The sequence below is a fragment of the Pinus tabuliformis genome, chromosome 3_1 (assembly GCF_031772625.1).
Source record: "Pinus tabuliformis cultivar Carrire ecotype Pingquan chromosome 3_1, CPIR1, whole genome shotgun sequence".
Lineage (NCBI taxonomy): Eukaryota > Viridiplantae > Streptophyta > Pinopsida > Pinales > Pinaceae > Pinus > Pinus tabuliformis.
Window position 1 is genome coordinate 633,752,377 of NC_142301.1, and position 144,179 is coordinate 633,896,555.

Sequence of the window (144,179 nt, forward strand, 5' to 3'; positions counted from 1 at the left end):
AGCAGGGTGCGTGATGTTGGGGCTGCTACTGTAATGAGTTGCGAGAATTGCCTTTCCCGCAAGATAAATGCTTGGAAACCGTCTACAGGACGCAGAATGGACAAAATTCCTCTACGCACATGGATAGAGTGTATTTTATTCCAGTTCTAGGCCAACCCATCTCCTCCAATCGGTACTACGTTGTTCGAGCTGAACGCAAGTACAAAGGGTGAGCATTTCTGCTATTTATCATACTGTTTTCCGCTATAAAACCGTGCAGTATTGTTCTAATCGCAATTAAAAACAAGCCGAGGGATACTTGACTAAGAGGATGCTAACAGGTTGGTACCTGGGTGGCGAGCTGCAAAGTAGAATCGCAGAGCGGGAAGCGCCGAGTCGAAGAGTAATGTGAGGGAGCAGCGCGTGGGTGACCATTTCCTCCTCAATTCGAATTGGAACCTGCAATAATACTCTGCGGCTGCCGATCGGTCAGGGGATGTCAGGCCCTCAGCTGCATTCGGATTTTTTTGTTAGGGAATGGCAGGGAATGTTCGGATTTCCAAGGGAGGGTGGCGGAGAAGGAGGGTGGAGGAGCCAGGGGATGGTGGCAGAGGGCGGAGAGATTGCCGGTGGCCGAAGCCGGACGATTTTCCGGCCAGTGACGGAAAACGGGCCATTCTACAGCCCAGGTAGACTACTCCCTTTTATTTTACTCTATTTTGTCATGAGTGAACTCTGTGTTTGAATTAAGTCTCTGTATGATTACAATATCTTCCCCGCAACCTAAAATTTACTAATATAAAGTGTGGCTAGTTGAGTTATGGTTTTAATCTTACACAAGTAAATTTCTACAACCTCTTTTATTTTACTCTGTTTTGTTGTGAGTGAACTCTGTGTTTGAATTAAGTCTCTGTATGGTTACGATATCCTCCCCGCAACCTAAAATTTACCTTTCCCCGCAACCTAAAATTTACCTTTCGCAACTGAAGTTGACTTTGACTACTTTACCACAATTGATTTCTGAGTTCCTTTGCCATCGTAAAATTTTTCTAACAGTAAGAAAGTAGTAGTATCGTATCAAATTCGGGAACAAAACAACCAACTTCATTATAACTACCCATATTTCTTTGCTGTAATGGAGAGTTAGCAAAGCAGTCACAAGAAACATAGTGTGCCCGATATTCATCCCCTTTGCCTTTGTAGAGTCCCTATAAATTGACTGAATGGTGCCAAAAAACACCTGATCTATTTTGAGATGCTGCAAGGCCTCTAAACTCTTCACACTGAACAACTAGATGGTGCAGAATCTTCGAAGCATATGCCAACGAGGTCCACCATTGTTCCATACCAAGGAAAGGTGGTTGTGATTAAGTATATAACATAATTTCACGATTCACTCGAAATCAATTAATGTGAAATAGATTCCATTCTTTTCCTATCCTATAACCTCAGTGTGAATAAAAAGGTAGATCGGGACAATGTATGCCAAAGAGAATTCAAATAAAAAAAAGGGAAGAGAAAAAAAAGAGCGTCCATCGTCTAATGGATAGGACAGAGGTCTTCTAAACCTTCGGTATAGGTTCAAATCCTATTGGATGTAATACTCTTCAATTGTTATAAATTGTTGTGCAATGTATTGGATTGGAATGGAACAAATTCTTTAGTTCTTTTTACTGTTCTGAATAATTCCACCAAATGATCAAATATTCATTTTTTTTCTTGAAGTAAAAAAAGTTCAGTATGTTCCTTAAGAGCCTCTTCCAGAAAAGCTTTCGCTTCTTCTGTAAATGTAACAGTAGAACATATAATTTCTCTGAACTGAGGTTTATTTTTTATCAAATAAAAGCGTAACCCAAGGAGAAATTTTCTCACCTGTGCTATTTCTAATATATCCAAGTATCCGTTTGTTCTGGTATAAATAGTAGCTATTTGTTCTTCTATAGTCAAAGGAGTCGACTGAGATTGTTTGAGCAACTCACGTAATCGTTGACCCCTCGCCAATTGATCTTGAGTAGCTTTATCAAGATCGGAAGCAAATTGTGCAAAAGCTTCCAACTCTGCAAATTGAGCTAACTCTAATTTCAACTTTCTAGCTACCTTTTTCATAGCTTTTATCTGAACCGCAGATCCTACTCTAGAGACGGAAATACCCACATTAATAGCAGGTCGGATCCCGGCATTGAATAGATCGGCCGATGAAAATATTTGTCCATCGGTAATGGAAATTGCATTAGTGGGAATATAAGCTGAAACATCTCCAGCTTGAGTCTCAACTATTGGTAGAGCAGTAACACTCCCCTCACTTAACTGGGAACTTAATTTTGGAGAGGCACTTTCTTGCTTCTATGATGGGTCGTCTAGAAAAGAGTTGGTCATGGCTCTTTAATACTTCTCTCGGCATGGCCAAAGATAAAACCACAACTGTTGTTTTCATTCCAAAACATAGGGTCATCAGAGGACCGTATTTCACAACAAGGCGATACAAAGACTCATTGAGTTTCTCCCCAAGTTGCAGGAAATTCTTAAGAATGGGCCATTCGGAAGGCCCTGGAAGAAACTTTCATGTTGCCTTCCCTTACATGATAATGAGCTTTAAAACTAAGAAAAACATCAAGAAAATCGTTACAAAGTACCATAAACCTTTGATTTCTTCCATTGCTCTGGCGTTCTCAAGCGATTCCAAAAAACATGCACGTAGTTGGCGCAAGGGTTAAAAGAAATCACAACGCTGCATCTATCACACATAAGAATGGGTTTGTTAGTCAGAGATAGATAGAAACACAATTGGGATTATGGGAAATCATGTTTGTTGCGCTTCATCCAAGGTTCCGTCAAATGTAGTGAAGGTCATAGCACTGTCTGACAGCACCCAACATTCAAAAGTCCAATAAAAGCCACAAAGTTGATGCTCAACAATCCCCAACATTTGATGTGCTATTCCACCACTTTAGAAACGAAGGCGCGAATCTCAACACTATGCGGAGCTTTTACGGTGCAGAGGTCGCTTCTTTCGTACAATGATACCTCTATCGAAGGAAAGGTCTTCACAATAATCTCCAAATAATGAAAAATAATAATATTAATTGGAGATTTGTTCAGCATTAACTTCTCCCTCCCGTAACTACTCAAAAGACTTGCAACTGTCAGTTCTGACATTATGAATTGTTCGGCATTGACAAATACATAAAATAAAACACAATCTAAAACGAAAGCTATGTCCCATCAGTGCGAATGGAAAATTAGAAAAAAAATTTCTAGAAAATTAAAAAATTATTTTTGAAGTTATAAAAAAATGGAAATATTCAAAATTTTCTTGAAATTTTGTTAAAATTGGAAAAACACAACCAAATGATACAAAGTCGCTAGATAAAAATCCAAAATACAAGGTTCCACAAAAACTATACTATATTTGAACGTGATTATAGTTTTCTTTAAAAATTACACAAGGCTTATACTATTTATTTATAATTTAGAAAATGGCCTTTTTAACTATTTATAACCAGTAATAAAAAAAATAATAAATATGAATTAAAATAAACAAAATTCACCATTTCCAAAGGATGTTCATAATATATTTCACAACAAACTGAAATGTCAATATCTTGTAATAGACCATTCCAGTTAATGAATTATTATCATTTTGAAATAATTTTTTCAGACGAAAAAAATCAGCATGATATTATATTGAGCAAATATAATGGGCATTACAAATGGACCAAATGTATAGCAGCTGCCAGAAACATGAGCAGTGCCTATTCAAGCTTTATACAGGAAAAAAAAACCGAAGGGGGACCAAAGATCAAATCAATGACCTAAAAAAAACCTTCAGCATGTCGTCAAAAGAGCATAAGACATCTCTGTTGAAATAATTTACCATCACAGGACTGTCATCTTTTTTAACTCTTTCACCTATCACTAGCGAGAGACCATCACTTCCACTTATTATTATTATTATTATTTGAATTACCAGTTTTAAAATGAATTATATATTATTTATAATTTTAATTTATCATCACAGGACTGTCATCTTTTTTAACGCTTGCACCTATCAGTAGCGAGAGCCCATCATTTCCACTTATTATTATTTACATTATCAGTTTTAAAATTAATTATAATTTTAATTTACCGTCCAGGAATGTCGTCTTTTTTAACGCTTTCACCCATCACTAGCCAGAGACCATCATTTCCACGCATTATTATTTTTTACATTACCAGTTTTAAAATTAATTATATATTATTTATAATTTTAATTTACCCTCGCAAGACTGTCATCTTTTTTAACGCTTTCACTCACGAGCGAGAGACCATCATTTCCACTTCTTATTATTATTTACATTACCAGTTTTAAAATTGATTATATATTATTTATAATTTTAATTTACCATCACAGGACTGTCATTTTTTTGAACGCCTTCGCCTATCACTAGCGAAGACATCATTTCCACTTATTATTATTATTTACATTACCAGTTTTAAAATTAATTATATACTAGCATTTGCACCACATGTTGCAAAAGAAACGCCGTAAGGCAATGATATGAAAAACAATAGCATAGAAGAGAGAAGTCAAAATTTTATGCAAATGACATAAGAAACAACATCATAGAAGAAAGAAGTCAAAATTTTATGCAATTTTGTTTCTTTACCGGTGTTTATTTTTTATCATCAACAAATGGCCAATTCGAGGCAATGCTAATCTACATTTTTGACAAAGAAAAATCAATAAAAGTCAAAAACAATTATGGATCTAGAATTGAATCTCAACACAGAGGTGTGCCTTACTGTCTAGCATGTATGAGTGGATATCACAATGAGACTTTTCAGAACATTATATACCTTAGTGTCACACAAGGGATGAACAAAGAGGAATCCCAGATAAAATGGAGACTTCTGGCTTATTTTAAGTTTGATACATTATAAGTGCTACATGCTTTTTCCAACCCTAGCGTTGCTTCTGATCCTAAAAGAATTCCACAATGTTCTGATTTTTATTGAGAGCTGAGAAAGTGTTAAAACATGTGTACAAACTCATAACGTTAAAGAGGAGTATACTATAAATATAAGATTTATCCCATGTGTCTATCTAGTCCTGTCAGCAAATCTAAAATAACTGATCTTACCATTGGTTTAGGAGCCTATAATACAATTGGATGGATATAAACTCAATTACATCTTAGAAATCATGGGAAGACAATCATATGGATGGAAATGATAAACATACATAAAGTTGAAAAAAGTGAATGCATCATTGCTTGTGTGCAGCATAAGGACACCCACAGGGAGATATATTTTGAATAACATCACTCCTTGGAAAAATCAAAGAGAGTGTATGCAAATTGTCACACAGAATAAGCCATGACGTTGTCGAGAATAACATGCTGTTAAAAATTAAGTACCTTATTCTTCAAATGATCAAAGTATTATCCAAACTTATATTGTTCTAGAATCTATTAGTTCCAACGATGTTTAAATTATTCTTCATTGTGGTTGTCTTTTTATTTCTGGTGTTAATAATAGTTTGTATCTTATACCAGGAAGGTCAGACTTTTATAACTTTCTAGGTCCGGTTTTTATTTCAAGCCTTTTAAAAGTCTTTTGGTTAGTTTAAAAAGTATGTTGTAATGTTGTCGTAGAGTCCTCTATTACCAGAAAGCTGACCGATAGACTGGTTTTTGCTTCTGTTCACCAAATCGCTCTGCACTTACACTCAGCCTGTATAAGAAGTTGCATGTTTTTTTTTATATTAAGAACATATTGAGAACTTGAATGATATCTACTTAAAACTTGAGAGTCAATATTATGTTTGGTGGTTCAATAAATCCCTGTAATTTTCATTCAACCAATTTTCGTGATTTAAAAAAAAAACAACAACAAATACAGACACCCAAACCTTTAGAGTTCATAACATTTTTCCAAAAGTTTTATCCCATGCTTCAAACATAACTGCGGGAGGATTCGCCCAATCACAAAACAGTGCTGCGTTGAAACTTTCCCAGTAACAAAACAACTTTCCTCTGCACCAGGTACAAAATTATTCTGCCATTTTGGTCATCAATGTCGATCAAAATAGTGCAGTAAAAATTGCAGACAAGTACAAATAACATTTTCCTCCAATGAAAAGCAAGTGGCTCCTTCATAGCAGATTGAAATTGCAATACTCCAAAGACAGATGAAACAGTGATAGAAGGAAACAATGTGGCTCATGGATTTTTGGGTTGCAACTGTCTGAGAATTTTTAGTCCCATTGCTTCCCGTTGAATTCTTCACCATCATCAGGGAACAACAACAATGTAGAAGAAAATCACGCATTAGAAGATTGCATAGTAACCAACCTTTGTTTTTGGATTAATTGATTGTATCTGGCAGCCATTCGTCTCCCTGTATAAAGTTTCCAACAGTATACATTCCTACATTTCTCTCAGGTATCTGATTAGACCATGGCGTTCTTCCAGAAACCTTAGCCCCCGGCCCATAATTCTGGTATTCCCCATAGTAAAGCGTGTTAAGAGCAAAGTCCTCTATCCACAGCATCCATCCCTCAGGGCTAATGGCCTCTCCCAAATATGAATTTATGCAGATTTCTCTGGAGTACATCTTCCATGGCCGACCCAAATAGCCTTTGTAAATTTTTGGGTTGGCATAGTAAGCCCTCATATATTCTTCAGTTCCATTGATAGTGCAGTTATGGAAAACAAATCCTGTGGGCTCGGCTGGATCTGTTCGACCCTGTGCAGTGACAGGATCTGATGATCCTTTGTTTGAGTTTATTTGACGAGGACGCAGCAGAATGAGACAGTTTTCAAAGATGGCTGCCGAGTCTCCAAATATGAAGTCAACAGTGCCTTCTATTCTGCAGTTTCTATAGAACTGACGAAGAATATGAGTGTACAATGTATCCTGGTGGCCAAGAAAGGCACAGTTGTAGAAGGCAGAGTGATCACTATCTACTCTTAGGGCTACCGCTTGTTGACTACCTGGCCCTGCTGCATTTTCGAATGTTATATCCCGTGCTAAGAAGCCATCAGCATTTACAGCTGCAATTGTGAAAACAAATAAATTAGCAATCCTCAACATCTAAAACAAGATTTAGTGGGATCGAGGAATATGGATTGATTGAATTTTCCTTTGATAAGAGTTCAAAACCAAAGAACGATGGTAATTGTAAGTATTAAATTCCGTCTTTGTTTAGAAATAGCATACACATATTTATCTAGTTATCAGAATAAACAGAGGATCCGATTTTAGCATATGCCCATTGAAATTTCTCAAACTTACAAACCCCAATGCATGTTGAAAGACATTACACCTATCATATGAAAGGGTTCCAAATATCTTATTCTTAAAATGTAAAATGATAATTAATTTTTTTGTTGCTTTAATAGGATGAAAGAAGTGCAGAATCTGCAAAAATAAATGTTATTGCTCTCTTCTTTTCAGCAACCTACATTCTGAAGAAAAGCATTATTGCTTCCCTTGCAAATGACGGATTGCATTCCAAGCACTGCTGGATTTTGATTGTTTCCATCTCCTCTCATTTGTATTTTGTTGATGCTTTCTAGATCAACATTCCTTTGCAAGGGAATTAATCTGGGTTGAACTCAAGTAGAAAATTTCTCTCTCATTAATTGGATGGTCATTTTCACAATTGATTGTCTCCAAAGAAGTCTTGTCAGCCAAATCTCTACCTTTCCTCAGGCTTTTAAGTTTAACCAGCATGCAGGCCCTCAGTGTTGTGGTTTGGCATTTTTATCCAGTAGTTCTTAGCAACATGGCAGAAAGGGCACACTTTATGTCCATGCAGAAGGAATTGGAAGCAATGGTAGTGGATTCCTTGGCCACAGAATTGAACAAGCGTTTAAAGCCCTTTGGGTTCTGCAAGAAGACCCATAAAAATCTGCAAATGTATCAAAGAGAATTGCTTCCTAGATCATACTTGTACAATAAGTGATCATAGTAGAAGGTCATTTGATTGTGAAACCGTTGTGGGATTCAATCCAAGTGACCTGAATTTACTGTAGATAGACGTCCTCTTTGATATCCATGTTTATCTCCATTCAGGGCCTAGGATGTCACTAGGGCATCTAGAGAATAGCTAAAAGGAGGGAGGCACTCTTTGAAGAACTGAAGACGCCTTTAAAAAAACAGCACATTCGCTAGACAAAGGGGCCTGTGGAGGCAATCTAAAAAAGGCAAAGGGCCAGATAGGAGTTTCCCGTGAAGAAAGAAGACAAGTCCAAAAATGCTCTCAAGAAAAAAGGGATGAATGCCAAACTGTTTGTACAATGGGTTATGGAACTGTTTGTTTATGCTAAATCATACACTGTAGCATGAGGAATTGGACTGTCTCAGCCTACGCGCAGTCAGGTGGTAACGAGGTAGGCCCCAAGATTTCAACACCATATAGTACTATAGGTCTGTTAATTGTGTCAAAAAATGCATCTTAGAAGAGATGTCCTAAAAATGCATATGGAAGTATTGTCGGTCAAGCATGGAGAGAGACCTATAACCCTTTCTAAGTTTGGGTTGAAAGACATGCCTTAAGCTAAACCTAAGGGCTATGGATCAGATCCCATAGATGTATAAGCAATGGTAATCTCCACCTCGCTTCCTTTGAAGAAGAAGTGGAAGTTTGTTAGGGTGCTCTTGGATATTTAAATCACAACCTCAGTTTCACTAAGGTTCACCACCATCATTCTATGACCATCACATTGGCAGGGGCATCAAGCTATCTCTGAATGTCCCTAGGGGAGGAGGCTAAAAGGATCAGATCCTCTGCAAATAAGAATAAGGTAAACAAAACATGGTGTAAAACGTAAACATCTCCCTTGTGGAAGTACTCGCTCGGTTATGCTCTAACCCATTAATGTATATCCCATGGAATTTCATGAAAGCAACTATGAGACACTCAAAGATGCCAATTTCACGTAGTCTCCAGAACGATAATTCCCTTGGAACAGAGTCCAAAAGCCTTCTGAAAATCCACAAAGCAACAGGACTTTAGATGAGGGATGTCAGCTTCCTTGATAATAGCACACAGGCTAAAAATGTGGTCACTAGTTTCATAATCTCTTCTAAGACTTGGTTGCCCCATAGCTTTGAATTTGTTCCTCTCTATATGTTGAGAAAGCCACACGTTCACGCCCATAACATAGAGTTCGACAAAGGCACGCCCAATCATAATATTCCTGTAATTATTTCTATCAGAAATATCCTTCAATTGGAAGATGGGGTGGATGATATTTTGAGACCATGAAGAGGGAAAGCCAATGCAAATTCAACTTGCAGACCTTACTCATCTACTTCTGCTGGTGCTCAAGATCCTAACAGCTCTTTTAATGTCTCTTGGGGTGAATTAGTGACAAAAGGTGAGAGCGGAGAGAATATGGACTAAGGTTGACCCGAAAAATCACAGAGGGATGTGGTCCGCAAGAACCATGTGTAATGATCAAAACATGTTGGAAGAGCAGATTTTCCAATTTCAATTCAAGGCATCTCAAATCTGCCAGGAACCACACTATGATCAAACACAATAACAAAACCAAACTCAGGCAAAGAAATAAATTCCAACTTAATATGAAGAGGAAGAGGAACAATGATGAGCATTACCAACAGTTGCAGAGCCATATGTACTTGGAACACCAGGTAGGGATGGCACACGCATAGACCCCGTGATCACAGTCTTCCCCATGCCATCACCCACAAACATAAGATTAGTTTTACTGGGAGGAACCCTAACAATCTCCTTATACACCCCAGCCTTTATATGTATCACGAATCTCCGCTCAGATTTATTCGGTGCACTGTTCACCACCTGTTGAATACTCATAGAGGATTCATCCTTGGACACAGTCACATCGGGAACCAATTTATCAACCTCTAATACATCCCAAATTTGATTATAATGATGGTAATAATATGCAGTACTAGAGGAATTGGATGATCTCTCTGTTTTTGGAGGCCTCCATAGGACCATATTCTGTCCGTATGTATCCAGAGCATCTACCATGCTAAGGGCATTGCTGGTCAAGCTCATGACTGTAAGAACAGGTTACATTACACAGCGGCTGCTCAGCGAGATTTGAAGCAACAAAAAAACCCATTGTTTGATTATATATAATAAATTAAATATAATCAAACAGTGTAGTGACTTACAGTTCTGCCATCTTAACCTGGTTGGAGTGTTCAGAAGTTTTCTTCGCGCAAGGATAGTAATCGACGGATTTCAAGGGGTAGGCCTGCCTCCCCTGATTCAACCACTCTGTCAAATCGTTATCTGTCCTGGGGATCTCCATCTCTGTCCCTTCCCCAGCTCAGCAGCAATGCTTGTCTCCCCCGATGCAGCTAACGAATCTTCCAGTGGAGTAAATACGCAGAGGAAAAATACGAAGACCGCCAAGAACAGCGAGCCTGAAACCAAATCCAGAGCGAGGGCAAGCGTTGATCTGCGAGGGCAAGCGTTTGATCTGAGGTACAAACCCTGCTGCCCGGATGAAACTATTCGATGAAACGCCCAAACCGTTTGGGCAACCCCGATCAACGGCTGAAATGGTTGCAATCGTCTAACATATAATCCTGTGGCTTACAAGATGACAGGGATGCTCTGGATCCATACAGACCATATTCTGTCCGTATGTATCCAGAGCATCTACCATGCTAAGGGCATTGCTGGTCAAGTTCATGACTGTAAGAACAGGTTACGTTACACAGCGGCTGCTCAGCGAGATTTGAAGCAGCAAAAAAACCCATTGTTTGATTATATATAATAAATTAAATATAATCAAACAATGTAGTGACTTACAGTTCTGCCATCTTAACCTGGTTGGAGTGTTCAGAAGTTTTCTTCGCGCAAGGATAGTAATCGACGGATTTCAAGGGGCAGGCCTGCCTCCCCTGATTCAACCACTCTGTCAAAGCGTTATCTGTCCTGGGGATCTCCATCTCTGTCCCTTCCCCAGCTCAGCAGCAATGCTTGTCTCCCCCGATGCAGCTAACGAATCTTCCAGTGGAGTAAATACGCAGAGGAAAAATACGAAGACCGCCAAGAACAGCGAGCCTGAAACCAAATCCAGAGCGAGGGCAAGCGTTGATCTGCGAGGGCAAGCGTTTGATCTGAGGTACAAACCCTGCTGCCCGGATGAAACTATTTGATGAAACGCCCAAACCGTTTGGGCAACCCCGATCAACGGCTAAAATGGTTGCAATCGTCTAACATATAATCCTGTGGCTTACAAGATGACAAGTAAGCAGAGAGGGGAGTTGATCTCAGAGGGAAACGCCTTACGGCGTAATTATTTATAATTTAAAAAACATTATATTATTATTATAATATTTTCAATTTTAACTAATTTAATATAATTTTTAATTATATAAAAAAATCCCCATATCACGTGGATATTTAATAGGAGTAAACGCATGCATGTGGTGGTGGCTCACTCATATCCAAGTTGAAGGTGGGGTTGTGTGAGAAGGTTGAATAAACCACCACATTGTAATTGTGGTGAAGAATTTTATTTATAATTAAAGAGAGATAATTACATACTAATTTCATATCAATTAGTAGAGAAATTTACATAATTTACTCTTAGAATTAAGGGATAGTGTTGTCATGTATGGCAGGCCTTAATTTCTGTATGGCAGGCTTTTGATGACGGCAAATTAGATTTGACGGGGAAAGGGCCTCATAAGTCGCAATGAATAAGATCTAATACATGAGACGACCTATGTTCATTACGTGAATAAGGCAAGCGATGATTTTTTGCAAGTTGACAGGTACTGCACAATGTGGGAGAGGGCGACGAAGACGTAAGATAAAGATGTCCTTGTTTATTTAAATGCGAAATAACAGAGTGATTTACATGTCCAAGGCGAGCATGCCATAAATCATAGGAAGCATGTAAAGATTTCTTTTAAAGACAGAAAATAAAGTAGAGTTGCTACACTCCAGCACATATAGGCCGCCATCTAAAGTAGAGTTGCTACACTTCAGCACATATAGGCCGCCATCTCTCTTACCAGTTGCTACCAACTTTTCCGTTTGAAGATTATGTATAGAGACGATTATTAGTAAAAGTAACAGATAAGGGAAAATCAGAGGTTCATTTACTAATTGAGAGAATATTTTTGGTGAGATGGGGAACAACCAAGACATTTAATAAATGAATATTTGGAGCAGGAGAGAGGGTACCAGTATGTGTGATGGGTAAGGAGGCACCGTTTCCCACAATTACAGAATCCTTACCATTGTACTAAGTGGACTGGTCCAAGTGAGATGGGTCATTAGACATATGGGCTGAAGCTCCAGTGTCCAAGAACCAATCAGAGACCGCTGCATCATTGGGAGAATAGGAACTGGTGAAGGCTTCGGCAAGATGAGCAGTTGACTCACTGCAAACATACCTCTGATTGCAGCGACCAGCATAATGGCCATCAAGGCGGCAGATTTGGCAACGGGGAGGGCGACGTCCTGGACCAGAGGAATGACGACCATGATTTGCAGAGTTACCACGACCACAATTTGCAGGGGTTTGGCCACGGAAGTTGCAGAAGGAGATGCGCTGGGTTGACTGTTCAGGACCACGATGTTGGAATATTAATTCCAACTGCCGTGCACGATCAACGATTTCTTACTTCATGGAAATGCACTATCGGGAGGAAAAAACACTCCAGAACCTTCATGAAACAAAATCGCAGGCACCGACACTCAAGACCCCGCCGATGAGAGATCGCAAATGGGCGAATTGGCGCATTGGCGAGTCGGCATATCGGCGGGTTGGAACATCGGCGTATCGGCGGTAGCATTGCGATATCGCATCGCCGATATCACATCGGCGCTTTCAAAAGGTGGCAGGCCCTTCGCACAGTTATGTTTGCGATCCGATAGCCGGACCCGACGGGCATATGGCATTGTGCTGTATAAAATTTAAGTTCCGCCAGCGGCCAACTTTCCCATGTTTTGTAATGTTTTTCAGGCATAGATTAAAATGCATCGCATATATGGATATCGCTTCGGCACATCGTAAAATTGGCATTTCGCTATGCGATGGTGCGATATTGTGATAAGTCTGCATTGAATGTAGATAGGATATTTTCAACCGAGTAATCAAAGCTATTTACTGCGGTTGGTAAATGCAGGTAGGATATTTTCTTCTATCTTATCGTTTGGAATCAGATATGTTTTTCAACATATATAATGTGTAATGAACAACAGTTCAGTAGACAAGTTAGACAGAGTGAGAAATCTTTGAAGAATCTGAGAGCTTTGCAATTATCCGTAAACGCACAGCAGTGCTAAGATAGTTAAAACAGATTCTGGAACTGGAGCGTTCCTGATGTAACCCCTCTGTAGAGGAAGACAATTCTGTAACAATCTTTTTTTGATTAAAGATCCTGTATTGAAATCAGAGCATTGTCTCTGTGTTAAGTTTATTTTTGTTTTTTGGGATTTTAACAGAAAAAATGTCCAACAGTGGTATCAGAGCTAGTCTAGGCACTCAGTGATTCAAAAACGGAGTTTGTTTTTCACTGTAGGAGCTGTAAGAAGCTTATCAAGCAGAGAAAGTTTTTTTTTGCTTTTTATTATACAGTCAGTATCTCTTCTTTATTTATACAGGTTAAGATGGCAGATGTTGGAACTGGTTTGACAAATCCCCAACTGCCACAGTTTAATGGGAAAAACTACAGTTATTGGTCCATAACAATGAAAGCATTGTTTGCTTCTCAAGGAATATGGGAGCTGGTTGAATCTGGCTATGCTGAACCGGCAGATGCAACAGCATTGGCTGCTTTGACAGTAGCAGAAAGAGACCAGTTGAAGAGCGACAGGAGGAAGGATGCCAAAGCCATTTTTTTTCTCTTCCAATCAGTACATGAAAGTGTTTTTCCTCGGATTGCAGCAGCAACAAAATCCAAGGAGGCATGGGATATTCTCAAAAATGCCTATCAAGGCATGGAGAAGGTGAAGACTGCAAAGTTGCAGATGTTGAGGAGAGACTTTGAAACACTCAGCATGAAGGAATCTGAAACAATAGATTCATTCTTCACTCAGGTTATTGGGCTGATAACCCAGATAAGATCTCATGGTGAGATTCTTGAAGAAAGAAGGATTGTAGAGAAGATCTTGAGAAGTTTACCCTCAAGGTTTGAAGCTGTTGTGGTAGCAATAGAAGAAACAAAGGATCTCTCACAGTTCACAGTAGATGAACTGAGTGCTTCTCTTATGTCTCATGAACACAGACTGAGTAGAGGAACAGATTCCTCTTTTGAGCAAGCATTCAAGACTCAGATGTCTTTTGGCCAAGGAAAAGGTTGAGGTAGAGCAAATAACAGAGGTCGTGGAAGAAGCCAAAACAAAGGCAGAAATAATCTTGCAAGCACAAGCGGAAGGAGCTGCAATCAGAACCAAGATGAAGGTTCAAGCAAACAGCAAGCTCATGGACAAAGGTATGACAAATCCCAAGTCCAATGTCATTATTGTAAGAAATATGGGCACTACGCCAATGAATGTAGGAAAAAACAAAATGACATGAATAGTAGGCAGAATGCTAATTTTGCAAATGAAGAAGATAAGAATCCAAAGATTGTGTTGTTAACATGTAATATTGCACAAGACAAACAAGAAGATTTTTGGTTCTTAGACTCAGGTTGTAGTAATCACATGACTAGAAATATTGCAATGTTTGCCAATCTGGATGAAAATGTGAAATCTGAGGTAACAACAGGAACTGATAGTAAGATATTTGTCAAGGGTAAGGGCAGAGTCAGTATCCAAGCAAGAAATGGAGAACAGATGATTGTGCCAGAGGTATACTATGTACCTGGTTTGAAATGTAATCTTTTGAGCATCGGACAGCTCATTGACAAAGGTTACAATGTGTTCTTCCAAGATGATATGTGTACAATCAGTGACATACCTCCAAGTAAGAATATCATTGCACAGGTGCAAATGACCAACAATAGAATGTTTCCTCTCAAACTCAGGGCAGATTTGAAGGAAGGAAGAACTATTGCAGCTGTAACACAAGAAGTCTTTCAGGAACAAGTGAAAGATGAGAATTGGTTGTGGCATTTGAGATTTTGACATCTCAATTTCGAAGGCTTGAATCTGTTGCACATAAAGGGAATGGTAAAGGGATTGCCATTGATCGAGAAATCGGACAGCCTTTGTGAAGGCTGCATCTTGGGCAAGCAACACAAAGAAAGCTTTCCAGCAGGGAAGAGTATAAGGGCAAAAGCACCATTGGAAATTATTCACTCTGATGTGTGTGGACCGATGCAAATACCATCATTTTCCGGAAATAAATATGTTTTAACTTTCATTGATGATTACACCAGAAAGACATGGGTGTATATGCTGAAACAGAAGAGTGAAGTGTTTGAGAAATTCTGCCACTTCAAAACTCTTGTTGAAAAGCAGTGTGGGCATTATATCAAAGTGCTCAGAACAGATAGAGGAGGAGAGTACATCTCCAAAGACTTTCTGTGTTTTTGCAGAGAGAATGGCATACAAAAGCAGTTCACCGCGAGGTATACACCTCAGCAAAACGGTGTTGCCGAAAGGAAGAATAGGACCATTCTTGACATGGTCAGAAGTATGCTAAAGGCAAAGCACTTGCCGCATGAGTATTGGGCAGAAGCTGTCACTTGCGCAGTTTACATCTTGAATAGATGGCCAACCAAAGCTGTCATGAACAAAATACCAGAAGAAGCATGGAGTGGTCAAAAGCAAACTGTGACTCACATGAGAGTATTCGGTTGTGTAGCATATGCACATGTACCGGATCAGCTAAGAAAGAAGCTTGACAGTAAGGGGGAGAAGTGTGTCTTTATTGGCTATTTTGATGAGTCAAAAGCATACAAACTCTATAATCCATCCACCAAGAAATTGATAGTAAGCAGAGATGTGCAGTTCATTGAAGATGAAGCTTGGGATGGAAGCTTAGAGAAGACAGTGAATGTGAAGACAATTGTGTCTCACAAAGAAGAAGGGGAAGGGACAGTAGCAAATAATCCTTCATTGGTGGCTCCTCCTCCACCACAATAAGTACAACAAACCACACCACAAGCTGGAATTCGAACAGCCTTGAGAAGTCAAGGAAGTGCTTCTTCAAGCACACCATAGGGATCTGAAATACCCTCAAGTTCGGATGGAACTCCAAGCACACCAAGAAGACCAAGATTCAGAAATCTGAATGAGATTTATGAACAAGGAGAGGTAAGTAACAATACCGGTCTGAATTCATTATTCGCTTTGTATTGTCATGTTGATGACCCAGTTCATTTTGAAGATGCTGTAAATGAAGATAAATGGATTGAAGCAATGAATGAAGAAATTGGTGCAATTGAGAAGAGTAAAACATGGGAGTTAGTGGACCTCCCTAAAGGCAAAAATGCCATTGGAGTTAAGTGGGTCTATAAGACCAAAAGCAATGTTGAAGGCAAGATTGACAGGCACAAAGCAAGACTTGTTGTGAAAGGCTACAAGCAGCAACAAGGCAAAGACTATGATGAAACCTTTGCACCAGTAGCAAGGATGGAAACAGTCAGAACAGTGTTGTCTATTGCAGCACAACACAAATGGAAGATTTATCAGATGGATGTTAAATCTGCATTCCTGAATGGGGTGTTAAAAGAAGAGGTTTATGTTGAACAACCTCCGGGCTATGAAGTTGAAGGCCAAGAGCATAAAGTCTGCAAACTGAAGAAGGCTCTTTATGGGCTGAAGCAAGCTCCAAGAGCATGGTACAATAGAATAGATGCTTATCTGATTGACAATGGGTTTGATAAGTGTGATGGTGAACCCACACTCTACATAAAGGATAATGACGGTAAGATTCTTATTGTTGTTTTATATGTAGATGATTTGATTTTTACTAGCAATGATGCTTCTCTCATTGCTGATTTTAAAGCAGTCATGAAGAGTGAATTTGAAATGACTGACTTGGGCTTCTTAAGATATTTTATTGGAATTGAAGTAGACCAAAGTGAAAATGGTGTTTTCATTTCTCAAGTTAAATATGTAGAAGCAGTGTTAAAGAGATTTAACATGCAGAACAACAAAGCAGCTGTGACTCCGACTGTAATGGGGTTGAAATTGACAAAAGAAGACAACAGCAAGGATTTTGATCCAAAATTGTACAAAAGCATAGTTGGCAGCCTTATGTACTTAACTGCAACTAGGCCGGACATTATGCACGCTGTGAGCTTAATCTCCAGATTTATGGAAAGACCGAAAGAGACTCATTGGCAGGCAGCCAAGAGGATTCTAAGGTATGTGAATGGAACGAAGGGGTTTGGTATTTTATACTCCTCTTCTGAAAGTTTCATGTTGATAGGTTACACTGACAGTGATTGGTATGGAAGTGTTGATGATAGGAAAAGCACATCTGGATATGTGTTTCATATGGGATCGGGAGCCATTTCACGGGCTTCCAAGAAGCAACCAGTTGTGTCTTTGTCAACAGCAGAGGCAGAGTATGTGGCAGCAACAGCAGCAGCATGCCAAGCAGTGTGGCTGAGAAGAGTTCTCAGAGACTTGTGTCATGAACAAGAAAAGGGCACAACCATTTACTGTGACAATAGCTCAGCAATAGCATTGTCTAAAAACTCTATTTTTCATAAAAGAACAAAGCACATAGACACCAAATTTCACTTCATACGTGAATTGGTTAACAATGGTGAGATTGTTTTGCAGCACTGCAGTACAGAGGATCAGTTAGCGGACATCTTCACAAAACCATTGGCAAAGAAAAGTTTTGATCATTTCAGGAAATGTCTGGGTATGTTTGAACGCCCAACAGTTGAAATTAAAGGGGAGTGTTGGAATATTAATTCCAACTGCCGTGCACGATCAACGATTTCTTACTTCATGGAAATGCACTATCGGGAGGCAAAAACACTCCGGAACCTTCATGAAACAAAATCGCAGGCAGCGACACTCAAGACCCCGCCGATGAGCGATCGCCGATGGGCGAATCGGCGTATCGGCGAGTCGGCATATCGGCGGGTTGGAACATCGGCGTATCGGCGGTAGCATTGCGATATCGCATCGCCGATATCGCATCGGCGCTTTCAAAAGGTGGCAGGCCCTTCGCACAGTTATGTTTGCGATCCGATAGCCGGACCCGACGGGCATATGGCATTGTGCTGTATAAAATTTAAGTTCCGCCAGCGGCCAACTTTCCCATGTTTTGTAATGTTTTTCAAGCATAGATTAAAATGCATCGCATATATGGATATCGCTTTGGCACATCGTAAAATTGGCATTTCGCTATGCGATGGTGCGATATTGTGATAAGTCTGCATTGAATGTAGATAGGATATTTTCAACCGAGTAATCAAAGCTATTTACTGCGGTTGGTAAATACAGGTAGGATATTTTCTTCTATCTTATCATTTGGAATCAGATATGTTTTTCAACATATATAGTGTGTAATGAACAACAGTTCAGTAGACAAGTTAGACAGAGTGAGAAATCTTTGAAGAATCTGAGAGCTTTGCAATTATCCGTAAACGCACAATAGTGCTAAGATAGTTAAAACAGATTCTGGAACTGGAGCGTTCCTAATGTAACCCCTCTGTAGAGGAAGACAATTCTGTAACAATCTTTTTTTGATTAAAGATCCTGTATTGAAATCAGAGCATTATCTCTGTGTTAAGTTTATTTTTGTTTTTTGGGATTTTAACAGAAAAAATGTCCATCACACGACTGGCAGCTATGAACGCGGCAGCAGGAGGAGCAGTGGGTTCGAGTGACTTTTGGAAAATCTCAAAGCTCTCATCTTTGGAAACTAGGTCAACAAATCTGGGAAGAGGTGTGAGCGCCATCTACGCAGTGGAGAAGCTAGAGAAATCAGTGCAGAGGCCGCGGAGAAACCAGTGCACCTTATCAGTGCGATCATAGTCCAACCAATTGCATGAAGGTGATCGCAGAGGGCTTTGAACGCACGAGCATAGTCGGCAACAGATTTGGTGGAGGAAATTTTAATGGTGATCATATGAATTAAGGTGTTGAAAGGAAGAAGGGAGGTTTCGGTAGCCATGGGGAGGAAAGGATAGAACAACAAAAAAACCGGCAGAAGGAAGCAAGGAACAAGCTGCAAACCACTGCCTAAACTTCAGATTGAACACTCCTTGTTCTTGCAAGCTCAATGAGCTCCAAACACAGGTCAACAGCAGCTCAATAGCTCTCGGATGGTAGCGGTCTTCTTTCTCCACACTTGACCACCGATCAACCTTCAGACTGCACACAAACAGAACCTGAAATCTGATACCATGAGAAGGTTGAATAAACCACCACACTGTAATTGTGGTGAGGATCTTTATTTATAATTAAAGAGAGATAATTACATACTAATTTCATATCAATTACCAGAGAAATTTACATAATTTACTCCTAGAATTAAGGGACATTGCTGTCATGAATGCCAGGCCTTAATTTCTGTATAGCAGGCCTTTGATGATGGCAAATTATCCTCAACATTGTGGTTCACTCATATTCGTAGCATGGAAAGAGTCATAATACACAACCACGCTCATACAACTACTGTCCTTTCTCCGGGTTTCTTCCTTCTCCAGGTTTCTTCATCCCGTGTTCTCTCTGCATTTCTTAACCATCCCTCCTTTTCTCCAAATTAGTATAATAATAACAATAATGGTAATCTTATTTTACTCTTAATTTAATAAAAAAAAATTATTTAGAAAATTTATTGGTAAATTCAATCTAGTCTAATTAAAAAAAATATATATTATTATTATTTTTATTATCACTACACATAAAATGTCCTAAAAGTTAGCACAAAAATTGGAACTTCATAATAGATCTATAAAAGGAAGGGAGGAGTAGTGAAAAAGATGAGAAATAAAGTGTAACTGTTAAACAACTCGCTGGAATGAAGCGTTTCATTGCTAAGAGCCAAAAATGAAAGGAGTTGCTTATGAAGGTGGAGGAATTGCTTTGATGGTCAAAAGTGGTCCAAATTTAGGTTTAAAAAAATTCAAAAAAACTTTTGATAGCAATATTTGAATCATATTTTTGAGTGGAAATAAATTCAGCACCATCAAAAATTTTTAGATCACTTAAAATATTGAAATTTGAAAACTATAATTTCGATTTAAGAAAATTCCTTCAAATTTAATCAAAATACAACTGAAAATTTCTATGATTTTCAGAAGAAAAAAAAAACATTCTTATTAGACTACGGAAAAATGAAAGTGAAACGACATAAAAGCTCTGATTGCAAACAATAATTTTTTTAGAAAATGAATGCTACGCACCACGAGTGTCGAAAGCTCAGCCATCACATCGGTATTTTACCAAAAAAGAATCTCACAGAACAGCTGACGTTGTAACAAATGAAGAAAGTGACATTATATTGAAAATGGTGATGGTTTCAAATAAATTACTTTAGGAAGATTCTCACCATGGGCTGCAAAGCACAGTGATCAAGTTTTTGAGATCAAGTTTTTGATTTTGAATCGAATTCAATTTTGTAAAATATTATATTTGAATTTTAATAGAATTTGAATTGCTTAAAATATTATGTTATAATAATAATAATAATTTATTTTTAAGGTTAAATTAGTTAGATATTAAATTAGCAAATGAAATGTTTTTTTATACATATTTTAAATATATAAATTTAAAATTATTTTTTATTTAATATAAATTAAATAAATTAAAAAAAATATTTTTTATTATCTTTAAAGAAATAGATTATTGATAATTGTATGTAAGGTTTTATCTGCCGTAGTGGAAAAAGAGAATGAAGAGAAAAATAATATATGAAAGCCGTTTTATTATTTAAAAAATACATTCTATTAATTAATAATGGGTAGGTATCATTTTTTGGTATTCAAGTGTGCTAAGTAAGTCACTTATTTATGATCATTTTTATGAGATAGTCGTAATTGACTAATTTCTCATGATTTTTGAATAGTCCAATTAGCACTCATTGCATAGAGTGATGCTCACAGGGTTGAAGAAATGGGACTAAAACTAGTGAAATGGGATTGAAACTAGTGAAATAAATCACATAGCGTCAATCATCACTTTCGTAGTGAAAAGTCAATTATCACTTCCATAGTGAAATAAACACATAGCGTCAATCATCACTTTTTGGGCTTGTAGTAAAAAATGGAATTGAAACTAGTGAAATAAATCACATAGCGTCAATCGTCATAACCAGGGCTTCGTGGGAGGTCACCCATCCTAGATCCCAAAAAATGGGATTGAAACTAGTGAAATAAATCACATAGTGTCAATCAACACTTCTGTAGTGAAAGATATCACATAGCATCAATCATCACTTCTGGGGCTTGCACCCGCTAACTAGGACTTCCTGGGAGCTAACCCACTTACCCGACTTCTTGGGACCCATCCCAAATCGCCTCTGGCTCAATAGTGCTTAACTGTGGAGTTTTCACCACCATCAAGCCCACTTAGCTTGCTACCCCATTTGCAAAAGCTTATCAAGTATTGTGCCTCATGAAACATTCACTTCGGAAACCCCCAATACTTAAGTAATAGCGTAGTTTAATTTATATACGAAACATATTTTTTATTGGAATTGGGAAAAACAATTTTGAAAGAGTAATGTGATTTTGTTGTTTAAAATGTATTTTTAAATATTTTGTTGTTTAAAGCGCATTTTTGAATACATAAATAGATTAAAAACCCTTTAAAAACACTAAAATTTTAAAGATTAAACAACTTAAATTCAAATTTTTAAAAATCTATATTAATTTTTATTAAAATTAAAAAAAACAAATATTTACTGGATAAATAATAATTTTTTTTACTCAATAAATAATAATGTTTTCTACCGGCCTGGAGTATGCCGTAAAACTGCTTCTGCTTGGCTAAGAGCTCGTCTTCCTCGGACGTAAGGAAACAGGTTAACGGCCCAAGACCCAGAGGCATCTGGCAAGAGTGAGAGCCTGCTCCCGATTACGGACCACCAGCATGGTTTTCCTATTTAACAGTGATGAGTCAACCCAGCATTCGCGGATAGCAGCCAGAGATGGCTGTCCTCACTGTTGGTTTGACCCCTGAGTTGATAGGTTTTACCACCTTCGGAAAAAAAAAAAAAAAAAATTTCTATAATAAAATAATTTTTATATTCATTTCTCTCTTCCTCTCTTCTTCTTCCAACCTGGCCTGAGCTCTTTCAGAGATTGACTTTCTTCCGCCACTTCATTATGTCCCTCCGTGAAGCCTTCCCTCTTTGCCACTTGTTGTACATTATGTATACAAAATGTCGAACGAAAAAATAAGAGTTTCCTTTTCTGTTTTTTCATTTGCAATTCTAGCTTTGAGTTTTCGAATTTTACCCCGTTCAAATGCAATTTTTATTATAAAATTTAAAATGTAACAATCAGAGTGTTGTTTCTGTTCTTAATTTATTCCATACTAATATTGATATTGTTTTCAGAGGTATTCGAGAGTACGTATCTCACGTTCCCACGTTTCTGGAAACTTGAGAGATGGTATGAATTTTCACTTTTCCGATACTTATTTTGAGCAGAAAAAGTAATATTTACTTATTTAAGTGATATATGTCAGATTAGGAGCTGGTTTAAGTGGTACATATTAGATTAAGTGGTACATATTAGATTAGCGGTTGGGCTGCGTGGGTTCTCTAAAGTAACAGGTTTAAGTGATACATATGAGATTAGGGGCTGGGTTGTATGGGCTCTGTAAAGTAACAAAGATTTGAAGATGTAGCAAATGCTTCAACAAAATATAGATAGTTGCTAGTCATCTTTTGACAATTTCTGTCTTGAAATTCAATAAAGTCTATCTTGAAACTTTAATGAGAAGATTCAACAAATTACAGCGATGGTCAGAAAGAAAGAGAAAGAATAACATGTTAGTTTCATTTTAAATTTCCAAACTTGAATTTGGAAGTTGAATATAATATTATGTTTCTCTGCTAGCAAGGAATTTCATTGGCAAATTGTTGATGGATTAATATTTTGATTTTTTGTGCAATGTTTCAAAATTCAATCTTTTACATATTTCATTGCAAGATAGAATCCACATGATGGAATTTGATTAGCAAATTTTGAATGAAAATAAATTTCTAATCATGCCTATAGTTGTTGTTCCATGTAACTGTATCCACACACTTGAAACTCGTGCAACATAAATTTATTCATTTCTTAGAGATGGGAATTCTAGGGATTAATGAATCTTAATTTACTGAGCATTTCATGGTTGCAAGATATTTTTATAGATTCAAACATTATACTTATTTTTAATATTATGGATGATTATTTTGATTCTAAAATATAAAATATAAATAAATATTCAAAAAAAACATATAATTTATTAATATAAAAATAAATTAATTAAAAAATATTCAATAAAAAACATTTATTAAAATTTTAGCACATCTTTTTAAAAAATATCAAAAATAATTCTTTTACCCCTGAAATTTTCCTTACTAAACTCAAACTCCCCTTCACTACTCTAATTCCAAGTTCTTTTGAGTTTAAGGATTTATAAATTATATGGTTGATTTGCCCAAAGTAACACTGTCTGAGTCTTTCTTTACTTCACCGAGCTCTTTTGACTTCATGAATTTATAAATTATATGGTTGTTTTGTCCAAAATAACACTGTCCCAGACAATTTGATTACGACTGTATATTTTACTTAGGGCCGGTGAATTACTCGTGCCATGATACCATAAAACTACCTCCGGAGCAACTGATTTGGTACCGTAAAGTGTTGAAAACTGCGAATGCAGCGGTTCAAGATGCTTCAAGTTTTGATAAGGTAAATAACAGAACATTACCATACGGAAATTTATAAATTGTTACAAGGAAAGGAGACTCATTAAAGAGTTTAACAATATTATTCATCAATATTGAGATTTATATCTAGATCGAGCCGTAGAAACTATAGCTATTGTCATTATTCCCTACCGTTGACTATTAATTCGCCGCCCATTGACACCGTGGACTATTAATTCTCGGCTGATTGATTCGCAATCATATGGATATGCTTGTGATTATTTCTAACACTTTTTAAAACGACGATTTACTGGTTCACTGGTTTAAGTTTCAGTTAGCTTTACACATATGTCTTAAATATTTCATTTAGGCTTACAAACACTTCTTATAATACTGGTTTAAGTTTCAGCTAGCTTTACAAATATGTCTTAAATATTTCATTTAGACTTTCTTTATCATAATATAATGATGCAACGCAACTTTTTCTTGAATTTATTGTTCTAAAGTTTCTTTTTTTCATCATAAACATTAGATATTGCTCCTTGTTACAACAAGTATGAGGCCCATTCATTTTAACATTTTCAACAAATTCACTTCCATCATCAAATATTCTTAAGTATTCTTCAATGGAAGGCTTTGGATAATAATAGTTAGTTTCTTTGAAAACACTCTTGTGTCCTCCTTTTATTTGGTGCACTCTCAAATCCTGCGTTGCCTTGGTCATCATCTGGCTTTCAACAAATTCCTGCCTCAACTGGTTACCTACTTTCTTATAATCAACTAGTAACTCTTTAACAGCAAGGTCATGTAAAATACACTATAGCTGATATTTATGGTAATCAATAAAATCATTTACTTTATTTAATAATTCTTATGACTCAAAAATACTATTTAATAAAAAATATTACCTTGCAGAAAAGACTCTCTAAACAAGATCATCAAAACAAAATCAGGAAATGAAGACTCACTAAATAGCTTAACAATATCATTCATAAACACTGGGATTTATACATAAATAGAACAGTAAAAACTACAGCTAAATTTAACGACTCCTGACAATTATTAACTCCTAGTCGACTGAAACATATGAACAGGGTCGTGATTATTTCTAACCATTTGTGTTCTGACGCTATTGATTTAAATCATTATACAGGAGTTTATTCAACGTTCGAGAGGAGTGAAGCTCTTTACTTGTAGATGGGTACCGGCAGAGAGGCAATCCAAAGCCCTTATATGCCTCTGCCACGGTGAGAATCACATAGCTTTGCAATTCATGGTACAGAGTCGACATCCTAACATAACCTTAATCGGGATTGGAACTTGTGACTTTGAACTGGAATATTTAGAATATATTTTCTTTATAGTCAGGTTTTTTATAATTATTGGGTAACTTTGAACTGAAATATTTAAAATATATTTTTATATGGTTAGGTTTTTTAATATTTGAGGGTATATTTATGGTAGATTTTGGAAATATATTGGAATTTGAAAGATCAATTATTTTCAGATTTTCTTAACAAGTTATAAGATATTTTCGAAATTTACAATTAAGTAAATACAACGTGTCTGGAATCTCAGACCTATATCATGTAATTTGTTTTCTTTTCATGATTGCAGGCTATGGGGCAGAGTGCAGCATTTTGATGAAAGGTGCTTGTAATGTGACTATCTGCGGTCACACTGGATCCATGGACTGTAAATAAATATGAACAGAAAATTAGCTAAACAACAATATTTGTTGGAGTTTATGATTTTTCTTATTCATCGATTTTGAAATCTAATAATCCAATTGGATCTATTCTACGACACAGCAGTGAGGCTTACAAAGGCTTCATATAATCTGTTGGGAATTTTTCTGTTAAAATTCCAAAAATAAATTAATTGAACACAGAGACAATGCTCTATTTTCTCCACAGGATCTTAACACAGGGAAGCAAAAAAAATTTCATATTTACATATACAAATAAAGCTTGTGTTCATTAATAAAATACCTGATACAAAAAATCTTCCTCTTAACAGAGGGATTCACCAAGAACTTCGAAAAAAAATTACTCTGTCTCTATTCCAAATATTTTTACACTGCTATATGAAATTCTCATTCACTGCGCTGTGAAAAACTTTTACATTCACTATTGTAACATAAAAAAAATTCTTCCATATGTTGAGCCATATTACATTTCATATTCAACAAAACATAATATTACCCTCAGGCTATTGTGCATTCTTTTCAAGAATGATGTACTTTATACTGATGCATATTCCCTTTTCTTTAACAAACAACATTGTTGTGTGTATTCACTACGCGCTTCCCTTACATTATATTACACTACTCTGTTCTGGTTTTTTTTTTTATTTGCACTGCTGTGCGTCTTTTTCATTACAATACAAAGTCAACTAACTACAAACAAAAAAAATTACATTTTATTTACATACTTCATTGCATATATTTTTAATAAAAAAATATGCCCATACCTTTCTTTTATTCATCCCAGACTTCCCGTACATAATAAACTAAAGCCATTTACCTATATTTATGACCATAGTAAATATTCATTAAATGCCTTAATGATAAAACCTGCGGTCAAACTAAAATTTTGACAACACGCAATATTCATGGCCTGCAGGCCAGCTTTACTTTCAGTCGACGGCGGATAGTCTTCACTCCAATCCAACGGATATCGCTTGTCGAAACAAAACGAGCGTTACGTCCCGATAAAAAGCTGTTTTGTAAAAGGTACTGGGGACACGTGTTAAATTTTGATTGCATCGGGGACGTTTGAGGGAATACCACTCCTTCAGCAAAAGCGGTCCGATGGAGTCTGGGTGGTTTTCAGCGGAATTAATGCATAGTTGAAATTAATATTTCAACACTCCCCAAACACTTCCTCAAAAGTTCGAAGCTTTTCTGGTCCAAAGGCTTGGTTAGAATGTCTGCAACCTGCTCTTGAGTCCTGCAATGTTTTAAAACAATTTCTCCATTGTTCACCAATTCCCTGATGTAATGAAACCTTGTGTCAATGTATTTCGTTCTCTTATGAAACATCGAATTCTTGGATAATGCAATAGCTGAGCTATTGTCACAAAAAATCAACGTTCCTTTTGCCTGCTCTTGGCCTAAACTCCTTAACATTTTTCTCATCCAAATTGCTTGACATGCTGCCGCTGTATCTGCCACATATTCTGCCTCTGCTGTAGACAATGCTACAATAGGCTGATTTTTAGAAGCCCATGAAATGGCTCTTGAACCCATATGAAAAACATAACCAGATGTGCTTTTCCAATCATCCACACTTCTAGCCCAATCACTATCAGTGTATCCAATTAAATCTGAACATTCTGAGATAGTATATAAAATTCCAAACGTTTTAGTACCTTTAACATACCTCAGAATTCTTTTTGCTGCCTGCCAATGTGCTTCTTTTGGCCTCTCTATGAATCTCGAAATTAAACTAACAGCAGACATTATATCTGGCCTAATTGCAGTCAAATACATGAGGCTGCCAACTATGCTCTTGTACAAGCTATGATCAAAATCCTTGCTGCTGTCCTCTTTGCTGAGTTTTAATCCCATCACTATGGGAGTGATTGCTGCCCTACTGTCCAGCATGTTAAATCTTTTCAACACTTCATTAACATATTTTGCCTGTGAGATAAAAATCCCTTTCATTTTGATCTACTTCTATTCCTAAGAAGTATCTCAGCAAGCCCATGTCGGTCATTTCAAATTCCTCTTTCATGACTGTTTTGAAATTTTCAATAAGGCAATCATCATTACTTGTGAAAATAACATCATCAACATATAACACAACAATTAGTAATTTACCATCTATTTCTTTGATGTAGAGGGTGGGTTCTCCCTCACACTTTTCAAATCCTTTTTCCAGTAGATAGGAATCTATCCTACTGTACCACGCTCTTGGCGCTTGCTTCAGCCCATAAAGAGTTTTCTTCAATCTATACACTTTGTGCTCTTGGCCTTTCTTTTCGTAGCCTAGAGGTTGTTCAATGTAAACCTCTTCCATTAACACTCCATTTAGGAATGTTGACTTCATGTCCATTTGGTAAACTTTCCACTTGTTTTGTGTTGCTATGGACAACACTGCTCTCACTGTTTCCATTCTTGCAACCGGTGCAAAAGTTTCATCATAGTCTCTCCCATACTGCTATTTGTATCCTTTGACAACCAACCTTGGGTTGTGTCTTTCTATTTTGCCTTCAGCATTACTCTTGGTCTTATAAACCCATTTAACTCCAATAACTTATTTTCCTTTTGATAGCTCAACCAAATCCCATGTCTTGTTTCTCTCTATGGCATTGATTTCCTCATCCATAGCTTCTATCCATTTCTTATCCTTAATTGCATCTTCGAAATGAATAGGGTCATCAACATGACAATATAAAGCAAACAAAGAATTCATACCTTCATCATAAATGTCACTTAAATTTCTGAATTTCTTACCTCTTTCATTTGGTATAAATGCTTGAAGAAGCACTTGAATTTCCTCCTTGTGGTGTGCTAGGAGAAGCACTCTCATTTCTCCTCAAGGGTGTCTCTTGCTATCCTTGTGTTGGCGCTGCTATTTGGGGATGTATTTCAGCCATCTCCTCATCATCTTCATCATGAGACAAATAATTTTTAACATTCACTGTTTTCTCTATGCTTCCATCCCAAACTTCCTCCTCAATGAACTGAACATCTCTTCTCACAAAAAACTTCTTGGTAGATGGGATATACAACCTGTAAGCTTTGGATACCTCACTGTATCCAATGAAAATACATTTCTCCCATTTGCTGTCCAACTTCTTCCTTAGCTGATTTGGAATGTGTGCATAGGCCACAAATCCAAAAACTTTCATGTGGGTGACTCCTTGTTTTCTACCACTCCATGCTTCTTCCGGCACTGTGTTCATGACTCATTTTGTAAGACACTTATTCAAAATATATACTACACAGTGTACAGCTTCAACCCAATAATCATTTGGCAAATGCTTTGCCTTTAACATACTCCTCGCCATGTCCATGATTGTCCTATTCTTTCTTTCGACAACTCCATTTTGTTGCAAGGTGTACCTAGCTGTAAACTGTTTGTGAATTACATTTTCTCTACAAAACTGTAGAAATTCTTTGGAGATATACTCACCTCCTCTATCAGTTCTTAAAACTTTGATGTGAAACACGCTTTGGTTTTCTACAAGTGCTTCGAAATTTTGAAATTTTTCAAACACTTCACTTTTGTTCTTTAGGAAATAAACCCAAGTCTTTCTGGTGAAATCATCAATGAATGTTAGAAAATATTGGTTGCCTGCTAGTGATGGAGTTTGCATTGGGCCACATAAATTTGAGTGGACAATTTCTAAGGGTGCTTTCGCCCTGATGCTTTTACCTGATAGAAAACTTTCTCTATGTTGTTTCCCCAGGATACAACCTTCACGAAGGCTGTCTAGTTTCTCTATCAATGGTAATCTTCTTACCATCCCTTTCCTACTCAAAAAATTAAGACCTTCAAAGTTGAGGTGTCCAAATCTCAAGTACCACAACCAATTTTCATCTTTGGTTCGCTTTGGTAAGACTCTTAAGTCACTATTGCTATTACTTCTTTATTTTTTAAATCTGCCTTTATTCTGAGAGGGAACATCCTGTTCCTTGTCATCTTCACTTCAGCAATACATCGTTTGCTAGGTGCTCTATGCATGATGGTGCATACATCATTATCAAAGAAAACATTGTAACCCTTTTGAACAAGTTGTCCAATACTTAAGAGGTTACACTTCATTCCAGGAACATAATAGACATCTGCTATGGTTTTCTTTTCACCTTTTTTTGTAAATATTTTTACTTATCCTTTCCCATAACAGAAATTTTACTATCAGTCCCAAGTGTGACTTGTGATTTCACATTTTGATCTAAAGCAGAAAACAGGGCTATGTTTCCTGTCATATGGTTGTTGCAACCGGAGTCTAGAAACCATATATCATCACTGTTTTTTTCAGCCATGTTACAAGCTAAAAGCACATTATCTTGGCTGATATTTTCTCTAGCGATATTTGCACTAGATCTATTATTCATATCATGCTGCTTCTTCCTACATTCATTGGCATAATGCCCATATTTTTTACAGTAATAACATTGGACATTGGATTTTTCATATCTTTGTCCTTGAGCATGATGTTGTCCACTTTGTTGACTACTGCCTTGGCCTTGGTTCTGATTTGGATTGCTGCCTCTTCCTTGAGCATTTGCTGGACTGTTCCTTCAACCTCTGTTTTGGCTTCTGCCTCTTCCTCTCTTGTTTCATCTGCCTTGACCTCTTCCTCTTCCAAAGGATATCTGTGTCTTAAAGGCTTGTTCTTGAGATGAGTTTTCATTTCTAATCAACCTCTGCTCATGTGTTATCAGTGATGCATGAAGTTCATCAACTGAGAAATTTGTGAGATCCTTTGTCTCCTCTACGGTGGTAATAATCACATCAAACTTTGAGGGTAGGACCCTCAACAGTTTCTCCACAATCCTCCTTTCTTCAAGAGTTTCTCCATGAGACCTTATTTGTGTGACTAGACCAATCACATGTGTGAAGAATGAGTCAATATTGTCTGACTCCTTCATGCATAGATTCTCAAAATCTCTTCTCAGCAACTGTAGTTTTGCTGTCTTCACTTTTTCCATGCCTTGATAGGCTGTCTTGAGAGTTTTCCATGCTTCTTTGGATGTCTTGGCTGCTGCTATCCTTGGAAACACACTCTCATGCACTGCTTGATACAAAAATACGAGGGCTTTAGAATGCTTCTTCTTATTTCTCTTCAACAGATCTTTCTCTGCCTGAGTTAATCTATTAAACTCATCTTCATATCATGGTTCTTCAAATCCATCTTCAACTAATTCCCATAAATCTTGAGGAGCAAACAGGGCTCTCATGGTTATTGCCCAATAGTCATAGTTTTTCCCATTAAACTGTGGGAGCTGAGTATTAAAGATACCCATGCTAGTGCTGGTGCTGGCCATTCTTGCACTCTTAACTATGCTTCAAATATTTGACTGTGTATTTAAAAATCACTGACTGTCTTCAACAGTTACACAGAAAAAACTTGAGAAATACCTGGATCCTTTCTTGACTGAGTCTTCACTCTACTGGAGAAGCTGCTGCAACAAAATGAACCTTTCTTCAGCTTTTTTGACACCTTCAAAGAGCCTGGACAAGCTCTGATACCACTGTTGGGAATTTTTCTAGTAAAATTCCAAAAACAAATTAACTGAACACAAAAACAATGCTCTGTTTTCTCCACAGGATCTTAACACAGGGAAGAAAAAAAATTACTCCAAAGAACAGAGTTTTACACATACAAATAAAGCTTGTGTTCATTAATAAAATTCCTGATACAAAAGATCTTCCTCTTAACAGAGGGATTCACCAAGAACTTCAAAAAAAATTACTCTGTCTCTTTTGCAAATATTTTTACACTGTTGTATAAAATTCTCATTCACTGCTGTGTGAAAAAATTTTACATTCACTGCTGTAAAATAAAAAAAATTCTTCCGTATGTTGAGGCATATTATATTTCATATTCAAAAAAACATAATATTACCCTCACGTTGTTGTGCATCCCTTTCAAAGATGATGTATTTTACCCTGTTGTGTATTTCCTTTTGTTCAGCGAACAACACTGTTGTGTGTATTCACTGCGCGCTTCCCTCACATTACATTACACTACTCTGTTCTGGTTTTTTTTTTTTTTTTTATTTGCACTGTTGTGCATTTTTTTCATTACAATACAAAATCAACTAAATACAAACAAAAAACATTACATTTCATTTACATACTTCATTGCATATATTTTTAATAAAAAAAATATGCCCATACCTTTCTTTTACTCATCCCATACTTCCCATACATAATAAACTAAAGCCATTTACCTATATTTACGACCATAGTAAATATTCAGTAAATTCCTTACTGATAAAACCGATGGTCAAACCAAAATTTTTACTCCACGCAATATTCATGCCCTGGTCTTCACTCCAATCCAATGGATATCGGTTGCCCAAAAAAAACGAGCGTTACGTCATAAAAAGTTGTTTTGTAAAAAGTACCGGGACACGCGTCAAATTTTGATTGCATCAGGGGCATTTGAGGGAATACCACTCCTTCAACAAAAGCGGTCTGATAGAGTCTGAGTAGTCTTCAACTGAATTAATGCGCAGTTGAAATTAATATTTCAACAAAATCGGACCGAACACATTGTTACATAAAAAAACTTCGACGCCCATGTAGCCGATTGCGCAGCATTTTTCAGGAGTGTCGCTGGTATGTATAATTGGGATCCTTTTATGCATGATATATATTTAAATGTTATGGTGATTTATGTCCACTGAAAGAATTGTATGAAGACGGCATGAAAATTACATTACACTGACATAATTGAATGAGATATGTAGTTGTGCATAGTGACAAGATAGTATGGAAATTACGTTACAGAGGGGGTTGAGTATAGGGAGAAAGCGAGGTTCCTTTATGGAGAATCAGTGGGAGCAGCCGTGGCACTTCTCATCCATCGAAAGCAACCTAACTTTTGGAGTGGCGTTGTGCTTGCTTGTCCTATGTTGAAGGTACAAATTATAAATTCACATAACACTAGTTGCAGAGATATGCTTTCTACACTGAATTCAGTATGAAGTTGTGCTGTGCTTGTTGCCCCTATGTGCAAGGTGTAGATTATAAAAAATTCACGTAACTCTAGTTGTAGAAATATGGATTCTATAGTTCATATGGAAAGATGGTAAAGTCAGTTTCGTCTGTAGGTTAAAAATTTTTGAGTTTGATTATCAACCTGGTTGCGTCTGTCTCATACTTCATGGGATGTCCATGCTATATCACACGCTGTAATTAGCCTGACATATTCCTGCAAAGGAAAACTCCAATAAATACCAATGAATTTCCTTTCAAAAGAAAACTCCAATCACAAAATATTTCCAATAGTTTGGACATTAGTATCATGGTTTTTATATGCGTACTCACTACGTTTATACTAACTACAGATATCCGAGGAATTAACGTCTCAGCCCGTGGCCCTCAGCATATTGCGGACGTTAACTGCAATAATCCCAACGTGGAAGCTTATGCCCACGCAAGACTATTCAGAAGTGGGCATTAAGGACCCGGAAAAGAGAAGGGGGGTAAGGACCTAATTTTATATCATTTCATTCTTCTAGTAATATCTAAGAAGAATATTCTAATGTGTATTCTCTTGGTGAGAAGATTTGGTACTTGCGGTTGTTTTACTGGGATGTTATTTTTTATCTGGTTACAAATTTCACGGGGACACAACTACCAGTCAATAAAGCTGGAAAATAATGTGTTTAGTTGGGGTCTGGGATCTCCAGTTCAAGTATCTTATTAGAGTCTGGGATCCAAGCTTGAGTTTCTGGGATCCCGGCTCCAATTTCTGGCATCTTGTCAGAGTTTGGGATCTCAGCTCCAGTTGATCCCAAGCTCCAGTTTCTAGTGATTTCCAGATATGGTTCAACGCTGAATTATGAGTTTCTATTATATATGACTTGCAGAACGTTACATATATGAAGAAATTACTAGTTCCCATCAACCATTTTCCTTTAAAAAAATTATGAGTTTCTATTATATATGACTTGCAGAACGTTACATATATGAAGAAATTACTAGTTCCCATCAACCATTTTTCTTTAAAAAATTATCCAATATGTATATATAATTGCTTCATCCTCATGGTTTCATATCCAATATGTTTATATAATTGCGTCATTGTCATGGTTTCCTGCTGCTAAACACAGCTGCGGGAAAACCCATATATTTATCAAGGAAGACCTCGTCTAAAGACTGCGTTTGAGCTACCGATGACAAGTTTGGACATAGAGAAATGAATGGATGAGGTGCCAAATTATTGTCTTTCAAGTTATCCTTGCTTCCTTTCATAGGTACCTATTCTAGATAAAGCTTATGACGTTCTTAATGAATTATATTGTGCAGGTGATGCTGCCTTTTCTGATTCTTCATGGGGAAGATGATAAAATAACAGACCCGGCTGGGAGCAAATTACTATGTGCTTCTGCCAAAAGCATAGACAAAACACTGAAACTGTATCCCAATATGTGGCATGGATTGATGCATGGAGAACCTCCCGAGCACACAGAGTTGGTATTTTGAGACATTATTGGATGGTTAGACGAGAGAAGTGCAGCAGGGTGCCCCTAAAGAAATAAACATCCATAAATAGTCTGTCATGAAAGCAAGTGCCTGAATAACATTATCTTATCTTATTTTATATTATATTCAATACCAGATAATCCAGTGCATGAGTTACAAGTGTGAATGGTGCATACGTTTCTCATACAAGGAATGATACCTTCGAGCTAGTAGTTTTGCTTGCATCGACTAAAGCTTTTGATCAGTCTTTTATTTGCATTTCAGGCATTTCGTTCGGGAAGAAATGGGCATCTGCCCAACTTATGTGGGATTTACCATTCAAATGTGTATATGTTGTTATAGGTTGGTGATCGTTAAGTTTTATTATCAGAGATTGATTTGGAAGATGTTTAGAAAATTGAACTCCTGATTTTTTAATAGATATTTAAAAAATTAAATGGTTAATATTTCAATAGTAAAAATGTTTTTATGCACAACTAATCAAACTAACTTTCTAAATAAACATAATATTTATATGTTAATTTTTTAATTATAAAATTTATAGAGATTATTTACCATAAATAAAAATAAATATAAAATTATGAGATTGTCTTTTGGATTAATCACATCATGATGATTTGGTTGACCTTTCGAACCATCTAATGTGGTTCATCCTGGAGACAAAGGTTTAAAACTAGTTCAAAGTGAGTGGTTTGAATGTTGTTAAAATAACAATTTATCTTATATGCCTAAGTTTAAATGAAGACATGTCAATTGTTTTCCACTCAAAATGAGTAGAGAGAATTATTCAATGTTTGTTTAAAGAAATATTAATTTGTGTTGGAGCCTTGAAGTCCAATCATTACTTCCAAATTTTTTTTAGTACTCATTATCTTCCATTCTTCTACTTTCCAAATATAAGCTTTTCTCCTTTTATATAGCCTTGTAACTCGGGTTTTAAACAAGCTTAATTGTATTGTTTGGTAGGATGGATTTGAACAAAGTTAACTAGGTTGGTGTTCTATTTTATATTTGTAACAATCAGGGTTATATTTTCGTGTAAAAGTGCAAAAACCAACCAAGGACGTATTCCAAGCTAAATTGAGAGAAAAACATCATAATATGCATTTTATTAATGGTTATGGAAATTTACAAAGACAAAGAGGTAATAAATGGCATTTAATTAAGGAAATAAAGGAAAATAGGAGAAAAAAATATGAAGAGACACAAATATGCATGGAAGGGAAATTAGAAAAGAAATGAAGGAAAATGAAGAAAAATGAAACAAGAAGGAAGAGACTAGACATTAATGATAAGAAGGCATCAAAGAAATAGTTCACAACTTTTGTTAGTTCAACTTTTGATAGTTTTTTGCTCAACTCTTTTTCATTCTAGCTCCCTTACACTCTTGCACACTTAGAGCATCCCATCATTCACTTGGACTTGGAGAAAAGCAAGCAAAGGAATTGTGGATAGCGGAAAATAAGGTTGGATCATCAGCTACAACTGGATTTCATTGCAGATAACAGGTTACATGTGTGATTTCCTTGTTGATATTTGGATGCATGGTACATGCATGTGGTTCTTTGGTTATTTTGATATCATTTGCATAGGATTGCCTAGATTAACAATGTTATTAGCCTTGCCTTGCCATTTCCTAGATAGCCATCATGTAGTGGGTTCTTTATTTTGATTGAGTTTTGGATGGATGGTGGACTTGGATCTTGGTTGAGGTGGTCTCAGGAAAATTCCCAAGGGTCAAGGGTAGAGATGAGCTTTCTCCTGGAATTCCTGACGAATGGGTGGAGTCAAGAAAATTCCTCTAGAGCTTTCGAGGTAAGTCAAAAACATCCAATCATGTTTTGATGGTAGTGATTTCTAGACCGGTTTACGTGAAATAATTGTTGTTGAGGGTTGAGGTGGTTTGGCCTCTAGAAGCCTTGGTTGGTTCTATTTGGGTTTAACCCATATGATCCAACATTCATGCGTGGAATATGGCACATGAGTGATTAGCTGAAAGAGAGATTTCATGCAACCCAATCTATGGTTGGGTGGTACGTGGAAGTCCTTGACTTGGTTGGCTTTTTCATATGATTAATATGATCTATTTTCATGTTGTGATCTATAAGCACATGTAATGGTTATTATGTTTCTCTTATCGCTGGTTGTCTGGATTTTATTCTAGTTATATGTTGGTTGTAGGCATGATTGAATAATGTGCTCTTACTATGGATCTTATTCATGATTTTATTAATTAGGGAATGGTTAATGTATGTATGGGCTAACAAGTCTTGTTGCAGCTAGCTTGAGAGGCCATTGAGCCTTCTTAATGACTCTCTGATGAAGTTAAGAAGATCATAATAAGATATGCATTCATGACCTATAACTACTACGTTTATCATGTGTTTGACGAAATGTCTATCATGTATTAGGCATGTCCTGGACAAGATCTAACCTTAGTATTTATTGTTTAGAACTTGTGATTATCCTAGATCTAATTCTAGAAAGTTTTGTGTTGTTCTAAGTAGTGGCTAGTAGGTCAGCCCTGAAAAAGTGGCACTGATCTCGCAACCGCACCCTCTGAATTGAATAATTTTGGTTATAATTGCATGCATCAAGGCTCATGATTGTGGTTGGAGCCTTCCAACTGCATGCACAGTGTGTCAAGCATGTAGTCAAGTTTAAATTCTGAGAAGTGAAAGTTCCAGCTCAGGGATTGATCACCAGTGGTTGTTGTTAGTCACCTGGGTGATTTAGTGTCACTAAGGGACGAAAATATGTTTATGTTTAGTAGACATCACTTCCATAACTGGAACATGGAGGTTGGGTCATGTCACAATAACACTCAACTCATGTGTACCTTGAAGAGGTTGTAAAAGCAGGTAAATGTGGTATTGGGTGGTTACAATATTAGCAAGCTCTCGATGAAGTTGTTTTTTTTCAAGCTTGTTCCTTCCTTCCCATGGAAGAAAATTTAAGTCATTGAGTATATATGTGCAATAACATACCTTTTTTTATTTTGTTTTAATTAATAAACTATACATGGATCAGGGTTTCCAACCATATTTAGGATTTTAAGGGGTTTGCATAATCATTCCTCTATTTAGGATTTGATATTGTTAAAACTCAATTCTCCTTTACTGGTTTCGCACTACTCGAATGCAAGGTGCCTTGTTTTTATTATTGTCACTCAATACAAATTCAATTCATTGTGTTTCTTGCTCAAATGGTTTCAATATTCTCTTCGTTGTAGGATATATGTTGTGTTTTTAACTTGGGATATAGATGGAGTTTGAATATTCTCCTTGTTCTTATTAATTGCACACCTTTATAGAATTACATTCCGAAAAGAAGTGAATCCTAAATCGGATTACACTAGCTTCATCCTACACAATAAGGCCACCATTGTAAACACTAAAAATTGTTAATTGATTTAAAATGAAATTAAGTTATACCAAATAAATTCGATTATGTGTTTAGTTTAATCAATCTTATGCTAGGTTGTGTCCTTGAAGTTTATTCACTCATTGTTTAACATTAACTAAAATCTTCATTTTACTTCTACGAATTGACCACTTTATGGGACTTACGAATGGTTTCAGAAAATAAGAAACCCCTTCATAAACTCTAACCAACACTACTTTTAATTTAAATTTAAATTTTCAAAGCAAATACTTAACAATATGGTTGATTTTTATAAAGAAATACTTAATGTCCTTAACAAATTTCAATTATATATTCCAAATAAATGGTCAAAACAATGGAGAACTCAATAAAGAACTACATGAGGTTTACATCATTTAGTTGTAATATGGACAATTAGTTAAATATATTTTAAATTCATTTTCTAACCATTTATAGAGCATAAATAGCATGAACCATATCAAGAAAAAATGGCCATGAGATAAATGAGGGAGAAATCATGAATACAAGTTTGAGTCTCGAGAAAGAAAAATAATGAATATAGGTTGGTGTTTTGAAAGCTCACTTAATACTTTTGTTAATTCTAATATGGAATTGTTAATTCTAATATGGAATTCTCCGCAAGTGAATAATAGTGTTAGCATATCTCGGAATAAAATGAAATATGAAAGTCCATTGAATTTAGTTACAGGCTTTTATTATGTAAAATTTGTGTCTTTAGATTTCCTTTAATTTGGTGTTTTTGTTAATTTCCCATGTCTTTGTAATGGAGAGACCTAATCAATTTTGAAATTAAATTGCATTTATAGGTTATCATATTTATTTTTATTATATTTTATTTTAAAAACTTAATTTTTTTTTATTAAATTTTAGCATAAGATACTAAGCTGTTGTCACTTGGAAATTGCATATACCTCAATAAAAACCTTTTTAATTTTCTTTTCAAAAAATTTCAAAATATTTTCATCAACTAAAATTTAAATTGTTACCTAAAACAAAGGTAGTGACATTACTTTGGTTTCATATCTTCAAATCCTAATTTTTTTAATAGTTAATCTCTTTGATAACCATAGAAATAGTCTTTTTAGAATCCTCTTTGTCGCCCATCCATTACTAAATTTAATTAATAACAAAGAAGCAATAAGTAACAACTACTAGCATGGTAGGCTATATATATAACCAAATGTTATGGAAGCTAAAACTTTTGAGTGAAAATCAATCCTTAAAAGGGATAATATGAAAATTAAACATTATCCAAAGTATTAAAAGGCCAAATCATTCTCAATATATTCAAATAAACTTGAGTATCTTAGCAACTTATCCTTTAGAACTACCCTAACTTTTGCCTCAAATTGTATCCAAAACCATTTTCAATCAAGATAAGTTCCAACTCACCATATTTATTTGTTATATTTTATTAATCTGTTGTAGTAGTTATAACCACCCTCTAAAATTTTGGCCTACACCCAATTTCAGAGCCTCCCTTGAGAGTTTTACTCGGGTTCACTTTGTGAGCTTGTGTGAGTCTTCGTAGTTCCCTTGCTTGCTCATTCCACCCAAGATTTTGCATGTTGATGATAATATCATGCTTGCAACCATGTTTTGGTCATGCTCAAGTTATTCACTTCGTGTGCACATGTTATGTTTGTTATGAGAACATTTGTCACAGTCACACACAGAGTCACATTCACTGTTGCGCAAGTGTCATCATGGTCAATCAATGATCAATCACAAGTGTCATGCTTGTTGCTTGCACTGTCAGCCAGTCATGTTAAACATGTGTGTCTGGATGGTTTGAGTCATCTCGTCGTCGAGTCATGTAAGTGTGTGTTTGCAAGATCACATATGCATCTTTCTCTCGTTCACACAATTAGTCATTTTGCTGAAGTTATGACAATTGGGCTCCCCTACAACAGCTGGACTATCACCCTACCATAGACTCGATCAACTATCACCTAGAACAACGCAGTGACCCTGAGACTCACTCCCATAAAAAATTGTGCAGAGGCTGCTGACCTTGCCCGCTCTACTGACTGAGAGAATTGTGTGGAAAGGCCAGAAAGACACCTAGTGCCCATCCCTGTCTCAGTCAGAAAATTTCTAAGTTTTCCAACTAGTCCTCTCGACAGTCCACTGACTGCTCACCCAAAAAATTACGCAGTTTTCATGAGCAAGCCCTCTGCTTCCTAGCAGTCTTCTCAACTCAGAAATTGCGCAGAGGTGATCAACAGGCTAGCCTCCTAGCCTCAGAAAAGTTTTCCCCGCCAGCAGTAAACTGCTAGTTCCCTCCACGAATTGTGCAATTTTTGCTGCCAAGCCCCAACAACTGACTCCCAGTTCCCTCTAGGAATTGAGCAGTTTTTGTTGCTAATGACCCAGTAACCAACTAACAGTTCCCTCAAGGAATTGCGTAGTTTTGGCTGCCAAGCTCATGACTTTCTCCTCTAAAAAATTTCTTAATTTCTGCTTGCTGATCCTCCATGCAACCTGGCCTATTCCTCTAGAAAATTGTGAAAATTTTGCTGTCAAAAACCCACTACCCGATCATTCTAGAAAATGCATAGATTTTGTCTGCCCTGCCTTTCCCCAGCATGGACTGTTCCTCCCAAAATTTGCGCAGTTTTTCCTTCCAGTTGAGCCAGACCTCGTGGATAGTCACTGATGTCTCGGCTTGCTCACCTTCATCACCAAGTGACTCTTGCATAGTTTTCATCAATAGTGCCGACAGCCATAATCCTACCTAGAAACCTTGTTGCCTCTCCTGGTCACCTACATCTGAAATAATCTTCTGTCATGGTAGACTAGGAGCTTTTTGGATTTGATGTCATCTCATCATGAGTGACTGCAGATACAGGTACACCAACAAACATGGCATGACGATGAATGGGATGAACAAAGGGAGAATAAGCAGAAGGACAGGTTCACCTATGGTTGAATGAACAATGCATGCGAAGAGATGTGATCGCGAACAAATTATCATGCAAAGATGTGCTCATGGATGGATGAATGAGAAAACATGCAATTTGTGCTCACGGACGGACGAACGAATGAACATGCACCTTACACGAACAGATGAGCTTGTCAAGCCTTCCAACATACAAGCAAGGAGAAATGTGCCAAAGCAACATTAATCAAACCAACGACCATCAAAGACTATGTGCACTTTGCCATGTGGAGGTGAAGTTGTGACACACCATGAAGACATCCATCACCCAGTAGCACTGCAGCTCGACATGCACACTAGTAGAAACACGAATATACCAGCACTGTCATGCCGATTCGTGTCAGGAGTCATGTCATCCACATCTTTACTGTGGGCCATGTTGTACAAAGAGACATGTAAAGTCGAAAAGTCATGGAAGTCAAACAATCATGAGGGTAGTCGAATAGACACAAGGGTTAGTTTCACCCTTGGTTATAAATACCCCTTCATTTGTACATGCAAAGGACATTTCACCTCAGCTCCTCCCACATAGCTGAGAGAGTATGTAATCATTTCTTTGAGGAGTAAGAAATGGCTCCAAAGCCCCTCACACAGGGTTATTGATGTATGGTGTAATGATGTATCTTGGAACTTTCGCTTAATTTAGAAGCCAGCTAACAGGCTAGAACGTTTTCACACATGTATTGTAATTATTGAAAGACTAATCTTTAACACTTGTCATGCATGTTGCTTTAACTTTTGTTTTACATTTGAACTATTTCACTTTTTTTAATACATAATCTATTAATGGAAATGTGTTGTATATGTTGTTAACGTTGTCTCACCCATGTAGACTACTTTCCTAGACATAAGACAAACCTTTCACTTGAAACTTGCTATAAAATATCGTTGCACTCGTGTAGACTAACTCACTGAGTGTTATACGTGTCATATTCCCTTGTGTGTTGTGACTGCCGCATCTGCGTGGACTACTCTGTCGAAAGTTGTGTACGTCCTATTGTGTTGTGTGTTCCTAGCAGCATTGCGACTACTCCCAATCGACCTGGAACTCACTCTCACCCTCTCCCTTGACAATGAAAGAACCATTAACATAAGTGATACTCACACTCACCAGGCACGCGAACCTCACTTTTCTAAGACAAAGTAGACCACTCTCCTGTGCTGACAAGAAAGAGTTGAGGCAAATCCTTAAGATAATGGCAACCAGGCCATCATACTGGATGGAAATCCCATACCAAACGGTGTGAGGTCTAGTTGGGACTTCATACCAGGGTGATCCCCTGAATGTTGGCAGATCCAAGACCATCAACATTTCTAGTGCTAGAAGGAGGGCATCTAGTTGTATATGGTTGAAAATCCCCTCACACTCATTCATCAACCATCTGGTCAAGGCAGTAACTCACACTCCCTCTCACCCACACACGACTCTGCAGTTGGTTACTCCTCACCTCCCATGATTGAACATGAGATTTCGTACCATCAACTTTGCTAGACTACTCAGCAAGGACTGGTCTAGCAAGTTAGACGGATATTTTGCTACAGACTAGTCACACATGTGGCTTCCGTACAAGGGAAAATGCAACCAAATCCGGGTACTGTCCAAGAGGTACATGAAGCATAATTTCACTCCCCTTAACAGCGAGAATGAACCATCGGCCTTTGCAGAACTCATGTTTGGAAACTACCTCCTTGAAACAACATTAGGGTGTTATCCTGCACTGCCAGCTCCAACCCCACCAAACACACAGTTGGGACTCCTTCCTTGTCCAACTGATGGTAACAAAACTTGTACAATACATTGTACCAATAGTAGCAGTAGTAGTAGCAATAGTGGTAGCAGTGGTATTAGCACATTAAGCGACCTGTGTACAGATAAGTTGTGGACCATGTACTTTGACAGATCAAAGACACAGGACGACTCAAGAGTCGGATGTGTATTGATCGACCCTTACAACATAAAGCATCTGGTTTCAAGTTGCTTGGATTTTGAGTGCACGAACAACGTTGCTGATTATGAAACTCTCGTGTTAGGCTTGTGAAAGCCATCAGCCTCAACGTGGTCTCACTCAAACTGGTATGTGATTTAGAGATAGTGATACGGTAGGTACGTAACACCATTCATTGTTTGTCACCACATCTCAAAAGCTACCAGCAAGAGGTATGGCGACTAATCTCAAACTTCCAAGCATTTAACATCATTGTTGTACCATATATGCATAATGAAACTGCCAATGGTCTAGGAAATGCGGCTTCGAGAATGTCACCGATTAAGGATAGATTTACTATTGAAATTTTGTACAGACCATCTATCTCGGATAACATAACTAATTTGCGCGTGTTTAATGATGATCAACAGATACTGCATTTCATGGCCAATGTTGATGCTTTCAAAGATGCAACGATAGATGATGATGAGCACGAGTGCTCTCTACAATTAGTAACTGGCGACAAGAAAGGCCACCTTATCACGAGAAACATGGTGACATTGGAAAAGGTTTATGACTTGCAAGAACGTTTTCACAGGCCAAAGAACAACAAGACCCACAGCTCCACCATGAGTCATGAACTGATAAACCTCAGAACAGAGCAAGATCCAAAGTTTGTCAATCTTGGTACATGTTGTACACAACAAGAGTGACAAGCCTTTTTCTGCTTGTTCAAATAGTATCGAGATGTGTTCACGTGGACGTATGATGATATGAAAACTTATGACACACGGATCATCCAAAAAATCATCCCGATCAAAGAAGGGGTCAAGCCATACCAACAGAAGCTGAGGAAAGTACATCTGTCACTTGAACCCCTCATACAGAAAGAACTCACTAAGTTGTTGGATGCACGGATCATATACAAAGTTCGTCATTCCACATGGGTTTCTAATCTTGTTCATGTACGTAAGAAGTCTGGGAAAATCCACTTGTGTGTTGATTTCCATAACATAAACTGCACCTCGGACACAGACTACAACCTCGTGCCATCTATGGACCACATTTTGCAGACAGTATCTGGGGCACAAACATTTCTCTCCTTGACGGTTTCTCAGGATACAATTAGGTTCTAGTAGCAGAACCTAACAGACTTAAGACTACCTTTTGTACCAAGTGGGGTACGTTTGCTTACAAACGAATCCCATTTGGGCTTCTGAATGCAGGGGAAACCTTCCAACACACCATGGAAATTGCTTTTCACAGATTCATCAGACAGAGAGTAGTGGTAAACCTCGATGATGTGACCATGTTCTAAAAAAGGCGAGAAGACCACATATGCCATCTGAAGAAAATTTTTGAGCAGTGTCGGAGATACAGGATTTCCTTGAATCCAAAAAAGAGTGTTTTCGTAGTGTCTGAGGGGAACCTTCTCGAACACATTGTCGTCAAAAGCAGGATCAAGGTGGATCTAGACCGGGTCTAGACTATTACACAGATCCATCACCTAGTTAATAAGAAAGCCATGCAATCCTTCTTGGGCAAAATAAAATTCCTCTGGAAGTTCATCTCAGATTATGCATAGATAGTTAAGCCCATGCAGGACATGACCAAGAAAGATGCAGTCTACAACTGGGTTAAGAGGGAAGAATATGCATTCACCCAAATCATGCAAGCCATTGTAGAAGCACCTGCACTCTAAATTCCATACTTTAAGAAGGATTTCCTGCTATACACCTTCTCCTATGATAACTCACTAGCTGCAGTACTCACTCAGAAGGATGAGATGAACGATGAATGCCCAATATCCTTCATGAGCACAAACATGCAGGGACAAGAAAGCTTATGCAGTTTACAAGGTGGTAAAACACTTCAGGCCCTACTTGCTAAAGAACCACTGCATAGTCTTTGTCCCTTACCCAGTAGTTCGTAGATTGCCTGTATAACAAGAATTTGGTGAATGATGTGTGAACTAGATGGCAGGCTTGCAAGAGCATGATCTTGAAATCAAGCCAGTTCACATGATCAAATGACACAGGCTCTTCAGAATGGCAACTAAAGCAGTGCATGCATCAGAGAGTGAAGAAGAGCTCATCGGCTGGGAGCAGGAAATTGAGATGTAAGATATAAGGCGAGCCACACCCATTGGAGACAAAACCTCTTGGTATACAGATGTTTGCCAGTACCTTGAGCACAACACTATACCCTCTCATGTTTCCATGAGAAAGAAGGGGGCATTACGCGTTAAAGCCTTAACATATCAGTCGGTGCATTTAGTGCTTTACAAGAAACATAGTAATTGAGTTTTTCTCAGGTGCCTAGAGGCACATGAATTAGAGAAGGTACTTGAAGATCTGTATGAGGGCCCACTAGGGGTCACTTTGTGGGAAACACCATTGCACACAAAGTTATGTGAGTTGGTTTCTACTGGCCCACATTATTCAAGGATGCACATGCTTATGCCCGTAAGTGCCCGGTCTATCAGTGATGCGCCGACAAAACATGAAGATCAGCAACCCCACTACACCCCGTTGCAGTGGCCAAACCATTCCAATAGTGGGGCCTGGACATCATTGGGGAAATCTTCCCACATTCATCAAAGTAAGACCTCTACATTCTAACAACAACTGACTACTTCACATGGTGGACAGAAGCAGTTCCGCTCAAACAAGTGAACGACCAAGAGGTCATCAGCTTCCTCCAGCAGAACATCATTTCACGCTTTGGTGTGTCGATATCACTTGTTTTTTATAATTCAACTTATTTTTTTGTCTTTGAAAATCTATGAATTTTCATTAATAATGGTATTGTGTTAAAGCATTCATATAACTATTACCAGCAAGGAAACAGTCTCGAAGAGTCCATTAATAAAAACCTCATCTTTATAATCAAGAAGACCATTTTCTCTAAGCAACACAACTGGCATACCACCCTAATGAATGAATTATGGGCTGACCATGTAACACCCAAGCCTTCTCTAAATACCTCACCGTACTTCTTGGTCTATGGTAAAGAAGCCATCCTTCCACCAAATATCTACTTTCCTACACTTTAGCTTTCCCAAGAATCCCAGAGTGAGCCTTTCCAGCTAGTTCAGTGTAGGATGGATGCTCTCCTTAAGCTTCAGGAAGAAAGGATGAAAGCAAAAGAAAAATTCACACACCACCAGAATCGTGTCAAGAGATGGTTTGATAAGAAGTCTGTAGGGAAAGTTAACTTCAATGTTGGTGAGTTAGTTTTGAAATGGGATAAGCCCCATGAAGACAAGGGCAAACATACGAAGTTCCAGTCCCTATGGATTGCTCCATACATGGTCCATGAGAATCTTGGCCCACACATGTATCGTTTGCAATCACTTGATAGGAGGATTGACAACCTTCCTATCAATGACCAAGATCTCAAGCATTACCTTCAGTAGGTCAGGCCGCGCCCATGCCATGTACATAATATGCTTGCTACATGTTGTTTTCATCTTGTTGGCTTTGCTTATTATCTTTGTTTTTACTTTGTTTTTTCTTATTACTATTTTTGTTTATGTTTGTTTTGTTTGCTTGATATATTAGTATTTTTGTTTCCAGAAATAAGTGATGCCAACTACTATGTTCTGGCTTTTGAATAGAGTATGTGACTGAGATAGGAAGAGACTTGTGACACTGCAGCACTTGGCCAATCTTGTGTTTGTCTTCTCTGTGCTTAGTTATGACCTTTGGCTTATGAAGTCTCGATGGAAAATACAAACCGTTTGCAAGGGAAGTTTTGGTCCAACCATAAACTTGTGTCCACACTAGGAAGCTCCATGCCTGTACTCAGCCTTCTGCTCCATGTGTTCAAGCTCATCCAACTACTAGAAACAGAGAAGGGGAAAATCTAAATGAGGAAACCTATGTCAGAGGTCTTACATGCTTCTCTAAAGGAACAACCTCTTCTGCTCTCAATAAGTTGGGATCCCTCTTCCACCCCAAAAATAAATAAGTGTCTATGCACAGTCCTCTTGAAAAATACAAAGGCGAAAGAAGAGAAAGGCTTCCTACTCAAAGAGGTGAAGCATGCAACTCCACCAAGGTACTAATTAGGCTCGTTGATAGTGGAGAAATGTGTGTGTTCCTATGTGACTCCACTAGGGTATTGTCCAGGCCCTACTGGTAGTAGAGCAACACCAAAGATGAAAACTTATACTCTGAAAATATTCAACTCGCAAGCTAAACTACCCTTCCAAGTTTTGAAACACTGTGATCAAGCTGAAATTTTGATTGTGTTTGACTGAGTTGGAAAAAGGTGAACCATTTATGTCCATGGGGTAAGTGGGGAAGCCGAAGTAACCTGCACAACGATTCAATACTCCCTGAAAGAACAAGGTCATGCGCTAGCAATGAACCAAAACATAGAAGCTAGAATTCTACTAGTGTGTCGCCAAGTGTTGTAGCGGCTACAACCACCCTCCAAAATTTTGGCCTGCACCCAATTTCAGAGCCTCCGTTGAGAGTTTCATTTGACGGTTGCATACACTTGGGTTCACTCTGTGAGCTCATGTGAGTCTTCGCATTCCCCTTGCTTGCTCATTCCACCCAAGCTTTTACATGTTGATGACAATGTCATGCTTGTGACCATGTTCTAGTCATGCTCAAGGTCTCCACTTTGTGTGCACTTGTTATGTTCGCTATGGAAACATCTATCACACTCACAAATGGAGTCACATTCACTATCACGTAAGCGTCGTCACGGTCGATCAACGATCAATCACAAGTGTCGCTTTTGTTGCTTTAATTGTCGATCAGTCATGTTGAACATGTGTGTCTGGATGGTTTAAGTCATCTCGTCATCAAGTCATGTAAATGTGTGTTTGCAAGATCACATATGCATATTTCACTTGTTCACATACTTAGTCATTTTGCTGAAGTTCTGATTACCGGACTCCCCTCTGACAACCAGACCATCACGCTGCCATCAACTCGATTGAATGTCACCCAGAATAGAGCAAAAGAACCAAGACGGTCATTTCAATCTGCATTGTCTGCAAGCAAACCAATCAACCTTCATGCTAGCCATCTGGAGAGTTTTACCCGACAGCCACCCCGGGACTCACTCCCTTAAAAATTTGTGCAGAGGCTGTGACCTTGCACACTCTAGTGACTGAGAGAATTGTGTAGAAAGGCCAGACAAACACCCATTGCCTGTCCCTATCTCCCTCAGAAATTTGTGGAATTTTCTAGCCAGTCCTCCCGACAGTCGATTGACTGCTCACCCAAAAAATTGTGCAGTTTTCATGAGAAAGCCCTCTGCTGCCTAGCATTATGCTTAGCTCAGAAATTGCGCAGAGGTTATCAGCAGGCCAGCCTCCTAGTGTCAACAAATTCTTCCCCACCAACAGCAGACTGCCAATTCCCTCCAAGAATTGCACAGTTTTTGCTGCCAAGCCCCAGTAGCTGACTGCCGGTTCCCTCCAGGAATTGTGCAGTATTTGCTACCAAGACCTAGTAGCTGATTGCCAGTTCCCTCCATGAATTGTGTAGTTTTTGCTGTTAGTGACCCATCAACCAACTGCTAGTTCCCTCAAGGAATTGCACAGTTTTGGCTGCCAAGCTCCTGGCCTGCTCCTCCAAAAAATTGAGCAATTTTTTCCTATTGATCCTCCATGCAGCCCAACCTGTTCCTCCAGAAAATTGCGCAATTTTTTCTCTCAAAACCCAACTTCCCACTCATTCTGGAAAATGTGTAGATTTTTTTTCCCTACCTTTCCACATCCCAGACTGTTCCTCCGAAAATTTGCACAATTTCTCCTTCTAGTCGAGCCATACCTCGCGGATAGTCACTATCATCTTAGATTTCCCATCTTCATCACCCAATGACTCTTGTGCAGTTTTCATCAATAGTGCCCAGAGCCGTCATCCCGCCTCACAACCTTGTTGCCTCTCCTGTTCACCTACATCCGAAATAATATTGTGTAATGGTAGACTAGGAGGTTTTTGGATTTTATGTCATCTTCTCATGAGTGACTACAGATACATATACACCAACAAACATGGTGTGACGACGAATGGGATGAATGAAGGGAGCACATGCAGAGGAACAGGTTCACCTACGGATGAATGAACAATGCATGCGAAGAGATGTGCTCGCAAACGGATGATCATGCAAAGATGTGTTCGCGGACAGATGGACGAGAAAACATGCAAGATGTGCTCGTAGATGGACAAATAGATGAACATGCACCGTTCGTGAACAGATGAGTCTGTCAAGCCTTCCAACATACAAGCAAGGGGCAATGTGCCAAAGAAACATCAAGTGAACCAATGACCATCGAAGACTCCACGCACTTTTCCATGCGGAGGTGAAGCTATGACATACCATGAAGACATCCATCACCTAGTAGCACTACAGCTCAACATGCACACCAGTAGCAGCACGAATGTACCAGCACTGTCATGTCGATTCGTGTCAGGAGTCATGTCGTCCACATCTTTACTGTGGTTCATGTTGTCAATCAATGTAATGTAACATGGAAGTCCAAGAGACCCACTTGTTGTATAAAGAGTCATGTAAAGGCGAAAAGTCATGGAATTCAAATAGTCATGAGGGTAGTCGAACAGACACAAGGTTCAATTTCACCCTTGGCTATAAGTACCCCCTCATTTGTACATTCAAAGTACTTTTCACCTCAGCTCCTCCCACATAGCCAAGGGAGTCTGTAATATTTTCTTTGAGGAGTAAGTAGTGGCTCCAATGCCCCTCACATGGGGTTAGTAATCTATGGTGTAACGATGTGTCTTGGAACTTTCGCTTAATTCATAAGCCTGCTAACAGGCCAACACATTTTCACACATGTATTGTAACTGTTGTAAAACTAATATTTAACACTTGTGATGCATGTTGCTTTAACCTGTGTTCTACATTTGAACTATTTCACTTGTTGTAATACATAATATATTAATGGAAATGTGTTGTATATGTTGTTAACTCTATCTCGCCCATGTAGACTACTCTCTCGGACATCAGACAGACCTTTCACATGAAACTTTTTGTAAACTACTGTGGCACTTGTGTGGAATAATCCGTTGAGTGTTATACGTGTCATCTTCCCTTGTGTGTTGTGACTGCCCCATCCACGTGGAATACTCCGCCATAAGTTGTGTACGTCATGTTGTGTTGTTTGTTCCTAGCTGCGTTGGGACTACTCCCAATCGACCTGGAACTCACTCTCACCCTCTCCCTCGATAGTGAAAGAACCATTGACACAAGTGACACTTACACTCCCCAGGAACGCGAACATCACTTCTCAAAGAAAAACAAGACCACTCTCATGTCTTGACAAGCAAGAGTTGAGGCAAATCCTTAAGTTAATGGCAACCAGGCCATCGTACTATATGGGACTCCCACACCAAACGTGTGTAGTCTAGTTGGGACTTCATACCAGGGTGATCCTCTGAATGTTGGCGGATCCAACACCGTCAACATAATCTTACATTTTTATATCATAACCTTATCAAAAGAACCTTAGGTTGATTTACTATTTACCTTTATCTTATAACATAAAGCTTACCAACAGAAACATATAAAAATTGCTCATTAATTCAAAATAAAAGAACTTCAACTATGTGTTTAATTTAGTTAATATCATGTCCATACAAGTTGTATTGTTTATTCTCGTTTCCAAAAATTTAGAAACATCAATGTACTTCCATTAATTAGTTACATGTGTTTAACAAAAACTATATTTAACTGTGATTACAATTTCTTTTAAAAATTACACAACGTTTACTTTTCAAAAAATTATAACTTAAATTCATTCTTTAACCACTTACGACACCTAAGTAACAAATAAAAATTAAAGAAATGATTGAGAACTAATAAATATAAATTGAAGTCTCCTTGATCTTAACTCCCATCTAAGGGGAGGAATTTGAGCGATGGCGATGGTAAGGGTTTGCGCAAGCAGGTTCTCTGGTGCCGCCGCATCGAATCCCAAGCACGCCTTAGGGGTCGATCTCGAGCCAGGTTCTGGGACGACGGTGAACAATGCGGGTTGCTTGCCATTACTGCAAGTGCTCTCAGAGAAAAGGCATGCTCTTTGCAGGAAAGCGCCTTATATACCACCAGACCAGTGCGGCCATACATCGGGGGTATTCGCTGCCGATAGGAATCATATACCCTTGCATCGGGAAGAAAACTTAAGCTTTCAGCGAGAATGGGAGGCGAGGGTAACAACGAGGTTTTATCTTCTCAACTGGAAATACGAAGAGACCTGGCTCTTGCGGGAGAACGAGGCCCTTAACAGCGCTCTTATACAAAGGAATTGCCGTGACGTATGGATCTCAGAAACCAGTCACCGCCAAATCCAGAATGCGCGGAAAACCGGCAGGGGAGGGACGTATGGTGTAGATCTGAACCCTCTCATAACGCAGGGGCTCAAACATCGTTGTCTCGGCTCAGATCTACCCGATCTAGCCTATATCTGAGCACAGCGTGCTTCCAGGCAACAGATCGAGGGCACCAATCATAGATCGAGCAAAGTATTACCAGATCCAGAAAGTTTCAAGGAAAAACAAACAAAAACGGCATTAGATCTGGAGGTTTGCTTACAGCCAGAGCAGGTAACAACTTCTTGGTTTCAGATTTTGATTAAACCTCCTCAAGGAAAAACCCGTTTAGTATGGATCCATGCAGGTAGCACCTCCTTGGAGCTGAAACAACAGATCTGGGCAGAAATGGGATACCCAGTTCAAATCCAACACCTGGTCAATGGCAGGCGGTCTCTCCAGGATCTTAGGACGATGGATAGCTATGAGATCGGACCAGGATCAACTATTTCTCTAAATTTTAGATTGAGAGAAGGGGCTCCGTCTCAGGGACATCCAAGCTCCTTAGGGGGAGACAGGGGTAAAAAACCTGCACCCCAACACCAACCCAAGGGAGGGCTATCCTACAAAAATATTCTTCAGGGCAGCAGAGACACAGGGCCCTCTTCAGACCAAGGCGGGAATATACCCAGGCCATACATTGTAGATCAGTCAGAGACAACCCCAGTTTTAAATTTAGATGCTCCAGGGCTTGACGATTTCGTTAAGTCCTATGAAACGCAAGCCCTTATATGTCGTTTCAACAGCTTTTGGCCCAAGCCATTGGACCTTTTCCATTGGATATTCACCAGCTGGACCATGGAATGCGATATTCATCTATGCTCAAAGGGGTTTTTTATAGTAAGATTCACATCCAAGGAAGTCAGAGATACAGTCATCAGTTCTGGGCCATGGTTCTGGGGCACATCGGGGCTGTTTATGACCCCATGGTTTCCAGATTTTGATCCAAACAAAATGACTGTAACCAAAATGCCGGTATGGGTTAGATTATTCAATCTTCCACTGCACTTTTGGAATGAACAAGTCCTGGAAAGCATTGGGAACAGCATAGGGAAATATATCAAAACAGACATGGATAGGATTGATGAAAGGATCTATACCTACGCACGTATTTGCGTGGAGGTAGATTTAAGTAAAGGGTTGCCAGAAAATATAAGGCTGATCTACAAACAACAAAATTGGTTGCAAGTACTGGATTATGAAAACACTGCTTTCAGATGCAGGCTTTGTAGACAGACAGGTCACCTACAAAGCACATGCCCAGACGCCAAGAAGTTAAACAGTAAAAAGAAACAGAAAGGGAAGCAGAAGAAAGGATGGAAATTTTCATCCCCAGATTCAGAGGAAGAAGAATCAGAAGCAGAGGTGGAAGAGATCCCTGCAGAGAAGACTGAGGTATCTCAAGAAATGGAGTTTCAGAAGGGAACCACACTGAACAACCAGACAGAGATGACAAGAGAGGATCCAAGCATGGGAGGCATCAAACGACAACATCAATCTGATTCTTCAGACTCAGACAAAGAAGCTGGACCTCCGAATACAGAAACTCAGATAGTCATAGTGCCGACCAAGCCCACTCAAGGAGAGTGGCGTAAGGTCGAAAAGAAAAAAGGGAGAAAGACTTGAAGCGTGAATCTTTCCGTTTTTCTGCCTCTTTTCTTTTTCTCTTCTCTCTTCTCTTTTTCTTTTTCTATGCGCACGTTAGCCTTCTAACGTTGTGGGGGGTGCGAAAGCACCCGAGCCTTTGTGGCGGTTTTCAGTACATATGCTAGATGTAACTTTTCATTATCTTTTTAATAAAAGTTACTGTTTTTTTCTTTGGAAAAAAAATAAATTGAAGTCTCCAGAATTCATCCCATACTTTCATTGGGTTTGATAATCTATTTTTACAAGTAAACTATGGTCATAACATATCTCATAACAAATTGAAATGCCAATGTCCATTACATCTATAATAGAATGCAATATTCAAAGTTTATTAAATAATTATTAATCTTATTTTGAAATAATTTACAAGTGTTCATTAAAAATAAAAGATGTACATCTTATACTTCAAAAAGCATGTGGTCTCACCCTGACCAGGTTTATTGACCAAAGTCTGCAGAAGGTGGACAAAAAACAAAAGAGATCCCAATAACAATGTCCACAAATGAGAGGACCATATGCTCCAATAGACAAACAAAACATAAAGAAAACCAGAGGACATACTAATCGTCTTAGGTGACATAAGTTAGGTTATCTGGAGCAATTCCTGGAGGAGACGAAGGATGGAAGTTGCACTGAACTTGCCCTTCAAAGTGTGCCATCCAATTCTCAAGATTTTCCACTTTCTCACTAGATGGTTTTGTCCCTGCCAGAATATCACCACTTGCTCTGTGACTTGGCGTTGGAAGTAATGCATGTGATCCAATGTTGCCATCAGCTCTTCGTGCTTTTCTCGATTGATTCGCTCTACCACATCTACTCGGTCCACCAAGGATTGGATTAGACCTTGACAATTTTCCATCCAACTAGTGTTGCAGGGGAGCGCCCCACCCCACCCTGATCCCGCTCCGAATCTATGCTCCGGGTGGGAGTGGCTCAAGAGTGGGTCGGGAGCGCGATCTTGATAAAAAAAATTGTGCTCCCTGCAAAATCCTGGAGCAAATTCGGGAGCGTCGCTTCTGTCGCTCCGGGAGCGAAATTTAAAGCCCGAGAGCGGTCAGGGAGTGATCGCTCCCCAATCGCTCCCGAGCTTTAAATTTCACTCACGGAGCGATGCGTGTGGAGGCCGGGAGTGAATTTGGTGGAAAAAAAATAAAAAATAAAATAAAATAAAATGAAAAATCGCGTGGCCAAAAAAATTGATTTTTTTTTTTATATATATAATGAGGGAGGGAGGGCTTTTATGAATCATTGTGACTTGAGTGAGATTGAGAGCAAGGAGTGAGACTGAGAGCAAGGTGCCAAGGAGCAAGGCAACTAGGAGCAAGGAGCAAGGAGCAAGGAGCAAGGAGTCTTGGATGCAGTTGAGGTAGGTTAGCAATTTTTTTTTTAATGTTTATTAATTTACTCCTAATTTCTAAATAAATAAATAAACTTTTCTCTATTTTGGTTTCCCTTTGGGCCATTCCCATTCCCATTCCATTTTATTAAATTTTGCAGATTCAAAACTACAAATTTCAAACATCATGGTTATGTTTCTTGGCATTTTCTTCTTCTTGGTTCCTTTTCTGGTTATTATGGTGCTGGAGGGTAGGAAAAGGAGGGTTCAAAATGAATAAGGGGATGAAGAAGAGGGATAAAGTGGATTTGATGAAAACCCAGGTGAGGAGGAGTTGGAGGAGGGTGAACATGATTCAGCAGCTGAAAAAAATAAACAAGACCAAACCCCATTACGGAAATATGTTAACAGGACTGAAGCAGGGAAAGGGGGTGGAACCACTAAATTTCATTTCCCCCATTGCAACAATAATTACACAGGCTCATACACCTGTGCCAGAAAACACCTCTGTTGGAAAATGCCATGGGATGGAGATAAACAAATAGGAATCAAAACTTGTGTAGGGGGTCAACAGCAGATAGAGCCAAATACATAAGGGAAGAGGAGGAAGCCCAATACAAATCTAAAAAATCAAGGGGTTTCTTTGAACCAAGCTCACAATCACAAGCACAAAGAACTCCTTCAGCATCCTCCCAAGGCAGTGGATATGGAGGTACAAGATCACCAGCTTTAAGGCGTAGAACCATATCAGATTTCCTTGATGAAGGGTGTAGGAATGATGTGGATTTAAAAGTTTACACGTTTCTCTATGCATGTGGGATACCATTCAATGTTCTTTGCTCACCTTATTGGCACGAAATGGTTTCTGCCATAAATGATGCCCCTAAAGGATACAAGAGCCCTGGGTATGACAAGGCAAGAACCATTGGACTTGATCATGAAAAAGAAAAAATATCACATTCTTTGAATAGAATGACAATTTATTGCACTGACAATGGGGTGTCCATTGTATTTGATGGATGGAAAAATGTAAAAGGCAAGCCATTGATAAGTGTTCTTGCTGTGTCTGTTAGTGGTGCCATCTTTCTAAATGCATATGATTACTCAGAGAAGTTCAAGACCGGCATCAACATTGTAGAAGCATTACTTGAAACAATTGACCGTATTGGACCATACAATGTCATCCAAGTCATCACTAATAATTCTCCTAATTGTAAGGTAGTGGGAGAAATTATTGAGGATAAATACCCCAACATATTTTGGTTTGGGTGTTTGGTTCACACATTGAACCTTTTGATGCATTATGTTGTTAAGAACAAAAATGAACAATACAAATGGATTGGTGATTTTTACAAGAAAGGCAAACAAATGATAAAATTTATTACAAATCATAGCAATACCCATGGCCTTTTTCGCAGTCACTCAAGATTGGAGTTGTTGAAGATTGCGAGGACTAGATTTGGTAGCTATTACCTCACCTTCAGGTGCCTTTTGAAGGTAAGAGAGTCATTGGATAGCATGGTATCAAGTCCACACTGGCAGATATTAAAGGAAAGGGCTACAAATGCAGCTGACAAGCGAGGTTTTAAACTGGTGGAGGAGGCCGCTCTTGATGGTATGTTCTGGGCATGTGTGAGGCAAGTATTGGATTTCACCAAGCCCATTTATCACATGATTCGGTTTGCAGATATAGATAAACTAGTGATTGGAAAGGTGTATGAGCAGATGGATACCATGTTGGGGCAAATAAAAGATATTATTCATAAAAGTGATCCCGACTTGTACAAACTGATTCACGATTGTGTGTGTGTATGGTGGAATAAACTTAATCTTCCACTACTGTATTGCTTGGCGTATATCCTTACACCAAAATACTACTCTACATCTTGGTTGGGCCAACTTGCACCAAGGGGTGGGGTTAGGACCAAACCCCATATAGATGAAGAGGTATCTAAAGGATATTTGGAAGCATTAGAAAAGTTGATACATGACAGGGAGGAATGTGCTAGTGTGTGCCTTGAAATAGGTAGATACTTCAGTGGCACTGGTTTGTTTGGTACCTTCCATGTAATGGAAGACAGAGACATATTTGATGCTTGCACATGGTGGGAATCATATGGCGGCCATGGACTTTATCCAAAATTGGCAAAAAAAGTTCTATCATAGGTTGTAAATACTTCTTCTGCAGAGAGGTGTTGGAGAACCTACAGCTTCATACATAATGTGAAAAGAAATGGACTCAATGAAAACCGGGCAGAAAGCTTGGTTTATGTGCACTACAACTTGAGGTTGTTGATTCATTACTGTGATCGGGCTTATGAGGATCCGACATACAAAATTTGGGACAACCACCCAGAGGATGACAATTTGGAGGATGGGACTATATATCTTGAAGAACTCGAAGAGGAACTTATAAGGGAGGAAGATGAAGCAGCAGCCATGCCACCTCCACCATCCAGTAGTAGTGCTCGAGTTCCGAGTCTTGTTCCTTTATTGTTGCCACCTCCATCTACACCCTCATGTGGAGGGCATGTGCCTTCTAGTTCTGGTCGTCAGTCTATGCGAGAGACTCCTAGAAGACCACCACGACCTGCTCATATAGTAGACTCTCATGGCAAGGGCCACATGCAGTAGTAGACAATAGATTTACAGTTTACTTGTCTTTTCTAGTTTCTATTAGTTTTCAAAACTATTGAGTCTTGACTCTTGACTCTTTCATATCATAATGACATTTTTTGTAAACAATATATGACTGTGAGTCGTGACAATGAAAGTTTGACTTTGAAGTTTGAAGTTGGAAATTATAACTCATTGGTAATGATTTTGAATTATGAATATGATGCTTTGTGAAAGTTGTTTCATTTCATTTCATAATTCATTTTATAACATTTCATTTCATGTTAAGTTGTTAACAGTTAGAATCTAGATATTATTTCTTGTAATGATTAAACTTAGCTTACACGTACAACTTTGGTGATCAATGATGATAAATGTTATATATTGAATTTTCAATTTTGAAAGCTTGAAGTTGAAACTTTAAGATTGATGAATCATGATTCACGAGACTCAATATGTTGTAATATGTATGTTACTAACTTGTGGACGTGGTTGATGAAGATTATAACTTCTAGATGATTAATGTGATATGGTTCAATGATAAATCTATGTTTTTTATGTTTTTCTATATCTAATTCATCATTATACATGTTTTTGTTGACATATATGTATCAAAATATAAAAAATATAAAAAATATATTTATTTTTAAAAAATCGCTTCGGGATTTGTTCCCAAACCAGGAGATTTTGAAAATGTCACTCCCGCTCCCGTTTTGGCTCCCTCTCCCTGCTTTCACTCCCACTCCCAAGTAACATTGCATGAAATAGTGTAGTAATCCCTGTGGGTCCAGAGTGTCACAACCACTGTTGTTTTGAGCTTCGAGAGCCAAGAGTCCAAGTACTGCTACCATTGTGGGATGTCTTTGTACCGCCGTTGTCATGATGCTGAGTCAACTACCCCCGAATCTTGCCACCTCCTCAGGAGGTCGGGCATCGACCACCGTGAAGTCCGTCACCTCACCCTCCATGTGGTCCAGTCCCTGCCCACCTATTTTCTCCCACTTCCATCCACTATGGTTGCCAATGCAAGGGCCTCCTCCCTCCCCATCGTTGGCTTCGCCGAGAGGATAGACCACCTACGTCGAGGATTAGGGTGCATTTCCACCACCCAAGCATGCCCAATTCGGTTGAGGGTGTTGCCCCTTCTACTAAATTGAATTGTTGCCCACCCATCCAGTAGACAAAAATCAAGATTCCCCTCATGATCCAATGCACAATGGTAGATCCATCGCTCCTCTCGTCAGTCTTCCCATAACGGGTTCGGGGAGAAGGTGGAAGCAGTAAAAGATTGTCCACGTCCTGCAGAACCTAGATAGAATTGTGCCAACCGTGAGATAGGATTGCTCTCTTGGTGCCTGAGGAGTCTGATTGACCGTCGTTGCTAACACCACCTTTACATTCCTCGCCACACCAATCACACCATTGTACAGAGTCGGCTACCAAGAGGACGATGGTCCTCCATAAGCTTGGTGCATCCCATTCACCACTCTCAAAATGGCACTGCCATATTTTACATAGACGCTCCTTACCCCAAATGAACCAGAAATAGCATTTTCCTTCACACAATGGCTGCCAACCCAGTCCGGCCTTGCAAGGCCCAAGAAAAATAAGGAGTTGGACTATGTTGTACTCAACGAACCAGAATTCCTCAAAGAAAATCAAGAAACCACCAATTATATTGTGCCTTTCATGCCTCTTTCATCGTCAAGCAGGAGGAAAATTATAGTTCCACTAGCAAACCTGAGCACTGAAACGAAATCCCAACACCTTCCTCATCCCGCCTATCAACCCGTTATCGTTCCCTGTTGGGCCTAAGAATTATCCTTAAATTACATCCACTTTCTCTCCATTCACACATTTTCTCACCTCTATTCCACCACCATGTCATCACATTAGCTTCACTTTCATCATTAAATGGGTTATCATTGTGTTTTCCAAACATTATTAATTCTTAGTATTTTTAAGAGAATTTGTGGTTAAACTTTAGAAAATAATATCCATATACTTATACCTAACAATTGGAATGAGTTTGTTGACATGCAGAGGTACAAAGGAAGATTCTAAGGCACCTTTATGTGGCACTCTATGTTCAAATTCGAATTTGATAAGATCATGGACCTCATGGAGAAGATCATGGAGGATAGGGTTATGTGTCACCATTGGTTGAGAGATATGTGGATTTGAAGAGGGAACAGTGGATCATGGTTATGAGTTTGTTATCTCATCTTGTTGTATAAATAGGAGTGTTATCTCCTTCATTTGTAATATTAATTTTTAGAATTTAGAAGCTTAGTCCTTCCTTTGTAATTTTAGATTTTAGAATCATTGTAATGTAGAGTTTAGGACCTCTTGGAATGTAGAACTTGGAGCTTGTAATTGCAATTTGAAATTGATGATAAATAAAGTGGATTAGATTTTCTTCTACATTTGACTTCTTTCTAGGTGTGCTTGTGGAGCTATGGAGGCCCCCCCATTGCCTCACTTGCATGCTCATTTTGTTTTGGTAAACTTTCATTTTATGTTTGTTTGTGAATTTAATTAGATTAAATTATTGGCTCATATGTTTGAAATATTAACGAATGACCTTTCGTAAGAAAGTATTAATGTTTCTCTCAATGAATATGATTTGTTATTTAATGTTTGAATTCATTAGTTTAAGTTTCTAATTCATATGCTTGAGATATAAATGAACAGTCTCTTGTAAGAGAGCTTTAATATTTCATGCACTCAATCAGAATTGGGTTTAAGTGCTTTAATTTCATTATTTTAAATAGTTTGTTGATTAATATGATTAGAAATATTAATGAACAGTCTCCTGTAAGGGAGCTTTAATATTTCTTACACTTGTCATAATGTCTTTAGATTTCATTTTGATTAAATGACTAAATAGGTGTTGGAGATCCCAATGAAAGACCACCTATAAGGGAGCTTTGGCATTTCTTCACCTAGCTTAGTTTAGTTCGTCTCTAAGTCCATATATATTGGATGATCCTCGAAGTTTACTTACCCAGATTGATAGTAAATGAAACTCTAATTTGCATCCGCATTTTAAACCAAACTTTTGGCGCCGTTGCCAAGGAGGATGATTTAGAGATAGACTTAGGAAGTCATTTTTATTGCAATTTATTTTTATGGACTAAGTTTTGAAACCTCGTGACAGTAAGATCTTCATAAAGGAGTTCAAGTTTGAGGGTTTTTTTTTTTTTCTTCGTACTTAGTTAGTTTCAAATTCAATCTTTCTAAACTCCCCAATATTTCTTACACTTCAAGGAATTTAGACTTCTGTGATCCATAACGTTTGTTTAGAAAAATCTTTGGCGAAATCACATAATTGATCATTTGTCGACGCGTTTCGAACCAACTAGTGTGGTTCGCGCCGTTGCCAAGGAGGATGATTTAGAGATAGACTTAGGAAGTCATTTTTATTGCAATTTATTTTTATGGACTAAGTTTTGAAACCTGGTGACAGCAAGATCTTCATAAAGGAGTTCAAGTTTTTTTTTTTTTTTTCCGTACTTAGTTAGTTTCAAATTCAATCTTTTTAAACTCCCCATTTCTTGCTAATTCATCTACGGATGAGAAAATCTTGAACAAGTACTTCTTGGAGAGCAAGAACAATATTGAAGACTAGTTTCAGAAGAACCCTGCACCAACTCCAAGAATAAGACAGGTTACTCACATGCTTGCAAATCATAAGGTAAAAATTTTAAATCTTGATGTGAGCATTTTCGAATTTTTAGTCCGTATATGGCATCATTGGAAGCATTCTTTTACCTAGGAAATAAAAAAAAATCTTTCAAGTTAAAGGTAGAATAGATTAAAAAAATAAATGAGATCTCATAGAGTTTTCCTTTAGTAAAAATAATAATTAAAAAAAAATCATCCACATTTATCACGAATAAATTTGGGTAAGAGCCACTTCATCCACACTATTGATTTATTTTCAAAAATAATATAAAAATATCTTGCTTGGAAATTGCACAAATCATTAAAACTACAACATTATAAAAAATCGAAATCATTTAAAAAAAAATGGTTTATTTTTGATTTCAAAATTTAAAATTAACTCTGTAGTTTAGTGATTTGATAATTATGTTAAAACTTCACTGCATAAAACTTTTCTACATGTGTTAAAAGTCAAGGTGCAAGAATGTATATCTGTAAAAAGAGAGAAAATAAATAGCCCTTTTTATTAAAGAGAATTGCTAATTAAAGAGCAATTTAGGTTGTCCTCAACACTGTAATTCTCAAAATGATAGCATACTTTTTCTTAAGAGTTTCCTTGGATCCGTGGAAATTACGTTGCAGAAGGGAGATAGTGATTTCCTTTGCACTTTGATTGATAAATACGCTACCCAGGTATCAAAGTAATAGTCCAAAATTCCAAGGTGTGGCTACACATTCAGTCCAACAAGTCTCTAGTTGATATGTATTACGTGCATTTAACTGCCAAGCTACCCAGAAATGTTTAAAAGCTAATACACAGGACCAACAACATTTACCCTCATGTAATAGCCCAGAAATGACAAGGTTTGTGGCCTTTGTGGGTAGCAAAAGGCCTCTGAATAGGAGATACTCCCTCAAGCAACATGTACAGCCAAGCAAGCAACAAATCTTGGCTGTGTCCAACTCACACCAGCAAAAGACACTAGCGCAGACTCCAACAAAAACGCAACAGAGAAATTCAAGCTTATTTCCTTGGTATTTTGACCCTGTATAGCAATCAAATTTGTCTAGAGAATGAACAACAACTTGGCCCTTGAGCTGGGTATGATTTCGACATCCTTTTTTACTAGAAGCTCGACCAGAAGACGCAACAGTTTTGACACGTCATGTTGAAACATGTTTTGTGATCAAACCAAAACAAATCTGGGAAAACAAAGACATGGGTTTCTTCCAAAACAAAATGAGTTACATACCATAGAAATCGTTTCCTTGGATTCCTAATGGTTTGAGAGGAAATCATGGTTCTTCGGGACCCTATTTTGGTGACTGCGTGAAGGGAAAAATGGTTTTTTTTTTAAGACCGAACATTTCTTCAAACAAGCCAAATCTGCATATAAACAATTCAAGGTCAGTCTTTAAAGAAGAAATTTGTAGGTGGAAACCCACATTGTGCATAATTTATTGATAATGTATATTTGTCCTTCCATATATATATCTACATCAATAAGAAGACCGAACTTTTACTAGAGCAGTGATACTTCATTATTCAACCATCAAGATGAAATTTTAAACACGCATAGGAAAACATAGTCGAGGTATGGTATCACTGTAACCAAAAATCAAATGATTTGATACATGCAATTGGAGGAAACAAGTCTCCTTATATAATGAAAAGGAGGGATTTTAGGTAGGCTGAATTGAGCAAAAATAGGAGGGAATTATTAAATTCAAATTTTACTATTTGGATCCGAAACTTGATCCAGTCTTCAAGTGCAAGAGGCACGCAAAACCAATCTTCCATATTTGCTGATTTGAAGATTATCAATGATTAAATGCAGATTTTGTGAGAAAATCGTGCCATATTTATAAGGGTATCTCCAGAAAGGAATTTGAGGTAAGTGATCTGCTTAGAAAACTATCCTGGAGATATGCGTTGTTAACATTCTGCCGAGAATTACGAGCGTGAAGAGTTTTGCCCATAAATGCGAGCCCAAAATTGCAAGGATCATTTTGTAGGACATTCACCATTTGAGGAGCTCGGTCAACATTTCATTTTGACTATGCTAAAATGATATTGGTATTATCACGTTTCTTTTGAACTATTATTTTTGTCCACCTGCTTTGATGGCTATCCTCGTGGCCTCCATGTTCCTTCATCATTTCTCAATGCTGTACAAATCAACAATATTGCCAATAAATCAATGGATATATTGAAGGGAAACAACAGGGGGTTTAAATTGACCCTCATATGCAATTCAATGTCGACACCTCAAAATATCGTATTGGGATATGACATGGCATTCGATGAACTTAACACTGTGACATGTGGTGGCACCAGGTGCTACCACATGGTAGTGACCAATAACAGTTTTGGAACAATAAGGAGGTCAAATTTGAGTGACATGTAGCACCCCTCTTAGGCTTCCAAATGGATCATTGATGTCATGATGATGTGATCGACAGGTTGTAAGAAGACCATAAGGTTAAATTATATCATATGAATCTGTTATATGGATGTTGACCCTAGTCATTTAAAATGATTAAAATGTTGATTTCCTCAAAACGAAATTGGTTGGAACTCCTTGGACGAAAAAATATAAATATGACATCACAAATGTTTTGGAAGCACAACAACTTTGGTAATTGATATATCATTTGTTTGTGGTTTAAAGTGAGTGGTTTTCGATTGGAACAATTTTGTTTGAATTGAATTTATTCTTCTTTGTTCTTGTTTGGTTCCTTTGGAATAGTTTGTATGTGGGACACATTATTTTTAAGTCTGGTTTGAGTCTGATGGACGATGGCCAAGCCACCATTTTTAGTATCAGACAAAATCCCTTCCAACGTCACTTTCTGCATGCCATCATGACCCCTGAGGTACTAGTACTGTGGCTAAGTGTTACATGCCACGGAGGCGAAGGATGAGAATTTTATATCAACATGAATCGTGAGGTAAAGGTCGAGCAATGTGTATTATCGTGACTCATGATGCGAAGGAAAAACAATTTATATCATCTTGACCATTGATTTGAAGGCCAAGTAATGTATCTCATCATGACCCCTGAGGTAGAGTACCATAGCCATATGTTACATGCCATTGAGGCAAAGGATGAGTAATGTATCTCATCATGACCCTTGAGGCAGAGTACTATAGTCGAGCGTTGCATTCCATGAAGGTGAAGGCTGAGTAATGTATCTCATTGTGACCCTAAGGCAGAGTACTAAAGATGAGTGTTGTATGACATCGTGGATATATTAACATGAATTAGAGTACTATAGACAAGTATTATATGCCACCATGGACATATCACCATGACCCACGAGGTTGGGTTTTGTATGTCGTCGTGATCATTAACACCAGTGATGTAGCCACCATGGACCTAACATGGACAAGGCTAAGCATTATCACCACTGTGGCCTTGAGACCTGATATGAATGAAGTAGCATGAGCTTGAGAGAGAATGCAGTATAACCCCGTGGACCCACAAAAGTTTGGGGAATCAATGGGGTTCATTGAATATGGTGACTCCGCTATAATCAAACGAGAATCTCCTAGTGTACTAAGGCTCACCAAGAGTGTAGTTGGTAAGTCATTGATATAGTGTGTGGGTGGTCAAGAGTTTGACCTGCGACGTAAACATGTTGGTTAATTTTTTAATATAGTTTCCCATTTTGTCACATTATTTGCAACTTTCGGTGATTTTCTCTAGAAGCCTATGGTCGGATTGGAAAGCGCCTGAAAATAGGTTTTTTTTCGAACATTTATTGTTATTTTATGGGTTTTGTGGGCTTTTGGAGGCATTATTGGTCCAAATTGAAGTCCAAATTGAAGTCCAAAAGAAGTTGGGTGACCAGGGCTTAGAAATGGACTTATTTTGACACATGTTTGATGCCTAGAATATCTTTTGTATTTTTGGAAGTTCTATGAGCATATTGCAGGTGTTTTAAACACATGAAGATAATAGGTTCCAAGGAAGGGTTTGAATGACCAGATTCTAATTTTGGTTGGAGCAGAATTATGGGACGATAATATGAAAACTAATAGTAGAGAATGTTATGACTTTTGAGACAATGATTATACTATATCATGAAATGAAAATGTTTGTAGTGTTTGCAGTGACTTTGGTTGTAGGTTGTATGGAATGTGATTGTCGCAATGGAAAAAATACAAAAAATTCGATATGTATTGCAGATTAGGACATTACTCATAATTCAATGATATTTTATGATTGTGGATCCATTTTAAAAATGTGATGACATAGATGTCCACAAGGAAGCAGAGGAAGGAGGTTGGACCCTCAATCAGGTTGGAACCTAGAGCAAGTTGGAGCTTACTCATTGCTGAGGTTGCAACCTCAACCAGGCTGGAGCCTACTGTGAGTAGATGATTGCATCTTCAAGGTTGGTGTGTCAAATAGGTTATATCCTATAACAAGTCGTAGATTGAGTTTTTTTGGTTTGGGCCTACAAATTGATGTAAAATAAGTGAAGACTAAGTAAAAGAAGAGTTGGTGGTTTTCTCCCATTTGGGTTTCCACATGAAATTTTTTTATGTCCTTATGATGTGATGCTTACTTGTGTTATGGTTTTATGATGATGCATTACAATAACCGATGAAATAATGTTTATTATCACTACCAAATGAATGGATGAATAATTAAGACTATTAAATTATAAGATTATGCTCACACTGATTCAGCTCTCCCCCTTTCAGTGTGACTTTTGGGCCAACAAGTGGTATCAAAACAGGTTGCTTCAGGAATAGATAATTAATAGAATTTCAAAGATCGAGAAGAAATGGATACAACTAGAGTAGTTGTGAAATATCCCGTGTTTGGTGGAGGAAATTATGTATGTTGGAAAATTAGGATGGAGACACATCTCAACTCCCGGGGAGCAGAAGTTTGGGAAATTGTGAAAATTGAGTTTAAAGTTCCAGATACCATTCCAATAGATGCAACAGAAAGAGAAATTTACATATGCAATGTAGAAGAAAAGCATGCTATCTTAAATGACTTGGTTGAATGAGAATTTTTCAAAGTGATGTAATGCAGGTTTGCTCATGAGGTATGGAATAAAATTCAAACTTATTATGAAGGTGATAAGAAAGTCAAAGTAGTTAGGTTCTATAGTTTCAGTGGGCAGTGACTATTGCGGGATGAGGCCCGCGGTGGACACATTTACATAGTTTTAGGATGAAATAAAATTCTATGGATGAGGCCTTCGGAGGACACATCTACGCAATTTCAAGATGCAAGGAAGACTGGGTAGTCAAGGGACAAAACAACACAGTTTCTGGAGACAGTGGGTTCTGGCTGAGGGAAGGACATCAGAGGAAACCACTGCGCAGTTTTGAATGCTAAGGGAGGTTCGAATTTCTGCGCATTACACAGTTCCAATAGGTAAGGGAAAAACTTCAAGGTTACATATGTGAAGTGCACAGTTCAGGAAAGTTGGATGAGGCTAGGTTGCTAAGGAAACTCCGAAATTTGGCTAAGTGTGGGATCAGTGGAACTGATGTGAACAATGATAAAACTTGACTATGATCACAAACTTGAAAACTTAGTGATACAACATAGACCATCCAGAACATATAACACATACTTCGCTTAATGCAACAAGCTTTATGGAAGCTTACGAAAAATGGGCTTCAATGATATACTTTGGGAGGATAAAGCTGACACTTGTGTAAGAGTGTGTGAAATGAGTGTGAAACATATCTATGCAGTGAGGACAACCCATTCTCATAAATATTTCTGCCTTGAAGCAAAATAAACCTCCCTTTGCATGACAAGCGATAACCCCCATGCCCAAAGATGACACATTCTATGTAAAGATAAAAGCATGAACGACTATTAAGATCGAAAAGTGGAGCCTGAGATTATCAACTTACCAATAACTGAATAATGAAATATCGATCACAATATGCATAGTAGGCTCCAAAATTTAAGTGCAGGACAAAATTTTGGAGGGTGTTGCAACCACTACAACAGAACCTTCACCTTCTTGCTAGCTTCTTTTTCAACCATTGTCTTGAATTCTATGAACTTGGAGAATGCATCATCTTTCTTCCACATGAAGAAGATCTAACACTTCCGTGAGAAGTCAGCAATAAAAATGACAAAATATTTGTGTTTGATAGTGTAGGTTGTCGAGAAAGGTCCATAAACATCATAGTGGATCCTTTCTAGGACTGCATGTGCTTTGTTATCTCGATCGTGGAATGTGGGTTTTATGTAATTCCACAATGTACATCCTTTGCATACATCCTACTACTTAAGTTATCCTTTAGGGAGGCGAGTGGTTATTTGTTGTATAATATTCGAGGTACCATGATGCAAACTACGAAGTATTTTGTGCCAAACTTCATCAACATCGCGACCTGCACTTTCTCTGCTTTAGTGCTTAATGCAACACAGTCTTCCACATCTAGCTTATACAGGTTATTCACACGAACCCTGATCTGCTTCACCTATCCCATGGCTATGTGTCTTAGGAACGCTTTTCCTTTGTTGAATATCACCTCACAACCACAGTAAACCAACCGCTTGGTGAATGCTAGTAGACGGACACCTAGTCCTTTACCTTTACATTTTTTTACTAATGCCTTGTATTGAAAATTTTAAGACAAAATATTTATTTTCTCTTAAAAAATTGTCCTAAAATCCCCCTCCATATAGAAGTTCTGAATGGAATGATAGACAAGTCGTCTCTAATCGTATCAGCAGATATGAAAGGGATAGAAGAGGAATTGATGTTCAAGAAATGTTGTTAGTAAAAGTTGTCATGTTCTTCTTAGTCGACTACCCCCACAAAATAAAGATCCCAATCAATCGTTGTCTTTATATAAGATAACATGAATGGTATGTACAATAAAAACCTTGGTATAAACGCAAGACAGTAGTTGCCTGCAAGCTGGGAGATGTAGGGTGCACTGTTAGAGTCAATTTTGCAGTTCCTATATAATATTGTCTTAAATTGATATGTTTGTGTCTTAATTGTTAATTTTGTTAAATAGGTTTCATCTAAAGTGGCCATTGTCTTAAATATAAAGTTTTGTCTTAATATATTTTTGTCTCAAACTGTTTTTTGTCTTAAAATAATTTTGTCTTAAATATAAAGTTTTGTCTTTAAATGTTTGTCTCAAACTACTTTTGTCTTAAATATAAAGTTTTGTCTCAAAATATTTTCGTCTTAAATTATTTTTGTCTTAAAATATTTTTGTCTCAAACTGCTTTTGTCTTAAAATATTTTTGTCTTAAACTATTTTTGTCTTAAATATAAAGTTTTGTCTTAAAATATTTTTGTCTTAAACTATTTTTGGTTTAAAATATTTTCGTCTCAAACTGTTTTTGTCTTAAATTTTATATTTAAGACAATTCAATTGATATTACATTTTAATGTAAAATAACTAAAATAAAAGGTGCTTTTTTAAGACAAAAGATTTCTTTTGTCTTAAAAAAATGTCTTAAAAGTGCCCTTGGTGTAGTAGTGTGTGCTTCATCCAATGTTCTGTGTAGTGAAGGTCATAGCACTGTAGGGTAGCATCCAACAATTCGAGAGGCCAATAAAAGTTACAGAGCTAATGCTCAACAATCCCCCAACATTTCATCTGCTATTTCACTACCTTAGAAATGAAGGGGGCGAATCTTAGCACTATTTCACTGCCTTAGAAATGAAGGGAGCGAATCTCAGCACTATTTCACTACCTTAGAAATGAAGGAGGCGAATCTCAGCACTATGTGGAGTTTTCATTAGGAAATTTTCTCCACACGGTGAAAGCTTTTCTGTATAAATAAAATTTAGTATAATAATAATAAAAATAATAATTTTTTCGTCTTAAAAACTATGAAGAGTTAGAATTTTAGATCCCACACTGAAAAATAATAATAATAATAATAATTTTTTCATCTTAAAAACTATAAAAAACTAAAATTGTCGTTGTGAGACATTAAAACATTTGTTGAGACATTAATGCTCATAAACACTTACAATGAGGAAATGTCTCCCTGTTTCCCCAAATATGTCCAAAATGGGGACTAAGGCCCATCTTAAAAACATGAGAAATATGGGGAACATGTGCCTCACCCTCATCGATGCATCCCCATGAAATACTGAAATTTTTAGCTAATTCATAATAAAGTTAAATTGTATTAAAGAAATTCAATTATTTGTTTCATTTAATCAATCTTAGGCTGGTACAAGTTGTGTTTCTAAAGTTCGTTGACTTCTTAATTAGCAAAAAATAAAAGCATCAATTTACTTCCATCGATTACTAGAAATGGTTTCTAATTACTAGAAATCCATCTACAAGCTCTCATTAACACTATCTTTAATTGTAATTATAATTTTGAAATATATTTTTAAAATAAATATTTAAAAATATAATTGAATTTGATAAAGAATTATTTAAGGTTTTTAATAAATTTTAATTGTATATTTCACAAAAATAATTAAAATGATAAGAGGCTTAATAAAAAGATAGACAAGGTTTACATCATCTAGTTGTAATGTGAAGTAAAATATAGTTTAAATTCATTATCAAATAATTCATGAAAAATATGTATAAAAAACCATATAAAAAAAAATGAATATGCGAGAAAGTATGGAGAAATAACGAATATAAATTATAGTCTTAAGAGCTCACTTGATACTTTCATTGATTCTAATATCCTATACTCCACATGTGAAAACAATGGTAATAACCTATATCACATAGAAACAACTAATCATTTATGGGATTTAATTATATCTATAAGCTACCATATTCCTTCTATTACTTTTGACTTTGAAAATATAATCCGTTACCAATTTCTGGCATGAGGAACCAATTATTTTTCACTTGGTAGTTACATATTTCTTAATGAAGAACTCTTTATCATACTTTCCAAAACTTCCCAAAACATTATCATCAACTAAAGAGTGCAAGAGAGAAATTTGATGTATTATCTAGACCAAATTAGTGGCATTACTTTGGGTTCCTATCCTAAAATCCATCCTGGTAGGCATTAATGATTATTCTCTTTGAAAGATAAGAGAAAAGGATTTTTAGTGTTAAATGGCTAAATTTGGTGGCCTAACTAGTGGAGTACTTTTGCTTCTTTTATGGTTACATTGTGGGTGAGATCCTTCAGCTAAAAAAAGAGATTTCACTAATATTCTGACTTATTTCCCTTGTGAAATTGGTTTAATTTGGTGGCCCTAATTCAGTCTCAATTCTTCCTAGCTTTCATAAGAGAGCTTTTGGTCATTCTCTAGACAATTTGGCTTTCCTAAATCTTTGTAGGAAATTGAGTTTACTTTTATGGATTTGGACATAGCTCCTTCAGATCTTAGAGGCATATGCAAGGTTTATCTTCCATATCAATGGAATATCTCTTAAATCTATCTTTATAATTCTTCTCAACCTAGAAAGAAAACACCAAGAATAACATAACATGATAATTATCATTGTAGGAGATTGAGGGGAGAAAATATTAGTAATCGAAATGGATTTTTACAAGCTAAGGTGCTCTATTTAATATATAAGTGAAGACTCTAGTTTATACTCCGTGACTTAACATGATAGAACTAATAGAACTCATATCCAGGAAAATCAAACGAGTAAGATTCTAGACAAAAACTAAAAGACCTAATGGACGTGGACCATCCTTCCATTCCTTGGAAGGCAGATATGTAACAATAAATTCTTAATTTTTTTTAAATCCATATGTATTTTAAATGATTTTTTAGAGGTGTTATGCATGTTATTTTAGTATGCATGTAGCTAAAATACCACTTATAAGGAAAGTGTTAGATGATAAGAAAAATTGAATTTTTTTGAAATAATAAATCTACATTCTATATATTATTTTGTTAATTTTAATCATTTTTAATACACATATTTTATAACCTTGGTTGAAAAGCTAATTAAAACCCTCTCTATCAATATATGATTGTCCATTCATTACTAAAAACCAACTATTTATAAAGAATTAATAATTTAAAAACCACCTATTTATAAAAAATTAATAAATGAAAATTAATAATATAACATACTGTCAGGAAAATTCGATTACAACTAAATTTTTAAATGAAAATAAATAAAATATAAAAAATAAATTAAACATTATGCAAAGTATTAAAAGTACAAATCATTTTTAATATATTCAAATAAACATAAGTATTATAAGCAATATATCCCTTAAAGCTATGCTAGCCTTTGCTTCATATTTGCCATTAGAATAAATCCTAATAATATTTATATGTGCATATCTTATTACTTTCGCACTTTATACTTTATGATCACATTCTCAAAAAACCCTATATTTATGTACACTACCTTAATCTTATATACAAACAAATAAAAAATAGTAAGCCTCCATTTCCATAATAATTTTCCATATTAATCACCTTCAAAATACATATTCTACCATCTTAGTAAAACAATAATAAAAATGGTCCTTTCGGAACCCTTTCTACTCATTTTAGCTGTCCTTTCATTACCTACTAACTATTTACAAAGAAATAATAAGTAAAAGCATAGTAAGAATCTTTGTAAAATCCTTTCTACTCTACAATTTTGAAATAAAAATAAATTCCTGGTTGTAGAAATGAAAATAAATTTTTTAAAAAATGATATAAAAATTAAACTACATTTAAAAGCAAAAAGCACAAACCAATTTTAATATTTTTAAATATAAATGTTGTAATAAATATATCTTTTATTATTCCTGGTTGCAGTATGGATAATAATCCATTCAAAATGCTTTTGATTGTGACATTAAATTTTAATGGACTAAAAATTAAAATATGTTTTTTAATGTAAACATTAAAAAAATAATTTATTTCTTTAAAATTTTAAAATTTATTTTTTCTCAATTTTAATTAAGTAATTTACCTAGGCTCTCATTTTCCATTATTATATTACAACACAATACTCTTTGGTTAAAAACATCATACAAATCATTAAAAATACTTTGAAAAATTCAATTTTATAGACTCCTAATGCATCTTCAAAAGAACAGACGCCTCGTGTGAATGACTAGACAAAAGTACAAAGTCACAAATTCATCAATATTGAAATGCGTATTCACATCTAATGCTCTTTAAATGAGTAAATACAATAACTTCAATCCATCGCCCAAGCCCCAGGGTCTTCTTCGGGATTGTAATTTGTCAGACGCAGGCAGTCGGTGCCTTTAGACGTTAATTTATCCTATGGGCATTAAATTTGATTGACACGACCAAAGTGATTGCTTTAATCTCCGCTTTCAATTAATCATTTTTTATATGGACGGATGAGGTTCCGTGTTTCAGGTGGGACAATTTCATCAATTTAAGAGAAAGTGTGCAACACGTTTAACAAGATATATATCAATTAAAAATAGTTGAAACGACATTCATAATGGTCCAAACTGATTGAAAGTTGAATAAAATGTAATAGTTTACTCACCGCAGATTTATTTTGATTGATAACAAATTATTCTTGCCCTATGCATTATGTTTTGTGAGAGGTTCCAACGATAGAGATTTTGGCATGTGAGACTGATATATTTGTATTAGGTCTAATGCGCGTATTAAAAGTTGATAGAAGATTTTAGCAGTTGACATTTTGTTTCGAAATAAATAGATTTAGATCAATGTTAAGGTTAACGGGTTTGATTCATATTTTGTCAAGCCATATAGTTAATAATAATTAAATTATATTTTTAATTTTAAGATAATAATAAATACGAGTTAATTATATTCTAATATAATAATAAGTACAAAATGAAGTAATTTAATTAGAAGATTAATAATAATCTAATTTCAATGATATAGTTAAGTTTTAGAGACTAAATTATTAAAAAATTATAATTTTATCTTTTTTAGATAAAAAAAAATAAAATTGTTTTCTTTAACTACACTATCTTTATAATCATTTAATTTTGCAAAACAATTTAATAAGGTATAGAAAATAATATATTTAAAAAAAACAACTTTAGCTATTGAAAATGTCCACGGAAATAGATTTTTATATTATGTGAGGGACTAATAAGATTATTGTTGTGGTTGAGTAGGATTAGATTCTCCACTGTTAGAATGAAGTATTACAATTAAGGAAATATCTCAATATACCATTTAGTAAAGGCCCAGTCTAACTTATAGACGAAATGACTTTTTTTCAGGATGGTTAATTTAATTAAAATCCGACACTTTTTTTTTTAAACTTGAGTTTAAATTGTTTAATATGCATAATTGGAGTGCCCCAGGTTTTCAAGTGCTAAATCAATTTATGCATTCAAAAATGTATTTTAAAAAACAACAAATCTTGAGATTGTATTGTTGGATTTTGGTGAATTCCGGTGAAAAAGGCTTTTTCATCTATAAGTTAGACTAAGGCATTAGTAAAACCTAAATTGACTAAATTCTAAATTTTAACACTAACATGAATTCAATGTTTTTACTTTAATTTAACTAAGCCATTAGTAAAACCTAAATTGACTAAATTCTAAATTTTAACACTAACATGAATTCAATGTTTTTACTTTAATTTAACTATATTTAAACTAAGCGACGAGTACTAGCTACTATATAACATTTGTTTTAATTAAATTTCAAGTAAATTTTAGCTTGTAACTTTTCAATAAGCATCAAATTATAAATAAGTATGAGTATAGTATTAAAAAAATACATTGATGTGCTTCTTTTTAACAAAGAATCATCAAATACAAATTTCCAATTATATTTGCAAATAAATAATAAAGTTGCACATGTGAGAACATGCTAAGCATATATAAATTTACATTAATGATAAAGACCATAAAATAATACTTTGTTCATATCTTTCAAAATTCAATAATTAAACTAAGTAGTAGGGAATGCTAGCTATGCGGCCTAGCTAATTTCTAATTCTATGATGGGTTGTCTAGAAAAGAGTCGGTCAAGGCTCTTCAATACTTCCCTCACCATGACTGGAGATGAAACCAAAATTTTTGCTTTCATCCCAAGATGAAAGGTCATCAAGGACCGTATTTCGCAACAAGGTGAGACAGAGACTCATTGAGTTTCTCCCCAAGTTGTTGGAAATTCCTAAGACTGGTCAATCTGGGAGGCCCTCGAGGTAACCTGTTGCCTTCCCTGACATGATAATGAGCTTTAAAACTAAGAAAAATGTTAATAAAATCGTCACAAAGTACCATAAACTTCTGATTTCATCCATTACTCTGGCGTTCTCAAGCGATTCCAAAACACATTTATGTAGTTAGCTCGATAGTTAAAAGAAATCACAACACTGCGTCTATCAGATATACAAATGGGTTTGCTGGTTAGAGATAAATCAAAAATACACTTGGGATTTATCCTCTTGATCACTGAGGGTGATGCCTGCATTTCGAAGTTTAGTGATGTAGTTATCTCATTCACAAACAAATTCATTTGGCATCTGTAATTCCCCTGCTGTCGTCCATTCTTAACGGTCAATACTATGAACGTTTTGATGTAAAATTTGTTTGACGTAGTGTATATCTTTTCCATGGATGAAACTAAGGATGTGGACACATAATGAGTGGTCTTTTATCATACTTTTGATTGCATCTAAGCCAATCTTGATCTTGGAGCCATCACTAATCTCCTAACAAATGAACTCCAAGAGCCATTGTAATATTCTCTTCATACTCTTTCAGATGTACGATGCATTTGATTTCTTCTTTGCCCCATTGCTTACCCATGTAGCAAAAGTTTGTCTGAACATATATTTGTTCTTTATAATATATGACCATATACGAAATTCGGACACAACCCTCCACATATTTTTAATGATCAATTCCATGTTGAAAGTAGAAGGGTCTATGATCCCATCCACCTTCCTTAATTGGTCTAGCTATAAAAGACCATTGTACCAAATGAAACTTTCTCTAGATATGTGACTCTACCCAAATAAAATGTCTCATGATTAGTTGAATCTTTTTAATAACTTCCCTAAACATAAAAAATAATGCTTCCAATACAGAAACATTTTGTAATACCACTTTTAACATTATCATTCTACCTCCCATAATGAGTCATCTATTCTTCCAACAATCCAGCTTCTGGTGAAACCTCTCAACCAACGAATCCCAATCCTTATTAGAGTATCTATTTGACTTCCATCCTTATTACAATGTCTATTTGACTTCAGCTTGAACACCAAATATATTATACCTTCATCAATATGGTTATAACCTACTCCAAAGAGCGCGCTAATGTCTTTTATCACCGGCCCCACATTTCCATTGTGAAAGAATATATATTATTTATAATTTATAAAAACAAATCTATTAGTATTATAATATTTTTAATTCTAACTAATATGTAATATAACTTTTAATTATATAAAAAAATTCTCCATATCCGATGGATGTTGAGTAGGAGTTAACACATGCAAGTGGTGGTGGTTCACTCGAAGTGAAACGACACGAAAGCTCTGCTTGCACACAATATTTTTTTTAGAAAATGAATGCTACGCACCACAAGTGTTTCCATGCAAACAGCCAACAGTGAAAGTGAAGCTACGCGAAAGCTCTGCCATCACATACGTATTTTATTTTTCGGAAAATGAAGCACGACTTCAGCAAACAGCGGACGTTGAAACAAATGAGGAAAGTGACATTATATAGAAGATGGTGATGGGTTCAAATAATTTACTATTCTGATGGTTTCAAATAAATTACTGGAGGAAGATTTTCACTACGTGCAACAAAGTATAGTGATCAACTTTGAATTTGAAGCGAATTCAATTTTGTAAAATATTATATTTGAATAGTAATAGATTCAGCACCATTAAAGATTTTTTGATTACTTAAAATATTAGAAATTTGAAAATTATAATTTTGATTTAAAAAAAATTCTATCAAATTTAATCAAAATATGACTGAAAATTTCTATGATTTTCAGAGAAAAAAAACATTCTTATTAGACTACGGAAAAATGAAAGTAAACCGGCATAAAAGCTCTGATTACAAACAATATTTTTTTAGAAAATGAATGCTACGCACCACGAGTGTCGAAAGCTCTGCCATCACATCGGTATTTTTCCAAAATAGAATCTCACAGAACAGCTGACGTTGAAACAAATGAAGAAAGTGATATTATATAGAAGATGGTGATGGGTTCAAATAAATTACATTAGAAAGATTCTCACTACGTGCAGCAAAGTATAGTGATCAAGTTTGAATTTGAATCGAATTCAATTTTGTAAAATATTATATTTGAATTTAATAGTGATCGAGTTTGAATTTGAATAGGATTCAATTTTGTAATATATTATATCTGAGTTTAATAGAGTTTAAGTTTTTAAAATATTATATTATAATAATAATAATAATAATAATAATTTATTCAAAAATTTATAATGAAATTCATTTAGATAATGAAGTTAGATATTAAATTACTGAATAAGATGTTTGTTTTTGTAATTGGACTTGGGATTTATTTAGGGGTAATTGTCTGATTATTAAAATCTATTAGGGAAACGTAATCTAATTTTTAAAAAAAAAAAAAAAAAACATATGCTATTAATCATTAAATCTATTTAAAGTCAAAAAATAATAATTTTTTTTAATTGAAAAATTAATTAAACTAAAAAAATCATTCTTTAATTTAATAGGAATCCTCATTATGTTTAAAGAAATAGATCACTGATAATTGTATATAAGGTTTTGTTTGCCATGGTGGAAAAAGAGGAGAAAGAGAAAAATAAGATATGAAAGTGACTCCACCATAAGAAATAATACATTTTATTAATAAGTAATGGTGTAGTCTAGTTTATAAACGAAATAGATTTTTTCATTGGAATTTGGCAAAACAATTTCAAAGGAAGAATGTGATTTTATGCTGTTTAAAATGCATTTTCGAATGCATAAATGAATTTAGCACCATGAAAACCCCTTTGTGACACTGGAATTCTATAGATTAAAGAACTTAAACTCAAATGTTTAAAAATTTATGCTAGATTTTGTTAAAATTAAGTAGAAAAAAATAAACTACCTAATAAATAATATAATTTTCCATGATATAGTAGTTTTCATATTCCATTTATATACCTAATAAATAATATAATTTTCCATGATATAGTAATTTTCATATTCCATTTATATCCTGAGCTTCTCCTTAATGATATTTTAGAGAATGACCTCTGCCACTTCATTATGTTCCTCCTTCGTGAAGCCTTCACTCTTTGCCATTGGTTGTACATTATGTGTCAAGAGTCTCAAATGAAAAAATAAGAGCTTCCTTTTCTATTTTTGTATGTCGTAGTCTAGATAGACTGCTTTTTTGCCTGGAAAATCATAGAAATTATGGCAAGATTTTGATAAAATCGGGGTGAGATTTTTGTAAATCTAAATTACCACTGTCAAACTTCAAGATTTTGGGTGTGCTCAAGGTTTTTGATCGTGCTGAATCTATTTCCACCATCAAAAGCATGATTCAAACATCACTACTACAATATTTTTTGAAATTTTTTTCCCTGGATTCTGACCACTTTTGATTTTCTGGACAATTCGTCCACCTCGGTATCCTTCTTCATTTTTTATTTGCAATTCTAGCCCTTGAGTTTTCTAATTTTACACCGTTCAAATGCAATTTTTTTTATAATTTTTAAAATGTAATAATTAGAGTGTTGTTTCTACTCTCAATTTATTAATTTCTTAGCCATGGGAATTCTAGTGATTAATGATAATTTTAATTTACTGAGCATTCCATGGTTGTAGGGTATTTTTTATGGATTCAAATATTATGTTTATCTTATTTTGGTTTGAAAAGTCATACATATAAAATGTTGACACATATTCAATAAAAAAATTGTAATTTACTAAAAAAAAATTTCAAAACAAATTAAAAAATCCAATTAGAGAAATATTTAACAAAAAACATTTAATAAATTTTTAGAATAACTTTTCAAAAAATATGTCAGACCAGGAGGTAACTCCTCAAATCAAATCATATTATTCATTCAGGTTGTTCATTATTATATACAAGAGGTGTTCATTATTATATACAAGAGGGAAATACTTTTCAGTTCATCTCCTAATGACTCTTCATCTTCTCTATTATTTATTTACACTAATTACAGTTGTTCACCCAATCCCTATGATTAGGTGTCAACATTCCCCCCTTAATCTGAAGGGATGTTGTTGAGTCCAAGCATCATTTTGAATCTTTCAAGCTTTTCTCTTCTAAGTGCTTTTGTGAAGATGTTTGCAATTTGGCCATTAGTGGAACAATGGCAGAGATGGATTGTCTTGGCTTCAACATGATGTCGAATCAGATGATATTTAGTATTGATGTGCTTCGCTCGATCATGGAACTTTGGGTTCTTCGCCACTTTATTGCCGAGGTATTGTCAATCATGAGTGGAGTTGATTGTACTTGTTTTACCTGCAAATATTCAGGAATTTTCTTGAGCCACACAATTTCTTTTGTTGCCTCAGTTGTTGCCACATATTCTGCCTCAGTTGTGGGATCTGTTGGAACTGATTGTTTGCGTGATCTCCAGGAGACAGCTCCTGATACAAGACTCATAGCATAACCTAAAGTAGATACCCCAGTTTCTTTGTCTCCATCGAAGTCTAAATCATAGTATCCAATCAAGCTGAAGTTTCCCACCTGTGTATACTTGATTCCAAAGTCTTGAGTTCCCTTCAAGTACTTTAGAACTCTTTTTGCAACAGACAAATGTCCCTCACAAGGCTTTTGCATAAACCTAGAGAGGATTCCAATAGCAAACAAAATGTTTGGTTTGGTAGTAGTTAGGTAGTTGAGACTTCCCACAAGCTGTCTATACTTTGTCGCATCCTTAAATTCTTTTCCTTCAATGGATGTGAGCTTTAAGTTTTGTTCCATTGGAGTAGTAAGAGGATTGCATTCTGTCATGCCAAACCTGTTCAATAGATCTCCAATGTACTTCTTTTGAGAAAGGAATATGGACTTCGGATGTTGAGTTACTTCAATACCAAGATAGTAATGAACATAGCCCAAATCAGTCATTCCAAAACCTTTCCTCAATTCCTTCTTTATGGATGCAATGTAGCTCTCATTGTTCCCTGTCATCAAAAGATCATCTACATATACAACAAGATATCAACTATTTTTCCAACCTTCTTGACAAAAAAAGTTGCATCATCAAGATCATAATGTTTGAAATTGAGTTTCAGAAGATGCTCAGTTAGTTTTTCATTCCAGGCTTGCAGTGCTTGTTTGAGGCCATACAAGGATTTCACAAGTTTGCATACTTTATGTTCATGTCCTTTTACAGCAAATCCTTCAGGTTGGGACATAAAAACATTCTCTTTTAGATCTCCATTCAAGAAAGCCGTTTTTACATCCATTTGATAGACTTTCCAGCCGTTCCAAGCTTCCATGGCAAAGAGTGTTTAGATGGTAGCCCATTCTATTGTGGGGGCAGAAGTCTCCTCATAATCAACCCCTTCCTTTTGTACAAAACCTTTTTCCACAAGCCTGGCTTTGTGCTTGTCAAGTGGGTGATTAGCTTTATACTTGTTCTTGTAGACCCACTTGTAGCCAATTGGTTTGGTTCTCAATGGAGGATCAACCAGCTTCCAAGTGCCATTCTTTATTAGGACATCATAGTCCTTTTGCATCGCTTCTTTCCATTCATCATGAGAAGCAACTTCTTTGAAGGAAGTTGGTTCCAAATCTGTTGACAAATTCAATTCACAATCATAAGAAACATCCATATCAGTAGGTAAATCAGAGTCATCTACATCACCTCCATTTTGTCGGTTTGAATTTCTAGTTCTTGTCTTTCCAACCTCATCAGGATGAACACTTTCAAGTGTCTTTGTCAGCCACTTTGGGGAACCTTTCTCAGATGGTCCAGGCTGCTCCGTTGATTGAGTTGGGACTGAATCAAGATTGAGTCTCCCAATTTTGTCAATCACATCACTCAAAGTATCATCCGTTGTTGGATTTTCATGCAGGGGAGAGAGTGCTTCAGAAGAAGATTCCACGGTTGATCTAGTATAGGAATCCCCCCTTCAAGATGTGGAATCTGATTATCAAATTCTTGAAATGATTTTGCATTTGCGAATCTATCCAAGCGATCAAGTTGTCGCTCAACAACATTGTCAGTTTTGGATGATTCAAGAAAGATTACATCTCTAGATACAACAAAATTTTTATTGACTTCATCATAGAGACGGTATGCTTTGGAGGTGTTTGAATACCCCAGGAAGATACACTTACGACTTCTTGCACCAAGTTTGTTTCTATGTACCTTTGGTATCAAGGCATAACATGTGGAACCAAAGACCCTGAGATGCTTTACCGAAGGAATGTGCCCATACCACTTTTTATAAGGAGTCTTGTTTCTAATAGAATTAGATGGACATCTATTATTTATATATACAGCACATAGAACTGCATCAGCCCAAAACATCAATTTTACATTTTTGAAAAACATCATGGAGCGCACCATATTTAAGATTGTCTTGTTCATTCTTTCAGCTACGCTGTTCAGTTGGGGATTATAAGGCACAATTGTTTGATGTTTGATCCCATGTTGGCGAAGATAGTTTTCAAATTCATTTGAAGTGTATTCTTTTCCATTATCAATGTGAATAGATCCAATATGAGATTGTGCATGATTTTCAATCCATGTATGAAAGTTCTTGAATGTTTGAAAAACATCAGATTTATTCTTCAATAAATAAACCCAACACATTCTGTTGTAGTCATCAATAAATGTCATCATATATTTATTTCTATTTGCATAAGGAACGAGCATTGGACCACATAAATCTGAATGAATGAGTTCAAGTTTTCTATGTGTTCTTGAATGTGAATCATGAAAAGACTGTTTGCTATGCTTTCCTAGAATGCAAGCATCACATTGCATAAGTTTCCTAGGAATTGTAGGCAAACCAGTAACACCTTTTTTCTTCAACAAGCAGAGGCTGTCATAGTTCAAGTGTCCAAATATAGCATGCCATAATAAACTTGATGGAAATGTACCTTCTTCATAATGAGAATTGTATGAGAAATTCTGTGCATGAGTAGAGGTATCGTGCAGCTTGAGAAGCCTTTCTTCTTTTATCCCTGTCATGACAAGTGAGTGATCTGATGCTTTTCTCACCTCAAGCTTGCTATCAAACATATGAATGGAGTGTCCTTGCTGGCAGATGTGGACCAAGGACAACAATTTTCTCCTCAGCTGTGGGAGATAGAGAACATGATGCAGAAGAAAGTTTGGAAGACTAGGCGATTTGAGCCTGATTGTGCCAAGCCCTAATGGCTTGAGTTTTGATTTCTCTGCAAAGGATACTGCTCAATCAATATTTTCAGTAAATTCTTCAAAAGAATCTCTTCTAAAAGTCATGTGACAACTTTCTCCTAAATCAAGCAACCAATCATTTTTCCAAGAGGCAAGTGAAGTATTAAATAAGTCTTCATTTACTCCACTATTACAGTGTGCCACAACATAGTGAGCGGAATCAGGTGCTTTACCATTGTATCTATTATTAGTTTTACCTTTGGGTTGGTTTCTTTCCTACTCAATTCTGTCCCAAGGCAACTTGCATGTGGATGCATCATGTGATCCATCTCTTTTGCAGTGTATGTAGTGCAAATCTGACTTTTCTCCTTGAGAGTGTCTGCCCCCCCTGCCTCTAAAATTTCTTCCTCTTCCTCTTCGACCACCTCTTCCTCTAGAAGAATCTTGAGCAAGATTCTTTTCTCTATGAGCAAGGCACACAACCTCTTCAGAAGATTTAGGAGTTGTCTTCTTCCCAAAAGCTTTCTCTCTTTCAACAAATTTTTTCACAAGGGAGTCAAAGGTAATATCTTTGAGGTTTCCATTTGCTTGCAATGACTCAAGATAATTTGAGTAAGTGGGATAAAGTGCCTTGAGAAAAGCTATCAGAGGAATATCCAGTTCAACATTAGTGACTTTGATATCATGCATTATAGATTTTACTTCTGATGCAAGAGCAAGAGGATCATTATTTTGTAATTCAAGGGTGAAGAGTTTAATCATGAGTTGAACAACTTCAAGTGTAGAGTGTGAGTCATAGAGTTCCTTCAGTTTTTGTAATGCTTCGAAAGTATTTGAAAATGGTGAAATATGGTGACTCACCTCTTCATTTATTGATGCTGCAATCAATGCATAGGCCTTGCTATTCTTATTTTCCCAAATGGTGAACTCCTTATCTTAGGTAGGCTGTTCTCGCTCTTTGTCTCCATCTCCAACACACACTCCTTTCCACAACTCATTAAAAATGAGGGTGTGTTTTATCTTCCGGGACCACTCAGGATAGTTCTCCTTTCCAGTGAGAACTACTCCCACAATAAAATTAAGAGTAGTTTTAATTTTAAATTTGCCCAGTTACCTCAATCTGTTGAGATGATAGATATTGTTAATAACTTTAGTTATGAAAAATGATGAAATAAAAATTTTGAATGCAAAGTGACAATATAATAGTGTTGAATGGAAAAACATATGAATAAGAATGTAGCCAATTAAAAATAGTCTTCATTGTTAAAATATGTTAAAATTGATATTAATATTAGATTTAATAATAATAATAATATGAATATGAATATTTTAATATTAATATTAGATCTAATGATGTTTGTTACATGGGATGATAACAAAATTTATAATAAAACTACATCAAATGAATATTTTTGAATATTACATCTTTGATGTGGAAATATTATGTGTATAGAGATTTTAATATATCTATAAGATTTGGTTTTCCTTTTAAAGATTCATTTTATAGATAATTAATTAAAAGAAATATTAAAAAAATTTAGAGCAAGATTTTTGATTCTTTGTGTTGAACTAACTTTTTTACTTTGATTTAAGAAATGGTAGTGACTTTGATATACAATAAAGATATTTGAAACTTTATCTAATTTGAAAACTTAATGTGGTAAATTTTTTTGTTGAAGGTAATTTTAAGATCGATTGAAATTCAACTTATTTGATTAAAAAACTATTAAAAACATGAAATAACTGTATTGTAATTTTTTTATTATCTAAATACAAAAGATAATTGTATTATAATTTTTTAAATTTATAAAGTTATTTTCATTGTTTTTTTGGTTTTTTTTTTCAATTTTTATTATTATTATTTATGTGAAACACAACATAAATATTATTTAGAGTCATACTGGATTGTAAAATAAATTTCGAAGAACAATAATTCCTCGCTCTTTTGACTTTAAAAATTTATAAATTATATTGTTGATTTGCCCAAAGTACCACTGTCCCAGTCTTTCTTTCCTTCACGTTTGTGCTTCAATACTCTAATTCCGAGCTTTTTTGACTTTTAAAAAATATTCAGTGGAAAACATTTATTAATTTCTAGCACATCTTTTTAGAAAATATCCCAAAAAAAAAAAATTTCAATTAAGAAATTTTCCTTACTAAACTCAAACTCTCCTTCACTACTCTAATTCCAAGCTCTTTTGACTTGAAGAATTTATAAAATATATGGTTGATTTGCCCAAAGTAACACTGTCTGAGTCTTTCTTTCCTTCACGCTTGTTCTTCAATACCCTAATTCCTAGCTCTTTTGACTTCATGAATGTATAACACTGTCCCAGTAATTTTGATTACGACTGCATATTTTACTTGGGGTCGGTGAATTATTCCTGCCAGGATACCATAGAAGTGTTGAAAACTGCGAATACACCCTTATTGACCTTCTTCCGCATCGAATTTGAGAACTATCATCAATGATAGATCTTGCCCGTTGCGGGGTAGCAGAACATCTTTCGTGACAGTTTCTACTTGATTCATCCTCATATACTTTGGAGCGATCTCCTCTCTTTCTTTTCTTCAGTTGTTATGGTAAGAAATCTGTTTTTATCTGAACTTGCATTAATTAGAAAGATAATCTTTACTCAGCATATACATCACTGGAGGGCAGAGGTTATGGATTCACTAATATACCTATCTGTTAGATTTTTTTTACTTGGATTCACTAATATACCCTAGAGGTTATGGATTCTACTTGATTCATCGTCGTAGACTTTGGAGCGATCGGCTCTCTTTCTTTTCTTCAGTTTTTATGGTAAGAAATCTGTTTTTATGTGAACTTGCATTAATTAGAAAGATAATCTTTACTGAGTATATACATCACTGGAGGGCATTAATTAGAAAGTTAATCTTTACCGAGTATATACATCACCGGAGGGAAGAGGTTATGGATTCACTAATATACCCCTAGTTTATCTGTTAGATTTATTGGAGATTTTCCCGGAAATTTTGTTGTTCAATTTGTTTAGAATTTTATACGAATTTGTTGAAATCTTGAGTTGTGAATTCCTTTCAATACAAGTGATTTTCAGATTGCTAAATTCTTTGTGTTTTTCAGAGAACTGGATTCTTTTCAATTTAAATGTTTTTCACAGAGCTAAATACATATTTATAATGAAAAACCGATTTTAAAAATTCACCCCAAAAAACAAATTCACTAAACAAAAACACCAACATTTAATAGTTAGACAACACATTAATAGAATCATTTTATCACATTGCGAAGGATGGAAAAAATTCAATTTTATTTGGACTCCATAAGAAATAGAAGTACGTTTGCTGTTCCTATATGTATTTCAAGCTAAAAATCATATCTGAATCTACTGGCTTTTGTTTTCAGGCGCTGGACATGTCAGGGGAACAGCAAAGTAATGTCAAGTATGAAGAGGTGAATAACAGAACATTACCATACGGAAACTTATAAATTTGTATCAGGAAAGGAGACTCATTAAAGAGTTTAACAATATTATTAATAAATATTGAGATTTATATTTAGATCGAGCCGTAGAAACTAGAGCTATTGTTATTATTCTTTATTTAAATTTAACCATAGGTTGACTATTAATTTTCGGCAGATTAACATTCACAACTCTCACTTATATGAACATGGTTGTGATTGTTTCTAATACTTTTTCTTAATTACTACTTACATGTTAACTCGTCTAAGTCAGTTAGGCTTATAAACCTGACTAAAATATTTTATTTTGACTTTTTTACTACACTATAATGATGCAACTTTTTTTTAAACTTGTTGCTCCAAATTCTTGCTCCAGATCATCAATATTGCATATTGCTCCTTGTTACAATTAAGATGAAGCTAATTCATTTTAACTTTTTAAGAATTGTTAGTTACCTTGAAAACACTCTTGTGTCTTTCTTGTATTTGTTGCACTCTCAAATCCCGTCTTGCCTTGGTCATCATCTCGATTTTCAACAATTTCCTGCCTCAACTGGTTACACATTTTCTTATAGTCAAGGTAACTCTTCAACTATTCAACCACAAGATTATATGGAATACTCTACAGCTGATATTTATAGTCATCGATAAAATCATTAGATTTATCTTGTGACTCAAAAATACTACTTAAATAAAAAAATATTACCCGGCACAAAAGACTCTAAAAAAATCATCAAAACAAAATCAAGAAACGAAGACTCAAAATCAAGAAAGGAAGACTCACTAAAGAGCTTAACAATATCATTCATAAACACTGAGATTTATACATAAATAAAGCAGTAAAAACTATAGCTATGGTCATTATTTTTACTTAAATTAAAGACTCCTGACCATTATTAACTCCTAACAATTATTAACTCCTAGTCCACTGAAACACATGGGTCGTGATTATTTCTAACCATTTGTCCACTCACGTTATTTGTTTTAAATCATTATACAGGATTTTATTCAAAGTTCGGGAGGAGTGAAGCTCTTTACTTGTAGATGGATGGGTACCGGCAGAAAGGCAATCCAAAGCCGTTATATGCCTCTGCCACGGTGAGAATCACATAGCTTTGCAATTCATGGTACAGAGTCGACATCCTAACATAACCTTAATCGGGATTGGAAATTGTGACTTTGAACTGGAATATTTAGAATATATTTTCTTTATTGTCAGGTTTTTCATATTTATTGGGTAACTTTGAACTGAAATATTTAGAATATATTTTTTAGGGCTAGGTTTTTTATATTTATTGTAGATTTTATATTTTCAGACTTCCTTAACAAATTATAAGATATTCTCGAAATTTACAATTAAATAAATACAACATGTCTGGAATCTCAGACCTATATCATGTAATCTGTTTTCTTTTCATGATTGCAGGCTATGGGGCAGAGTGCAGCATTTCGATGAAAGGTACTTGGAATGTGACTATCTGCGGTCACACTGGACCCATGGACTATAAATAAATATGAACAGAAAATTAGTTAAACAACAATATTTGTGGGAGTTTATGATTTTTTCTTATTCATCGATTTTGAAATCTAATAATTCAATTGGATCTATTCTCAGACACAGCAGTGAGGCTTACAAAGGCCGGATATACAGTAGTTGGTATAGATTACGAAGGGCACGGCAAATCGGATGGAACACGTTGTTACATAAAAAACTTCGACGACCTTGTAGCGGATTCCGCAGCATTTTTCAGGGTTGTCGCTGGTATGTATAATTAGGATCCTTTATGCACGATATATTTTAAAATGTTATGGTGATTTATGCCCACTGAAAGAATTGTATGACAGCTGTAGTTATAGGAACACTGACAGAATTGTATGAGATATTTAGTTGCACAAAGTAACACGATAGTATGGATATTACGTTACAGAGCGCGTTGAGTATAGGGAGAAAGCGAGGTTCCTTTATGGAGAATCAATGGGAGGAGCCGTGGCATTTCTCATCCATCGAAAGCAACCTAACTTTTGGAGTGGTGCTGTGCTTGTTTGCCCTATGTTGAAGGTACAAATTATAAATTCGCATAACTCTAGTTGCAGAGATATGCTTTGTACAGTGAATTCAGTATCAAGTGTTGCTGTGCTTGTTGCGCTATGTGCAAGGTATCGATTATAAAAAATTTGCATAACTCTAGTTGTCGAAATATGCTTCTATAGTTCATATGGAAAGATGGTAAAGTCAGTTTCGTCTGTAGGTTAAAAATTTTTGAGTTTCATTTTCAACCTGGTTGCCTCTGTCTCATACTTCATGGGATGTCCCTGCTATATCACGTGCTGTAATTAGCCCGACATATTCCTTCAAAGGAAAACTCCAATAAAGACCAACGAATTTCCTTTCAAAAGAAAACTCCAATCACAAAATATTTCTAGTAGTTTGGACATTGGTATCATGGTTTTTATATGCCTACTCACTACGTTTATACTGACAACAGATATCCGACGAATACAAGCCTCACCCCGTGGTTCTAAGCATATTGCGGCCGTTAACTGCCATAATCCCAACGTGGAAGCTTATGCCCACGCAAGACATTTCAGAAGCGGGCATCAAGGACCCGGAAAAGAGAAGGGAGGTAAGGACCTAATTTTATATCATTTCATTCTTCTAGTAATATCTATTGTGTAGTCTCCTCGTGAGAAGATGGGGTAGTTGTGGTTGTTTCACTGGGTACTTGGTTGCAAATCTCATGGGGACACACTGACTTGTTACGCCGTAAGGCGTTCCCTCTGAGAAAGACATCCCTAAAATGTGACCTGTGCGATCCTGAGCCATTGATTTTGTGTGTTAGATGATTGGGGTGTTTTCTGCCATTCGTTTAATCTGTTTTTTCATAGAAAATTAGTTTTTTTCCCATGGTAATGGGCCATGAAAGGCCAGGCCTGCCCTGCTGGCGATGAGACTCTTCTGCTGGTCATGAAACTCATGGCAGAGACTGCCTGCTGGCTATGAGACTCTTCGGCGAGCGATGAGACTCTTCTCAGAGACTCTTCAGGTCTTTCTTCACTGCATGTGTAGCCTTGTGCAGATAATGATAAGGTGTATGTACTCTGTTTTTATGACATTTTCGATAGCTCTCGGCTCAATTTCTTAAGTTAACTCTCTCTCTGCATTCGATCGCTCTCGGCCCAATTTCGTAAGTTAACTCCCTCTCTGCGCTCTCTGCGTTCTGTGTGTGAGAGTGTCAATATGGGCGAGGGAGCAGCAATTGGAATCGATCTGGGGACGACGTACTCGTGTGTGGGAGTGTGGCAGCACGTCAGGGTGGAAATCATCACCAATGATCAGTGGAATCGAACCACTCCCTCCTATGTCGCTTTTACTGATACATGTCATCTTCGAGGAGCCCAAAACTTGTCAAATGCTTCAATCTCTTTTCCCAAAATTCAGGCCCGTTACGTTTAATTAGAATAAAAGGTGCCGATTTGAAAACAATGGAGACATTAACCTCTGATCTGAACAGGTTTTGAAGATACTGGATGTTGGGACGCAGGGTTTTCTCGAGACTGGAGTTGAGCAATCTGGATCCATTGGATATGACATTTCCCAAGTCTTGTGCAGGAAGGCCCAATGTTTTCGTGAACTCAATCTTGGGTTTCAACTGCCGATCAACGTTGAGACAAAGAATGGATGGGTTTCTGGTAACAACAAGCCTTACCTGGCGTTCTGTGCATCCTGAATCTCTCAGTAACTGTACCCCTTGCTCGGCGATATGAGCTGACCTCATCGCCACCATGGATGGCCTTGCTTTAAGGATAGCTAAGAGCTCAGACTGACTGAACCCACATTCGTTGAGTAAGAATTCTGAAACCAGGCATGTGTTCTCTGCTTCTGTGTAGCTTGTGGACTTGTCTTTGTCAGCAATAATAGTAGAAAACTGTGATAATTTTAACAAAGTAATCCGAGGAAATGGTGAAGATAGTACTGCAACAGCCGCTGCCAGGGAGTGACGGTGATATCCCAAAGATGAAGCCAAGTAATGGGCAAACATGGCCATTGCTGAAGATATGAAATTAGGGATTACTGCATAACAAATGGATGAAAAGAGGCCGGTATTTATACGAAGATAGATGTATTTGTTTATTATATTATAATCTACATATATAAACGATATAAATGTATTTGTTTATTATATTATAATCTACATATATAAACGATATATATTTGATTGCTTCTCCTGGTTGGCTTGGGAGTTGATTTTGGCAATTACATTTCAATTCGGGATATTGGTTTCCAAAATTGCCCTTTCTTGAAACGATGATTGTTTCCTTCCCAACTCCCAAGTAAAAGATGAAACACTGTTTATCTCTTTAATGCCATGGCTTGCTTTATTTTCTACCTGTTTTGAGATAACACCGATTAACTAGTGTGCAATGTCTAGCTTGGATTTGAAATGTGTCAATTCCAGTAAAGTCTCATAGATACAACATATCTGGAAACAATCAGATCAGACTACGGTAGAAACGGATAAGAATTTGAAGTCCCTACATTTGCCTGCGGGATTTGAATATTTACTTTTACAAGTTAACCATGATTCAAACAGTCAAAATTTCAGATCTATCCCATCACATTTTAAAGGGAGGAAGCAATGCATGATCGTTGCAAGGTGATAGCAAAAAAACAAATTATCTGGTGATGAGAGTTTTTTTCGTCTTTCAAAAATGTGTTATTTGATGCATTCTCTGTGATTGTATTACAACTGAGTATCCTTCAACAGTGCATGTTGATTGTGATTGTGGTGTGACAATAAGCTGGCCAAAACAAGATCCCAGACCGGAACTGACTGTGTCGTGATCATTTTCTATATATATTAATTCCCACCCATTACTCATGTGGACTAGAGGGATCATGGCACTGGATCATAACAGATTGATGATCCCTTGGTTGATGTTCTCAAACCTCTTTCAATCAATAAGAGTAACGCAATACAATCTAACCTGACCAAAACATAAACCCGAAATTCTAGTCTTTTAGAGGGCAGGCTTGCCACTGCACATTTCAAGTAACTTTTTGGCATGAGGACTGCACTGGACATATTTTTCGAGGAACTTACGCTCACTTAAAGCAAGAGCAGTAAAGAGACTAGGAGGACACTTGGAAGGTTGCATTGCACTGAGAGCACTCAACACCTTGTGGCGGGGCTTGATCCTACGCTCCAAGCTGAAACAAGACACTGCATGAGGATATGAAAAAATAAACTTTGCAGGAAGCCCTGCAGTATGCATAAAAAAGTCCATGTTCTTCTGCACCTTATCCATGGAAGCTTTTAATATAAGTGGGTGCCTCCTAACAAGCTCCTTGATGTCATCTTCGAGGAGCCCAAAACTTGTCAAATGCTTCAATTTCTTTTCCCAAAATTCAGGCCCGTTACGTTTAAGTAGAATAAAAGGTGCCGATTTGAAAACAATTGAGACATTAGCCTCTGATCCGAACAGGTTTTGAAGATACTGGATGTTGGGACGCAGAGTTTTCTCGAGACTGGCGCTGAGCAATCTGGATCCATTGGATATGACATTTCCCAAGTCTTGTGTAGGAAGGCCCAATGTTTTCATGAACTCAATCTTGGGTTTCAACTGCCAATCAGCATTGAGAAAAAGAATAGATGGGTTTCTGGTAATAGTCATCCTTACCTGGCGTTCTGTGAATCCTGAATCTCTCAGTAACTGTACCGCTTGTTGGGCTGTATGAGCTGATCTCGTCGCAACCATGGATGGCCTTGCTTTAAGGATAGCTGAGAGCTCAGACTGACAGAACCCACATTCGTTGAGTAAGAATTCTGAAACGGGGCATGTGTTCTCTGCTTCTGGGTAGCTTGTGGACTTGTCTTTATCAGCAATAGTTGTAGAAAACCGTGATAATTTTAACAAAATAATCCGGGGAAATGGTGAAGATAGTGCTGCAACAGCCGCTGCCAGGGAGTGACGCTGAGATCCCAAAGATGAAGCCAAGTAATGGGCGAACATGGCCATCGCTGAAGATATGAAATTAGGGATTACTGCATAACAAATGGATGAAAAGAGGCCGGTATTTATACGAAAATAGATGTATTTCTTTATTATATTATAATCTACATATATAAACGATATAAATGTATTTGTTTATTATATTATAATCTACATATATAAACGATATATCTTTGATTGCTTCTCCTGGTTGGCTTGGGAGTTGATTTTGGCAAATTACATTTCAATTCGGGATATTGGTTTCCAAAATTGCCCTTTCTTGAAACGATGATTGTTTCCTTCCCACCTCCCAAGTAAAAGATGAAACACTGTTTATCTCTTGAAGGCCATGGCTTGCTTTATTTTCTGCCTGTTTTGAGATAACACCGATTAACTAGTGTGCAATGTCTAGCTTGGATTTGAAATGTGTTAATTCCAGTAAAGTCTCATAGATATAGCATATCTGGAAACAATCAGATCAGAATACTGTAGAAACGGATAAGAATTTGAAGTCCCTACATTTGCCTGCGGGATTTGAATATTTACTTTTACAAGTTAACCATGATTCAAACAGTCAAAATTTCACATCTATCCCATCACATTTTAAAGGGAGGAAGCAATGCATGATCGTTGCAAAACTACTAGCAAAAAACAAATTATCTGGTGATGAGAGTTTTTTTCATCTTTCAAAAACGTGTTACCTGATGCATTCTCTGTGATTGTATTACAACTGAGTATCCTTCAATAGTGCATGTTGATTGTGATTGTGGTGTGACAATAAACTGGCCAAAACAAGATCCCAGACCGGAACTGACTGTGTCGTGATTATCTTCTATATATACTAATTCCCACTCATTACTCATGTGGGCTAGAGGGATCATGGCACTGGATCATAACAGACTGATGATCCCTTGGTTAATGTTCTCAAACCTCTTTCAATCAATAAGAGCAACGCAATACAATCTAACCCTGACCAAAACAGAAACCCGAATTTCTAGTCTTTTAGAGGGCAGGCTTGCCACTGTACATTTCAAGTAACTTTTTGGCATGAGGACTGCACTCGACATATTTTTCGAGGAACTTACGCTCACTTAAAGCAAGAGTAGTAAAGAGACTAGGAGGACGCTTGGAAGGCTGCATTGCCACTGAGAGCACTCAACACCTTGTGGCAAGGCTTGATCCTACGCTCCAAGCTGAAACAAGACACTGCATGAGGACATGATAAAAAAACCTTTGAAGGAAGCCCTACAGTATGCATAAAAAAGTCCATGCTCTTCTGCACTTTATCCATGGAAGCACTTAATATAAATGGGCACCTCCTAACAAGGTCCTTGATGTCATCTTCGAGGAGCCAAAACTTGTCAAATGCTTCAATTTCTTTTCCCAAAATTCAGGCCTTGATATTCCTGTGGTAGGCTGCGAGTTAAATCCATATGTGCAATTGCAGAGTTTCGACAATAACATCATTACTGATGAGACTCCTACAGATGGCTATTACCTGAGATACAAATGGTGAGTCTTCTTTTACTTTAGTAGATGCAGAGGTTTTGATCTATTATATGGATGGTACTTGCTCTGTTGCATGTTTGCTTTCCCCCAATAAACCACCACACAACAGGCTAGAAATTTGATGTCCTACCCTGCTTTCCCCAAAAAATTTATATGTAGGCCAATAATTTGCAGTGCCCTTCCTGTCTATGGATGGAAAAAACTACAGGAAAATGCCCATGCGTCTATTAATTTTCAGTAATGCCACAAACAAAATATTGATTAGTCTTTTTCTTCTCTGGGATGGAAGCTAGCCACACACACCAATGCAAATGGTTTGGTTTTAGTAACCATCGAGCATATGGATGTGGTATTTTGTGGAAATGAGTTGCCAAGTATGTGATTACAATAGAAGGGATAATCTTGTGAGCATTTTCACCTTTGATTGCTTCTCCTGGTTGGCTTGGGAGTTGATTTTGGCAAATTACATTTCAATTCAGGATATTGGTTTCCAAAATTGCCCTTTCTTGAAACAATGATTATTTCCTTCCCACCTCCCAAGTAAAAGATGAAACACCGTTTATCTCTTTAAGGCCATGGCTTGCTTTATTTTCTGCCTGTTTTGAGATAACATTGATTAACTAGTTACGCCGTAAGGCGTCTCCCTCTAAAATGAACTCCCCTAAATGTCTTTCTGTCCTAATCTTAACCGTTAGATCTATTGTTAGACAATTCAACAATTCTTTTTTGTCCAAAGAAAACATTAAAAAACAGTGATTAGTTAAAAAATTAATTAAACCCAGCCCAACCTGTCCATTTACCTAGCCAGTCCGCCGTGTGCTGCACGAGCTTTTTCTGCAGGAGGAGGGCCAGGAGGATGAGGAGGGCCGCACAGGGCAGATTTTTTTGCAGGAGGAGGAGCGCCAGGCCAGGGTTCTTGCTTTTTCTTCTATTCTATTTTTAGGGTTATCTTTTTTTTGACTGGTTTTCTTGTTTGTGCAGGGATGCAAACCAACCAGAGCGCATAGAGGTAGTATGGGTTGGATTTGGATGATGGTGTTCCCTTGAGCGAGGCCTTCCTTGCCTCCTTTCAATCTGGTGACCCCGGCCGCACAGCTCAGCACAGCTTGGCAACGGAGCGTGGCAGGTTCTGGACACAGGGGCAGAGTGGAGCCTCATCTCCTTGCAATATCGACTTTGTTTAAAGGTATGACTTAATTGACTGGTTCAACAATCCATGAAGAACTGAACAGGGTGAAAAATACTTATTCACATTCCTTTTCTCCTTGTCTTCCAGGTCAAATTCCTTTCCAGCCAAAGACTGCACCTCCTGTTTCATCCTGCACCATCAAGAAGGTATTTCTTTGTGGCCTGGACTGTCCCAGGTCTTATAGCTCCAGGTTGGCTAAACAGCTTGCCTTGCCTCCTTAATTTTTCTAGAGAATCTCTCCTCATGGAACCTGGAATTTTATTCGACAAGCCTCTCTTGACGAGCCATGTTGCATTGATACTCCAAAATTGGGAAAGATAGATTGCTCCTTTGGTGCTTCCTCTTTGTCCCCTGTTTGATCATTCTCTTAGGTCCCTTCCTACCTCTAGTGTCTTCTGTGCTTTACTATTATTTGGGCATTTACATATGCATTTCTTCTCCCCACCAATTTTCACTTCTCAGAAAATTCCTTGGCTCTCATGCCAATTCCTCCTCATGGCTTTACAATTCTTGCGCAACAAGATTTCTCCCTCTTTGAGCTGGCCAGGACTATTCTTATTAAATTTATAGCCTTGCATGGCTATTTCCACCCTTTGAAATTATTAGGCTGAACTACTTTCAACCTTGGAATTCTATGTGGTATCTCTCTCATAAATTCTCAAATTAAAATAGGTCCTTCTAAATTCCTCCTCATGGCTTTACAATTCCTGTGCAATAAGATTTCTCCCTCTTTGAGCTGGCCAGGAGCATTCTTATTAAATTTATAGCCTTGCATGGCTTTTTCCACCCTTTGAAACAATGAATTTGTGTTTAGGTCTGATCCTTCTATTCCTCCTCTATTGCAATATTAGCCAATAGGTCTCCTACCACATTTCCTTCTCTTTACATACTGGAAGTTGACCTCCTTAAAATTTCTAACTGTTTCCCTTGGTCAAGTGAGTTGGACTTCTGAATGCAATGCAAGATTTTTGTTTTGGTTTAAATTTTTAAAACAAATTGTAACATTTCGCTAGAACATGATCAAATGCAAACCCAGATGCATCCTCTAAATTCATGAAGTACCAGGGCCTTTGTGAAGGTACTTTGCACCACTACCAGATGAGTTTCCTTGACTGTGCAATGGAATTTTATCTTTTTTAAGCTATTCCTGTCTGGAAAACACTTGCAATTCACAATAATTAGGAATTCTATACAAAAGATCATCGGGAAGGTTGGAATCACATTCTCCACACTGCATTATTCATTATCTGAATAGGCTTAGGAATACAAAATACCATTGCATTTCTCTTGCACTACTTAAGGTCCTCTTTCCATTTCTCATCCGATTTCCTTCAAGAATGTTGTACAGACAGTGTGACTCATCCACTGGTGGAGACTTCATTAAAGTAGGCACTCGAAATCCATGTTTTTGATAACTAGATATGGATAGATAAAGAAGAAAGTAGGCCATCTAGCATGAGAACTATACTGCAATAGCAATTGTCCTTCTAGCAAGAATGCATGAAAATTTATAAGCCCCTATTGATGGCTTCATTAAAAAGCAAATAAATCTGGAACATAGATGCAGATAGAACAGAGTCAACATGTTAATCACAATAAAGATAGAAGCCCCCTTATATATCATAACTGTGTGCAAGGGGAGAGAAAAATCCCAATGTCCAATGCGCTGAAACACAGACTTAGAGGCTTTGGCCATTTGTAGTAAGGCCCATTCTGTGGCATGGTACAAGGCTTGCAGGAAAGTTTGTTGTTTTTATTTCTATTAAGGGAATCAATAACTGAGTGGATTCATACCCGCTAGGCATGGGTTTGAGTCCATTGGGCTACCACTATAAACCCTAGGTCCCATGGAGAGGCCCAGCCACACAGAACAGTTAAGTCTATGAATTCAAATTGAGGCGGGAGCATTAACCCCCTGAGCTTTGTCCTCTCAGTCTAACCCCTAGGGCCCAGAAGTCTTCTATTGTTGAGTCACAAGTAGCTTTGAGATAATAATGCACTTGTATGCTTCGAGATCTCCTTTTCTCTAGCAGAAGCTCATCTTCCTTTTTATGCCAGTGTTTGCATGCTTAGATGGTTGATTAAAGCTGGCTCCAATTTGAATATACATGGCTTGAAAATCCTAATTAATGACTAGAGTCATGGACGAAGATTTTTTGAAGACAAAGCATTATTGAGGAAAGGATTATGTGGGAAAGCATTATTGAAGTTTCTTTTGATTATAGCCATACTCAAGTCAGTGTTTGTCTGATTTGGTGAATATATAGTATTTGGGTAAATCTCTGGTAAATGGGCTTCCACTTTATTTGTGGGCTTCTAGGTTCTATATTAGACCATGTGAAAGGAGGTAGAACACCATGTAATTCTTACTTCCCAATGTCAATAATGGACATACAACTCCCATCATCAAAACATTTATCTCAGATTTAGAAAGAGCATGATGATATGTTGCTAATAAAACAATGTAACTGTATTTTTCTGCTTTGGCAGTCTTTTTGTCATTCTTGGAGGCAACTAAAAGACAATGAATCATTCTTCTGTGTTCTAAATTTCTAAACCATGTTCTCGTTTGTTATAACAAGTTAGCTTGCCAATTGCAGTGATGGAAACAGGTACATTGCTAACTCTTGGTTTGCTCAACCTGCTCCAAAAGATCATCCATGGTGCTCCATGCCAAACCATGCTATGACTCCCCATATCTCTGGGACTATAATAGATGGCTAGGTGTCATATTTCATTAAATTTCACCCCTTTGTTCTTAGAAATTTCTTTGATTGACAAACGTACCTCATAAATAATTCAAAAAGTCGATTATATTGCATCATGGTCCATTACACAAAGCTTTAATGTTGCCATTAATTCATCATTTTTGTCATCTTTGGAAGTAGAAAACAGGAATCATAAAAAGTACAGAGATATTCTTGAGAGTTTTCTGACTAATTATTCATAAAATCTCTACTTCAGATAATGTATGCAGCTGGAACGTAGGATATTCTAGACAAATACTTCAAGGGAGAAGATTTTCCTTCGCAGAATTATATTGTGAAGGAAAGAAAGCTGGCCAGTCAATACCTATAAAAAATTCATGTTGGATGCTAAAGCAGATGATTCTTCTTGTTGAAGGTTGCTTTATCTGGAATAACAAGCAAGAGCCAGAGAAGAGCTCGCTTCTCTCAAATAAAACAATGCATCAAATATTGGACTCTCAAATACATTCTTGAGACCAATGATGGTTCAAAGCATTATGTAGGAATGAATGATAAAAGATTAGCATGAAGCTTATTCCATCTTATTGATTTTATAGGTTAGTAGTTTTGAAATAAACAAAATCTAAGATAGAGTGAAGTTAGTGCTTTAGTCCTTTGTGGCTATTGATGCATGAAGTTGGCTCATAGATATTTCCCTTCACAGAATTATATTGTGAAGGAAGGAAAGTTGTCCAGTCAATACCTATAAACAATTCATGTTGGATGCTAAAGCAGATGATTCATCCTGTTGAAGGTTGCTTCATCTGGAATAACAAGCAAGAGCCAGAGCAGAGCTCGCTTCGATATAGTCTCTTCAATATGACATTATTTTTAATATAAATGGTTTGCCAGGGTTTTATCCTAATAAGTACCACATCACTGTTATCCTAATAAGTATTTTTTGACTCATATAATCTTATTTTTAATATAAATGGTTTGCTTGTCTTTTAATGGCAGAGTGTTTGAGAGCCCATCCATTTGCGGAAATCTCAATGGGAGAACCTTTAAATTATATGGGGGGGCATCCATGACAAAAATCATTACTTGTCCTTTAATGACAGGGAGTATACGAGCTCATCCATTACATAAAGTTTATGGGGGAGCTGGATGTTTCATTTAGATCTGAATATAAGTTCTTTTACATATGATGTGAAAAATTGATTTACTTCTATTTTTGTTTTTTGTATTTCAACTTTTTCACACACTATCCTTTTGTCTTCCAATTCTGATTTACAGCCTGTTACATCCGAGTACAAGTTAGTTTTAAAAAATTGAGGTGCATGGCAGGTGCATGGAGTACTATAGCATTTTATTTAACAAATGTTTAAAAGAAATACTATAGAAACTTTTTATCCTGTTCATGGAAAAATATCTGGACAAAACCAAAAAACATCATCAAAATAAGTGGGTTACTCAAAAACGTTACAGCAGCAGCTTGAATCCACATTTTCTATGACCCTGTACCCTTTCCCTTGTTTGATCAAGTTAACAAATTATTATTCCCTTACAAATGGACTTTTTGTGATCCATTGTGTAAACAATGATCTGCTTGTTATAATCTAAACAAGTAATTTTTTTACAAAATATTTTGTCAATCACCAGATCTCTTTGATTTTTAATGTGGTATATGATGCATTTTCAACAGCTAAAAAAATGGTGTAGCCAAATTGAGAAAGTAGATACCCCTTCATTACTGTCTGTGCACAAGTTCTACTGTTTTAACTGAATGATTACATCGTTATACCTGTTGGTGTAAAAGCCAAGGTTGTATCATATCACTTGATAAGATGTTCGAGGTAGCCAATTGGAGGAAAAGGATGGCTCTTGAAGGCTTTTTTACTGTGGACCAATGCTGCCGTTTTAAATTGAAACGTTACGCCGTTTACTTATTGGTGCAAGGCTGCATCAGATTTATCTGTTTGTTTTTAGTGAGCATCATATTGGAACTCATAAAAAATTATATATGTGTTAAACAAATTAGGTACTTCTAACCAAATGTATAAGAAAATGGAAATGAAGTCCATGGTAGACTCTCCTCCAAAAGTTCTTTGTTTTGGTGATGTTACATCCAAAGTGCTTATTGATGGTCAAGAAAGGCATATTTAAGCAAAGAATAGGGCTGTTTTATAGAATCTTCCATAAACTCTATGCTTTGAACCAACTCTATCAAATACATATATGCTACCTGAACACTTAGAAACAAACATCAAAAGTTGTCTTCTATAATATATGCAGAGTGCCTAGTCCTCTCAAAGTTGTATCACATTTCAAGGAACCTATTTGGGAACCCTGTCCTTGATCAAACTCATTAGATCTACCTGATTAACATGTGGAATACAAAGCTTTTTCAGGTCTGGAAATGTATGTACTATTCTTTTTAGCTCATTATCTAACTCATAAACCATTTCAGAATCGGTTTGAATGCAATCAATAATGTCTATGACAGATTTGGACATCTCAATATGATGAAGTTGTATCATGTTCTTTTGACAATAAAAATTAGATGAAATAGTATTTGAGAATTCATTGAGATCGGTATGCAAAGAATTTTGCATGCTACTTGTTTCTTTTGCTAAAGGATCTCCACATCTTACAAAACTTCTTTTCACATTCAAGTAAAATGACAGATCACTGGATACAAACATAGAGTTGAACAATAAAGAGACCTTCTTAGTTCTTGACTGAAGTGTATTTTGTAGATTATCCTGTGTTTTCATGTCAATGTTGTCAGGTACCCCACCCAGAACAGCCTCAGGCTTGAACCTTGGAATATCTGATATACCAACACTTTCAGAGAGCTCTGGACCATTATTTTCAGGTTGACTATCATGGTGCTTATCAAAATACTCCATTATATTCAAAAAATTTGAAGTCGCTTTCAAAGAAGGATCTGTAAAATTAATCAATTTGCAGTTGTCTTCATCTTGTATACTTTTCTGAAGAGAAAAACAACTATGATTGTTGCAGTCCCCTCCCTGTGAGTGATGGAAATCCAAATAAATCCATTCACTTGCAGATGTAGAATGCTCCTTTTGTTGATGGAGAACCATTTTTGTAACATATAAGGCTATAAGTTATCTTTTTGCATCATAAAACACAGGAGTTGGTAATGACTTGTAGGTGTTGTCAGTTAAGGTTAGCTTAGGTACAACTACTAGTTCATCAAAAGATCCATGTGATATCAATTTGGACTCATCTGATGTTTCCATAGTAACGTCTCTTGTTTCCATCAATTCTGATAATATTTCAGATGTTCCTAAACGTACATAGCATGCATTATCTTATCTTGTGAAGATAAGAAAAAAAAGCTCGTGTACATGATTGGCAGACCACAACTAGAAAATAGAAAACACAATAAACATATGACCATATTACCATATTCTCGAGTTGAATTTCAGTAACAGAAATGTATAATTTGGCACCCAACACAGCATATGCTATAAAGAAGAGTACTTTCATAATTGAACCGGGATTCGTCTGGAGAAAAGGAAACCAGTGCTAACATCCATTCCACCATGGAAACTTTTAGGCAATGCTGCATGAAAATATGGAATGAATTTTGAACTAAGCGGGAAAGTGTTATGAACTCCAAGTTCCACCAACTCAAGTAAGTATTCAAGAAGGAACTCTAACCAGAGGCACATGTAGCAGATTAAACATACAAAGAACTCGGCCCAAAACCTAGGCCTTGATCTTTCTCATTATCATAACTTCAACCTTGAGTAACCATACCTAAAACACGTTTTTAGCTAGCAAAAGAAGGTGAATATCAGCAGAACTTGAACTACTCCCCCGAAACGTCACTGCAAAAGTTACTTATGTGCTACTACACCATTTGGCATTAACCCAATGGAATGCTGGAGGTACCAATTCACACCTTGATATCAAACCGGTAAAGATGCCCAATTTCAAAAGGGCAGGTAGCTCATTGGTAGAGCAGGTCCTGTATTAAATTCCTAGCCAGCCCAATTTTCACCAGAATGAGTTTGTAGACAATGCAATAGATGCACAAAAGACAAAGAACACTCTGCATTGAGGCCACACTCACAAAACTACTGACATCAACCACAAAAATAGCTAACAGCCACTTTAGACCACAACAACTGTAGTGAGGCCAGTTCATCCCCTTACAAATTACTGAAATTCGATGCTCCACATACCTTCAAAACTAACAAAAATTATATTCCCACTCCCACTTACAGTTTCTTTAATGAAGTGAAGGAAAAATCTCTTTCTTTTTTATCAGAGGCTTCAGCTCTGCCTTCCGATCCAAACCTAAGATATACCATTCAGAATGAGCTTTCTTTTGTAAACAAGGATTGGAAGGAAGACAAGGGTTCTACTCCTGTTATGCCATTCATTAATTCCAATAACACCCTCCCCAAAAAATTCTTGTGTGTAGAGTCATCGGGTTTACTATGGTAATGGCTGTAACATTTTGCAGTCTTTTCTTTGTTGGCCTGTGGTTTAGTGGTTAAGTAGTTGAGACACGGCATCACCATGTTAAAGACCCAAAATCAAATTTAGATCGGAGCCTTAAATTATAAGTTGATTGAATTTTATGAGATTTATATGCAATATTAATTCAATAATTAATAAAAAATAGTGTGAGGCACCCTAAATCAACTTCTGTTTATACAACGTTAGAATTTCATTTCTGCTACATATTTGCATCTCATTTAGATTTGCCCATTCCCATGTAGTGATTGTTCCTCAATTTATGCCTTACGGCGTTTCTTTTGCAACATTTGGTGCAAATGCTAGTCATAATACAGTTAGAAGAATGTGTCTAGTTGGGGTTTGAGATTTCCAGTTCAAGCATCTTATTGGAGTCTGGGATCCTGGCTCCAGTTTCTGGGATCCCTGCTCCAGTTTCTGACATCTCATTAGAGTTTGGGATCCCAGCTCCAGTTGATCCCAAGCTCCAGTTTCTAGTGATTTCCAGATATAGTTCTAGGCTGAATTATGAGTTTCTAGTATATGTGACTTGCATAATGTTACATATATCTAAAGAAATTACTAGTTCCTATTAACCATTTTCTTTTCAAAATTATCTTTTCAAAAATTATCGAGTATGTATATATAATTGCTTCATCCTCATGGTTTCATATCCAATATGTTTATATAATTGCTTCATTGTCATGGTTTCCTGCTGCTAAACACAGATGCGGGAAAACCCATATATTTATCAAGGAAGACCTCGTCTAAAGACTGGGTTCGAGCTGCTGAGGACAAGTTTGGACATAGAGAAACGAATGGACGAGGTGCCGAATTATTGTATTTTAAGTTATCCTTGCTTCCTTTCATAGGTACCTATTCTAGATAAAGCTTATGATGTTCTTAATGAATTATGTTGTGCAGCTGATGCTGCCTTTTCTGATTCTTCATGGGGAAGATGATAAAATAACAGACCCATCTGTGAGCAAATTAGTGTATGCTTCTGCCAAAAGCACAGATAAGACTCTGAAACTGTACCCCGATATGTGGCATGGATTGACATATGGAGAACCTCCCGAGCACACAGAGTTGGTATTTTCAGACATGATTGGATGGTTAGACGAGAGAAGTGCAACAGGGTGCCCCTAAAGAAATAAACATCCATAAATAGTCTGTCATAAAAGCAAGTGCCTGAATAACATTATCTTATCTTATTTTATATTATATTCAACGCCAGATAATTCGGTGCGTGAGTTACGAGTGTGAATGGTGCATACGTTTCTCATACAAGGAATGATACCTTCAAGCTAGTAGTTTTGCTTGCATCGAAACTTTTGATCAGTCTTTTATTTGCATTTCAGGCATTTCGTTCGCGAAGAAAGGATCATCTGCCCAACTTATGTGGGATTTACCATTCATATGTGTTGTATGCGGACATCTTCTCGATCCTGGTGATCGTTAAGTTCCACCACTATATAGTCTGATCTAGAAGATGGGTAGAGAATTGAACCCGTCTGATCTAGAAGATGCGTAAAAAATTGAACGAGCGATTTTTTAATAATAAAAGTGTTTTTAACCCTAATCAATTAAACTAACCTACCAAACTAAAATGATATGATATTTACCTATTATTTTTTAATTTTAATATATTAAAGAAATATTAAAATTTCAATAATTTTAATTTTGAATCAATTTTAAAATATTGTCATTAGTTGATATATAAAGAATTATTAAGCAATATGCTTTAGTTTAAAGTTTAGTTTATTTTTTTTCAATCCATTTAAAAGAAGTATTGTGATTGGTTTTAATTTTAAGCAAACAATATTTATGTATAATTTATGTTTATATTTTGTATCTACGTATGAGGAGCTTTTATTTTTCGTTAATGAAATTTTCAAATTGTGAGATTTGTATTGTGGATGGCTCATTATCTTCTATTCTTTTACTTTCCAAATCTAAGTTCCGCAACTTCCGCAACTTTTCTAGGAACTCATTATCTTTCATTTTTCTATTTTCCAAATCTAAGCTATGATCCTTTTATATAGCTTTATAACTGGGGTTTTAAATAGGCTTAATTGTATTGTTTAGTAAGATGACTTCAAGAAAAGATAACTAGGTTGGTGTTCTATTTTATATATGTAACAATTTTGGGTTACATTTCCATGTAAAAAGGAAAAAATCAACCTTGTTCACAAGACATGTATTCCAAGCTGAATAAAGGGAAAAGCATTATAATGGACATTACATGTGGTTTATTAATAGCTATGGAAATTGACAGAAGACATTGGCAAAGGCAAAGAGGTAATAAATGACGTTTAAGTAAGAAAATAAAGGAAAATAGGAGAAAAGAAAGATGAAAAGACACAATTATGCATGCATGAGAAATTAGAGAGAAAATGAAGGAAAATGAAAAAAAAGGAAAGGACAAGACTAGACATCAATGATAAAAAAACATCAATGAAATAGTTCACAACTTTTGTTTGTTTAGCTTTTGACAGTTTTTGGTTCAACTCTTGTTCATTTTATCTCTCTTACACTCTTGCACACTTGAGCATTTTTGGAGCATCCCAAAATTCACTTGGACTTGGAGAGAATCAAACAAAGGATAAGAAAAGGAATCGTGGACAATGGAAAAGAAGGTTAGGTCAATAGCTACAACTAGAGTTCATTGCAAGTAACAACTTGCATGTGTGATTTCCTTGCTGAGATTTGGATGCATTGTACATGCATGTGGTTCTTTAGTTATTTTGTTGTCATTGACATGGAATTTGCCTAGATTGACAGTGCTTTCAACCTTGTCTTGCCATTTCCTCGATAACCATGATGTAGTGTGTTCTCTATTTTGATTGAGCTTTGGATGATCGGTAGACTTAGATCCTGGTTGAGATGGACTTGGGAAAATTCCCAAGGGTCAAGGGTGGAGAAGGGGTTTCTACTAGAACTCTTGACAGATGGGCGGAGATAAGAAAATTCCTCTAGAGATAGTGAAGGAATGTGGGATCCTCTTTAAGCCAATCACCCCTATGCAATATTCCAAGCATGAATGTGGAATCTCATGGGATAAACTAAGACATAATCAACAAGGGAATCCATAGGTTAAACCACCCCCACCCTCAAGCTACAATGTTCTCACATAAACCGGTCCTGAGATAAAAAAAATCAAACCGAGCTTGGATGCCTCAAAATTTCTTCACCATACTTTGAGGAATTTTCCTTTGTCCGCCCACCTGTTAAAGGCTTCGTAGAGAAAACCATATCCATCGCCAACCCCTGGGAATTATTCTGAGAGCACCTCATCTAGTTCCAAAACCTTTAGACAATCCAAAGCCCAACCAATAATGAATCCCATCACACCATGACTATCCAGTGAATGAAAAGGCAAGGCTAAAACTACTATCAAACTAGGCAAAACCCATTCCAATGAAAACAAATGAACCAAATAAGAAAATGCATGTACCATGCATTCACATCTCAACTAGGAAATCACACATGCAACTTGTTAACTGCAAAAATCCTCTTGCTGGAGTTGTTGATCCAACCTTCTCCTTGCTTTCCTTTGCTTTTCCTTTTCCTTCCTTTTTCTTTTTTATCCAAGTGCTTATTCTCTTTTCATTGCTACACCTGCTCCAAAGATGGGCAAAAGTTGTCAATTATTTCTTAGGTGCCTTTTTATCATTGATCTCCTATTTTTCTTCATTTTACTCTAATTTTCTTGCATGCAAATATGTGTCTCTTCACCTTCATTTTCTCCTATTTTCATTTGTTTTCATAAATAAATTCTAATTATTGTCTCTTTTCCTTTCTCAATTCCTTTTCCAATTTCCATAGTCATTATTGAACCACAAGTGATGCCCACTAAAGTGATTTCCCAACATTCAGCTTGGAATATGTGTCCCATGACCTTGGTCTTATTTTTCTTTTATTATTCGTTATTACATGAACTTTAACCTAGGATTGTTACATTTGTAATGCATTATGGTTGAGGTGTACATTTGAAACATTATGGTGGTGCTTCCTATATATTTACAAGATACACTAAGAATGGGCCTAATGTGAGCCGAATGAATGAAGTACCATTAGGGGATTTTTGAGGTCTAAAATGGGCCTCCTAAGAAAAATGTACAATCAAAATAAACTTTATAAGAACCAATAGGATTCAAGATGATGATGTCAACCATGGGGGATGATTCACCATTTTTGGAGTAAAAAAGTACAAAGATTAAAAAATAATAAAATAATAAAACTACTTTTTCAACTTGTATTTTGAACTTATCTCCCTAAGTTTTTACTCAAATTTCAAGTGGGAGTACTCGTTGGATGCAAAATTTAATTCCTCATTCAAGGAGTACCCATGTTTCATACTTTCAATGGACCATTCTACACGAAAAATCAGAAATACATGAAAAAAAGTGATTGCAATCATGTTTTCCATATATTTCTCATTTTTTGTGTAGCAGGGTCCATCAAAAGTATGCAACATGGGTACTCCTTGGATGAGGAATCAAATTATGCATTGAACGAGTGTTTTCGCTCAAAATTTGAGTAAACCCATACAAAGATAAGTTGAAAATATGAGTTGAAAAAATAGTTTTGTCTTTTTTCACTCTAAAATTTGATCTTATTTTATTATTTCCACTATTATTTTATAATTTCCTTAGGAGGCCCATTTTAGACCTCAAAAGTCCCCTAATGACTATGCATAGTGTTTTAAAAAATGGAAAAAATCCAAGACTAAGGTGATTTTAAAATTTAATATGGTGAAAATAAGAAGGTAAAAAAATTACTTCATCTCTTCCTACACAAGGATGTATGTCTACCTTGTAGAGTAAAAATGAAAATGTACACCATCTTACAAAAGTAAACAATGAATCAAAATGAATGGTAAAGTCATTGAACCAAGGAATTAACATTTTAAAACATTGCAAATAGAGTGGACATCTAAAATGAGTGAGCCCTAATTCTTTAAGGAGAGATTAGAAGCACAAAAGGAATGAATTGTGATAATGAAATCAATATGGTAATATTTTTTTTGTTTGTGCACCCAACAACAAGATGCACGAGGTATTAGTTTTTCTTGAATTCATTAATATGGTTTTTAAATTTGCCCAAGCATGGTGTGTTAGAGATAAAGATACGCCAATGTGATTCATAGTAATTGGACCCACCAATAGGCTAGTTTCTTTACGAATATAAAAAATCTCTATTTTTTAAGTGAATGTTAATGTTTGTGGTGTGTTAATATTCTATATTCTTTGTTGTGTTCATTTAGTTAAGCACAAATGCAATTTTTTATGGTTTTTAATTGTTTTTTAATAGTCAAAAGAATTTCTATCCTAATCCAATGTATGGTTCTCATGTGCACCACTTCCTATTGTTACTTTCAAGAACATTATGCATTTTTATATTTTTAGAATTAAAAGAATGACATTTCATTATTTTATAATAATAGCAGTCATCAACACACCTTATTTATAAGCATTGATGCTTTCCTGTCTCAAGAGCATAAGAGTGTGCACACGATTAAGTAAAACTATTTAAAAATCCTACTTGAATACCTTTGGCCACTTGCCTCTACTAGCAACCTCTAGTATAAACAAAGAACGTATTATTTTTTGGGGGAATTTCTTTAAATTCCTCCACTACAAGGCATTCTCCTTATAGTTTCCTAACCTATATCTATTAGGATGTCTAAATAAGGAGGCAAAGCTCAAGGTCACTAAATAGTGTAAGATCAAATTTGTTGTAAGAGTAGAATATATTGATGAAATGGAAGTAGATGCAGTACCACTTTATGTGTGCATTGTATTATCTGTAAGCTCCTACATGTATATAATAGATGATATATTCATGAGGAAGGAAAACTGACATTTTCTAATCAAATATGTGAAGTCGTGACATTTTCTAAAGGTCGTGATAAGAACGGGTGACTTGTAACTGAAGCTGGTCCATGACTACCTTCGGCATAAGGTTATGAGAGGCTCAGAATCCAGCATACAGCTATACAAAAGAAAATCATGATCTTTTAATGTTACATAAAATGGTGGAACAATTTCATCAATCATATCAGAACTAGGGCCAAACACTGCTGAGGGTTTTTCATCTTGTAGACTAATAACATCTCCCTCAGCATCTACACTAGAAGATTGTATCCATTTAGACACTTGATTTTTGTAACCATGATTTTTGGAAAGTTCAGCTAAAGGTATAAGAATCTTGACCCTTTCCAATTCCTTTTCAATATTAAAAGTTGTCAAAATAGTCTTGTCAGGTGAAAGGGTTTCAGTGGATGACTTTGTAGTCTGAGGTGTTGGAGTTTGTGTTTGAATGGTTTTTATTGTAGGTTCAATTATGGTGGTAGATTTTGGAGGTCCTCCAGGACTTGATCTAGGCCTTAGATCATACCTTTTATTCAATTCTGCAATAAAAAATTCAGAGAATGCTAAGTATTTCGAAATTTGAGCATCTCTTGGTTCTTTTTCAAAATACTGAGGTGAGGATGAAGGAACTATGGCCATTTGTACTGCTGAAGAATCAATATTATTGATATCTTTAGTGATTAAAGGGCCTATATCCTATGATGGTTGATCATCAATCATCAAAGGTGGTTGAATGTTTTGGTCAGAACCTAGTCTCTGGAGAATTTGCATTTGAGGAGTTCTTATGAATTAAGTTTGAGCTTGAGGTATGAGAGTAGTTTGTTGAACAGTTCTAGGCTGTGTTTCAATTTTGGAAATCATGTTAGAAAGGTTCTTGAGCAAAGATGTAATTTCATCAATTTTCTGATCTTCAAGTTTAGATTTGGAGGAGTATGAATCATCAATCTTAGCTTTTAGTTTTCTTTCTTCTTTTTCTGCTTTAGCTTTGAGTTTGCCCGAAGCTGACCTATTGGATTCTACCTCTACAGCATTTGTCTACATGTCACCTATTGGATTCTACCTCTATAGCATTTGTCTACATGTTTTATAATGTATTAGAACTCTTTCCCTTAGCATGAATGCAAAGTCATCATCAAATGCTTTGGAAAATCTAACCTTTGCAGCTACTACTGGTGGTTTACAATCAGCAGGCATTTTATGATAGAGTTTTTTAAATATTTTGATGAATTCAGCAACTGGTTCACCAAGGTTTCTTTTTAATTCCTTAAATTCAGTAAGGAAGTAAATATGATCTTTCTTTACCCCCCATTGGTTTTTGAAGATAGTTATGAGCTCATTCCAAGTTCTGATAGAGTCAGCTCTAAGCTGCCTAAACCAGATCCTAACATTTCCTTCTAAAGATTGTACAAATAATCTCATATAAACATTTTCCTCTTCTATGTTCATATTGTCAGAAAAAATCTAGGAAGGTTGATACATGATCCTCTATTGAGGGACCTGTTTCTCCATTAAATCTTGGCAGATGTTTTAGATATCCATCAGGAAAATTTCCCAAGTTTGCAGGGAGAACTAGAGTAGCATACCTAGCTTGCACAATGGGTCGAAAATCCATAACAGGAAGAGGAGTATGGGGTGTCTGAGTGGATGTTGATGAGGAAGACGAAGATGATGAAGATGAAGATGAAGGAGATGAAGATGAGTCAGTAGGTGTAATAATATGTGGAGGAGAAAGAGGGGACGTCTTTAAGGATTTGAAAGGGGTTTTGAAAACCAATTTCTAAAATCTTGGTGGGAAGTCTTCCTTATTTTCAAACAAAGGATTTGAATAGACAAAAAATGTCTATTCAAGATTAGTAGAGGATGACGGAATAGAATAAGGAGTTGGAGTAATGAAATCTTAAGGTTTGAATTCAAGTAAATGTAAACCCAATTCTTCCTCAAATGAAGGTGATTTGATAGGAATGGATGGAACTTGATATGATTCAAGTGACTATATTAAAAAGGTTGATGGAAGGTATACTCCTCTAAAAATAAGATCAGAAACCCTAGGAGGTAGTTCAGTCCAATCAGGATGTGTTGGTATGAATGAAGAGGGATCTACAGATAGAATGTCTTCAGGGTATAAAGTTGAAGAAGAAGAGAAAGAGGTTCTATGTCTTCTCCTTGAAGAGGCTTCCTAATAAGTCTTTCTGGGTCTGGTAGAGGGTTAACAATCTCAGAATCAGAACGTGATCTAGTATACTTATAAGGAGCCAACTTGGACTAGTGGAATCGCAAGGTGAAAGATTTTGACCTATAACCTTATCCTTTATTCACCTTAAAGGAAAGGGAAAATCGTTGCCCTAGGGAAAATTTAACTTTCAGTTCTTTGCTCCCCAGCAATAGCGTCAGTCTGATGTTGTACCTTTGATATAACCTAAGGTCAATTGGCTATGCCAAAGTATCTGAAATATTTTGTTGATTTTAATGGTTGGATGACCAGTGAACTACTTATAAACAAGTGCTTTAAACTTAGACAAATTCTTAATAAAATAAAAAAGTTGTTCTTTAAATACATATGGTTATTTTGATTTAAGTGGGATGGATAAGTAGAATATAGAGAAGTGTTAGTGATTTAATATTCAGACTGAGTATTTAACCATTTATAAGTAGAAATTAAGAGAATTGAGTTTTCTTAATCAACAAAATATAATAAAGCTATTACAGAAATCTAGTGCAATTTAAGTTCAAAGAGGAATTTACAATAACAGATAGTTTTGCAAATTAATCTCTTATTCAAATTACAACTTCACAGCAGATTCAAAATGAAATTGAGATTCAATTAAATTTTCAATCAGATGACTGTAAAAGGATTAAAGTATATTAAGAATACATAATGAAAAACATGATGAAAACAACTCACTGAAAGACAAGCCATATGAAGTAAATCCAGAAAATTTTATTATATCAAAAATGCTCCATCTTAGTACAAATCTATTTAATAACTAGTCCAAGGGTGCAACCCTGAATACTTCGACAGACTGAAGTATTTAAACGAAATTAAATAATATTACAATAAATGCCTAAGTTACACAACATTCTATTATTACTTAAAACTAAAAAAAACATAAATAATTCGATCAAAAGGAATGACTGTAAACATCTATCCCTGATTTGAGGGAGAGTTGTTGTTGAGTGTCCACTATTCAGGTGTTGCACTGGTAAAGCTAACATGTATTTTAATCCTGAAACTCACACAACTTTTCCCACCTTTGTTCATCTGGAACAACTATCTTATTTACCTTACAGTAGATTTCATCTACCTTGGTACACAGAGAAAAAGTGGGTTTTATAGTGAAAATATGTTTTATCTCATGTTGAATAAAACTGATGTTGTTGATGGCTTCATAAAATTCTCTTCCTGTCATAGAACCTTTAGCGATGGAGGACTTAGCTGTGTCCCTGACAATGTCCTAAAGCTTCTTCATATAGTCTTCCCTAGTGATTAATATATCATTGATTACAAACAGTGAAGGCAGACCCTTCTTGTTCAATGCATCAATTCTTGTGAAAAACTTGTTGACATCTACATCTAGAGTGTGACACTTCTCTGTCAGCTGTACAACTAAGTTCTTTTCAGTCAAAACTTTATTCACCTCTAGGATGGTTTCTGTTCTATCACCCACTCCTAGATCATCTAGCTCATATCTATTTTTGGAGTTAAGGAACTTTATAATGTTGTTGGCTATAGCAGGCACCTCTCCCAATTAAGAATTTATATTGGCAATGGTCTGCTTTGGCTTTTCCATCAACTCCTTCTGCTCAAAAATAATCTGGATACATGGCCAAATTTCATCTATATCCTCAATGATGTTGTTCTATATGATTTCCTTGACATTACCCAGAGTTTGGCCAATAGGAGACTCAGATGCTAACTTCTTCCATACTTCTATTTCATTTTGAGCTCTCTGAAGCTTTCCTGCATGAAAAATCTCATATTTCTGGCAATGATCCTCTAGAAGTTTCACTTGATCCTACAACTTCTTAATTTCTTCAATCTGGAGAGACATATTTTGGACTGCATTGGCCAACTGGTCTGTAGCATCTCTTGTACTTGTTGTAGCAAATATGGCTCTAGGAATGGCTGTGATAGGGAGTGCTTCCAAAGGGGTAGTATTTTTAGCAACTTTATCCTTTTCTTTAATCAGCTTCTCCATCTCTGTCTCCATTTGCTTGATCTGTGCAATCTGCTCCATAATGAGCTTCATCATATATGCCTTTTGAGTCTCTTTCTCTGTAATATCCTTAGTCAGAGGATCTTCTGTAGCTAGCAGTTTTAACTGATTCCTCAATGTTGCTATGTCCAAATTATTCTTCTTCACAAATTCCTCTACAACATTGATGTTTAAAGGATCATAACCCAATTTGATTACCAGGTCCTCCAGGGTTTTAATCCTGTTGTCTTTGGAAAGTGCAGAGACCTTCTCCATATTTAGCTGTGATTGGAAATTTGCTAAGGTAACTTGCAATTTTGATAAAGTCATGGCAGTGTTAGTAACAGTTGAAAATATCATTTCCGCAATCTACTTATGCATCTCCATCTGATCAATGGGATGTATATCCTTTAAATCAAACTCAAAATATGTCTTTTTGTAGTCTTAGGTCAGGGAACTTGTGCTTGTAGGAATGCCATTTGCATTTTTCCCTTTTCTGAGTCAAAGGTTGACAGCAGCCTGCTTTGAGCACCAGAAGTTTGTTTCCAGAACTGGTTGTAGGTGTTAATCTTCAAGGCTTCATTTCTGACTTTTATCTCCTTGAATATGTCCATTATGCTCTTCTCTGTTTCCCCTGAAGTAGATGTACCTATCTGCATAATTTTTTGTTGCTCTTGTGAAGTTGTGGAGGTAGTAGGAGAGTGTGTGGACTGATCACCCACTAATGAGGAAACAAGTGGCCCATTAGTGGTGAAAATGGTTTGTTCTTTTGAGTCCTTGCTAAGGCTTAGTCTGGAACTAAGCTTGGCCTTCTTTCTGTACATTATCTTGAATCCCTAAATTAAAATTTCAGTACCTAAAGGGGACTCTTCCTCTCTGCTTCTCTTGGTTGTTTTCTCCTGCATGGTAGGAGTCTGCACTGTGGATGATGATACATGTTGTTCTTCTACCTCTTGTAGGGTATTCTCAACCCATTCTAATTAATTCTTTTATTTCTCTATCTCTGGCCTGGATGTGTGAAAGTAAGGAGCAGACTTGGTTTCTACTCTTAGTTTAGAAATGATCCCTAATGGATCATAAGACTAGGTAAAGCTAAGGCTGAACTGCATTTCCTTCAAGAGCTTATCTGCTTCTTCCCCTGCTGCCCTGCTGTTGCAAATGAAAGGGCCAACTTGTGTTTTGATTTTAAACTGGGACCTTTTCTTGGCAGCAACAAAGTGGATTTCATCCATGTTGATCATCTACCTTATGTACTCCAGAGCAAAAATCCTCATTGGGAGGAATTTTGGCAACTTGTAAGGTGGGAGTTCACATCCAAATATTCTTATTTTTGTATAATTCTCATAAAGGTACCAGTCTCCTATTTGAACTTGATCTGACAGCTGCAACACCCTTCTGATTTCCTCACTGATCCTTGGTTCTATTCTACTACTTAGGAGACCTATTGCTGGGTGAACAAACATCTCTGTAAACTGTTTATAAGTGTACTCTTTCTGCTCCTTCATGACTAGAGTAGTACAAAAGATGACTGTCTGCTGGTTTCCCTTCTCATCTAGTTTTTGCAAAGATAGGTTGATGTTGTCCCCCTAAAAGTATAGGAACATGTAGACTAATATAGAGGCATACTTGAATACCTCTTCAGTTGGGAATTTGATAAGTTTTTGATGAATTAATTCTGCAAGAAATTGGCTAAAGTTAAATACAATGGAGGGCTTAGAACCAACAAAGAAGATGGACAAAAATCCTATAATGGCCTCATCCACCCACTGATCAGAGTAGTAGCCAAGGAGGTAGGAAACAACTGTAATAATTTGCTTGGATCTCTCAGGGAAGATGGAGGTATAAGGAGGATTTTTCTTTGGTAACGAAGCATCTTGTGTCAAAAACAACTCAAGAGTTTGGGCTCTCTTGGCAAAGTCTAGTTTCTGGTATAGTTCAACCAGTGCTTAATAGGAAAATATGGGATCATTCTCTACTGTGGGGGGTTACATCATCTGATCAATGGCCTGAGGGGTTATGGTAAATAGAATTTCTCCAGTAGGGTTGACAATGGCCCTTTGGCTTGGCAAATAGGATGCATGACATTTTCTAATAAGATCTGGGGTGTTGTGGGTACGAGGAAAGATGTAGTGAGGTAAGTTTGACTCCCACAACTGGATGTCATCAGACTTGTCAATGTATTTTTCCTCGAGCCAATAATACATCTCGAAGAGGTCAAGTTCACATAGTGTCTCATGGATTTTGTAATCTCTGTAAACAAAAGGAATATGATGCAAATCTACTGGAGGAGAGATCAGAGGATTAACATGTTCCTCTGGTCCTTTGTCCTTTGGAGGCATATTGGCTATGGCTAAGAACATGAGTGAAAATTGAGTGGAGGTTTGAATACACAGAGAGAAATCAGGTTTTGGGAGCAAAAGCAGAGGTAACAGGCTGAAAATGATCGAGCAGAAAATGTCGCAGGCAGTTGAAAATATCGGAATTGAATCTAGCAGTAACTGTAACAAATCAATTAACAATGATAAAGAATGAATTTAGTAACATGTTCTCAAATGGGAAGGAGGTTTATATAACAAATTTGGTTTTCCGTTAAAGGTGGCACGGGTCCATTGAATTAACAGCTAAGCCAATTGAATGCTTAACGGGTTATTTATAGAGGGAATGAATGTGATTTGATGGAGTCAATGGATGGATGAGGTGGCAGAAGGTGAATGGCAGAAGCAACAACTAGGAGAGTGGTATCGAGAGTGAGGGAATCATTTTTTCGGGGGGGAGTGGTTAGTGGTTTCACTCGAGGGGGGTCTAAAATCCTGAGGAGCTGACACATAAGGGTGAGCGCGGTTTGGTATAGCCCCCATTTCGGACACCCCCCCTCCCTCGACAATAAAGCTTGGATGGTGAGGGGGGGATGAAATATGATGTGGGTCATCAGATGTGGAAATATGGGTGGAGATGATGCGTGATATGATGGGGGATTAATCGTGACATGATGGGATATCCAGTGGGGTTAGTGGAGATTAATATATCGTATAATATGGATTATTTATAATGTATGAAGGGTGTAATGACTTAGGGATAAGTGGGTGAAGGGAATTATGAGTGGAGGGGATAATGACTTGGGATTTTATACTTAGGGATAGGATTAATATCAAATAATTGATATATAAACCTTAGAGTAAAGCTTTTACTCCTCTGCCTTTTGTTCTGCACATGAAAACACATTTGATGTTTGTTTGTGGCGCATTTAGACTAGCAACTGGTGCATTTATAAAAACATGAAATGCCTTTATTTTTCTGCCTCCCTAGTATTTTATTTTCCTTTTTCCTTCTTTATTTAGGGTAGCTAACACCTAACAGTTTATTAATATGGATGCCTATAAAATATATAAAATTTTCCTAACATTTTAACTTTTCTTTCTTTTGCACCCATATCCTAACTTAACATTTTTAAATTATTTTGAGCAATATGCTAACTTATCAAAACCAAATAATGTTACAAAATAGTCCAAGCTCAAACCTCTCCCTTGAATATCTTGATTTTGAAACGAAGGATCTCCCTCTGACTAGGATTTGCACGCAATAATGGCCGACCCAAAGAATTGTGTACAAGGTCGATGAATTTGGGCACCTCCATCCACACATGGTTAAATTTGAATTGTAAGGAATTTGACTCTCCATCCATCTTCCATTCCAGAAAAATAGCATAATGATTTCAGGTATCATAGAGGAAGGAAATTGACTCAATATTCACCATCCAGGGTAACGGGGAGGAGTGTACAAATAACTAGTCAAGTCTTTTCGAAATTCCTTCTGCTCCAAACCTACAATTTCTCCAGGTGGGACAAATGGGATTGGGGACAATGTCTAAGAGGAACTTACAACTGAAAAGGTCCTTAAAATACCCATCCATCGGATCTGCCTTGGCATTTGAGCCCTAACACTCCCCAACCTCCATAATGAAATTAAAATCTTCAACAACAATCAAATTTTGAATATCTAGAATTCCACTGTCATCCAATTTCCCCAAAATGTTCTCGTATCACTATATGGGGCATAAATGTTCAAAATCTGAATTCGTTGGCTAGCACCCATGCAATATCTAAATAGCAGCATACCAACACCAAATCTATACGCCAAGAATGAGCAAAAAAAAATACATTGATTCCATAAGAAATACAACAACGTTTTTATGTTTTCCTAAGGAACTTCCCATTTGTAGTTTTATTGGACTTTCTTTTCGGGGGCCATATATGTCACGAGAGCAGCACAGTAACGTCAAATATGAATACTATCATAATAATAGTAAATAAGGAGGCCCATAAATTTCTGGACTGGAGTTGTTTGAAGTAAATCCTTATGCGGGACTTTATTAAAAGTTGACAAGGAGTGAATCTCTCTACTTGGACATGGGTACTGGAAAATAGGCAAGCCGAAGTAAATCCTTATGTGGGACTTTATTAAAAGTTGACGAGGAGTGAATCTCCCTACTTACAAATGGGTACTGACAAATAGGCAAGCCAATTCCCTTATATGTCTTTGCCATGGTGAGCATCACACAACGTTCCAATTCGTTGTACATATTCGACATCATAACAAAACCTTAATCATGATTTCAAATATTCTCAAGGATTTGACTCTTTTGTCTACAACTATATGCATACCTTCTCTTTCTGGATTGGGATCTGTGATTTCTAATTAAGCAACAGATGTTATTAACTATGTTCTTAACTGTTAGTTTTGATAGAGAAACATATCTTCTTATAGAGAAATACTCCTAAGTTTGTTACATAGAATTATAAATTTAGGAGTTTAGTTATAATGTGTATTTTGTTTTTGTTTTCTTATGATTGCAAGTTATGGCATAGAGTTCAGCATTTTTATGGAAGGAAAATTTGTTTAGTTTTATCTAAAGAAATCGTGCCTAGAGGCATACATAATCATTCTTGGGATGGAAGGTATTTGAATGCTTACTCTATATCTTGCAATTCTTACTCTTAATCAATGAATATAAAATGTAAAAGAGTTTAATTATTTTTATTAAATGGTAAATGAGGTCATCAGACTACATCATAAGAAATCTTATGGTTTTTACAATGACAAAGGCCCACATTTATATTATTTATGATGTCTTTTTATCTAGAGTCATGCACTTTCATTATATTTCATATTCCACCGGTAAATAACATGAGTGATAAAAAAAAATGGCAATTGCTTTTAATTACCTTTCTAATTATTTAGATAGACAACCAAAATACCATTCATTTAATTTTCAATTTGGGGTTCATGGGGAACTTTTGAACAATTGTGCACCATATATGTTAGTACAATCACGTATGTGTTCTGAAATTGCAGTAACTAAATGGTTGTCATAGTTCAAGATATAAGGATGCTTTTACAAGTCACCAATTAGCCTAAATCACACCACACTTACATAAATAGAAAGCAAAATATCTTACTATGTTGCATGAAATTAAATTACATGAAAGTGAATGACACTTGTAGGAAAAGTAAAACACACTAACCTCTGAAGGCGACTTGTTCAAGTGTTAAGAATGGCCGTGATTGTTGTAATTGATATGTAGTTTCATGTGTAATGAAAATGCATTCACTTACAAAACATTAACTTAGACTTGTAAATAAATCAAAACCAGGAAACAAAACTATTAAAATATGAAAATAGATTAACATAAAAGCTACAACAGAGTTGCAACAGCAACCCAAACTCACACAAAGCTATAATTTCTTCACTAAACTAGTTATTAAGTGAATAAGGATTATATTAACACTGCCTGACTAAGGAGGGGGTCCTACCTCTGCTAATTTTAGGTATGTTCTATGCTAGAGAAATTTATTTCAATTTTCACAGTTAGCTCAATATCTTTTCGGGATTAGCAATCACATCAACATTAAAGTAAACTGTAGATAGAACATAAATATAAATCGCAGAAGACAAGCCAAGACAAGAGGACACAAGATGTGGCGCTAGCCAAGTAAAAACCCCAATGTGGGGAAACCCTTGATCAATTCTTCTTTTATGTTCTTCCATAGTTCACCGGAGAGAGAGAGAAAGTACATTTACAACAGAAGTCAACACTTTGACTTTCTAGATAAGAAAGTAGATCATCTCTACATGAGATCAGTTGAAGAAATGTTGCTTCAACCGATTCTCCAAGGTGACTCCTTCACCTAACATTGTGTTGCATGTTGTCCATGAGTTGTAGCTCACCGTGTTGCACTATGTTGCACCCAGTGTTCATCATTGTCGTACATAGTGTCACTGTTGCACCATGCTTACTGCTGTATTCAACATCATGCTTCCAGGCTGTTAGGTAACTAAGACCTTCAAGGGCTTCAGTCCTCCTAGGAGAGTCTCTCCTAATCCATGCTATCATCCAAACTCAAGGTAAGTTGTAGTACTACCTTGGAACAACCTTAGCTGCCTGCTATGGCTTGCAGCCTAGCAAAGCAGCTAGCTGTAGTTGTAGACTTCTTCAAAAAGCCTAAACAAGAACCTAAATAGCAGCATTGCCCTTTGTCTTCTAATCTAGTGGCAGTTGCTCCCAAACGTACCTTATTCATGCCTTAGAGCAATAGTATTTAATACGTTGTTATAAGAATTTCCATGTTGCTCTTTTATGTTGATATGTGTCTTCTTTATGTTGTGGCTCAGCTTCCTTTGCAATGTATAGAAGCTCCCTTAGATAGTTGTAGTTGTGACAGTGGATTAGAGCACCTTCAAGTTTGAGATGAGGGCCTCTTCTAGTCCTTCTTACCGCAGCTTAGGACAACATATAAGTAGCATATAGAAGGTCTGTCCTAGCTTTGTATATACATCCTCCTTGACTGAGGCTAGATGATTTCTTCATGATTCCTTTAGGACAGCGTTTTAGGGCACTTAAGGGCAGCGTAAGATCAGGTCTCCCTTGCCAGCGTTTAGACCTCCTTTATGTAGTGTATAGGATTCTTCATAAGCCTGCGACTAGGGCACATTATGACTGTAGATTGGGCACCAACTGAACTACACCTAGGGGATCTTCTTACCTACGTTAAAGGTTCTCCTAGGACTGTGTAGGAGCCTCCTTTAGGACAACATAAGTACCTCTCTTCAAAGTGATAATCATCTTCCATGATTGTGTCTATAGGGATAGTGAAGTCCCTCTTTTTGTTGTGTATAGAACAGTGTATAAGAATCTAATTACTGTGTAATTGAGGACCTTCATGGACTGCGTATTGAGCCTCCCTTTAACTGTGACTTAGGGCATCTTATGGTTGCGTTTAGAACCTCTTTTCTTCACAGAATTAAGTCTCTTCTAGACTACATATAATTGCCTCCCTTTGCTACATTAGATCATCATTTATTGCTGTCAAGAGTACCCTCAAATGCTATGGCTAGGGCACCCTTAAATGCTGCAGATAGATTTACTGTGGCTAGGGAATCATCCTTACTGTGGCTAGGGCATCATCTGTACTACGCTTAGGGCTTCATCTTTACTTAGGCCAGCATATACTCTTAGTGTCTTTCCTCCATCAAAACCTAAGGACACGTGGAGAGGAGAAGATCACACGAAGAGTGTGTGTCAAATTACTCCAAGTCCTTTTCTATTTATACTAAGACGTAGAGGTTGAATAGACATGACTGTTGGGCTTCTGAGCCTACATAATTTGTTGGCCGACTTAAAAATTTGTCCATGATCAAAATAAATTCATATCTTCATAAATACTTATTGGAATCGGATGATCTTTAGATCAATCCTACACCTCTCAATGAGAGGGATCCAAGAAAAATATCAGCTACCATAAATAAGATGACCCACATGGAGTTTGGCCCTAGTTGCCAATTTTAATTAGAGGAGGAATTGGTTATGAAATCAATAAAATAGCAACGCTCAACACATAATTACTCGAACAAAGGAAATTATATTGCAAAAAGAAAATATTCAGTACACCTTTCAACTCACAAATTCTCTCTTCTCTACTTCTTACTCTTATTATTATTGCCCAACTCAAGGAGAGTAGGGGGTTTTTATACAATATATCTTCTATCTAAGAATAAACATGAATGGACAACCATGAAAATTAAGATGTTTATCCGGTTCCATTGATCCCTTCAAAGAATGGAAATAGCCAGCAATGACAGACTCTATTCAATTATGCGATATGTGATGGGTGAGTTGGCTTCTTTTCTTGGTCATCCATTTTTCCTTATACTTTTCTTATGTTATAATATGTTTTTCAACTCATCTTATTGGTCTAAGACCAATCGTTAGATAGTTGACTGTCGTTGGACTTATAGGATTGGTGCTAGAGTTAGAAGTAATGGGGGAAACAGAGAGTTGTAGCAATTGCAGCATGAGTAGAGGTAACATGAATTGTAGCAATGATGTTATGTGTATCATGGGTTGCAACATTCACATTCATAGCACCAGAGTCACAGTAATGGTAATTACAACACCAAAGTTGCAGTAACGGTAATCACATCACCAAAGTCAGAACAATAGTGAGGAGTAGTAGTAAAGGTGAGGAGTAACAATGACTGTGAGGAGTAATAGAAACAATGAGGAGTAGTAACAACAATTAATAATAATAGTGATGGTGCAGCATTGGAGTATAGCAACAATGAAGTGTTGCTTCAATTGCGGTCTCATCTCATAGTTGTAGTCATTGAATCTTGCCTGAGCATTACAACACCCACATAGAGTTGCAACATTTATGTAGAGTTACAACATCTTCCAGGAGTTGCAGCTATTATTGATACCTTACATTGAGTGCTACTAGTGTAGTCCCTAAATATTGTATGCCATTGTTAGTACATAAAGTTCACAATTTCTTGCAAAATGCATATGAATAAGCATTAAAATGACACATAGAAGGATATTCTCACCTTCACCAAAAATGTATCAATATAGGTGAAAAGGTGATAGGAAAAGTATGAAAAATGGGAAAAGGATGGGAAAAATAATTGATGGGTGCTAAAGATATGCCAATTTAGGAACTTATCAAAAACCTTGGGTGAAAACCATAAATCATTATGGTAAAAACTAATGAATGGTCATATATGGAAAAATATAATTATACAATTAGATTTTTATTTTGTTTTCTTCCACCTTTCAAATACCATAGGTGGATACCATGGTTTAACCAAACCATGGACGTGTAAACCACCAATAGGAGAAGCAATTATTGACTATCTTGATTCACTGACATCCACCTAGATCAATCCTGCGCCTTTAGGAAGCAATGGTCTTCGTGATTACGTCAAGTTCCCTCATAAGATGGGGAAACTTTTGCTGAATTTGGCTCCTGGTGAGCCACTTGCATTAGTTAAGAAGTTTCCTACTTTAACAACCTAGTGGATTTGTATCCTATTTTGGAAAATATCCTTCGTCTCACTTTCCATGATTCAATGCATTGTAGCATGAAACTTGTGTGGAACCTGATGTTGGATTATTGTTATTTTACTTGGCATTTTCCTTTTGTACAACTTCGTGAAGTTGTTGTTGGAGGTGTTTGATATGTTCAACAATTTTGGTTGCTCTATATGCTTCGGCCCTAGCACTAAAGAACTTTGTTGGTGAAAATTCACTTGGAAGAGTGACATCCATGGGGGTTGTTAGTTGGAACCTTGAACACATTTGAAAAGGACTATGGCCAATAGAGGTGTGAATTGTAGTCATGTTGAGCTTATGGAAGGTTGTCATCCCATGTATGTGGATGTTTGACTTGGAAGTGTAGAGGAACCCTTGTAGGAGACATGAGTATGTCTATATACCCTTCTACAAGCTTGCTCACTTGCTTGTGTTTTGTAGAGAGAAATTGTGGTGAAGTTGTGGTGGTTGAGTGACTTGTTTTTCACCTTATGGCTGAACCATGGAGAGGAGAAACTTGGCACTATGAGAGACTATTGTTTTTCATTGTTTTTCTAAGAATAATGGCTTTCCAATAGTTGTAACTAACTCTAGTGTAATATATAGATGATCCACAAGAGTAATAATGACATTACATGGATGAGACTCATAGATAGAAAAACATTTCCACATATAAGGTTTTCCTAAATGAAAATCACAAAATTCAAGTAGGGCAACATCACACAATACCTCAACTTTGAAGTGCTTGATGGTGTAGGAAAAGAAACATTGATGACTAACACAAATGTCTCATCCATGGCTCAACCAACCAATGGTGTATGGGTGGGGTGTGGCATTTTTAACAACTTTAATCTCTCCATGACCTCGGATGAGATTAGGTTCTTCTGGGTCCCATTATTAACAATGAAATGTAGTGGGGTCCCCTTTACCCACATCTGTGAATGGAAGAGGTGCTCCACCTCCTTAGGCTCTTCCGGCTCTTCTAGTAGGATCTTTATCATTGCAATGGTAGCATTGGGTTTTCCATTGATGATCAAATTTCATTTATCTTGTTTTGAATCAAAATCTAAGTAAAAATCTATTTTTTTCTCTTTAAGCTCAACCAAAAATTATTGTTTTAAGCGACATTCATCAGCGTTATGTCAAGGGCTTTTATGGAACTCACCACTTTCTAGTGTTCTTATTCAACTTCCCACTACCCCTATTTGTATTGAAAATTGTAGCTTGGGAGGTATTCCCACAAGTCTATGGTAATTGACTTGTGAGAAATTGAACCATTTTGTACGCTAAGTACCCAATCCTGTGGGTTTTGGACCAAAATTCATGGGCTTGAGACCTAAATAAATTACTTATTTATTATAATTTTTGTGGAAGGCACCTTAGATGGTTAATAGAGTAAATTAATAATTAAATTAATTTAGATTTTTAAATTAAAATATAAAGTAAAAGTTGTATTGGGGTAGCTCAATTGGTGATTAAAGTAATGTGAAAACTGAGAGATCCAAGGTTCAAGTCTCCTGGTTGTGACCCAGTTTACAGAGAGGAGGACAAGCCATAAACCCTCAAGGGGAAACTCAAAGCTACATAAATCTAACTAATAAAAAAAATTGACAATTATTATATAGCTAAAAACCCATTTTTGACTTCTCTTCTTTTGAAGTGGACTAAGCTCCTCCTAATTTACCAGAGTGGCTTCTTCTAACAATTCAATATGTTCCTTTTCCTTGAGCGATTAACTCTATAGGTGTTGTCCATCAAGGCATCAATTTCATCCGAATGGCCAAAAATCACCGAAATCTGGCTTTTTTTTTCTTAATTTGAAAGTAGGAGTGCTTGAATCTAGTTTTTTTATGGTGGAAATGGATTCAACACCAAAATCTTGAAGCTTGACAACTATAACCCAAATTTCCAAAGATTTTTTCAAAAACCTACTGGAATTTCCATTATTTTCCCAGCGAAATTGAAGCCTTGTTAGACTACGTTAAGTCTTTATGTTCCTTCTCCTTGAGGGCTTAACTCTTTGATCCTTGCATTTTTTTCAATCGAAAAAAATAAACTACCTTCATTAATAAAAGAGAGAGTTACATATTTATGTAAAAACTTAGATGTTTGGCTACATATTTCACTATGGAGTCATGGCAAAAAAGAAACAAATTTTCCAGCTAATAGTCACCTGTGTGGATAAAAAAAATAGAGGAAAATTGCCAAGTACCTGAGAGCATGACAAAAAATTACAATGAAAACTCAATTTGCCTCACAGAGGCTCAACAGATAGCGCCCAGGAGCAAAAATGGAAGAAAAAATCCCAGATTAGTGCAAAAAGGATTTGGCTTCTTTGATCACTTCATCAATGAGGGACTCAAAGAAAATCCTACCAGACTGTAGAGAGACCCCACGCTTGGAAAGAACGTTCACCTCCATATTCTGCTTCTGGAACACATGTAGGAAGAAGTTGTCTCTGAAAGTAGGTAACAGGGTCGATATATTTTCCATCTAATGGTGGAGAGATGGGACTAAAAGAGAAGCATTCCCCTGAACCCATTCGATGACAGACTTTGAATGCCCTACAATCTTGATCCCATCTATTGCCATCCAAACAACACATTGGAGGGCTCCCCACAACACGACCACCTCCACCCTACAACAAGTATCACTCTCTCCATGCTAGAAAAAACAAAATGAACAATCAGGACTGAGATTTATGAAGACCCCACATCCACATATACCCCCAATGAAGGCCCCATAGAAGAAGGAAATATGGAGCGAATCCCCCAAATCCTCGAATGAAACAGATCGACGCAAAGGTCTAGGGGCCCATGGGCCAATCTCATTGAAGAAAACAGTAATCTTGAGGCATTTAGCCAACATATTTGGGGGTTTATTTTCAAAGATGTAGGCAATCCTAGAGCGCCAAATTCCCTAGAAGACATACAAATGGAGGCTTCTATATGCTTTTAGTTGAGATGACCAAAACTAGAGACATGAGAATATAGAGGATCTATATTCCTGCACGTGGATTTTGAGAAGGATACCAACTTTCTCCCAGACACAATGGCAAAGGGACATAACAAAAACAAGTGAATGCCATCTTCAGAAGTGTAACCACAATGGATGCAATAGCTTGGCCAATGGCAACCTCTCTTCAACAGGTTTTCCCAAGTGAGAATTTAGTTGTGAAGGGTCAACCAGACGAAACATTTGAGTTCGAGGTTTCTCCCATTTCCACATGCACATTGTCCAATCAGCAAAATTATTAGGCCTATTATTACCTGGCCTATTATTACCTGAGATATATGTCTAAATTTCACTAACCAACATGTCACCAATAGTTGATCGACCTCCCGATGTGAGCTTATCCTCCTTGTGAGATAGAGAAATCCCAACATCACCAAGCTTCATCTTGTAGGACCCCCATTCCAATTCATGGTTAGGAGGTAACCTGATATCCCATGACTATGGCCAAGAGTAGAAGGGGAGAGAAGACAAGGACCCTGATTTCAGATTCACTAAGGTAATGATGCCTTGCTGATGGAGAGAGTCAATGATTCGATGGGATAGGATATGGTCTCTCTTGAGGCCTTTACTTGGATCGAAGCCAACATAAACCTTCATACCATTACCCACCAATCAACAAAGGTTTCCAAAAAGCCAAGGCTTGGCCAACATCAGACTGTGTCAGATTTGATAATTTTTCCCACTCAAGCATGCCCCAGAAGCCATCCAATCTTCCAAGCATAAATGTTGTAGATATTGTTAGGAAAAACACTACGAGGAGGGAAGAGGGGCGGGGTGAATCAATATTTTAATTCATTTCAAACATTCAATTTCTTCTTCAAAATCATGTACGGTATTTTCCTTCATGCAACTAGCGTATGTACGCGACTTCAGTGAATGTAAACAATGTATATCTAGTTTACTTAATTTGTCATAACATTCATCAGTAAATTAACTTAACCATTGCATTATTAATTCATTATCCATCCAGTATGCAATAAAGAACAAATAACTCACAGCGCATGAGCAACACACATAGAACACCAGTATTTTTAGGTGGAAACCTAATGTGGGAGAAAACCATTGTTGTTGTTGTCTCAGTCTTCTTTCTTATTATAAAATCTTCATTACATTTAGCACTGGTGTAGACTCTTACCAGTACACAGACACCCACCTGGAGTAGGTTACAACCTCCACTCGTTCTCTAGCACCTACTAGAAGGGAGCTACAACAACCTAATCTCATTTATCAACACCTATCAAAAGGGAGATCCTACCCCCACTCTAAAGGTTGCAACCCTCAACACCTTATGGACCACTTTTCAGAATGTTTTATACTAGATCCACTTATCAAACAATGATCAAACAACTTGTAAACCACTCTTCATCAAATTTTCATACATTACTGACACAAACAATGAGCCTAAACCAATATCCCAACTAAAATGTTGAAACACAAATCTGAACCATTGAATCTCTGTAAATCAACTAAATCTCTTAAGCATCAAGTCGATGAATCCAAAACCCAACCAAAACAAATGAACTTTAGAATATATACGCAACTTTTCTTAATTGAACCTACATATATACGTGCTTCCTCTACATAAAACTTGTATATAGATCTCAAAATATTGAACACTGAATCATTTAGCTCACTATAACACTGAACCATTCACTGAATCAAGTATTAAACCAATCATAGATCAACACATTGTGCATCAATCAATATTCCAATCCAAAATCAACCTAATCAACACTATCATACACATATCATAGAGACATCATTGATAAACAACAACAAAAAGAGCAGACATCATCAACAGTTATCATCAAGCAGCATTGCAAACTGTGACCGTATCTGACTTAGAATATATACGCGATAGTTATTAAGTAGAACAATGTTTATACACACTTATATTGTGAGACACCTGCATACAGATCTCAACATACTGAAAAACACTTCACATAATATATACACGACTACTCAGAAACAACTCTACATATGTACGCGAGTATTTAAAAACAAACTTGTGTATAGATCTGAAAATTTTCACGGCAAACACAATTACCATTCCTCTAACCTAACTATCATATATTCAAATTACAACATCATTATAGCCACATATTTACCATTATTAGCTACAAGTATAAATAGATCAAGTAAGTGTATTCATTAGTCTTTACTACTCTTTCAGATCTATCAAATTTGAGTATTCTCCTTGGTCACAGCTGCACACTTATTTCAGATCAAATCACATATGAATAACTCATTCACTTACACACTTAGCATCTTGATCTCCATCTTCTTAAATAGCCTTTTCCTCAACCAATACCTTAGGTAAATCCTTTGGTAATGTTGTTAGCATTTGTTGACGAGATCAAATAAATGTTGTCGTCCCAATTATTGTGGGCTAATACCATGTTAATGACCCCTAGTATCCAAATTTCCATGGTTTGGATTTTGTACACGACTTTTTCTTACAATACCTGTGTTTGTACGTGGCCCTTCTTCACAAGAACCGCGTATACTTTCTCAAACTTCAATAAACTATCATTTATTTTTCCATATCCTCTGTAGCATCTGTACCAATCTACATGAGTTCCAAAATCATCATATTATCACATTGTTGACTATATCTTTATCAAGCAGGTTTCCATCAAGGACAATAAATTAGCCATAATGCCAACATATATTTCTCCTTAATTATTACTTGTCATAGACCTTTTTCATTAAAGGGCCTCCATAGGCTCTTAGAGAGAAGAGTCAGATTGAATCCTTACAAGGAGATTCAATCTGACTTGCTTGTATGGACCATAATACTTTGGTGATAATTTATTATCCTTCTTAGCTTGCTTGAGGGACATTTTCTTATATGGTTGTAGCCGTAGGAATGCCCAATCACCTACATCAAAACTTCTTTCACTGCGATGTTGATCTGCCTGCTGTTTCATTCTATTCTGTGCCAACACGAGGTTATCCTTTAAGAGTTGGAGGACTTGTTGTTGATGTTCGATGTGATGTTCCACTGCCTGAACCTTAGAATTTTCTCTTAAATATGATGTGATGGATGGTGGTTGATACCCATAAAGTGCCATAAATGGGGTCATTTTTGTTGCTGTATGGAAGGAAGTGTTATACCACCATTCAGCCAGAGGCAACCATTTGACCCATTGTGTCTGTTTATCAGATACAAAGAAACGAAGATATCCTTCCAAACATTTGTTTACTATCTCAGTTTGCCCATCAGATTGAGGATGATAAGATGAGCTATGAGCTAACTGAGTACCAAGACAAGAAAATAATTCTGTCCAAAAATTTCCAGTGAAAATGGGATCTCTGTCACTTACAATAATCTTTGGGTTTCCATGTAGCTTTTGAATTGTTTCCATAAATGCAGTAGAAACTGTACTGATTTAAATGGATGTGATAATGCACAAAAGTGTGCATACTTGGTAAGTCTGTCAACTACCACCATGATGACACTCTTTCCCTCATACTTGGGTAAACCTGTGATAAAATCCATTGAAACCTCCTCCCAACGTTGGCTTGGAATGGATAAAGGTTGTAATAGACCCGGTGTCTTAATTGTTTCAACTTTATTTTGTTGGCAAACCAAACATTCCGCCACAAACTTTTGAATATCTGATTTAAGGCCATCCCAAAAAAATTCCTTCTTAACCCTGTGGTAAGTTTTTAAAAATCTTGAGTGCCCTCCTAAGGGAGAAGTGTGCAATTCCATAAGAATCTTTTGTTTTAGCTGGGAATTCTTACAGAGGTATAAGCAATCTTTGTACCATAACGAATCATTTTGCCAGCTAAATGTATCAGACGTACTGGAATCTTGTTGTAACTTTCGAATAAGTGCCCACACTTCTTCGTCATTCTTCCATTCCTCCCTTGCTTCGTTTATCCAATCTGGTTGGATAATAGAAATGGCACACAACAATGCTTCCACATCCTCATCCTTTCTTGAGAGTGCATCTGCCACCACATTTTGCTTCCCTTTTTTGTAGATGATTTCAAAGTCATAACCCAACATCTTTGTGACCCACTTTTGTTGCTCTTCAGAGGATAATCTTTGTTCTAAAAAGTATTTAAGGCTATCATGATCCGTTTTTACCTTGAAGTGTCTTCCCATTAGGTAGGGTCATCATTTCTTAAGTGCATGGAGTATTGCCAACATTTCCTTCTCATAAATAGCTTTGCTTAAAAACTTTCCCTTGATTGGACGACTTTCAAAAGCAATGGGTCTTTCATCTTGCATTAGAACAACACCAATTCCATTTCCTGAAGCATCACATTCCACAATAAAGGTTTTTTGAAGTCCGGTGTAGCTAAGACCGGTGCTTGGCACATTGCCTCTTTAAGATGTTCAAAGGCCTTTGTTGCTTCCGAAGTCCATGAAAATGCATCTTTCTTCAATAATGTTGTTAGAGGTGCTGCTATTCTCCCATAATTCTTAACAAATTTGCGATAATACCCTGTCAACCCGAGAAATCCTCGCAGATGCTTTATGGATGTGGGGATTTTCCATTCCTTAATGGCTTTAATTTTGCTAGGGTCTACCTTAACTCCTTCATGAGATACAATATGACCCAGATATTCCACCTCTTGGACTCCAAAGAAACATTTGGATCTTTTTGCATATAATTGTTTCTCCTCCAATAGTTGTAGCACCCTGTCAACATGTTCAACATGATATCATCTAAAAATACTAACACAAATTTTCTAAGGAATGATTTGAAAATTGAATTCATCAAACCTTGAAATGTTGAAGGTGCATTGGTAAGGCCAAAAGGCATGACCAAAAATTCATAATGACCCTCATGAGTTCTAAATGTTGTTTTCGGAATGTCTTCAATCTTCATTCTGATTTGATGATATCCTGAACGAAGATCCAACTTGGTGAAGTAAATTGATCCATGCAATTCATCTAGTAATTCATCAATGACAGGAATGGGGAACTTATCTTTAATAGTGAGCTTGTTGAGCTCCCTATAATCCGGACACATGCGCCATGATCCATCCTTCTTGTGCACCAATACTACTGGAGCAGAGAAAGAACTTTGACTTAGTTGAATTATACCAGCCTCTAGCATTTCTGCAACCATACGTTCAATTTCACTATTTTGGACATAGGGATATCTGTACGGCCTGATGTTTGGAGGAACACTTCCTGGAATTAGATGAATATCATGATCATGATCACGCATAGGTGGGAGACCTTTGGGAGTCTCAAATACCTTGGAATGATTGTCCAGGACTTTTTGGATATCTGGAGAAATAGATGATTCCGATGTGGAAACATCTAGCGAACATAATTGTGCAATTACACCTCTTTGCTCCTTTTTTAGAAGCTTTGTCATACCATTAGAGCTGATTATCTTTCCTGGTTTCCCTGCAATACCCCTTAATTCAACTTCCTTTCCTTCCGTAGAAAATTTGATGAAAAGTTCTTGAAAATTAAAAGCTATTGTACCCAAGGATTGTAGCCATTGGACTCCTAGTACAACATCAACACCTCCCATTGGAATGGAAATCATTGGGCTAGTCAATACATATTCTCCCATGGATAGTTTGATATTATGGCACTTTCCAGAGCAATTTATTGTTCCTCCATTTGCAATCATCACTTGACACTCTGGTGTTGGATATAGGAAGCAATTCAATTCTTTTGCTACCTTACAATGAATAAAATTGTGGGTGCTTCCTGAATCAATCAACACTATTACCTTTTTCTTCTTGATTTGTCCTTCTATCTTGATGGTTTGAGGAGTGGTAATTCCCGTCAATGCATTACAAGATATGGTCGGATTTATTTTTTCTTCATATAGGCTTTGTTCCTGGAGTATATCCTCTTCTTTTGACCTTTCTTGCTCCTTTTCTTCTTCCTCTTCACAATCTATGTAGAATAATTTCTTCTCAGCACACTTATGACCTTTAGTGTATTTGCTATCACAACTGTAACAAAGCCCTTTTGCTCTTTTTTCTTCCAATTGTTGTGGTGTCAACCTTATAGGTTGTGGAAGACTAGGGGCAACAACACTTCCGTCTTTATAGTTGTGAGTGGTATGCTTCCTGGTTGCCATAATTTTGCTTTCCATTTTTCTTGCTAACCTGAATGCCTTCTCTAATGAATCAGGTTCCCAAAGGCGAACATCATGTTGGATATTATCCTTTAAAGACCCTATGAACACATCAATCCTATGCTCCTCTGGAATATCTTTTACCCTTATGTTCAGTTTTTGGAACTCCTCAATGTGCTCCATTATTGAACCCTTTTGTTTGAGACTTATCAATTGGCTAAAAAAAGTGTTGCTTTTTGTATCCTCATAATGTGCTATCAATTCTTCCGTAAAAATTGCCCAAGTGATAAATTGTTTACGAGAGCAAAGCCATTGATACCATACAAACTGATTTGGTTCCAAATATAAAGTTGCCATACGTACCTTTTGTGTGTTTTGCACATTATTGAGATCAAAGAATTGCTCCATCTGTAATATCCATGTGGCGGGATCCTTGCCATCAAACTTCCTCATATCGATTTTTGGAATATGGTGAGTCTTTGATCCAACATTAGAGTCTATGGAATCATGATTAACATTTCTTTTGTTCTCATCATGAGTTTCCTTTAGTACCCTTTCACCCTTAGTGACCATTTCTTGTAGCAATTTATTCATATTTATCTTCAATTCTTCCATCTTATCATCCATGCCATCAATTTTAGCTTCTACGCCTTTCTTTAAACAATCCATCTTAGCTTCTACACCTTTCTTTAAACCATCCATCTTAGCTTCTACATCTTTCCTTAAACCATCCATCTTAGATTCTATTGCTTTTTGTGCAAGTGACACTTGTTGCACTTGTTCTTGTAATTTTGATATATCATATAGCATTTCTTCTTCTTCTTCATGAGTCATGCTAGAGCTTTCAGGTTCCTTACTAGGTGTTTGCATTTTCTTTCCTCGGGGCATCAGTTACCGATAATAATGCTCTATTATGCCCTTTGAATTCCTTCAAAATAAATTTTCAAACCAAGCTCAAGCAAAAATTTAAGAAAATCTACACACCTTTTTTCACTTTGTAGGAGCTCGATATTGCCTCTGATGTATCTCTGTACTTTGCGATCATCCAATTCTGAATTTGTGACCTGTAGTAGCCCTTTGTGTCCTCTTTCCAATGCCACAAGTCTGACCCAAATTGGATTCACCAAGGAAGAGTTATGCGAAATCTCCCACAGTGACTTGATTATAGACTAGTTCAGTAGAGCGAACTTGTACGACGTGCCACGAGTCATTGTTTCAACCTTCGGATCTGAAAAATGCATAAAATAACTACAGTCCGTTCTCTTTCTGTAGCTTCTTATGAAATTTCAATCCGATCCCCAGAAAGAAAGTTATGACGATTTTCCCCAGGTCACCTGTTTGGAATGTAATTCAGGAGTCTGCAAAAAGACCAACTTCCTCAGATCATATCTCCGCAAATATAACGCGAAAAGCTCTAAAATTTGGACCTGAGGTTCAGCACGATTTCTTCTCAAATGGGTTTTTTTGGAAACTTCTGAAACATCGCAGAAAAAAAGTTATAGCGAAAATTCCACGATGACCTGTTTGGAGCAGCGAAACCCTAGAATCCAAAGCTCTGATACCAAATGTTATGAAACCAGCTCAAGAAAAGATAGAAATATAGATCAACGCCTTAGAATTCAGCCTCTTCGAGGGGGAAACCTCCTTTACATTACATAAATGAACAATTCTTGGATGATTCAAATGAAAAAACCTCCTTTCTATATATAGGAGTCTAAGGAGTCACAATATAATCCAGCCGACCTAACAATAATAATATAAAGCCACAAAAATAACAATAGAGGGATTCTATGGGTCACAGTAATAACAATATGGGGGCAATAGGGGTACAACAATATTAATAAGGGGTATAACTACAATAATAATGGGGTAATCACTAGTATTATAGGGACCCAACATAACCCCATTCCAGAATTTCATAATTTGCTAGGTTTTAAGAAAACTCCCAAGTATTTAAAGGCAACGGTCATTGGTTTGATTTTGACCCCAAAGAGGGAACCAATTTGTTGAAGAATATCTGAGTCCACCCCATCAAAGATGATTTCTGATTTCTCAGAGTTTAGGGTGAGACCATAAGCCCTACCAAATTTGGAGATAATCTAAAAGAAGAATTCCCAATCTGAAATCTTAGCTTCACCAAAACATAGTACATCATCTACGAAAAGGAGATGACTTGTAGATGTATTATGGCACCCAATAATTTTTCTAGCCTCCTTGGCTACCTTCAGACTTCTGCTAAGAACATCCTTGATAAGAATGAAAAGCAAATGAGAGAAGGCACATCCTTGTCTCAAACCCCTAGGGATCTTAAAGAAATTAGTTGGAAACCCATTTATAAGGACAACCATAGGTACCAATTTGACACAAGCCATTATCCGTTTAGCATGTCTATAAGGGAAGCCAATCTTAGGGAGAATCATACTTAAAAATTCCCATTCAACCCTGTCGTAGGCCTTCTTAAGATCCAATTTAAAGAAACATGAATTCATGTTGTAGGCTTTGATGGAGTGAATACACTCCTGGGCTATGGCCATAGCATCTTGTATTATATGATCATGGAAGAAACCAAACTGTTACAAGCTTATGTCCTGAGATAAGATTTTTTTTTACTCTATTTTCTAAGAGCTTAGGGATCATTTTATAAATCGTGTTGCATAGGGAAATAGGTCTAAAATCATAAGAAAGAAAACTTAAAGATTGATATTTTTTAGCAATGAGAGCGAGGAAAGTTGAGTTGATGGCACCTGAGATGTGGCGAGTTGAGCGTGATTCCTCCACCATTTGTAGCATATCAGTACCCATGATGTCAAAGAAGGATAGGATAAATTCAATGGGCCATCCATTTGGTCCCAAACTCTTTTCTTTTTCCATCACTTTCAAGGTAGATAAGAGTTCCTCCTAAAAGATAGCATTGTCCATCATCTCAATATCATCAATGCTTACCATCTGGGGGAAGAGGTTGACCAATTCCAAATTTTCAATGAGATTATCCTCCTCTAAACCCTTGAATTGTTGCTTGAAAAATCCAAAAGCCTCACCATTAAAGTCTTTGAATGAGGTGAGAATTATTCCATCCTCAACTCTAATGTGCTAAATGGAATTAACAACCTTTCTTTTGGAAGAAACATTGTGAAAAAATCGGAGTATTTATCCCCACTTTTGATCCATGTCATCCTTTTTTTGACACCATTTTTCTTCCTCAAATTTCAAAATATTATTCTTTCTTTATGCCAAATCCAGAACCAATCTCTGGGATAGTTTAGAGAAATAATCAGAGCTAGAGGGGTCCAAGGGTGCAGTTTTGTCTTTTTCGATAGAACAAAGTTCCCTCCAATGTTCTAGCCTACGTCTTTTAGTCCGAGCTCGAACCTCTCACTTGAATATCTTGATTTTGAAACGAATGATCTCCCTCTGACTAGGATTAGCAAGCAATAATGGCGGACCCCAAGAATTGTGTACAATGTCGATGAATTTGGGCACCTATATCCACACGTGATTAAATTCGAAGGGTAAGGAATTTGACTCTCCATCCACCTTCCATTCCAGAAAAATAGCATAATGATATGAGGTATCAGAGAAGAAGGCAGGGCAAGGGCTAACCAGCCTGCCATAGGGCATTAAATGCCCAGGTATATGCATGCTCTATAACAAAATAACACACAGTCTTTATTTTTAATTTATGTAGCCACCAAGGACTGTGTGTTATTTTGTTATAAAGCATGCATATACCTGGGCATTTAATGCCCTATGGCAGGTTGGTTAGCCCTTGCCAGAAGGCAGTCAACTCAATATTCACCAACCGGGTAATGGGGAGGAGTGCACAAAGAACTAGTCAAGTCTCTTCGCAATTTCTTCGGCTCTAGACCTACCATTTCTCGAGGTGGGACAAATGGGATTCGGGACAATGTCCAAGAGGAACTTACAGTTGAAAAGGTCCTTAAAATACCCAGCCATCAGATCCGCCTCGGTCTTTGAGCCCCAGCACTCTCCAACCTCCATAGTGAAATTAAGATCTCCAACAATTAAATTTTGAATATCTAGAATGCCACTGTCATCCAGTTTTCCCCAAAATGCTCTCCTATCACTGTATGGGGCATAGATGTTCAAAATCCGAATTCGTTGGCCAGCACCCATGCGATATCTAAATAGTAGCATACCAACACCAAATCTATAGGCTAAGAATGAGCACTTTTTGGGATTCCATATAGCTGCGAGTCCTGAAGAACCAATATAGCTGATGGCACATGCGCACCAGTTGGGGCAAATTTCCAAGAGCACATCACAAACCTTAGAATTCTCCATCATAGTCTCTTGTAGTAAAACGAGAGTCAGGTCCTTTGTTTGAATATTACATTTCAAGGATCTTATAATCGAGGGTGATTCCATATCCCTGATATTTAGGGAGATTATTTTCATTATGGAGAGGAAGAGCCGGAAAACTCTACTCTAAGATCCCGAAATTCACTATCATCAATAGGATATTTGCCTTTGGAAGATGGGTCAGGGTCGAAAGGAGGGAGAAGAGTCTCCTCCAGAGCCACCGAGAAACATCCATTTAACTCAGAATCAATTCCTCCACAGAGAGCTAATTTTTTGAACTTAACCTCCTTTTCTGACTGATAGGGTTGCTTTTGTTTTGTTTCTGAGCAGGAGAAGGATCCCTTTGATAAAAAAAATTTAATAATCAGCGGTTCAAGGCTCATAGGATATTCTCGAGCTCGACATCTACTGATAGAGGAGAAAGCACCTCCTTTTGAGCAGCGGATGAGTCACAAGAGAGACGTTTTTGGAATTTTCCGGGAAAAGCTTTCTATGGTGGTTGCTTTTGTGGATACCTGCAGTGTCTCTTTATATTCCCCATATAGAAGCTACCCAATGCATTACCGATGAGACTGTATGGGGATTTCCCCAACAGAGTCGTCCATTGTGACCGAGCTCAGAGGTCCAGAATGAGTCCCACTACTCTTCTACTTCTATTATCACCCAGGGAAGTCTGTTAGCACACGTGCTCTTATAATCTTTTTCCATGCATCCATAGTTAAACCTCAGAGGACATCCCACAATTAAATGGTCAGTTTTATGACATCCCAAGCAACGAAATAGGACTCCCCAGAAATACACTTGTTGCCTGATAGAATAGGTGCCCCAGTATATGTCGATAGAAGCAAGAAGTCCATTCGAAAGATCCACTTCCATAAGGAATCACGCTGCCTTTTTTTCTACAAGCCCAGTACACCCTTCATCCACATAGTAAAATTTTCGGATCATGTTTGTTATCTGCATGATTGTTTTCTTTGACCACAATTCGAGAGGAAGTCCTGGGAGTTTGTCCCAAATAAATTTATTTTGGTGCCTCCGTTATAGAATCAAAAGAAACGTTCCATTTTTTTTCCCTGGTTGTGTACATGATATATATGTAGAGATTGTGAGTTACATGTACAAATCATAACCTTCCTTTTATGCATTCTGATTTTCAATCTAGCTTTGAATTGCCCAATCTTAAGTTATCATGTTTCAAGTGCAAATGTTTGATCTTCTTTTAACCATCATATTGTTGTTTCAAGTCTACTTTCTCTTATTTCAACTTACTCAATTGGAAAGGGAATCCTTGTCATCAATGATAGCCTGAATCTATAAAGGATAAAATTTGAGGGGTAAATTACTTACTATGGGTAACTTACTCGTCAAATACAGTTTAAAAAATTTGCCAAACCATCAAGATCTTTATTTGAAATTGTAATTTTTTTCTTTGAAATTGTAAAACGAATTGAAATTGTAAAAACGAATTGGGAAGGTGTGAAAACCATCAGGTAAATCGGTTTTAAAATTCCAAACTCGTTATAGAATATTCCAAGGCTCAATATCTTTTCCTTCTAACCTACTCTTCAATTCCCTAATTTCGAGCTATTTTCTCTGAGAGAATTTAATTTCATATAGTTGGTTTGTCCCAAATAACATTGTCACCATCAATCTGATTACACTTGTATATTTGAGATGCACTTGGGAACTACTCATGTCATGACACGATAAAACTACTCTCACTAAAATCTCTAGTGTAATTTGTCAATGTTGTGGGTTAATCACCTCTGGATGAACTAATTTAGTTTCAAGGAAGTGTTGAAAATTGTGAGTGCATTTCCCCGAGTTGATTCAAGTTCTGAGAAGGGCTTCCTGTACACCCTCTAAAATAAACGATTTCCTATAGATCCTATCAAACGCCAGTATCGGATTTCTTTCTTCAACCGCGAATTCTTTTACACCCTCTCAAACACAAGAATTGATGTTACTGGGATCTTTGTTCATCATGTGTGATGTTCAATTGCTGGGTAACAGATGATTTTTCGTGTAAGTTTTTGCTGGATCAGTCCTCATAGACTTCAAATCCATCTACTATGTTTCTATACTGTAGTTGGTATGGAAGAAATTTGTTTATATGTGAGCTGCATCAATTAGACATATAGTATTTATTGGGGAGATAGATCACTGGAGTTTAGAGGCTATGGATTTACTAATATAAGCATCCTTATCCCATTGCAAAGGTACGCAAAAAAAAATACATTGATTCCATAAGAAATACAACAACGTTTTTATGTTTTCCTAAGGAACTTCCCATTTGTAGTTTTATTGTACTTTCTTTTCGGGCGCCACATATGCCACGGGAGCAGCACAGTAACGTCAAATATGAATACTATCATAATAATAGTAAATAAGGAGGCCGATAAATTTCTCGACTGGAGTTATTTGAAGTAAATCCTTATGCATGACTTTATTAAAAGTTGACGAGGAGCGGATCTCTCTACTTGCAGATGGGTACTGGCAAATAGGCAAGCCAATGCCCTTATATGTCTTTGCCATGGTGAGCAACAAACAACGTTCCAATTCATTGCACAGATTCGACATCATAACAGAATCTTAATCCTGATTTCAAATATTCTGAAGGGATTTTACTCTTTTGTCTACAACTATATGCATACCTTATCTTTTAGGATTGGGATCTGTGATTTCTAATTAGGCAACAGATGTTATTAACTATGTTCTTAACGGTTAGGTTTGAGATCTGTGATTTCTAATTAGGCAACAGATGTTATTAACTATGTTCTTAACGGTTAGGTTTGATATATATTTAGGAGAAACATATCTTCTTATAGATTTATTTTATAGATACATACTTTTAAGTTTGTTACATAGATAGATAAATTTAGGAGTTCAGTTATAACGTGTACTTTGTTTTCTTTATGATTGCAAGTTATGGCATAGAGTGTAGCTTTTTTATGGAAGGCAATTTTGTTTGTTACATAGTCATGCTTGGGATGGAAGGTACTTGCCATGCTTACTCTCGATCAATGGATTATAAATGAATATAAAATATAAAAGAGTTTAATTAATTTTATTAAATGGTTCATTAGACTACATATGATGCCTTTTTATCTAGAGTGGTGCACTTTCATTATATTTCATATTCCACAGGTACATAACATGAGTTATAAAAAAAATGGCAATCACTTTTAATTACCTTTATAATTATTTAGATAGACAACCAAAAGACCATTCATTTAATTTTCAATTTGGGGTTCATGGGGAACTTGTGAACAATTGTGCACCATATATGCTAGTAAAATCATGTATGTGTTCTAAAATTATAGTAACTAAATGATTGGCATAGTTCAAGATATAAGGATGCTTTTACAAGTCACCAATTAACCTAAATCACACCACACTTGCATAAATAGAAAGCAAATGAAAGTAAATGACACTTGTAGGAAAAGTAAAACACACTAACTTCTAAAGGTGACTTGTTCAAGTGTTAAGAATGACCTTGATTGTTGTAATTGATATGTAGTTGCAGTGTAATGAAAATGCATTCCCTTACAAAACATTAACTTAGACTTGTAAATAAATCAAAACCAAGAAACAAAACTATTAAAATTATGAAATAGAGTAACATTAAAGCTACAACAGAGTTGCAACAGCAACCCAAACTCACACAAAGCTATAATTTCTTCACAAACCTAGTTATTAAGTGAATAAGGAGTATATTAAGACTACCTGACTAAGGAGAGGGTCCTACCTCCCTAGAGGATGAACTGGTTATGAAAGCAGTAAAATACGAATGCTCAACACACCATTACTTGAACAAAGGAAATTATATTGCAAAAAGAAAATATCTGATACACCTTCCAACTTACAAATTCTCTCCTCTCTACTTCTTACTCTTACTATTATTGCCCAACTCAAGGACAATAGGGAGTTTTTATACAATATTTCTTTTATCTAAGAATAAACATGAATGGACAACCATGAAAATTAAAATTGTTATCCTATTACATTGATCCCTTCAAAGAATGGAAATAGAAAGCAATGACTGACTCTATTAAATTGTACAATATGTGATGGGTGAGTTGGCTTCTTTTCTTGGTCATCCACTTTTTCTTATACTTTTCTTATGTTATAATATGTTTTTCAACTCATCTGATTGGTCTAAGACCAATCGTTGGACAGTTGATTGTCGTTGGAGTTGCAGGATTGGTGCTAGAGTTAGTAGCAATGGGGAAAACAGAGATTTGTAGCAATTGTAGCACGAGAAGAGGTAACATGAATTATAGCAATGATGGTATGGGTATCATGGGTTGAAACATTCACATTCATAGCACCAGAGTCACAGTAATGGTAATTACAACACCAAAGTTGCAGTAACGATAATCACATCGCCAAAGTCACAACAATAGTCAGGAGTAGTAGTAAAGGTGAGGAGTAACAATAATTGTGAGGAGTAATAGAAACTATGAGGAGTAGAAAAACAGTGAATAGTAACAGTGATGGTGGAGCATTGGAGTATAGCTACAATGAAGTGTTGTTACAATTGCAGTCTCATCTCATAGTTGTAGTTATTTATGCGGAGTTACAACATCTTCAGGGAGTTGCAGCTATTATCGATACCTTGCGTTGAGTGCTACTAGTGTAGTCCTTAAATCTTGTATGTCATTGTTAGTACATAAAGATAAAATTTTCTTGCAAAATTCATTTGAATAAGCATTAAAATGACACATAGAAGGATATTCTCACCTTCACCAAAAATGTATCAATATAGGTGAAAAGGTGGTAGGAAGAGTATGAAAAATGGGAAAACGATGGGAAAAAAAAAATTGATGGGTGCTAAAGATATGCCAATTTAGGAACTCATCAATAACCTTGGGTGACTACCATAAATCACTATGGTAAAAACTAATGAATGGTCATATATGGAAAAATCTAATTATATGATTAGATTTTTATTTTGTTTTCTTCCACCTTTCAAATAACATAGGTGGATACCATGGTTTACCCAAACCATGGGCTTGTAAACCACCAATAGGAGAAATAATTATTGACTATGTTGATTCACTGACATCCACTAAGACCAATCCTACCCCTTTAGGAATCAATGGTATCTGTGAATACGTCAAGTTCCCTCATCAGATGGGGAAACCTTTGCTGAATTTGGGTCCTGGTGAGCCACTTGCATTAGTGAAGAAGTTACATGCTTTAACAACTTGGTGGAGTTGTATCCTCTTTTGGCATATATCCTTCATCTTAGTTTCCATGATTCAATGCATTGTAGCATGAAACTTATGTGGAAGCTGATTTTGTCCATGTTGTTATAGTACTTGGCATTTTATTTTTGTACAACTTCATGAAGTTATTGTTGGAGGTGTTGGATCTGTTCAACAATTTTGTTTGCTCGATATGCTTCGGCCCTAACACAAAAGAACTTTGTTGGTGAAAATGTTCTTGGAAGAGTGACAACCATGGGGTTTTTGGTTGGAACCCTGAACACATTTGAAAAGATCTATGGCCAATAGAGTTGTGAAGAGCTCTATTGTAGCCACATTGAGCTTATGGAAGGTTGTCATCCCATGTATGTGGATGTTTGACTTGGAAGTGTAGAGGAACCCTAGTATGCGACGTGAATATGTCTCTAGACCCTTCTACAAGATTTCTCACCTACTTGTGTTTTGTAGAGAGGAATTATGGTGAAATTGTTGTGGCTGAGTGACTTGTTTTTCACCTTCTGACTGAACCATGGAGAGGAGAAACTTGACACTGTGAGAGACTATTGTTTTGCATTTTTTTGCTAAGAATAATGCATTTTGAATAGTTGTTACTAACTGGCATTATATATAGATGAGCCACAAGAGTAATAATGACACTACATGGATGGGACTCATAGATAGAAAAACATTTCCACATATAAGGTTTCCTAAATGAAAATCACAAAATTCAAGTGGGGCAACATCACACAATACCTCAACTTTGAAGTGATTGATGGTGTAGGAAAAGTGGCATTGATGGATGACATAGATGTCTCATCCATGGCTCAACCAACCAATGGTGTATGGGTGGGCTGTCGCATTTTTATGACTTTAATCTCTTCATTACCTTAGATGAGATCAGGTTCTTCTGGCTTCCATTGTCAACAATGAAATGTAGTGGGGTCACCTTCACCCACATCTGTGAATGGAAGAGGTGCTCCACCTCCTTAGGCTCTTCTGGCTCTTCTAGTAGGATCTTCACAATTGCGATGGTAGCATTGGGTTTTGCATCGATGATCAACTTTAATTTATCTTGTTTTGAATCAAAATCTAAGCGAAAACCTATTTTTTCCGCTTTAAGCTCAACCAAAAATTATTGTTTTAAGCAACATTCATCAATGTTATGTCAAGGGCTTTTATGGAACTCACCACTTTCCAGTGTGCTTCTTCAAATTCCCATTACCCTTATTTATATTGAAAATTGTAGCTTGGGAGGTATCCCCACAAGTCTATGTTACTTGACTTGTGAGAAATTGAACCACTTTGCAGGCTAAGTACCCAAGCTCGTGGGTTTTGGACCATAATTCATGGGCTTGAGAACCAAATAAATTACTTATTTATTTTAATTTTTGTGGATGGCACCTTAGATATACAAAAGGGGTCTCCTAAGGCATATTTGGAGATATATAAATATATGATACCATGAGAGGTCTAATCACATCACAACATCTCATCCTTGTGTGAATACTAAGCCAAGAAGAGAAGTTGCAACAAGTATAGGTTGATTTAGGAGGTTTGTTCTACATTTGAGAAAGGATATTTTATGCATGGGAAGAGGTCAAATCTATCCCAAGGGAAAGGTAGAGCTACTTATTTGTGTGGTGGAAGAAGAGACAAACTACCAAAATTATTATGTCTATTGTTTTAGAAGATTCTATTGGTCGAGTTTTGTTTGTGAAGGAGGATAGGGATGAATCCCTAGAAGGAGGAGAGGGGCTAATCCTAAGAAAGAGGCCTATGATTTTTTCCAGGAGGTCTATGGCAGGGAAAAATCCCTAGAGGAGGTTGAAATATGCCTTATATTAGAAAACAAGTAGGGTCAAAGACATCTGTGTTGTGGACAAAAAATTGTGACAAGGCCGCAACTTGTCTAAGACTAGTTTGCAGGCCTAGAAGGGGGCCGAGAGGCCACTGAAGCCCTAGGAGAAAGGTCGAGGCGTCTCAACCTTAGAAAGAGGCATGTGAAGGTGGTATCTTGTATTTGGAAGAGTGCTAAGTATTCTTCTTGAAGTTTGTTCATCAAAGGAGGGAGTGAACAACAATGTTTTGGAGCTAATATAGGTAAGAGCTGTAAAGGATTTGACCATTGTGAGCAGCTACTTGTACAAATATCTGAAAGGAGCCAAATATATGTGTGAAGGAGGCAAAGGGAATTTAGGTAACAAGTGATAAATAAGGACTAAAAGGGCTAGCTTTGAAGGGGCTACATCAACAAGTAACTTGTTTATTTTTTCATTGTTTTTTTTGGGTAGATTAAGAGTCGAAAGGAGCTAACATCAAGCCCTAGTTGTATACTATTGTAAGCTAGTCTTGCATCAAGGTATAAAAGTTCCATTACCCATGGTACGAGAGCCCTATGTATTTCTTGTTGATGGACTAATAAGAATTTTTTTGGGCTATATTTATTTCTTTTGTTCTTTATTAATTCACTGTTATTATATTTCCAGTGTGAAAATTAAGGAAAATTTTAAGGATGGAAGTTTATCTTAAAATTTAGAAACCTTGGCGAATCTTACTAGTCCCTAATATCCAAATTTTAAAATGTTTGATGATAATTTTGTAAAAATATTTAGATTTCTAACTTTTTTATATTAGACAATATATAATATTAGCGATTTTTAAGGTAAATTAATTTTATACTATAAAATTTGGGCAAATTCATTTTTAGAAAAATGGAAACTGGAGAATCTTTTTTCGGAAAAAAACATCGAATATTAACCCATCTGCAAATATTATCCCCTAAAATTTTCCCTGGTGCAAAATTGCTCATGTTTAAGCACTTCTATTGTGTTTGCATGCTTTGTTAGCCATAGACTAGACCTAAGGTGTAAACAAAATTCAACCTGGAATCAAAGCTACTTTGAAGGGACAGTTGGATCAAAGTGCGCACAACAAGTAGCCTAAGAGGGAGCTAGTTGATTTTTTGTTGAATGTTTAACATCACGACAATGTTGATTTCTATTCTAGGGTATGAGGACAAGTAGGATGGGCTATCCAACTATAGTCCTTGGAAAGAAAGTATTAGGCTAGTCTTGTTGGTGAACAAGATATGGGAGTTTGTTGACAAGGAGATTGTTAAGCCAATAGCTCCTAAAGAGTTAGCTAAGTTTGAAGAGTTGGATTCGAAGGCCAAGTTGATCATCCTAGATGGAGTAAAGGATCACTTGATACGTCATCTTACCGGGAAGAACATTGCACATGAAATGTGGAAGGCTCTTCAGGACTTGTTCCAGAATAAGAATGAGAACCAGTTGATGGTATTGAGAGAGAATCTCAAGTGCACCAAGATGTTGGATGGCAAAGGTGTTGCCTCATATCTCAAAAGGGTTTCTCGATTTCATGACGAGCTAGTTTCCATTATTGATAACCTTTCATAATTTGAATTAGTGAGCACTACCTTGAAGGGCTTTACCGAGGAATGAAAGCCATTTATCAAAGGAAAAATTGTTGCTGCTAGATTAGAATAGGTTATGGGATGGCTTCATCCAAGAGGAACTATGGGACAAGGATATTCATAAGAAGAAGTGTAATGGATAGAATGTGGAACTTGATAGTAAGATGAAAGTAAAAGAAAATAAGGACTTGAGCAAGGCGAAGTGTTTCACATGTGGAAAGCATGGTCATCATGTGGGTAAGTGTCTGCATCGGTAGAAAGGAAATAATAAAAGGAAGAAAGTGATTGCAATGGATACTACATCTACAGTTGTGAAAGATGACTTCACGAGAAGTTTTGAAGAGGTTTTTGTTCTAGTCTCTCATTTCTTTGAGGGAACCATTGATGAGGTTGTATGGTTCATTTATAGTGGAGAATCAAAGCATATGATAGGATCACGGGACGTATTCATGACTCTAATTGAATAGGACTCTAAATTGCATGTAAAGATTAGAGATAAGAGTCAAAAGAATACAAAGGGTCAGGTATGGTGCCATTCAGGATGCAGTCAAGAGGGATGCTACAAGCCCATGATGTACTATGTGTACCAGATCTCAACTATGGCATGTTTTATGTCTCAATGATTAAGGCTAAGGGGTTTGAAGTATTTTTCCAAGATGGAAACGTAATGCTCAAGCCCAGAGGCTCTAAATCCATAGGTGTAGTTATTGGAGTTACGAAGAGTGGTCTATACAGGATAAAGGGAAGGTCTCTAGATTAATGGAATAAGTAGGTTTCCGAGACTTAGAGGGAATCGAGTTTGAGTTTGTAGGTTTAGAGGGAGAATCCATAACCCAAGAAGAGTGCATTCTTAGTGGGAAATAAGGATACTTATACAACTGTAAAGAAGGAACCTTGAAATGGCTTGAAGGCCTATTAAGGTAAGAAGAAACGAGGGGATTCTAGTGGTAGGGATACTTCCAAGGAAAGTGTTGTTCATTCTCTAGGGTGTGCTGCAGTGATGGACACAAGAGACTGGGATTCTGTTCTTGACGAGTTACTCCCGAGGAATGGAAGTACCTCCATCGTTAAGAGGGAGTGTTGAAAAGTGTACCTTGGGAGGTACTCCCAAAAGTCTAGCGTACTCGACTTGTGAGGATTTGACCCACTTTGTGGGCTAAGTACCCAAGCTCATGGGTTTCAAACCCAAAGTCATGGGCTTGAGACCCAAATAAATTACCTAATTATTCTAATTGTTAGGGAGGGCACCTTTAATGGACAAAAGGGGGATCCCGAGGAAATTTTAGATAGCTATAAATATATGATACCACGAGAGGTATAACCACATCATATCATATCATCCTTGTGTGAATAATAAGCCAAGAAGAGAAGTTGTAGCAAGTAAGGATGATTTGGGAGTTTTTTTCTATATTCGAAAAAGAATCTTGTGTGCTTGAGAAGAGGTCAAGTTTTTCCCAAGAGCAATGTCAAGTTACTTATTTGTGTGTTGAAAGAAGAGAGAGACTGCCAAAAGTACTATGTTTGGTATTTTAGACAATTCTCTTGGCTAAGTTCTTTTTGTGAAAGAGGAGAGGACTGAAGTCCTAGAAAGAGGCCTAATAGCCTCAATATTGTCTATTGTTGGAGGTGAAAATGTATTTGATCTTGTGCAGGAGGTCTATGGGGGGGTTGAAGCCCTAGAGGAGGCTAAAATAGCCCTCGGATTAGCAAACAAGCAAGGCAAAAGACATCTGTGTTATGGATAAAAAATTGTGACAAGGTCGTAGCTTGTCAAATATTAGTTTGTAGGCCTAGAAGGTGTTAATTTGGAGGCTCGGTGAAAAATTCTAATCATGATACTAGATTCCTCTTTCTGAGAGGACCAATTTTGAATTTTGAAGCACTAGATTTGGACAAGGGAAAGTTTATTTTTGAAATGAAGCCCACATGTGCAAAAAAGGGCAGGTTAGCCCTAAAAGTGAACTAGACACCCTTGGAAGCCTATAAATACAAATAAAGTGACACTCATTTGGACAAAATCATTAAGCATCTTCTTCTTCTCTCTTCTTTGGTTTGGTTCACACAGGTCTGAAGTGAGTCCGTGGAATTCGGTTCGTATAGGTCCGAAATTGCAATTTCCAAAGCCCACACGTGTGATTAGTGTTTTTGGTTTCTAGCGGTAGGGTTGACACAAAAAAAAAATGGTTTCAACCAAATGCATACAAGCCTATCCGCATGGCTAAAACCTTCAGCCGCACACATGACCCTCCATGCAGCTAGAACTTAGGGTTTCATTTTTACAAGTGACTGCAGTTAACTATAGTTGACTGGAGATTGGGAAAATTAACTCTGATCAGTATTGTTGAGGGATCATATTTTTGAATATTTTTTGGTGGATTGTTTGATGTATAGTTTAGTATTAGCTCATTGTACACTCTATTGAACATTTTATGACAATTTAATAGAAGAATAATGACAAAGGGTTTTCCCTCTTATGGAGCTTTTCCTTAATCTTTGACCAAATCTATCTCTTGTTGATGTTGTTGATTGTCTCCTATTGTTGTTGCATTATTGTTATATATTCAATTATTATTGATTGATGAAATAATTAATTTCTATTGAAAATATTGCTAATTGAATAATTGAATTGCGCTAAAGTAATTAAAACGACATAGAGAAGTGTAAAATTAAGATGGTATTAGAGTTGAGGTGAAAGACAAGCCCAAAGGAGACAAGAGTTGAAGAAATCATCTTTGGAAGAGTTGAAGGAGCCTATCTAATCAAGCAAAGATGTATACTTCGTACTTCAAGGAAAATGAGAAGTTGGGTGACTCATCTAACTTTGTTGCTTGGAAAAAGAGGTCGGAAATCATAGTTGATGACAATGATGTTTGGGAATACATACAAGGAAAAGTACTCGGGCCTCTGGAGAATGCTTCCACTGGTGCCAAAAACAAGAACAATAAAGGTGAGTAAAAAAGGAAATAAAATTATAGTTGATGGTTGGCAAGATCATTTACTTGCATATGTTGGAAATTTGAAAAAGTCTAAGGATTTGTATGATAATCTAGCTAGCATTTATGAAGTCAACAATTTGAATGAAATCGTCTCCTTGAAATATCTGAAAACTCAAAGATATGAAGATGAATAAAGGAGAGTCTGTGCAATCCTAGATTATGAGGATATCTCATCATATAAATCAATTGCAGAGAGTTGGGGAAACTGTGCTTGACACGGAATTTGTGATTGCAACCCTTAGAGGTCTCACTCCTGTTTGGGAAACCTTCATTACTACTATAAGCAACAATAACAGTTTCTCGTGATTTGATGAGATTTTTTGAAAGCTCACTCGAAGAATCAAGGATGGTTTTTAGAGGTGGGATACAAAATCATGAA

The 144,179-nt window shown here is 36.6% G+C and overlaps 1 protein-coding gene and 3 pseudogenes across 1 annotated transcript; 2 read left to right on the top strand and 2 right to left on the bottom strand.

Moving 5' to 3' along the window:
* Positions 1–6,009: 6,009 nt before the first annotated feature.
* Positions 6,010–10,012, bottom strand: LOC149188663 (putative pectinesterase/pectinesterase inhibitor 51 pseudogene; annotated as a pseudogene).
* Positions 10,013–18,667: 8,655 nt separating this feature from the next.
* On the top strand, positions 18,668–100,817 carry LOC149188664 (caffeoylshikimate esterase-like). Its single transcript, XM_089410035.1, has 10 exons — positions 18,668–18,865; positions 22,407–22,461; positions 23,636–23,754; positions 24,865–24,958; positions 84,881–84,913; positions 85,070–85,216; positions 85,383–85,513; positions 85,941–86,078; positions 100,056–100,154; positions 100,252–100,817. Exons 1-10 carry the CDS (start codon positions 18,668–18,670, stop codon positions 100,474–100,476), a joined length of 1,239 nt encoding a protein of 412 aa, XP_089266161.1. The 3' UTR covers positions 100,477–100,817.
* On the top strand, positions 24,985–33,931 carry LOC149188665 (caffeoylshikimate esterase-like; annotated as a pseudogene).
* Positions 88,626–89,472, bottom strand: LOC149188666 (uncharacterized; annotated as a pseudogene).
* Positions 100,818–144,179: the final 43,362 nt, after the last annotated feature.

Coding starts and splice junctions, on each gene's coding strand:
- LOC149188664 (XM_089410035.1), top strand. CDS start 18,668: ATGTCCATCACACGACTGGCAGCTATGAACGCGGCAGCAGGAGGAGCA. Junction 85,514..85,940: donor TTGTTTGCCCTATGTTGAAG/GTACAAATTATA, acceptor TACTGACAACAG/ATATCCGACGAATACAAGCC. Junction 86,079..100,055: donor ACCCGGAAAAGAGAAGGGAG/GTAAGGACCTAA, acceptor TGCTAAACACAG/ATGCGGGAAAACCCATATAT.